At 42.4% G+C, this 144,179-nt stretch overlaps 1 protein-coding gene across 1 annotated transcript; it reads left to right on the top strand.

Annotated features, from left to right (window-relative positions):
* The first annotated feature begins 26,410 nt into the window (after positions 1-26,410).
* svep1 (sushi, von Willebrand factor type A, EGF and pentraxin domain containing 1) lies at positions 26,411-140,553 on the top strand. The gene is made up of 49 exons (XM_042345914.1): positions 26,411-26,886; positions 37,122-37,377; positions 45,892-46,068; positions 64,836-64,994; positions 66,654-66,833; positions 67,962-68,141; positions 68,791-68,985; positions 69,901-70,019; positions 70,904-71,033; positions 72,138-72,245; positions 75,227-75,358; positions 75,643-75,834; positions 76,935-77,056; positions 77,654-77,765; positions 78,084-78,308; positions 80,261-80,494; positions 81,029-81,190; positions 82,232-82,393; positions 83,184-83,300; positions 83,459-83,544; positions 85,526-85,622; positions 85,827-85,940; positions 87,218-87,331; positions 88,039-88,240; positions 89,128-89,285; positions 90,115-90,316; positions 91,108-91,283; positions 93,763-93,887; positions 94,684-94,807; positions 95,001-95,171; positions 95,570-95,743; positions 96,200-96,319; positions 96,636-96,812; positions 97,313-97,397; positions 98,997-99,188; positions 99,864-100,031; positions 101,425-102,103; positions 104,756-107,598; positions 112,299-112,527; positions 116,880-117,035; positions 117,950-118,013; positions 118,601-118,774; positions 125,248-125,421; positions 126,726-126,902; positions 129,626-129,796; positions 134,076-134,171; positions 135,995-136,090; positions 138,428-138,521; positions 140,327-140,553. The coding sequence occupies exons 1-49, from the start codon at positions 26,488-26,490 to the stop codon at positions 140,358-140,360; spliced, it is 10,833 nt and encodes a 3,610-aa protein (XP_042201848.1). The 5' UTR covers positions 26,411-26,487; the 3' UTR covers positions 140,361-140,553.
* The last annotated feature ends 3,626 nt before the right edge of the window (positions 140,554-144,179 follow it).

Raw genomic sequence — 144,179 nt, 5'->3', positions numbered from 1 at the left:
TTATTATTATTTTCTTTGAAGGAATTATTAACCCCAGAAAAGTGATCTGCCGATTGACTAACGACTGGGTTCCTGCTCACTGCTAGGTAAACAGAGGCATGTGGAGTAAGCAAACTTGCTCAACGTTTCAGCCTGCCGAGAATCGAATCCAGGTGTCTTGCTTGCGAGGTGAGTGCTCTAACCACTGAGCTACAGGACTCTAAGTCATGGGAGAGGGGAGCAGCAGGGGTGTATGTTACAAATCCAGTTATTTCAACAACAACAACTTGCATTTATATAGCACCCTTCACGTGGAGTAGCATCCCAGAGAGCTTGACACTGGGACACTGAAACATCTAAACGTTCCACATTACATAACACATTTTTTATTCCGATAACCCCACTTTTCACCTTGTGGCTGTTTGTGGGACATTGCTGTGCACCAATTAGCCATAAAACTCACAGTTGCTGCACTTTACAGTATATCCTGTGAAGCGCTTTGAGACATCCTCCTGATGTGAAAGGTGCTATATCAAATGTATTGGATTATTATTATTTTTGTTCAAAGTATACAGCAAGAACTCTAGATAAAAGTATTGTGTTTTTTCTTGGCTTAGTTCCACTTTAACTAACGTCGACACTGCATGCTTCCTCCGAGTTTAAAAAAAGGCTTTTTAAAAATAATTACAGAACTTGTATGAAGACGAACATCTGCTTAATCATTTATCCCCATGACTGCAACTAATCACAGACAGTTACGCAACTACGGGAATCTGTCTTGCCTCATTTTCTAGGCAAAGAATGCTGCTCAAGGCAATGATCAGTTGAATTCCAGATTAATCATTTCAATTCCTAAGAGTCCCTTTTTCAATTTGTGTTTTTTTTCTTGCTGAGTGCTACAGAATTGTTCTTAAGGCATTTTCTTTCTTTTTAACTTGGGCTTGTGAGCTCTTATGCCAACAATCCCCCAGATAAAATTGATTGCTCACTCTGTGGCTGTTTGTGGGACATTGGCTGTGTGCAAACTGACTGCCGACTTTAACCTACAAAATACACAGTCGCAACACTTCACAGTATATCCTGCGAAGCTCTTTGAGACTTCTCAATGACATGATAGGGCGCTATATCAAATGAAAGATTTATTATTATTATTGTTATTAATATTATTATTTGGATCCATGCTCTCTAAACTCTCTTCCAAAATACCAACACCTCACCTCTGCCCTCTCTACTCTCAATATCTATCTAAAGACTTACCTCTTTGGACTGCACTTTAAGCCAGCTCCCCAAACCTCTGCTAGCTTCCTCCCAGCTCGGGCTCCAACTTAGTCTTTGCAAAGCCTTTGAAATGTACTTCCTATAGAAACGTACAATGACAGAATTATCAGGATGTCAGAAGCATTGAGATCACAGTTTAATAAGATGACATTTCAGTACAGTGCTGTGAGTGTGCTGCATTAACAGATTTGCTGTCATTCAGATGTGATATTAAATCAAGTGATTGAGTTACATGGCAGTGACAGATGCTCCAACCAAAATTGGAGAGTGAATTGTGGCCATGCAAAGTCTAATTTCACCAGAGAATGGTGCACCCCCCTTCATGTGCCTATAATGTACCACCCACTAAATATATAGTCAATTCACTTTACAGTGTATTCTGTGAAGAGCTTTGAGATGTCTCGAAGATGTCATAAGACGCTAAATCAAATGCAAGGATTATTATTATTATGCCACATGGTGACACCAGGATCTAGGCTGCAGTTTTTACACCCAACAACCCACAGGAATGCCGTTCCACAAGTAGATTGTGTCAAAATGGATTTCCCATGTTACATATGTCCAGCTAGTTACATATTATGTAACATACATGTTACATATGTCTCAGATTCCCAATTAAAGTGTTTCCCTTTTATATAAAAAACATAAATTAGATCCCAATGGTTAATTTTTGTGGTACCGTTACATCAGCATCAAACAGGCATCTTAGCTATTGTTAAGAATTCTGATTTAAGACCGCGTTTTTTCATTTGTGCCAACAATAATAATAATTTTTGGTTTGATATAATAAGAATAATCCTTGCATTGGGGATATTGGTCCTTATCATGTCTTCTGGACGTCTCAAAGCGCTTCACAGAATATACTGTAAAGTGAATTCACTATATTTTGTGGCCGAAACCCAGCAGCCAATTGCGCACAGCAGTGACCCACAAACAATTATGGATTGAATGACTTAATTAGTATTATAAAACAAAAGACAAAATTATTATTATTACCCTGGAAAGTGAACCATCAATCGATAACAACCGGATTCCTACTTACTTCTAGGTAAACATTTTGTTAGCCTACAAAATACACCTTGTCATAGCAATGTTAGCCTACAAAATGCACCTTCGTCATTCTGTGAAGCACTTTGACACATCCTTCCAACTCGAAAGGCACTGTATCAAATGCAAGGATTACTTCAGCAACTAAGCATGTCACTCACTACTTGCTTTAACACAGCGCCATCTTCTGTTTCATTGTTATGATCTGACAGTTTGTATCCAATTATTGGCTTAATACAGACAATTTATTTCGGGTTAAATTGAAGTTACGAGTGTTTGTGTTTGGATAGTGTAGTTTTACTGAATTGTAATAATAGTTTTTGATGGCATTTAAGATAAAAAGGCATTTATACCTTCCCAGTCTTGTCGGCTTAGCCTAGTTGGTAGCACACTTGCTTACAGGTCAGAGGGTTGTGGGTTCATGCCCCATTTTGGGACTTTAAGCTCACAGTCGAGACCAACTACTCCCCCAGTGCAGTGCTGGGGGAGTGCCACATTGTCTGAGGTGATGCCTCAGACTGTCAGCCTTTTCAGGCAATGTTAAGGATCATATGACACAAATTGAAATAACTTTTTCTTCCTACCCTAGCCAACAATCCTTCAGATAAATTGAACATTCACTTCATTACTGTTTGTGAAATAGCTGCCATATTCGCCGGCAAATCAACAGTCACAATTGCTTGTGATGTGCTTTGAAATGTTTTGACTACTATGATTCCTTGCTCTCTTAAACTCCAAATCCCTCTGCTTTGCAGCCCCGCGCTCTGCTTTGAAAAACATTCTTTTGACTGCACCTTTGGTCAACTCCCTCCTTCCCACCAGACTCAGGTTCCCACTTCTTCTCTATGAAGAGCTTTGTAAAAGACATTATGTATGTGCAAGTTGTTTTAACTGCTATATGAAATTCATGGATTATTCTTATTTTCTTCCTCCAGATCACATTCCTTGGACACTGGCTTGAGAAGAAATAGATTCTGATTCATATTTCTAAAATTCTCTTGCTGGTGACTGACAAAGCTTTGTACTTGCAGAACTATACACTTGTAAGTAGCTCTGCTATTCAGTGTTAGGTTTTAATACTATAAAAGAGTCAAGAATCCAATCAGTTCCTTCCCTTGGGTGGGGTCTATTTATACTTCCCTTTTTGCTTCTATGTCCTCCCTTATTCCATAAGGCCAGGAATGTAGTTTTAAAATACATTAAATGTATTGATTAAAATATGAAGAAAATGGTGAAGGTGTGAACTAGTTGTACATGGGTAAGGAAAGTATAATGAAGGAATAGAATAAATAATAAATGATAACTAATTCTTGCATTTGATACAATTCCTAATTACTTTGTCAAAATATCTCAAACTGCCACACAGAATTAACTGGAAAGTGTCTGTCTATTTGTAGCTGAACAGAGCAAAGCAATGCCCAACAAACAGCCATGAAGTGAATGAAAATTTTTATCTGGAGGATTGTTGGCTAGGACACTGGGAGAAATCCCCTTCTCTTTTTGAATAGTACCATGGGTGCTTTAACAGCCATGTGGAAGACCAGACCTCAGTTTAATGTGTCATCTGAAGGACGGCACCTCTTGGATTCCATTGCATTGCAAGCCCAGCACTGTATTGAAGAGTTCACAAAGTACCAATGTGGGGCTTGAACCCACAGCTTTCTGATTCAGAGGCGGAGTGCTACCAACTGAGCCAGGCTGATGTACGTTTACTGATGTTTTCATCTGTTCCATGAGGGAATATACATTATACATCAAATTTAATGGTAAAATATGTTTAAAACTTTAAATGTTTTATTAATAGGAGCACGGGATATAAAAATAAAGAGGATATACATATAAAGATTGGTTAGTCTGCAGATGGAATATTTATAGTTTTAACATCCTTCCTATGTAGGGCACCCTAACATAGGAAGGATGTCAACACCATAAGGGGGTTACAGAGGGGATTCACTTGGATAATAATAATAATATAATAATATAATAATAATAATATAATAATAATCCTTGCATTTGATATAGCGCTTTCCGCGTCTTCTCGACGTCTCAAAGCACTTCACAGGTGATATCAGAGAAGAGAGGTTTTATTTATGAGGGGATATTGGTAGAATTGAAGCTGTTTCCCCCAGAACAGTGAAGCTTGGGAGGAGCTTCCAAGAGGTTTTAAAAATTGTGAGCTTTTTTTATTATAAAGTAAACTAGGAGAAATTTACAAATGGAAACTCCCATAACTGGAAAGGAATATTCACTCTCTCCCCGAAGGGATGCATTCTGCTTTCCCAATTCCAGAGAGTATTAGGTGCAGGCTGGCATGAGCTTGTGGACTCCAGAGTGTGTGTTGGGGTGGTGCTGGAATCTAGCCAACTAAAACCACAAAAAACTTGATATTGAAAGCACTGTCTGGCAAGCTTTCCCGATGCTTGTCCAGCTAGGTTAACATTATCCTACAGGGCTTTGGATTACAGGGTTAACAGGAGCTGAGTGGAAAGATTCCCGCCCCAGTGACTGGTCTACTCTTCCAAATCCTGCCGTTGAGCCCGGCTGGCTGTGCTGTCAGCAGCAGTGCCCTGGAGTATTGCGAACCCACTTGACCCAGGAACCGGATTAACGAGACCACCACAAAGCGTTGGCTCGATTCTAACATTCCATTGCCAAGCAAGTCACCTTGAGCCAGTTCAGCTCCAAGGAGACCCCACTTCCATTTCCCACCCCTCCACCCAGGATATTTATTATTTCTATTGGTCAGTTCAGTAACCAGACAACATAACTTTACAGTAATTAATAAAAACGAGAGGGTAAGAAATTTATTTTTACACAGAGGGTTGTTAAGATGTGTTGTCTAAGTAGGATGGTGGTCGAGGCAAAATTTATATGAGCCTTTAAGTGGGAGTTAGATAGATATCTGAAAAGGAATAAAACAAAAGAAAAGGGAAAAAGACAGGAGAATTGGACTAAATAAGTATCTTTTACAGAGAGCCAGCACAGGCATTATGTACTGAATGCCATCCTCCTGTACTGTAAATTTCTATGATTCGATGGCTTTAGCTCAGCTATACAGGAGGCTAAAACGGGATTCAATGGCATCGACAATAAAATATTTTATGAAACAGTGGTTTACTCTTGCTGGGACCATAAAAATGTCTTTCAGTGAGTATAATTTTAAGAGACTCTTGCAGACCATTTGTCTGAATGTCTATTCAGAGATTTCTTCCCTTTATTTACTTTGTTTTGTAAGAGTTCCCCCATGGGCTGATAAAATCACCAGACAATGCTCAGCCTGAAGATCGTATTGCAGTGCAACAGGGCTGAGAGGCAACAGTTGTGGGCAATTAAGATTGAGATGGCAGCAGTTTGAAGTTTAGACAGGCTGGTAGGGTGGGGTGGGATTTAGGGTGGTCACTCACAGATCTGTCAATAATATAGGAAGAGTTTAATTGTATATTTCAGTCATGTAATAGCTTGTGATAATTATCAAAGCGCATATCACATTCTGCAGCTCTTTATATTGTAGAAATTAATGGGTATGAGAATGGGATAACCTGGGCCAATAGAAAAGTGCGCCTGCACTTTTTCTGAGGAATCCGCTACAAACACCACCCTCCACTACAAACAGCACCCTCCGCTACAAACACCACCCTCCGCTACAAACACCACCCTCCATACAAACACCACCCTCCACTACAAACACCACCCTCCACTACAAACAGCACCCTCCGCTACAAACACCACCCTCCGCTACAAACACCACCCTCCATACAAACACCACCCTCCGCTACAAACACCACCCTCCATACAAACACCACCCTCCACTACAAACACCACCCTCCACTACAAACACCACCCTCCACTACAAACACCACCCTCCACTACAAACACCACCCTCCACTACAAACACCACCCTCCACTACAAACCCACTATAAATGTATAGCCCACGGGCCTCCCGGCTGTTTATCTGACATCAGTGTAGTTCGGGCAGCTCTGGACACACATGCGCGGTGCGGCACAAGTGCCAAATGGGCTTCAGTCGGAGACTTCGCTGTTTTGATTGTCTGTGTCTTTGTGTGTGAGAGAGTGTGTTAGTGTGTGTGATTGTCTGTGTGTATGTCTCTCTATATACATTTGTGAGTGTGTGTGTGTGTCTCTCTGTGTCCACACCTTCGCCAGCTCTCGGCTGGACTACTCAAATTCCCTCCTTGCTGGTCTCCCGTCCTGCACTATTTGCAAAATTCAACTCATCCGAAACTCCGCCGCCTGAATTCTTACACGCTCTAAACTCTGCACCCCAATTATCCCAGTCCTTGACAAATTCCATTCATTCCCTGGCACAGAGAGGATCGAATTCAAGATCCTCACTCTAGTGTTTAAATCCCTCCATTCCTTGGCTTCCCCCCTATCTCTGTAACCTCCTCTCTCCTCACAGTAGTACCCGCTGCCTCCGCTCTACTGGTTCCGGCCGACTTGGAGGGCACTAAGAAATGCAAGTTGTTGTTGTCTCTCTCTCTGGGTCTGCGTGATGCTGGGCCCTTAGCACTCCTGTAGCCTCGCTGGTATTCCCCACTCTCCCCTCCCACCCAACCCCCCCCAAAAAGGCCACCCAGTTTTTGTTGAAGAAGCAATTAAATTTTTTTGCAATAATATGTGTTATTTCCTCATGTTTAGTTTTTATCAATGAAGTGAAAAAATTTAGTTTGGCAGTAAAATGTACCTCAATGGCACCAAACAACTCCCCGCCATTTTCTGCAAAATTTGTCGAAAGTATCCCTGCAATTTTGGGCAAATATTTATAGGCCCAGGAGGGAAGGAGCTGTCCCATTTCGCCAACAAAATATATAGTCAATTCACTTTATAGTATATTCTGAGAAGAGTTTTGAAATCGTTTAACAACATGATAAGAAGCTATATTAAATGCAAGGAGTATTATTATTCCCCAGATTCCATGCATGGCATTTTGAAAGCATGGAATGCATGAGGTGGTCCTGAGATCTTTCCAAGGAGAGAAAGAGAGAGAAATTGAACGTTTACTACATGCCATAGCTTCCCTACAAAAATACAGCCACTACACTTTACAGTAAATCCAGTGAGGTCACCACCCTTTACACTAAATCCTGTGATATTCTATTTCTAGAATGACTATTCCTTCAAAAGGTAAAGATTATGATGACCTCTAGATGGAGACATATCACATCATAAATGTCTGGATAATCAAAACTTGCATTTATACAGCACCTTTCATGTAACACAAGTATTTTAACAATGCTACTAACTGAGCCAGGCTGAGACATATTTGATAATAAATGATAAACATGACGGATAAAAAGTTGTGTTCCCTCTACTGTACATTGGTACCTTCATCCTTTCCCGCCACTGGCTTCCTATCCCCCACAAATTCAACATCCTCATCCTCACTTTTGAAGCCCTCCATGGTCTTTCCCCACCCTACCACTGTGACCTTCTAAAACCCTTTGAAAAACCTAAAGACCCGCCCACTCCCTCCCCTCGGTAGGCACTGGCCTGCTTCATGGCTCCCATTCTGCCCGCCCCACCATCAGTGATCAGTCCTTCAGCTATTCTGCCCCTAATCTCTGGAACGCCATCTCTGAGTCCCTTCACCTCAACAACAACAACAAGATTTCATTTATAGAGCACCTTTCACGTCGGGAGGACGTCCCAAGGTGCTGGACAGTTGGGTCGGGACCCGAGCAGGGGGGAAATGGTCAGGGTGAGGGAAGGGAAGGGAGGGAGCGAGGAGGGGTAGAGAGTTGAGAGGGGAGCTGAAGGCACGGTCAAAGAGAAAGGTCTTGAGACCGGCCTTGAAGGAGGAAAGGGAGGAGGCGGCGAAGTCACTGGGGGATAGAGTTCCAGAGCCTCGGGGCTGAGAGGCTGAAGGCCCGGCCATCGATGGTAGGGCAGTTAGGGTGGGGATGTGGAGTAGACCAGAGCCAGAGGAACGGAGGGTACGTGCAGGTACCTCGCCCCTTCTCTCTCTTGCTTCAAGGTCCATCTCAAGACCTTCCTCATTGACCACACCTTTTGGTCACCTTTCCACCCAACCTCCTTGAACCCCATCTCTCCCACTTTCAACCCCCAGCTCGGTTGCAAACCCTCGACTGTCCAGTATATTTGTTGGTGTTGGTGATACTTTTTTGGTCAGACTGACAAATGCAGAAACCCATTAACATGCTTAAGAATATTCAAACCAAAAATAGAGGTCCAAATACATATGCCATCTACACGTGAACATTTCTCCGTGCATGGAATGGAATGCGTTCCCTGTTTCTTCAGAGGGTCAAGCCCTACCTACGTAATTTTGGAAACTATTAGGTACAGTTTGGCAAGAGCCAGGGCTTCAGGACTATAGAGTGTGTGTTGGAGTAATGCTAGAGGTTAACCAGCTAATGCCACACAGCTTGCCTTTGAGAGCACTATCTGGCAAGTTTCTCACTGAATTGACCATCATACCCATTAGGATTTTAGGTTGTAACAGAAGCTGAATAGGAAGAACTCCTGTCCCCAAGTTGGTGTGGGGCTGACTCAGGAACCTGTTATTCGACTACCCTCATTAAAAAAAACCTTGACATCCCTTGGAAGCAATGTTATATTGTAGCACAGACACTGTGCTCACCAAACTTACCCAATAACTCTGAATTATCGTGTTCTTGGAAACAGGGGTAGCGCATTTGCATCAGTAATCTGTTGGGGACATCATGAACAAAGAGACACATGAACAGGAGTGTTCCAGAGTTTCAGGGCGAAGTGGCTGAAAGTGTGGCCACCAATGGTGGAACGGGGGGCACAAGAGACATGCAGAAGGCCGGAGCCACTCAGGTGGCGGCAGAGGGTTGTGGGTTGGAGGGTAAGCAGGTTAGAGAGGTAGGGATGTGCCAGGGCATGAAGGGATTTGAAAACGTGTGTGAGGATCTTTAAATCAATCCATTCGGCGATAGGGAGCCAGTGGAGCCTGGCTAGAACTGGTGTGATGGGGAGACCCAGGAGAGATCGGAAGCTATATCAGGCAGTGAAGTCTTGAACACATAAATGGAATAGAAACTGTATGATTTGGAGTCCTGAGGTTAGTGGTTTGGAGTCCTGTAGCTCAGTGGTTAGAGCATTCGCCTCGCAAGCAAGAGGACCTGGGTTCGATTCCCAGCAGGGCAAAATGTTGGGCAAGTTTCCTTACTCCACATGTCTCTGTTTAGCGAGCAGTAAGTAGGAACCTGGTTGTTAGTCAATTGGCGGATCGCTTTTCCGGGGGTAATAATTCCTTTAAAAAAATTATGGAACCCTCTTCCTCTATACCTCCACCTTGCCCCCTCCTTCCCCATTTTCAGGTCATGCCTGAAGTCCTTCCTCTTTGACCGCTCATCTCCCTTTCCCCCAGCTCAGCATTATGTTCTGCCACTGTCAAGCACTCTGGGACGTTACCCTGCTTGAGTGGCGCTATATAAATGCAAGTTGTTGTTATGTGATGAATGGACAGGAGAGATGGGTGATAGCTCACCTCACCTCGCATCGAGGAAATAAAAGATGACAGAGATCTCGGCTGAAAGAGGGAGAGACCGCTTACTGAGAGAGTGTGCTGCCACTCAATGGGTTAACAGCAATGACCATTAGCAACAGTTAATATAAGCAATATTCAAACAATCACAAATGTTACCCCATAATTAGGTTAAGGTTGTTATAATGTGAGAAACTCTTCATTATTTCTTATATCCCAGGAGATTGAGTTCAAGTTCCTTGATCTAACCTTTAAATCTCTCCATCGTCCTTCTATGTTCTTGCCCCACACGACAAACCTGGTCGAACCCTCTGCTTAGCTGGCATTGGCCTACTTCACATCCCTGCCCTACACACCCCACCATCAGCAGTCAAGCTTTCAGCAGATATAGCCTCCACCCTCTGGAACTCCCTCCCAGAGTACCTTCCACTCACCTCTTCCTTTGACTCTTTCAATGTCTACCCCAAGATCTCCCTCTTCAACTATACTTTTCTGCTGCATTTTGCCAACAAAATACACAGTGATTCCACTTTACAGTATATCCCATGCAGCGTTTTGAGATGTCTTGATGTTATGATGAGACGCTATATCAAATGCAAGGATTATTATTAAGAACAGCCTTAGGTGCAAGTTTGACCTGCTGAATTTTACTTCACTAGATTAATCATTCCAACAGGTACCTGGCTAGTATATTACCTTCCTGACTGGATGCAAATGTGTATTGTCAGTCCTTTCCATAGCGATTGCTTCACAATTTTGGGAGAAAGTCCAGGGCATGTGTGGCACAGTCCATGACCTAGGAAGCAGGATGTGCTTCTCAAGTTGCAAGGGTGAGTAGTAGTCAATGATGTTCTTTTACAAGATTCAGACCCACCCCATGATTGATGACCTGACGACACTTCCATGCTCCCTCAGTAGTCATTATGTCATTTTTCCCTAAGAAACAATCCAAAGTGGATTATATATGGAACCAAAGAGTAAGTCTGCAAAATTAGTCTTTTAGTCTACTGCACCAGCATTCCTCTCTGACACAGAAACTGAAAAGTTCCATTAATAAATCAGTAGCTATAGGCCGTCTCTGAAAAATGCCATCTGATTTATTCGATTGCTGTTTATTCTCAATAGTGTTCACTTTGCCTCAGCCAGGATGTGGCACTTACTGTAAACACATGTTGGACTTTTGATATTTTACTTGGCATGGCTAACTTACAGCTGGAAGGTTGATTGATAATGCCTAAAGTTTGAATGGCAATGATAAGCACATGGAATGTATTTAGCAATAATTCACAAGGTATTTCTAGTTGAGAGAATGAAAATAGCTAGGTAACAAGTAGCAGAGCAAAGTGATTGAATAGCCAATGCAATACACCAAATGTGAGTGCTACCAACAGAGCCAGGCTGACAGTCTAAGACTCTTAGAGTCTGAAATATTGTTTTAAAATGATGGAATTTCAGACTCTTAGTCGATTGGCAGATCGCTTTTCCATGGTTAATAATCCCTTCAAAATAATAAAATAATAATAATAATAATTTGGTCAATCAATCCGCACTGTTTGTGGGACACTCCTGTGCTCAATTCACTGCCGGATTTCCCACAAAATACACAGTCAAAAGTTATAAATTGCATTGAAAGGCAATGGTTTAAATGGAATTAACACAACAACTTGCATTTATATAGCGCGCTTAAAAGTGGTGGGGCTGACACTGAGCCGGGGGGAGGGAGGAAGTGACCATAAGCATGGTCGTAGAGGAAGGTCTTCAGTCATGATCTAAAAGAAGGAAAGGAGGAGGAAAGCCGGACAGATTGGGGGAGAGAATTCCAAAGCTTTGAGGTGTAGTGGGGCGTAATACTAAATTATGCTAATTACAACTGATGTCTAAAATGATTCAAACCGTTTGAATGAAAATATTATTATCATTAATGGAGTTCTAATATTTTATCACTGGAATTGTAACAGAATTCAGGATTTTTTTTTATGGGACACTTGGATTCTGAATGAGGAAATATCAAAGACCTAAAACACTCAGCAACTCACTCAAACGCAATCTGACCAACGTGTATCTATCATTTGTACAACTCGCCTCACCTAATACTTTTATGTGTCTGTTGCTTTCTTCACTATTTAATATAATAAATTGTAAATGGATATTACGTTAATTTGAGCTCAACTGAGTGCCCCTCCCCACTTTTGAAACCAGCTTTAAGACTTTCACCGTGCTTTCATCCATCCAATCCCTCACCCTCTTCAGCTCTTCTCCCTCCCCCGACACCCACCACCCCCCACCATTCAGGTGCTCAACCAACCCTGTCAAGTGCTTTGAGACATCTTCCCGATGTGAAGGGCACCTTATAAATGTAGACTGAATTGTATTGCATAACAGTCACTCCAGAAATGCACACGGCTATGATACTCACTCACACCACACTCTTAATACTTAAAGGATACAGTAACCAAAGTGAACAGTTTGGAGCCTGATACATTTGGAAAAGAATGTAATGTTGCGCTGTATATACTCAATTGAAAGAATCTTAATGTTTTGATCTTCCATCTAAACATCTTTACAGCACGTGTTTTTCTGTTCCATATGGTTCCACTTTAATGCAGTACAATGCATTCTTGTTTACAACAAACCAAACCATCTTTTATGAATGAATATTTGCTTCACAGATTGGTTAGAATAGGAAACTTGAATCAAATGCATTTTTTTGAGGCATGTGTTCAGTTTGTGGAATCATAACTATTATCAGTATACATGATTTTAAAGCTACATTGCTATCAGTTCATGGAAGGTAAATGAGATGAATCCTGATCCATTTCTTCATTCAAATAGAATCTTCATCTCTGAAGACTACCGATGAAATCCTTAATCCCCCAAACCAATGATAGGATTATTGAGAATTCTTGTTCCAGTGTCCTCGGATCAGAATCAGATTTTGCCTGGAGACTGTTTCTTTAATTTCATTAAAAGGTACTTATTTATTTTTTTTGCTGAGTGATCGTAGGAGTGAATATAATCCAATGAAACTATGAAAACAATTACCTTGTGGAGTCCTGTAGAGTATTGGTTGGAGCACTCACTTCGCAAGCAAGAGTACCCAGGTTTGATTCCAAGGCAGGGCAAATCCTTAAGCAAGATTCCTTACTCAAACGCATCTGTTTACCTTGCGGTAAGTAGGAATCCAGTTGTTAGTTGATTGCCAGATAGCTTTCTGGGGTTAATAATCTTTTCAAATGAATAAATAAGTAGAAATAATAATTTAGTTACTCAATGCACAACTGTTTGTTGGACACTGCTGTGTGCATTTGGCTGCCGCGTTTTGCCCACAAAATATAAAGTCAATTCACTTTACAGTATATTCTGTAAAGCAATGTGAGACATCTCAATGATGTGATGAGGTGTTATATCAAATGCAATGATTATTATCATTATTATTATTTGATTCATTTACAAAGAAGTGCAATATATAAGGCTGAGACTGACAATTGTAATATTAAAAGTAATAATTTGCAAGTCTCGATTTGGTGTGATATTACGTAGATAGTTTGAGATAGGCTAATGGCCTTTTCTTGCTCCCTGCTTTCTTATGAATTTCTGTTCAGATGTGTGCAATAAGACATATTTATCCACATTTTAATCCATCTGTTATTCCTTAGTTCTTTATCTTTTAAAATACAGTTTTGCTTACACTCCTTACTTGACACATGAATTGATGTAGCAAATTTAACAATATTGCCAGAGAGCCCTTTTCTCTATCATCTACAGTATTGTACAAACAGAATAGGCACATTTAGAACTGAACACGTAACTCTACCTTTCACAACTCCCAGCATTTGTCTATTCGTGGAGTCCTGTAGCTCAGTGGTTAGAGCACTCGAGTGAGAAGCAACAATGACAACCCAGCAATCCCCCTAATACACACTTTGGGGTCCCCAAACCTTGGCTCTTGCTAATTTGCATCTAATTCTTTCCAGGATTAAGTGGGCAGGTAGCACCTGACTGAGGAGCGAGTGTGCACTCCATTCCACACAGAGAAATTTCCATTCATATCTGTTTAGGATACTCTTAAGTATGGAAATAGGTTTTCATATGTGTCAGACACAAAGCTGACCAAAAAATCAGTTATAGTGGCTGAGAATACTGACCAAAGCCTTACTTATTTCCTGTCACACTCAACCTTGCTAAGCCAGTCCGGAACCTTGGGGTCTTGTTTGACCCTCAACTATCCTTTCTACCCCATATCTGCGCCATGACCCGCTCTGCCTTCGCCCACCTCCGAAACGTCGCCCGGCTCTGACACTGTCTCACACCGCAGGCCACCGAAACCCTCATACACGCCTTCATCACATCGAGGCTCGACTATGCAAACTCACTGCTTGTCGGCCTCCCAAACTCCTCCCTCCACAGGCTGCAGATCATCCAGAACTCTGCAGCCCGTGTCCTCTCCCGCACGAGGCTCCGTGACCCTATCCCCCCATCCTCGCCCGACCCCACTGGCTTCCCATCACACAGAGGATACAGTTCAAGTTCCTGGTCCTCACCTTCAAAGCCGTCCACGGTCTTGCTCCTCCCTGCCTCTACAACCTCCTAACCCCCTACCATCCTATTCATTCCCTCCGCTCAGCGGGCTCCAGCCTGCTTCACATCCCCCACCTGCCCTCCCCCCTCCCCACTCCCCCATCCCAAACTCCAGCTTGGGTCCATAACTCTGTCTGTCCAGCGCCTTGGGACATCCTCCCGATTTGAAAGGTGCTATACAAATGTAATGTTGTTGTTGTTGTTGTCATTTCCTGGTCTATTTAGTTATAAAATCATAATAACTTGTTGATAGCTTGTTACTGAGACACTAGCACACTCCCGCTCCTTCTTGCACTGTCTGACAGTCTCACTCTCTCTCTCTCTCTCTGTACTCCTGTTTGGCTCCATTTCTGTAACAACTTCTCTCTTTACATAATAATCTGTATAAATTTCAGCCCCACCTGTACAGTACAAGTTATGCTCCCTTTTTTATTCAAGACAGATCAAGGTGGCAGTGCTCTGAGATGCTATCCTGTGTGAAGCCTGCTATATCAATGCAAATTGTTGTATTTTTGGGTGCTTAAGTTAAGGCACATCAGCGCTGGATAATGGAATTGTTTTTGATTTTCAACAGGCTCTCCTGATTTATTATATTTTCCTGCAATCTTAAATTAATTTTAAATTACGGAATTCCAATAGGTTTCCAAATCCTATCACCATTGTTGATGACAGCTGACGAAAACCTCTGCTGTATTTTTATATAGCGTTTGCTCTAAGATGTTACTGATCTCTTCTCAGCGGGGCCAATATACTTTGAAATTATATATATATATTTACAAGAACAGAGGGACCCAAAAGACTGACTGACTTCTGAACCGGAATGCATTGTAGAAATTGATGCAGCCCTGATGGGCTTTGGAATCATATAATAAATCCATTTCTGACCTCTTCTGAGATATCTGGCAGGGCTCTCTCTCCCTCTTGTTTTGCTTATTGAGCGAGCTGCTTTTTAAAATATTTTGCGTGCTCAGCAGCAGAGATACATCTGGAAAATGTTATGGTTGATCAATCACCTTAAGCTCTCTCAAAGTCTAGTACATCAGACCAGTCTGCACATGCAACTATTGCACCAGAAAATTAGAAGTTTGTTTTTTATCAGGCATCAGTTTCTAATGCTGTGCATTTTGCATCATCAATTGGCACAATTTTGGCAGCAAATGACTAAAAAACATCATTATTATTATTATAGAATAATAATCATAAGTGTAAGTAAAAGATAGCGTCTTATCATGTCATTGAGAAGTCTTAAAGAGATTCACAGAATATACTGTAAAGTGGAGTGACAGTGTATTTTGTGGGCGAAACGTTGCAGCCAATTGTGCACAGCAGTGTCCCACAAACAAATGTGGATTGAGTGACCAAATTATTATTATTATTTTTTATTTATAGCACCATAGCCATTTATAACACAGATGAAAGTATTTACCCTCTTTCTGACACTTTCTGGAATAACAGGACCAGTGTGATCCCCACTCACACTGTACAATAATAATTCTTGCAGTTAATGTAGTGCCTTTTACATTGAGAGATTATTTCAAGGTGATTCACAAGATTTACTACAATGGGTAGTGACTGTATCTTGTAGTGGATATGTGGTCTATGCAAATCCTATTGGGATCCCTCATCTGTGACCTGTTGAAAGTGCTCTCCTGGGCGGTTCATTAAAAACAGAAAATTCTGAATGGGCCATTTTTTAATGTTATTGAACAGTCACTTGCACAAAGATCGCACAACTAGCTTTTTAATACAGCAACTCCCCCAAAAAATGTGATTTTAGTCAAAACCAAAATCAGTTGTGTGTCTCTCTGCAGCACTGATTATTGCAAACTAGAGCGGAAAGTATAAATCAGTCTTCCTTCTCCACATCGCTGCACGACGGGAAGCTTAGCAACACAGTTTAGGATCCAAAAAAGTTTTTTTTTTGATCAGGCGGGTGTCTGACACATGCAGAAACCCATCCCCATGCTTAAGAGTATCCAAACCAAGCTGAGAATTCCATACATCCCACCTACACATGGAAATCCCAGAGATAGATTGTTGGAATGGAATGTGCACTCTCCCTGGAGGGATGCTTCCTGCTTACCTAATTCTCGTGGTCAGTTGATATTCAATTCTAGGTAGCTTTTCTTCAGAACTGGGTTTTGTCTGTGGAACTCCTTTCATTTAAGTCTCCCTTTAAATACAGCAGAAAGAAAAATATTTCACGCCATCTGTTTGTGCTGACTCGCCAATCCACCAAACCCCTTTCCCTTATTTTGTTATGGAATGTATGTGCAGTGTTAGCTGAAATTATAGCATTAGAGCTATTGAATCAACATTGTGGTTTTGCTCTTTCAGTCTAGAGACTAAGATAAGAAGTGGATCGAACTTCATAAATAGTTCTTTCTTAGAATACTTTTGGTCTTCTGTATTGTGCTCCATTATCCCTTGGGTTTGAAATTTCTCATGGTCTTAGCCTTAAAACCAAAGTGCTCCGAGACGTTGCCCCGCAATGAAAGGCACTATATAAATGCAAGTTGTTATTGTTGTTGTTGTTATTGTCTTAAAATTTAAGATTGTGCAGCATTTGGAAAATCCTTACAATTTGAAGTCTTAATATGGAAGCTGGTTTTCTGCAGTTTTTTTTTAACAAAACTCAGGGTTTTTAAGAACCACGGAAAATCAGATATCAGATTAAGGTCAAATTTAAAAAATTTCCAAAACTCGACATAGTTTTAGTTTTTAAGACCAAAAGGAATTTCATGCCTCAACAACTATGGGTGGTATCCTGTTTCCTAGATGTTGCTCATTGGGGTTGAGATTTGCAACATTTATTAAGTTGTTGTTGTTAATAATGATAATCCTTGCATGCAATACAGAGCTTCTCATGCCAGGAGGACATCTCAAAGCACTTCACAAGATTTACTGTGCAGTGACTGTTATTTATAGGTGAACACCATAGCCAATTTGTGTACAGCAATGTCCCACAAACAGCATCAAAGTGAATGATTAATCTTATTGACTGATGGTTGGCCAGGACCCCACGAGAAACTTCCTTTTTTCTAGGAATAGTTTCATGGGATTCTTGACATTCACCTGAACATACAGACGAGACCGCAGTTTAATGTTTCATTTGACAGATGGCACACAACCTCAGCACTCTCAACACTGTCAGCCCCCTAGACACTGTGAATTTAAAGTCTGCAAGTGTGGCTTGAATCCACAACCTTCTGACCCAGAGGCAAGAATGCTACCAACTAAGTCAGGCTGACACCAGATTTCACAACAGATTCTATGTGCTTCTGGTTCATGTGGATCAGTAGATTAAACAACACTTTAACAGCCTGCCTATCAATCCTGTAGTTTGGATATCTTGGAAATCCTCTTTAAGATGACTGGAATTGTCTTATAGATCAAGCATGATACCCAAAGCAGGAATTTACTGTGCAATTGACAACTTATTCTGTGCATTTGTAATGTTTGAGCATTTATTGTTTTTATTTCAGATTTATAACATTTGCAATTCTTTATTTCCTTTAACAGGGGGTGGGAGGTGTTGGATGGGGGAGAGGTAATTGGACTCTTAGGGGCTGAATTAGCTCTGCAGTGGAATATTGGAATCAAGTTGATCTTCTGTGGTGATCTCTGTCATCTGGTTCTTAAGCCTGATAGAGCCACAGTACTCCAAGGCAAGGTGGTTGACATTTCTGCACAATCAGTACAAATTTGTTTATTTTAAAACTACTGGTTGACTTTTTTCATGATTCCATCAAAAAAATAAAAATTATGGAGTACTGAATATGCTAAAACAAAGGCAAAATTGGCTAATCCTTGTATGTTGCATTCAGAACAAATCCTATTTTGTCTGAAAAGAAAGCCATGCAAGACAAGAGGCGGCAGGCAGTGAGATAGATGGAAGGCAGCAAATAAGTGGGATTTGTGGATGGTGCCGTAAACTGTGAGTGGCGTGCAAATAGGTGTCAATGTTCTTAGAGCTCCAACATCCAATTGTCCACCTAGTATCTTGACCAGACATTTTTGTTCAATGTTTTATTGATGTTGTTTGAGCATATGGTACACAGAGGACCCATGTAAAGACAATGCCTTTGGGGCAGGAGGGGATAAAGAAAGAAACAACAGTCAACAGACAGAGCTTTATAACGTGTTTTTATTTAGTTTTTAACGTGGGCATGCGATGCATTGCAGTTTTGAACACAAAGAGAAAGAAAAGCACAGGGGCATGGGAGAGCCCTGGGATTGGTATTAAAAATTCAAATGAGACTGGAACCCTATTAATGTTATTTGAATCTTGACCATCAAGCCAGAAGACTCAACCAACAAAATAAGACCCTGGATATATGCCATTAATCCAGGCATGCAGGTGGCTGAAAAGCATGTTCAGGTCCACAAAAATGAAGATGTAAGGAAGCAATAATTAGCCAATGTGTTGATTTCAAGGCGTTGCTATTTTTATATTCCATCGAGCCAGAAGACTCAATGTAGCAATGCAGCCAGGAGGGAGAGGAGAAAGGTGCTCGCATTCTTTAACTCTTTCTGGGAGGCCATCTGAGACAATTTGCAGACGTCCCTTTTGCTGTATTAGCACAACAAAAAATACATGTTTTTTGGGGGAGCTGCAGGTCATACATATATGTCATACATATCGAATAATGCACCCGATATCAAAGCAAAGGAAGCATGTGGTGACTTAAGGAAAAAGGATGCTCCATCTGCTGATAGACAGAGACACGCATGCCAGTCCTTGCCAGGCTCCACTGACTCCCAATTACCAAATGGATTGATTTCAAGATCCTCTCATTTGTTTTCATGCCCTCACAGCTCCCACCTATCCAATCTGCTTCCCCCCTACTCCACCACTCGCTATCTTCACTCACCTGGCTCCGGCCTCCTATTTGTCCCTGTGCAGCGCCTTGGGACGTCCTCCTGACGTGAAAGGCGCTCTATAAATGGAATCTTGTTGTTGTTGTTGTTGTTGTTCCCTCTGCTCCACCATCGGTGACCGTGTCTTCAGCCACTACGCCCTAAAACTTTAGAACTCTTTCCATCAATCCCTCAATCCCTCCGCCTTGCCCCCTCCCTCCGTACTTTCAAAACCAGCCTAAAGAGCTTCCCTATTGATCACCTCCACCCTCCCTCTCCTTCTGGCTCGGCATCAGATTCTGCCACAATCAAGCACTCCAGATCACTATCCCGTGTGAAGGGTGCTATAAAAAATGCAAGTTGTTGTTGTTGTCAATGAAAATGCAATGCTGTAGATTTCCCCCATGCAATCGTATAAGTCTGAAGAACAAAATGTGGAATATCTCCTTGGTATTTGTTCTTCATTATGAATCAAGTTTACTCTGCAATTATACATTGTGGGGTGGGGAGTGGTGTTGGGGGGGGCAATGGATCATATTGGAAGCCTGAATTGTCATTCAAAATGAACTCCACTGGAGCAATATTTGTTATTGTGCACTTATGCCCCCTTGGAACAGTTCTCCAGGTTAATTGATCATTCACTCCATACTGTTTGTGAGACTTTGCAAATTACTCTTTGGTTTACCTACAAAATACAGTCGCTACACTTGGTAATAATTACCTGTGAAACATTTAGAGATGTTTTGACGTGATAGATTGCTGCAACACAAATTCTTTCTTTCCTTCTCAACCTTGTTCTGGGCTGTAAATTTCTCAGGTTCTTATGGTTCTTTCTTCTCCCTAGTAGCATGATTATCTTTGGTGCCCAGAAGATGATTATGTCAGAATTTTCTCTCAGGTGAAATAGGTGAGCAGAGTACATGTTAAGGTAAACTGTACCTTTAGGACACAACCACAGCCATTTAAATAAAGGAGTTGGGGTGGGCGGCTGGGCAATAAAGCATCAGTTGTCTCATTTCAACTTAAACATAGAATAAATCGGATTCAGAGAATGAACCCGGAATTTTTTCAGAATATTGCACAAATGTAATTTGAATTGATGGGAACTAGTGTCAGTGTCTGGAAAGTGGGGTTAACACACGTAAAAATTAACAGGTAAGAATGAAGGTAATACTTTTTATAGTTTGCAGACTGTGACACCCCCGTTCAGTCTCATTCCACCTCAGACTTGCCTCCAACCCAAGCCTAAACTAATGTTTATGGTGTGAGCATGGGGTGGTGGGAGTTGTTCTTTCAGAAAATATGGGTATGTGTATAATATATGGTCAGCAGATGGTGTGTGTTTGATGGTCAAATGGGTCTTTTCTCATTCCTTGCTTTCTTAATCTCTAATTGCTGAGCCAATAGTTTATTTCCCTTTAGGAATTCCTGGCATGCAAGTAGGAATTCCTGAACAAGAATGGCCTTTGGATATTTGTCAGTTATGCAAACAAGTGATTACAGCTATTAGTCCTTGTGGACATGTGTATAGAATTACAGTATGTTGTAATGGCTGTAATTATATTGATGCAGTGTTGTATGTTTTATATTAGATTGCTTTTAGCCTGGCGTGCCTTGTATGAAGCAGAATTATATTTAGAAATAAGCAGAGACAAGCTATGCTCCAGATTTTAATGGACTGTACAATAATCAAAATGACCATGTGTGACTGCTGGAAGGATAGAAATGTGTGCTTGAATTCTGCCTGCAGCCTTCAAGTCTAACTCTCCACATGCAGATCCTTTTGTTTAAGAACCAAGAGACCAATTAAATCCAGATTTATTTTTTAAAAATGTCTCTGTTCTGGTAGTTATTTCCCTTCTTGACCTTGCCTGTCTAAAGGGCTGGATTAATAACTCGCACAGCACGCCCAGGACTGGCAGACTTCCATCTGCAATGAAATGCAGCCTGTATTATACAACGCTCCTAATCACATTGCAATTTTTAAAAGGTACTATAATATCTCTGGTATATTTAATGCAATGAATGCTTAAACTTAGGGAGGATTCTAGTTTCATTGATTTTCCTTTGGCATTTTTACTTTTACAATTTATTTTCTTTGCTTCTCTCCCGCACCAGGCTCCATGAGCTAGTAACCCTCCCCCATTCTCACTCGCCTCACTCACTGCACACCAAAGGATTGAAATCAAGCTCTTCGTCCTCATGACTAAATCCCTCCACATTCTCACCCCACCCTACCTCTGTGACCTCCTGCAATCCTACCAAACCCAGCCACTCCCTTCACTCAGCAAACACTAGCCTGCTTCAACAACAACAATTTGCACTTATATAGCACCCTCCACGCAGTGTAGCGTCTCAGAGTGCTTCGTATCCCCACCCAACATTCCCCACCAGCAGTGGGCAAAAGCATCTTGGAGCCCCCACACCTGCCCACTGCCTTTCACCTTTAAAGTCCATGTTAAGACCTATCTTTTTGATCGCACTTTAGGTCATCCTTCCCCTGCTCCACCTCACTTGGACTCCGGTTGAGCTGTATGAAGCTATTGGAAACCTTCTCCCAACGTGAATGGCACTATATAAATATTAAATGTTGTCCTTATTGTCACTTTCTTTCTTCTGTGCTCTTTCTATTTTGTCTTTCCTTCCTTTTCACCCGCAAAACAACTTTTTTTTTGAAAATATATATTTATTTAAAAATATAATATTTCGTACAACAGAAATCCAAAAGAAATACAACATCTTCTGTTACAATTTGTTCCTTTTTCTCCCGATACAAAAAACATTCCGTCGTGTACTATACATGCCTTTCCCACACACAGGTTGTGTACGTGTGTTTTGGGACCCTCCCTTTAAAACAGTCGGGAGTCGCTCCTGTGTCCACCACATCCATGTGCAGGCCTGCACACACCCAGATAAGGCGCCCTGATGTGCATCATACGCGCACATGTTGACCTTGCATACATTTTTGGGATGCCCTTTGGTTACATCTCAAGAGTCCTTCTGTACCCTTACTTCAATCAGTTTTGCGTTTGCTTGTGGGCTAACCAGAGGGTGCGCCCTGGACCCTGTGGTGTGCTCCTGGTGGGAGCATCTGCACTCCCGCAGTTTCCTTATGCACTGAAAGACGTCACTTCATGCTGTCCACAGGTCAATCTGTTTATATTCTATTGTGACTCAATCCCAACTCCTGTTGAACTTACTCTAAAAAAGGTTGGGACATTGAACAGGAGTTTGTTTTATAACCGCTCCCCTTATTGGAGGCAGGAACCACTACAGATGTTAAAGAGCAGCACAAGTCCATTGTTATGAAGGGCAATTTAAGGACAGACAGCAGAAAACATTTCTTTACACAGAGAGCAAACAACAAGGATGTTTGAGGCCAGGGCACTGTATTTATTTACGAAGCAGCTTGACGCTGTATTCTGGAAGAATGAGATCAAATGGGCTGAACAGCCTTGTCCAAGTATCTGTGATCTCTGCTTAAATGCTTTTTCTCTTTTGGAAGTCATCTGTTGTTTTCCCCTCTGTATTAATTCTGTCTCATGCCTGGTTGGTTTCTCCGAGTTCAGTGTGTGATGAGGTTGACTAGAGAGGCAAGGAAGCATAACGGTTTGCATAAACTCTGTGAGTGGACGTGCACGTCTGTTTTTGCTGATGATGTGTTGTGTGAGAGACCTTCCAAAAAGTCATGTTTTTCACGCTAAATGTTATAAAACAAAGAGCCTAAAGGAGAACCAAATGTAACTTTAAAAAGTTCAAATTTAAATGTTTCCAATTGGAAACCAGGGTAACATTTTATCCTAAGCCTTTCCAAAAATCTATGTTTGTATTTTGTTCATAATTCCTCCCATGGTTCAATAACTCAGGTTGTCACATATAAGTTTATTCCATCTGTCACTATCCAGTGGCAGCTTGTGCGAGAGAGAGAGAGACCGAGAGAGAGAGGTCAGACTGTGGCTGAATAGTGGTTGCCTTCCCAGTCTGGCCACATTGAAAATACCATCGTTCGATAGCACGAGTGATATTCTACTGCCAAAAATCTAAAGTCAGAATTCCCTCTTCTCTATCCAGGGAACTCTACGGGAGTGACATCCACGCAGGAGCAAGTTTGTTCAGTTTGCTGAGGTGCACTTTGAGTGAGACTTTCTATTACAAACACAGATTGGAGTTAATTTAACAGTCAATTCCCCATTTAGAGAGAGAGCGAGAGATCCTGCTGAACAAATGGAAGGCATTTTACAAGCTAGATAAACACATTGATTGAGTTTTGAGAGCTTTTTCAATTCATCCATCATTAGTTAACCCCCTAGAGTGAGTACGGATGTGTGTGATACACAGTTTCCCTTCTCCGATACCATTATCAGTGGACAAGCTGAACCCTGGACTTCTATTGCCAGTGAGTGCTTTAGGCTTGCTTTGTCCTGGCATTTCAGGATTCGTGTAAAGATATACTGGTTTGGAAATAAGATATAGAGGACAGGGACTGCTTTGAGTATTTAATTCTCGTTGCTGTTATGAAAGATTTTTTGAAAAAACAACGAAACATTGATTTTTCATGTCGTTGGTAACAGATGAATCCCTAACCTTTAAAAGTTATCCTCATTCTGCACCAGTTTCTGAGATCATTTCAATGCATTCCCCAAACTCATTTTAGCCTGATTCTTTTCCCGAACACATACCATCACATTGGCCGACTGGAGCAGGGGAGGGTCATTCTATTTCTCAATTATTTTTTATTTATAATCGCAAAGAATGTACAAAACAATAAATTTGTGAAGGGAGCTAATGTTAATACAGTGGAAGCCATTTTAGCCGGACACTGGTTAACCCCGGACGCCGAGTAAATTGGACAAAATGCCCAGCTCCGGTTCATTTGTATTCTCAGCTGCATTAAATATGCCTGCTAATTAGGATAAAATCAAGTTAATCCAGGACAAAACGCCACGCTGATCATCGCTACGTGAATTAATTCTGTGTCTCGAGCGACTCCAGGATGGGAGTTGGCAGGAGTCAAATTGCAATTGATTGACAGCAGACACCAGCCATTCACAGGCGGCTCTGGGCTGTCAATCAATGAGGGGGCGGAAGAACGGTAAAAGAATAAGGGAGGGAATGGGAGGAACCAAATGGCGATAGATTGACGAGTCTGGAGCCACTCTGAATGGGTGGAGCCCATCCATCACAGGTGGCTCCAGGCAGTCAATCATTCACCTCCGGAGCCGTTAGTAATTGGTCCCCTTCCCGTGCAATGGAATATGGCAGTGGGAAGGAAGAGACAGCAGCACTGCTCCTCTCCGCTCCTCTCTCGTACGGGAAGAACTTTAGTTAACCTCTGACTCTGCTTACGGTGACAAAACAGCCGGCCCCAATGTGTCCGGCTTAAGCAGCTTCCGCTGTATAATAATGCTCACATTTTGACACAGCCTTATCAAAGTGTCTCAAAGTGCTTCACATGGTTTTACTGTAAAGTGTAATGACTGTGTATTTAGTTGGCAAAAGCAGCAAACAATATTTGCACAGCAATGTCCCATAAACAGCCCTGATGCCAAGCTGTGGGGAAGTGACTGTAGGCACAGTCGAAGAGGAACGTCTTAAGGTGTGATCTGAAAATGGGGAACCAGAGGCCAAGGCGGAGGGATTGAGGGAGACAGGTCCAGAGTTTCAGGGCATAGTGGCAAAATGCACAGCCGCCAATGATGGAACAGAAAGAGGGGCATGCAGGAGGCCCGAGCCAGCAGCGGAGGTGACAGGTGATGGCTTGGGGAATAAGCAAAAAGATAGAGGTGGTGCCAGGGCATTTCCTCTTTATAACACATAGAATTTATGACAATCTCACCCTTTTTTCTGTTTGTGAGGAGGAGCCCCTGCTTGTATATTGAGTGATCAGAAATAATCTCAGAGTTTATTTATTGGTCCATGCAATAAATACTGTCAATTCTATGAGGGTTATTATGATCTTGAAGTTGTGGTCCGTGAGCAATGAATTAGAGTTAACCTGATTTCAAGCAGAAAAAGTCTATGGATTAGAAATCTCTAGGGGTTTGGCACTTGGACACTTAAGAGAGAAGGTCAGGGGGTAGAGATTTGTTGAAGTTAATCGGGTGAAAGTAGATCACATGCCTATAATGGCCAGGTACAACTCCTAGCAGCTGCCTCTGTTTGTAAGACACCCAGAAATGTTGCATTTAGTATGTACATTTGCCTGGTCAATTGCTGGTGAAAATATAATGCACTGTCTGAATTAGTTTTCCCTGTTCCCCACTAAAGCCAGTAACAGAGTCAGGAATGGGAGTTCAAGAACTGGAGTTTTTGCATTGTTGTAGGAAATGTGGTGGTTTAAACAGCTGATCCCTGTCCAATCCAGAACATTCCTGGGAATTGTCCCTCAAGGTGACAAAGCAAAGGTTACAGAAAGAACCAAAACATGTTCGAAAAGGGCTGGGATGTAATGTTAACCTTTGGAGATGCAGGATTGAACTTTGCAATGTTGGTCTAAGATTAAATCAAACAAAACACATTTTTTTATTTTCCTCCTTTGATTAGAAAAGCCTCTGGAGAGAGAGAGAGAGAGACACCATTGTGCAGGTGACTGAAGGATCAGAACTTGAAAAGTGGCCAAAAGTGCTTCCAATTAACATGGCACTCTGTGTATCTGCTTCTGCCAAACATATGGGATCAATCAGGAAGTTTGTGCTGATGTTTTCTTTGGGAATGCTGATAGCCTGACGCACATGTAGCAGTGACAAGGAATCTCAGTTGCTTCAGCAGTAACAGAGGGTGTAAAAAAACAAATCAGCCACTGCCTCTCTCTCTCTCTCTCTGTCTCATTCCACTTTTTCCAGTGTCAGTTTCAAAGACACTTGCGTTTTCATCTCATCCCTTACAACATGCTTCCTCGTTGCTAGCCTCCAGGAAAGGACAGTTACGGGGGGAGAGAGTAAAACAGACCACTGTTTGCCAGAAAGAGAGTCGAGACAGAATTAGAGAGTTGATTTTCTAAAAGGAGATTTTACAGAAGAAAGTGTTGCATTTGCAGAAAGTTGCATTTGCAGAAATTGTTGCATTTGTGTGTGTGTGTGTGTGAGAGAGAGAGAGAGTGAGTGAAGAGCATTTAGATGTGTCCTGGCTTGCAATGATGTGCAAGGCAGTCACTCTGCTGGTGGCTTTGCAGGCTGTGTGCTGCTTGCCTTCCTACCCGTTCCTCCCTTTCCAGAGGAAGAACCTGCCGGGGACAGGGAGGACCTTGGAGATGAGGGAACATCGCTATGGCAATGGTCCGGAAGCTGCCACCAACAGAGTGGTCAGTCGGGGGGTCGTCTTCAAGCGCAACGTGCGCAAACTGCGAGAGAAGAGCGACGGCTTGGAGCTGGTGTTCCTGGTGGATGAGTCCTCCAGCGTGGGTCACGCCAACTTCGTCAACGAGCTGAAGTTCGTCAAGAAGCTGCTGTCTGACTTCCCGGTGGTCCCCACGGCCACCCGGGTGGCCATCGTCACTTTCTCCTCCAAAAACAACGTGATCCCCAGAGTGAACTACATCTCCTCCCCGGAGCCCCGGCAGCACAAGTGCTCACTGCTCACCGAGGAGATCCCGGCCATCACCTACAGGGGAGGAGGCACCTTCACCAAAGGAGCCTTCCAGCAAGCAGCAGTAAGATTTTCTGACTGTTGACTATTTCCTTCCTCCTTTCCTCCTCTTAAGGCTACGAGGGATTCTCTATTTCCTCTCCATTCCTGCCCTAGAGTAGGGAGAGACCTTCCCGTACCTGTTATAATACATAGTTATGATAATAATAATGATAATAATCCTGGCATTTGATGTAGCGCCTTATCACGTCGCTGAGACGCCTCAAAGCGCTTCACAGAATGTATTGTCATGTGAACGGACTGGATTATTTTTTGGACGAAATGCGGCAGCAAATAGCGAGCAGCAGCGTCCCGTAAACAGTTGTGGATTGATGTGACCAAATTATTATTATTATTATTGTTATTTTTCAATTATTTCCCATTCGTTCCTTACCCCAGAGAAGAGAACTTTTCATAGATTAATAATAATCCTTGCATTTGATGCAGCTTTATCATATTGTTCAGACGTCTCAAAGCGCTTCACAGAATAGATTGTAAAATGCATGACTGTATTTTGTGGATGAAACGCGGCAGCGAATTGTGCACAGCAGTGTCCCACAAACAGTCGTGGATTGAATGACTTTTTAAAATTATTTCCTAATCATTCCTCATCAAGAGTAAAAGCAACATCATGATATTTCCCTTTTATTCTTTCTTTCCTAGAGTAGAAGAGATTGATATGACTATTTTTGATACTGGGTTAAGCTACAGCAAGAGATGTCTATTATTGCTCCCTCATGAGCTGAGAATTGGTACTGTGCAATCTTCTCGGGGTTAATTCTTAGAAGAAAAATAATTGAATGAATTTGTTGAAGGTAGAGTTTAACTTGTATTTGTGATGATTGTGCCAAGTTACCAGAACCACTGCTTCTGTCATTTTTAACAGGGGCTTGAGGTAACCCTGGGACATCTTTCCGATGTGAAGGGCGTTATACAAGTGAAATTTGTTGTTGTTTACAATAACTTGCAATGCTTGGATGTTGTGTGGGCAGAAACCCTGAGCCCCCTGAACCCTGCCTCTGCCCACAAGTGCAATCTCAGCCTGAGTTAAGATGGTTTGCAAGTTGTTGCAGACCTGAGTTGTTTGCATTTCACAAACACTTAGATTGGCTGGTCATGACTCATGAGAGCTAAAACATCGCTTCTAATTTTGTAGCCTGATCCAAAGCAGGGTTTGTTATACAATCGCAGCACGTTTCCTAAACCTCTGAGAGAGAGATTAGTTTTGTGTGTTGCCTGACTAGAGCCCATACAGGTTTACATTAGGTATGCTGCAAGCCATAACCACCCTAAGTGTGCTTTATCTATTCCTTAAAATGTACAAGAACTTGCTCAGTGATGATACTCCATGCTTGCATGAGATGTGTGCTTTTCAGTCCCATAGACATGATCTGTAGATGATAAATAATCCTTGCATGTGATATAGCACCTTATCACGACATTGAGACGTCTCAAAGTGATTCAAAGAATATATTACAAAGTGTGTATTTTGTGACAAAACGCGGCAGCGAATTGCACACAGCAGTGTCCCACACACAGTTGTGGATTGAGTGCCCACATTTTTTACGGGGAGGGATTATTATCCACAGAATAGCAATCTGCCAATCGACTAACAGCTGGGTTCCTACTTATTGCTGGTATAAAGAGGTGTGTGGAGTAAGGAAACTTGTCTTAGGTTTTCATTAAAAGTGGAATTACCTTGTTTTTGTTAAAAGTGTAGTTCCAATATAAATGGAATTGCTGCTAAAAGTGCAAAGAGGCTGTGTTTGCCTGCAAAACACACAGTCAATATACTTTACAATATATCCTCTGAAGTACTTTGCAATGTCAGGCTGACATGAAAGTTGCTATATGAAATGCAAGGATTTATTCTTTATTATTGTTATATAATATTAAAGGACGTTAATATGTAGCTGCAGAAGCTTTGGGTCCAACACTCAAAGTGCTGTTCTGGCTACTTCTTAACATCCTGCATCAAATCAAATTGCAAATAGGATTGAACTTTGCACATTATTTCTGCCCATGTTTGGAGAAAATATCCCTGATTTTCATTTGCTGTCAGGCCTGGTCCCTCATATCCATCTGCGGGAGGATTCTCAACAGTAGGAGCTGCTAACCTTTTGTTCTAGCTAAGATTCAGCACATCTAAATAGAAGCAAGGAGGGGGAGGCAAGGAGAAAGCACAGTATTTTGCTGAAGGGCAAGCATTGAGAGTGTGTGGTGTTTTTATTTACTCCCTGAAGATGTTGGTTGTAAAATTGCTACAGTTTTGCTATTTCCACTATTGGGGAATCAATGACTCGGGCCAGAGTTATAAAATAGTCACAAGAAGAGAAAAAGATGAGCTTAGGTGAATTGTTTTCCTTCAGAGAGTTTTGGGGATGTGAAATGCCCTGCTAAGTAAGGTGGTAGAGGCACAGTCCATTGTGGGTATTAAGAGTGAAGTTGACAGGTATATGAAAGGTAAGAGGCTTGAAGGGGTGTGGGCAGCAGGATTGAATGCCTTGCACTGAAAACTGGCGCAGATGCTGTAAATTTCTATGAATTTCTATCATTTCGTGATTCTGGGATTTAGATACAGAGCCACTGAATATAACAACTTGCAACAGAATTATATTTGTACAGCGTGTTTCATATCGGGAGGACGTCCCAAATAGCAGAGTTTGATACCAAGTAGGGGGAGAAAGCCTAGGAGACAGTTGATATGGTTGAAAGGGAAAGTCTTCAGATATGATCTGAAGACAAGGGGAAAGGCAGAGCGATTGAGGCAGAGAGTTTCAGAGTTTGGGGGCATAATGGCTGGAAGTACGGTGGTGGAGTAGATGGATCGAGGGACATGCAGTTGACGAGCCACCTGCAGAATATGAAAGTAAGGAAGGGATGATGAATCTGTACGAGACATTGTTTCACAGCTGGAATACTGTATGCAGGTTTGAGCACCACATTATGGAAAGGATATTAGAGATATGGAGTCCAGTAGCTCAGTAGTTAGAGCACTCACCTTACAAGTGAGACACCTGGGTTCAATTCCAGGCAGAGCGAAACCTTAGGCAAGTTTCCTTACTCCATACGCCTAATAATAATCCCTCCTAAACAAAACAATAACAAATTGGTCATTTTCAATCCACGACTTTTTGTGGCACACTGCTGTAGCAAATTTGAGACTGTTAGACTTTGTAAGTTTATTGAAAGTTTTTAATTGGAGCAAGGAAACAACTCTTAAATTGGGTTGCATTTTCTGGAGAGTTGCTCAGTGGGGATCTCTGCAACCAGATCATTCAACAAGTTTAGCTCAAATATGATATATATGATAAATTTGCAAATTCAATTTAGAAAACAACAACAAAATTACATTTATATAGCGCCTTTCACGTTGGGAGGACGTCCCAAGGCGTTGGACAGACAGAGTTACGGACCCAAGCTGAGGGTCAGGGTGGGGGAGGGCAGATGGGGAAGCAGGGAGATCGAAAGCATGGTCGAAGAGGAGGGTCTTGAGATGGTCTTGATGGTGGTGAGGGAAGGGGTGAGATGCAGGGACTGCCGGATGGATTTCCAGAGGGTGGGGGCAGAAAGGCCTGCCCGCCAATAGTGGGGCGAGCGAGGCAGGGGAAGTGAAGCAGGCCGGTGCCTGCTGAGCGGAGGGAGCAAATAGGATGGTAGGTGGTTAGGAGGTTGGAGAGGTAGGGGGGAGCAAGACCATGGAGGGCTTTGAAGGTGAGGACCATGATCTTGAACTGTATCCTCTGTGTGATGGGAAGCCAGTGGAGTTGGGCGAGGATGGGGGTGAAAAGGTTGCAGAGCCTGGTGCGGGAGAGGACACGGACTGCAGAGTTCTGGATGATCTGCAGCCTGTGGAGGGAGGAGTTGGGGAGGCCGACAAACCGGGAGGTTGCATAGTCAAGCCTCAATGTAATGAAGGCATGTATGAGGGTTTTGGCGGACTGAGGTGTGAGACAGTGTCGGAGCTGGGTGACGCTGCGGAGGTGGGGGAAGGCAGAGCGGGTCATGGCCCGAATGTGAGATAGAAAGGATAGTTGAGGGTCGAACAAGACCCCAGGGTTCTGGACTGGCTTAGCAAGATTGAGTGTGCAACCATGGATGGTGATACTGTCAGCACCATTATTAGTATTATATCTGAAAACAATTCATATATGATACTACTAATGGGTAAAACATTGCTATTCTGTAGGATATGATCATACACTCACAGAACCCATTTTTTTCTTGTTTCCCAAAATAATTCACTGTTTCATGGTAAGAGTAACATTATTTAAATACTTTTACTTTTACAGCAAATAAAGTTGTCAATACAAAACAGTCCATTCTGGTTTGTTTCTCTTAAATGTTCAATAACTCCTAAAAACTATTCAGCTTAAAGGCAGTAGAAGCCCATGTCAAACTCTTTTTAGTAATAGGTTTGATCTGCACACATTCAAGATCGCTATTTATAATAATCCATGCATTTGATTTAGTGTCCTTCACATCAAGAGGACATTTCAAAGTGCTTTACAAGATATACTGAAAAGTGGAGTGACTGTATTTTGTAGGGGAATGTGGCAGCCAATTTCCACGCAATATCCCACAAACAGTCACGATGAATGGCCAATTTTTTCTGGGGGATTGTTGGTGAGGACTTGTGAGTTTAAAGTTGATGCGGGGCTTCTTTGATGTGCCGCAGTGGTAGCACTGTCGCTTCTGAGTCAGAAGGCTGTGGGTTCAAGCCCCACGTCGGGACTTGGAATCACATAGTCTAAGCCACAATGGTCCAACAAGTGGCCTACAGGATCCAACATGAATCACTTTGAAATTAGAAACCTTGACCAGTTATAGTGCTTCCACTATAGTGTGAAATAGTTTGCTATTTGTGTGTTCAGTGTGAAATGGCCACTAGGTGCCATCAGCCTGTCCCAGCATGATAGCTCCTAAATGTGACAGACCTCATGCTCCAACATTGGAATTGCTTGGTTTTGCATGAGGATTTTTCAGGTAAGTTACAGTCGTCGCAGAGCCACTTGAATTCTGTTTTGCATTTATATTTGTATGACTAAGTTAACCTTATGAATCATAGTGAAAGTCGTTTTCTCTCTCTCACCACTCACCTCCAAGATGCTGCCCTTCATTATAGGCGCTATATAAATGCACGTCGTTGTTATTATAATAATGATACCTTGCATTTGATATAGTGCTTTAGCATTTCTTCAAGACGTCTCGATCTGCCAATTGATTTAACAACCAGGTTTCTACATACTACTAAGTAAACCGAGGCGTGTGGAGTAAGGAAACTTGCCCAATGTTTTGCCCTGCCGGGAATCAAAACCGGGTCCTCTCACTTGCGAGGCGAGTGCTCTAACCACTGAGCTACAGGACTCCATGAATAATTATAAAATTATTAGAATGAAATATTTGATATTTAGGGCATGCTTTCTGAAGAAAGGCCCAACAGTTAGCTGATTTGAGAAATATCAGTCTGATCAAAAGGGAAACCAACAACGACTTGCATTTATATGGTACCTTTGGTGTAGGATAACGTCTCAGAGTGTTTCTTAAGGTTGCCGAGCAAGTGAGAGGGTTGAGTTGAAGAAGGAGGTGCCCATGGGAATCATCAAACAAGTAGGAAGAATGTAAAGACAGAATCATAGAAATTTATAGCACAGAAGGCCATTCGGCCTATTGTGTCTGCGCTGGCTCCTTTAAGAGTAATCGTTTCAGTCCCTTTTACTTTGCCCTTTCCCCATACCCTTGTAGTTGACTCGATAGAAGGGGCGACAAAATGGGAGGGAGTTCCAAAGGTTAGGGTTGTAATAGCTGAAGCTCAGGGGGCCTGAGGTAGCTCAGCTGAGAGGGTGAATAGAAAAGTGAGGTAGGAGAAGCTCCCAGAGATAAGGACGATAATAAATTGCACTTATGTAGTGCCTTTCACATCGGGGGACATCCCAAGGTCCTGGACGGTCAAGAGTTTGCATCCGAGCTGCGTGCTGGAGTCAGGGTGGGTGGAGAGCAAAGGGATTAATGGTGGGAAGATGATCCGAAGGCATGGTCGAACAGAATGGTTTTGGAAATGGGCCCTGAAGGAGGCAAGTGAGGGGGCAAGACAGAGGGGTTACACAAGGAGTGGCAAAAGGGTTTATATGTGAGGCTGAGAACCTAGCAGCTCTTGAAGATAATTTAAAAAGTGTAAAGAGAGTCTTTGTATTTAAATAACGATTTGTTGTGGCCAAACTGTGTTTATACCAATGGAGTAGTTCAACAAACCTTATCAAAATTGATAAGGGCACAGTTTCACCAGGTCTCACTAACAAATATTTTCAAACCAGATTCATTGTGCCTTTGCTTTGCAATATTTGATTGCAAAAACTTGCAGCATATGAATCGTGGATCCCAGTCAGCTAAGGCTTAAGAAGTTCCTTGTTGTCTTCCAGGTCACGTGGACCTGGGCCTCCTGGAGGCTGTGGCCAGGACACTGGATTATGCAAAAATCTGTTTGATGGTGGGATGGTAGGGTGGATGTTCTGGAGGATGAGATCGGATGGCTGAGGGGCCTTCTTTATCCAAACCAATCTTGTGATCACACAACAGGTTGATGAAGAGAGACTCTGGGCTCATGAGAGCTTGTGCACCACCTCAGTGTTTCCTTCTCTCCACCATCTGACCTGACATTCTCCCGGATCAGCCAACTGTCTGACCTCCATCTCCCTGATTGGCCAACTATCTGACTTGGCCTTCTCCCTGATTGGCCGGTGATCTGGCCTGACCTTCTCTCTGATTGGCCAACTATCTGACTTGGCCTTCTCTCTGATTGGGCGGTGATCTGGCCTGACCTTCTCTCTGATTGGCCAACTATCTGACTTGGCCTTCTCTCTGATTGGGCGGTGATCTGGCCTGACCTTCTCTCTGATTGGCCAACTATCTGACTTGGCCTTCTCTCTGATTGGGCGGTGATCTGAGCTGCCAGTGCTGCCAATCACAGTGAGAGCTGCAAAGCTCAGCGCTGAGTTTCTAAATGGGTGATTGAGCACCGAGTTGGTGTTGTAAGATCGCTGTCACAGTGATTGACCGGTTGGACCCTCTGAATGTAAACAAAGCCACATTTCTTAAATACTGATGCCAGAAACAGAGACTGAAGTGTTATCGCTGCCAGAAGTGCAGCGCTTGGTATGTCAAACAGATTAATGATGGACTATAAATCTAGTGACGGCAGCCCACAACTTTAAATTACCCTAAACACATATTGGCATTGGTTTGAAGGAGTGTGAACTTTGGGCGTTTTTTATTGCTTGGAAGCCAATAAACATGATAAACAATGCTTCCCCCCCCCCACCCATGGAAGTCTGTGCTTAGGTTTAAAACTCAACTTTTTGTACTGTATTTGCCCAATGCGTAAGGAAGACATAATTTGAATTGAATCTTACAGTTTGAAACTTACTGATTCTAAAACTGAAGTGTGTAAATGATAAATATAGTCACCAATGGAGCAAACTTCTGCTTTGAAAATATTTGATTGCAAAAACTTGCAGTATATGAATCGTTGATCCCAGTCAGCAAAGTCTTAAGAAGTTCTCAGTTGTATTCCAGATCATATGGTGCTGAGCCTCTTGGTGGTTGTGACCAAGACACTGGATTATGTAAAAAACAGCTTTCATGGTTTTACCAACAATTCTACAATGACTTTCTTACTCTTTTAATTTTACAGCCCACCCAAGTTTGATTGTATAACTCTTGCAATAAGAATTTAATTTCCGCACGAGGATACCTAAATGAAATCCATCGGCATATGGTATCCTGTGGTTTTTCTGGTCTATATAAAACAGCTCATATTCAGCTGATGATATGCCGCATTGGGGAAATTCAAATCCTGGAATCAAATAGCCACCCAGATTCACTCTTTCTATTGACTCATCAACCAAGCCATTCTATATTTGTAAAACTCTAATGTTACAGGGTTATACTGTATGTCATCCTGGCTCGCTGATAGCACACTCGTCTCCATGTCCCAAGCTTGTGGGTTTCAGTCCCATGTTGAGGGTTTGATTCACAGTCTAGGCTGACATTCCAATGCAATGCTGGGGAGTTGTTACAGGTCTCGTTCTTCAGATGAGATGTTAACCCAGGGTCCTGTCTGTCTGTTGAGGTGGACATTAAAGATCCCATGGTTCTGTTTGAAAAGTGATGGGCATTTCGCTTGGTGTCCTGGACAACATTCTCCCCAGATAGATGTGGTCATTCAGTTCATGGCTGTTTGTGGGACATTGCTGTGTACAATATTGGTTACTGCATTTCCCTATAACATACAGTCACTACACTTCACAGTAAAGCCTGCAAAGTGCTTGGAGATGTCCTTATAATGTGAAAGAGGCTATATTAAAAGCAAGGATTAGTTTTTATAATCCTTATAATATAATGTATATGTCAAGAAAATTAGACACTACATTATAACAGCTCCGTAAAAAACTATCCACTAGAACTACTTTCATCAATTCCAGCATGGACTGGCTGTCTTCCAGGATATAAATGCAGGCAATTTTATTCCAGGGTCACCCTATATTAATTCAGTTACATGACCTGCAGCATCTAGAACAATCTGAAGTAAGATCATTTGTATATGTGAAGCAAGTTAATGTAACTTTGGGGGAAAAAAAATGAATGTGTTTAAAAAATCATTTGACCTATTTCACTCAATTGTCTTCTCAGGTCCTGAATGCTGAATGATATTCATTAAATTGTTGAATTGTCATAAACTCTGACCTAGCCTATTTAATCAGCAAAATATTTATCGAAGATGTGGCTTTCATTCCTTCTTGGCAAATGAAGCAGAGTAAATACTAAAAAAGAAAAAAAAAGTTTAGAGACCATAATAGGGGCTAAAATTTACACAGCAAAAAATACTTCACTTGAATTTAAAAATAGATAGGGAAAGCTGGATATGAAAAGGAAAAATCTGCTTCCCTGGAGGTGTGTGCTGCCATATCATGGGCAATAGTTAACACAAGCAATAGTTAAGAAACTTTACAAACTTTGTCCTATATAGTTAATATTATCATGGAGTTGAAGGATAAACTTCATCGTAACTAAATTTGTAACTATGTTTAGAGTTTGTTATTTGCAAAAACCTAAATAGGTCTCAATACATACCATTGTATGAAATGTGCAAAAGAATTGATTTTGTTTCCCACCACTGTGCTGGGTCAGTGGCTGTTATTCGGGACCGCAGTAACAGAAATACAAATTCCTTTATAGGGACTGAATCAATACATATTAAAAACTCAGAACTGGGTGTATTAATAACCATCATTAACTTGCAGTCAATAAGAATTGCAAATTGTAAAATTCCTTGAAATTGCAGTGGGAGGCCATTCAATCATTGCACCCAAGTTGATGGCTGTTTTGGGATATCAAGGCAGATGACAGTGGTATGTATAAACTGGCCAGTTGCATGACTCAAGAAGACTCAATGTTTAATGATAATTGGCGGCCTATAATGTTGAACTCATAATTTCTTACAGAAGTAGAACACACTTGGAATGACCTTAAACTCCAGTTGTATACAGTTTTATTATTATATCTTTTTACTGTTGAAATTAACAGTAAATGGGAATCAAACATTGGTTAAATTTATAGGATTTACCCTATTCACATAACATTTCAGAATTGTGTTTTTTGTAGTTCTTAAATTTATTTACTGAAAACCAGCTTGAAACAGAGACCGTATTTAAGAATTCACCAAATTCTGGACACTGTAAATGTTACATAATTGAGTAACTTTGGTTACAACAATAACAACAAAATTACATTTATAGAGCGTCTTATACGTCGAGGGTGGAATTTTAGTGCTCTGATCTTATCACTCTGTGGAATCCCATAGTGTAGTAGTTAATGCACTCACCTCGCAAGCAAGAGGACCTAGGTTTGATTCCCGGGCGGGGTGAAACTTTAGGCAAGTTTCCTCACTCCACACGCCTCTGTTTACGTAGCAGTAAGTAGGAACCTGGTTGTTACTCGATTGGCAGATCACTTTCCGGGGTAGTAATTCCTCCCTAAAAATAAATTGGGTCATTCAGTCCACAACTGTTCATGGGATTCGGCTGTGAACAATTGGCCTCAGCGTTTTACCATAAAATACACAGTCAATCCACTTTACAATATATTCTGTAAAGTGCTTTGAGACATCTCAAGGATGTGATAAGGCGCAATATCAAACACAAGGTATACTATATGATGCTGTCTTCAGTAATATGTAATGTGCTGCTCTTCTTGTTTGTTTAGCAAATACTGCGGCATTCACGTGTGAACTCCACCAAAGTGGTCTTCCTTATCACAGATGGCTATTCAAATGGCGGGGATCCGAGGCCCATTGCAGCTTCCCTGCGAGACCTTGGAGTGGAAATCTTTACGTTTGGCATTTGGCAGGGTAACATTCGCGAACTGCAAGACATGGCCTCACATCCTAAGGAAGAGCACTGCTACATCCTGCACAGTTTTGCTGAGTTTGAGGCCTTAGCTCGAAGAGCACTTCACGAAGGTAGGAGCCCAATTGGACGACAGCATTCACATTTGTTATTCAGTTTCTCACTGCGTAATTCCTGCTGGGATTAGAATGTCCTCCTGACATGTAAGGTGCTATACAAATGTAATTTGTTGTTGTTGGGATATGTTCCCACTGGTGCCCTTTTTCTCAAATGGTCATTGCTCATGTGAAACTGTAGAATGAGCGTTGGCAGGTTATTTATCAGCCAACGCCAACTTTTACACGGTCATTGAGAGGAACAGCAATGTGCTACTGAAAATGCATTGTTGGCTTCCGCAGTCTGTTGTAGGTTAGCACAAGTGAGTGGTGGGACATAGTAAGTGATTCAGAGTGCCAACAGTTGAACAGGCTTAAAGACAAGTGGGTTATGTGCTGCCAGTTGGTTCTTTCTCTGGTCTCCCTTCACTCCCAGATGAATCATTCCATTACCAGGATTCTTTTGTGTGGTATAGAGGTCAGGTGTTTGGTTCTGCAATCTACAGTCACTACATTTTACCGAAAAAAATCGTTCAAGCTCTTTGTGATGTTTCACTATGATAAGTCGCTATACGTAGCCATTTATTAATATAATTATTATTGTCATCTCGATTCCTGTAAACTCTGATTAGCTCCGACCCGAGCTGCTTCCCCAAAATGCCCCCACCCCTGTCATCTAACCTCCACTACTCCCACTCGGTCCTCCTCTCCCACCGCCCTCCCTGACTGCTATCCCTGCTCGACCGTCCCACAGCCTCCCTCTGCTCCAGTCTTCGAATCCTCCATCGAGCCCACCGTGGCAGACGCCACTGTCTGTCTAACAACAGCCACTCTGACTGCCCTGTCCCCTACTCTCGCTGCAAGGCTCACCAGTCCCTGACCCCAGGGGCCAACCTTTCCTCCCTGATCCACATCACCACCCTCCATGTCAGTCCTCCTCCTCACCCCCCTCGCCCCCCACATTCTGCCATCAGCTGTCCCCTCCGCATCGGGCTACAAAATGTCCGTTCCCTCTCCAACAAAACACTCACCATCCAAGACCTCATTGTCGATGAATACATTGACATTCTCACCCTCATTGAAACCTGGATCGCTCCAGGCAACCCCTTCCCCCTGACAGAGGCCACACCACCTGGCTACACCTTCCATCACATCCCTCAACCTAACCGCTGTGCTGGTGGCGTAGCTCTCACCTCCCGGTCCCCGCTCGGCTTCACTTCCTCCTATGGAACCTTCCCCTCTTTGAGCACCTTACCCTTTATCACCCCTCCAACCTTTCTCTCAAAATCCTCCTCATCTATTGCCCCCCAAAGCCCTCCCCTACCTTTATCCCCCACATCTCCACCCACCTATTCTCCCTCTCCCTCTGCTCCTATCTCCTCCTCATCCTTGGCGATTTCAACCTTCACTTCACCCCTCCTGCTCTACCTCTGCGGATGTCTCCTACCTTATCCCCTCCCTCAATCTTTCCCTCCACATCCACTCCGCCACCCACATCCATGGTCAACTCCTCGACCTGGTGATCACTCAGGGCCTTACCGTCTCAGATGTCACCATCATTGACAAAGCAATCTTGGACCATCACTTCATCTCCCTTAACTCCTCAATCCCTCTCCCCCACCGTCACCCAACCCACCTCCATCTCCTATCACCCTTGGAAAAAAATTTGCATCCCTCCCTCTCAACTGCTTTGGAGTCATCTGAACTTCTTCCCCTCTGGGCTTCCTCCCGCAATGACCTATTCCTCACGCAATGACAATCGCCGTCATCACTCCTATCCTTAACAAATCCTCCCAGGACCAATCTCTACTCCCAAATTACCGCCCCATCTACAACCACCCTTTCCTCTTCAAGGTCTTGGAAGGATTTATTGCTTTCCAGCTTTGCTCCTTCCTCTCCCGCCACCCCCTTCACGAACCCCTCCAATCGGGTTTCTGTGACACCCACAGCACAGAAACAGCCCTGGTCAAAGTGACAAATGACATTCTATCCATCTGCGACCAAGGCTCCCTCTGCCTCCTCATCCTCCTTGACCTCTCTGCTTCCTTCAACACCATCGACCACTCTATCCTCATCCACCGCATCTCCTCTCACCTCAACCTTCATGGCTCTGTCCTTGACTGGTTCATCTCAACAAACGTTTTCTCCTCTAGCCTCCACACAGTCTCGTGTGGCATTCCTCAGGGCTCTGTCCTTGGTTCCCTCCTCTTCAATATCTATATGCTCCCTCTTGGTGACATCATTCACAGACATGAGGTCAACTTCCACATTTATGGGGATGACACCCAACTCTACTTCTCTGCCTACAACCTTGACTCCAGGACCATTGCTGTGCTGACAGAATGTTTGTCAGACATCAAACCTGGATGAGAGCTAATTTTCTTCAGTTGAATGCCTTCATTACATTGAGCCTCAAACTCATTGCTTATCGGCCTCCCCAACGTCAACAAGACGGAGGCTCTCCTGATTGACTCCTGTTAGCGCATCCTCACCTCAGGCACTGACAGCATCACCATCCATGGTTGCACACCCCACCATGCTAAGCCAGTCCGGAACCTTGGGATCTTGTTTGACCCTCAACTATTCTTTCTACTCCACATCTGCGCCATGACCCCCTCTGCCTTCCCCCACCTCCGCAATGTCACCCAGCTCCACCACTGTCATACCCCAGCCCGATGAAACCCTCATACATGCTTTCATTACATTGAAGCTTGACTATGTAAACTCATTGCTTGTCAGCCTCCCCAACTCTTCCCTCCACAGGCTGCAGATCATCCAGACCTCTGCAGCCCGTGTCCTCTCCTGCATTAGGCTCCGCGACCTTGTCACACCCATCCTTGCCCGACTCCACTGGCTTCCCATCACACAGAGGATACAGTTCAAGATCCTGTTCCTCACCTTCAAAGCCCTCCACAGGCTTGCTCTCCCCTACCTCTGCAACCTCCTAACCCCCTACCACCCTGTTCGTTCCCTCCGCTCAGCGGGCTCCAGCCTGCTTCACATGCCCCGCCTTGCTCGCCCCACTATTGGGGAGCGGGCCTTCCACCACTCTGCCCCAACCCTCCGGAACTCCATCCCGTAGTCTCAACTCCTCCCTCCAGAGGCTGCAGATTATCCAAATTTCTACTGCCCACGTCCTCTCTCGCACCAGGCTCCGCAAAGCTATCACCCCCATCCTCCCCCGATTCCACTGGCTTCCCATCACACAGAGGATACAAATCAAGATACTGATCCTTACCTTCAAAGCCCTCTATGGTCTTGTCTCCTACCTCTGCGACTTCGTATACCCCTACCATCCTGCTCTCTCCCTCCGCTCAGCAGGCTCCGGCCTGCTTCATGTCCCCCGCCTCGCTCGCCCCACCAATGGCGGGCCTTCTGCCACTCTGCCCCCACTCTCTGGAACTCCATCCTGCGGTCCCTCCACCTTGCCCCCTCCTTTGCCTCCTTCAAGACCATTCTTAAGACTCTCGTTTTCGATCGTACTTTCGATCTCCTTACTTGCCCCCCACCATCCTCCACCCTCCCCGACCCCGACCCCCAGCTCACGTCCATGTTGTTGTTGTTGTCTTAGTGTTACAGTACCTCTTTTGGCTTGTAAAATAAACATCTTCAGAAAATCACCACAGCTCTAGTCCAAGTAGTAGAAAGAAGGTACCATAAATAGCTTGCATTGGGTTATACGGTAGGATATAAAGAGAAAGACTGAGCAGTGAGGATGAAATATCAAACATCATTTATTAATAGGTACACAGGGCGAAACCTTGGGCAAGTTTCCTTACTCCACACACCTAATAATAATCCCTCCAAAAAAGAAAACAATAATAAATTGGTCATTTTCAATCCACGACTGTTTGTGGGACATTGCTGTGCGCAATTGGCTGCCGCGTTCGCCCACAACTATACAGTCAATTCACTTTACATTATGTTCTGTGAAGCGCTTTGGGACGTCCTCCCAACGTGAAAAGCGCTATATCAAATGCAAGGATTATTATTATTATTATATTATTTGAAATCCAGCCCAGTACTTGGTGAGCACTATGTTGTTGAAGGTGTCGTCTACGGATAAGACATTAAAATTTAAGATTTAATAGCACTGTTTTATTTTTTAAAAATCCCTTATGTCCTAGCCAGGTAAAATAACAGATACATTGTTATTGTATTCATAAGATCTGAGAATCACTGCAAATTTAGAATCACTACACTCTCCCTCCCAATATGCCCCAGTTCTGATGAAGGGTTGTGGACCCAAAACATTGACTCACTTTCCTTTCCATAGATGCTGCCTGACCTGCTAAGTGTTCCCAGTGACATCTGTTTTTGTTTCAAATTTCCAACATCTGCAGTATTTTGCGTACTGCAAAGTCAATGTTTGTTTCAGCTTCACAATGTGTGTGAGCTGAAAGCTTAGAAAAATAGGGCAATGATTTCCTTCAATCTAAGGCTAAATAAGGTTTTTTTGTCTGTGTGACTTTGAAGCAGAGTAAATGGATAGAGTTTGCTTCTTAAATTGCAATAAGATTATTGATTAGAGACTTATTTTAATGAATACTAACTGTTTGGAAATAAAGCATTATTAGCAGCTCTGATTTATACTAGTTGTAAATATTTTCTCAGTCCAGCTGGCAATGTCTGGCATTCATTTCTGGTTGAAATTCAATGTTCCTCAGCCAGAGTGCTCAACCGTTGGAAATTACACAATTCACCTTCAATTCTATCTCTGTGAACTGACCATGGAGTGGCGTTGATCACTGTTGTTGAGCTCAAGCCCTGACATGAAGCCTGAATCCACAACCTTCTGACCCACAGCCAAGTGTACCACCCACTCAGCCAAGCTGACACAGTGGAGAAATTCCCTTCTCTGTGGGATTTTTAACATTCACCCAAGCAGGCAGATGGGATTTCAGTTTAATGTCTGATCTGAAGTATAGGCTCACCACCAGGAACACGCAAAACTAATATGAATGTCTTGGATTCACCTGGCTGTGAGAGAGGGCTTTTGGAACAAAATCTAGCTGTCGCTAATGAGCAGTAGAAACAACATTAGTTTGTTTTATTTCTCCCTCTGTACTTGAGGGCACTAAGTATGGTTCTTCCAGTCCAACTGCAGGACGGCTGAGATAATAATAATCCTTGCACTTGATATAGCGTCTCATCACATGTTTGAGGCATCACAAAGCGCTTCACAGAATAAACTGTAAACTGAATTAACAGGATATTTTATTGGCGAAACGTGGCAGCAAATTGTGCACAACAGTGTCCCATAAACAGTCGTGGATTGATTGACTACATTTTTTTTGTTTCTTTAGTTCAAGGGATCATTAGCCATGGAAAAACAATCCACCAATCAACGAACAACCAGGTTCCTACCTCCTGCTAGTTAAACAGAGGCGTGTGGAGTAAGGAAATTTGCCTAACGTTGCACCCTGACAGGAATTGAACCCAGATCCTCTTGCTTGCGAGACGAGTGCTCTAACCACTAAGCTGCAGGACTCCACAGAGATCAGTTATCCTAGTATAGACTGGGATTAAATTTGAGACGTTCTGGGCATGCTCGGCTTATTTTTCACACTAGTGGAGACAGCTTTGTTACTTGAGCCACCAGAGGAATTCATGTTTTACCAGAAATACATTTTATAACTCAGGAAATCATTTATTTGTGGAGTTGTTTTTGTTTTTTTGGTCTTTGCAACTTTTGAAGTGGTGGAAGGGTTTATGGTTTCTTATAATATGTAAAAATAAATGTTTTGAGATCTGATTAAAAGCTTTTGGTCGTCTGCTGGAATGATTGGGTTTGGAAGAGTTTGAAAGTGTTGTGTTTAAGTAAGCCACTGAGTTAAATGTCTGTATGTGGAACTCTGATCCCTGAAGGATTTTAGGATCTGGCTTAGCCCAAGCTGGGGACATGGTTGATTAAAACAATGAGGGAGGATAGAAATTCTACCTTGGTCTAGATTAACTCTAACGTAGCATTTATGGGAATCCAGACTTTGACAAATTCTTAAATTCAGCTTTAATTATGAAGTTGATTTTCTGTAAGTTTTGTTTAAGAAATGCAGAAGATGGTCTTCAAAGTTGAGATTGATTTCAACAGTTTGCCAAATTCAAAATGCCAAAAAGTAATTTTGCTCAGTGCATTTACTTGTGTGGGGTATCCACCTTTTTTATATAAATGTGGTGTTAGGTGTGCAGAGCCAGAAGATTATATAAAATAATCTTCATAGTTACATGGTTTATACAAACGACAACATTTAATTTCACTAACCAGATTACGAAGTCATAAAATCAATGGGGGGGGTGAAGCCCTTTTAGTAAAACACATTCATTATTTGTTAATTTGTGTAAAATAATAGGTGGGAAATGTTGATGTGATTATCATCACATTACCAAACTGAGTTAACAAAGTGGGAATGTAGAAAGTGTAGCAGAGCGGCCCAACAAAAATCCTCAAACATTTGAAGTCTGAAAGTGAGTGGATTTAATTCATTCACGTCATGCCATGACGGCTGTTTGTGAGAAATTGCTGTGTGTAAATTGACAGTCATGTTTGCGTACAAATACAGTTTACTATACTTAACAATAAAAACCTTGTGAAGTGTTTTGAGACATTTTGTCAACATGAAACACAAGGATTATCATTATTGTTTTCTTACATAATATTTGCTTATTATTATTGAATAATAATATTCATTTATGCTGCTTAGAGCCAGAAGACGGCATTGAATTTCGGCCTCATGACTGGACTTTGAGCCCAGTTTTGGTTGCCACTCCAGTGCAGTGTTGGGGGTGTGCTGCATTGCTGGAGTTGCTATACTTCATATGAAGAGTTAAACATCTGCCTGTTCAAGTGGACGCTAAAAATCCCATAGTACGATTTGAAAAGAGAAAGGAGTTTCTCATTGTCCTAGCCAAGGAATCTCTCAACTAAAATTGCCTATTCACTTAATGGCTGTTTATAGGACCACTATGTGCAAATTGGTTGCCACATACATTGCCAGTAAATGCTGTGAAGCATTTTGATACATCCTCCTGACGCGAAAGGTGTTATGGCAAATGTAAAGATTATTATTTTATTGTTATTTAGTGGTCAATTTTTTTTGATGTCTATATATTGTCTAATAGTGTTCTTTATTTTGTCCTTATGTTTTTTTTAAATTTTGTACTTTAACTTCTTCTTCTGAGCTGGCTAATTCCAGAAGATTTCGTCTGTTGGTTTGACAACTATAACAACAACTCGCACATTTCATATAAAGAAACATTTTTGCTGCTGTGATGGGAGGATGGGAGGGTGTGTCTTCTGCAAAGGTGAGATCAAAATGGTCGATAGGACTTCTTTATGTCCTGTCCTGTGTGATCTTGTAACCTTATTTGGGCACTTTTCATGTAGAATGAATGGCTCAAAGCACTTCAGAGATATAGGGATCACCAAGCAGGGCGAAAAGAAGTATGGATTCAAGAGTGGTGCAGAGAGGAACGGAGGTAGTAAGAAGGTGTTTCACCTTTGAGTTTTAATGTGAAACAGAAGCTTCTGAAAAACTGTTTTTGACTTTGGCTTGAATTAATTTCTGGCAGCTTTAGAGTGAATATGTAACTCTCTGCTTACATAAATGATTGATGGCTCTTCATTTGTAATCAGGTAGTTCAACATGTCCCTGAATATCTGTTTGGTCTTGTTGCCCTTCAGGTCTTGAAGTGGCGTGTTTCTGTACAGGTCAGGATGCAAAGTGGAAAATTCTCTGCTGTTCAAATGAGGTTTAAAAAAANTTACAAATGATCTAGGTCTGATCCAGAGAGCAAAAAAATCTGACTCTGACAGCCAGCAAATGGCTTCAGTTCAAGTCAGAAAGCGGAACTTTCCTGTTATGTACGTGGAGAGTGTTATTCAGAGGCACAGATTGCATTGCCAGGGCAATGTCTAGGTTTTGTAACATCTGTCTTATACCATTGTACAAAAAATAAAAACATCAATAGCAGCAAACCAGTGACTGCTTCAGATAATGCTGGCACGATCTGGACTTTTGGAATTGCATTTAGTATATTGAAGTCAAAGGCAGTTGTTATTTTAAATAAGTTATCTTTTATTGAGGTGGAGAAAAAGGAATGCACATCCATCAGTCTCCACATCACTTCCGTTTCTGCTTCCAACAACTACTGCTACTTACATTTATACAATGCCCTTCATACGGGGTAGCGTCTCAGAGTGCTTAACATTAGCGGAGCCTCACACCGAGCTGGGAGAGAGGGAGATGACTGTAGGCACGGTTGAAGAGGAAGGTCTTCACATGTGATCTGAAAAGAGGCAAGCAGAAGGCAAGGCAGAGAAATTGAGGCAGAGTTCCATAGTTTAGGGGCGTAGGGCTGAATGCACGTTTGCCAATGGTGGAGGGGATGAGAGATAAGCAGTCTGTTTTAGTGTGGAATAAGGAAACTTGCCTAAGGAATCCAACCTGGGTCCTCTCACTTGTAAGACAAGTGCTCTGACCAATACACTACAGGACACCACACAGGAACCTAACACTGTGTTGCTCTTTCCAGATCTCCCCTCCGGTAACTACATCCAAGAGGACATATTCCGCTGTGCGTTTCTCTGTGAATCAGGCCGGGACTGTTGTGATGTGATGGCTAGCTGTAAGTGCGGCACCAACAATGGCCAGTATGAGTGTATATGTGAGAAAGGCTACTACGGAAAGGGGCTGCAGCATGAGTGTATGGGTAAGTACTCTCTACAGACTCCCCGTTTCTCTTTTATTATTACTGATGTGTTGCTGACATTCCACCTCCCAATGTAATATGTTTGTTTTGGTCATAGTTCTTTATTTTTAGAAGCATAGATTGATAGGAACCAAAGATCTTTGGACTCAGAGATGCAAACCAAGAGCCAATTCTATGTCAAGGGTCAAAAGTTTCACGAGTCAAATGTCAGGACATGGTGGACACAGTTTACTTGTGCGAGCTGAAAGCCAAACTGCATCAACTCAAAAAAGAATTATAAAATTGACCAGATGAGGCTTGTAATTTGTCTCCACAGACTATGTGCTCAGAATCCCTGACCTAACTTTCCATTTTTCCAGGCTTGTTACAAACGCTATTCCAAGTCTGGACTGATATATTAGCGATGCAGAACTTGCCAACTACCAGTAATTATTCAGGCAGCCATAACATTACTACAGTATTTACAGAACAAAATCATGCACACCCATATGCATGCACACAAGGAACGTTCATGGACATTCAAGCATGTGTGCACGTACTTTCCTCCTTGTGTGTGCTTTCTATGTATACAAATGGGTGCACTAGTATTGTGTACAGCAGTAATGGATAACCTTTATGGTCGGACAACAAAATAAATTTTCTTGATTAAATATTTCTTGATTTATGCCATGATTCAAGAAAGGTGCAATCAGGAAAAAAATGAAAACACACTAATGATCAAACACCGACTTACCTAGAGTTGTGCGAATGTTTGGGAGACGCTTCTTGACAGCTTCGCAGGCCAGAAGTAGCCCATGGGCCACAAATTGGCCACCACTGGCCTGCAGCATGCATTTTTTCTTTAACATGTACCCCTCACATACATGTGACAGACCTATGCAAACTTTTGTTTGAAAATAAAATGTTATCTCTTTTATGCTAAACAGTGGAACGATCTGCAAGCTGATCTGTGTATGAAATTCAGACTGACCCTTGTGGTCTGTTGGCGTGCGCTGGAATGGCTTTGATATATCTACTTAAATGTTAAAGGAAATATAACAATGAATTAAGGTTTATTGCTAGTTCATAATAAAATGGTAACCTCATTCAGGTATTAAAAGCACAGAAACTCCTGCTTTGTAAAGTCATACATTATTTTGGAGGAAAGCAATACCATTTGAGACCGTGTGAATGCTGTCTCTGTAACTTGAAGGATGGGACAGCAGGCAGGTGTCACATCCTGCAAAGTGTTAATGTTAGTGTAGAACATATTGGACACAGAGCAAATCAGGAAATGTCACGGATGTAAATGATAGGGTTAAAAATGCAACACTTCGCAACAGATCTAATGTGTTCCAAATCGGTTAAGAAATATCAGAACATGCGTGGAGACAAATTGCACCTAGGTCTGAATTTAATCTGTTTATGGACCATTTCAGAGCCTTCAGAATTTGGTAGATGGAATTTCTCCCTATCTGTTTATTACTGAAGAATGGCTGTGGCACAATAATTGGGCTCGAAGACCGTCCGAAGATTTTTAACATTGCCATTGTTGCTGACTTAACTCAGATTGAGTCAGGAAACGATGTTTACATCACAGAGAAATGACCATTGCTATGGGTCTAAAAAAATTGAAGCTTTGCCTTTGACTTGCTTCACACAGAGAGTCTGTGCAGGCAGCAGACAAATCAATAGTTCTGCAAAACACATTAAACTTTTGCTTGAACCGTGCAAATTACAACTCACAGCCTATAGGTCAGGGCAAAAGTCTTAAAAAGAGAAAGTTAACTCTAAACAACACATGAGGTAACTTATTTTATGCCTCTCTAAGGAATGGATATTTTATTAAAAAAGAATGCCAGAGGATTATTAACAACACATTTACGTTTTAGTAACAACACTGAACTTTGTGACATATGAGACCAGCTTTATTTTCATGGAATTTATTATTAATGCGTCCAGAACGAAGACAAAAAAGTTGGATCTAAATTAGAATGCCATTGATTTTCAGGGGATACTAATCCTTTGGAGAAGGTTTGCTCATATGCCTGTAACGGGGAATATTATAGCAGAAATTGTCTATCTCTTGGCCATCTGTTTACTTTGTGCATTACGAAATATGAAAAGGTATTATTAAATGCTATGGGGAAGGAGCAGGAGAGGGTAGTCCCAAAGCTTAGCATGGAGCCCCATAGCATGGTGGTTAGCGTACTCGCCTTGCAAGCGAGAGGACCCGAGTTCAATTCCAGGGAGGGGTGAAAGCTTAGGCAAGTGTTCTTAATCCAAGTGCCTCTGTTTACCTAGCAGTAAGTAGGAATTCGGTTGTTAGTTGATTGGCAGATTGCTTTCCAGGGGAAATAAACCCTCAAAAAAAATTGGCCTCTCAATCCACGACTATTTGTGAGACACTGCTGTTTCAATTGGGCTGCTGTGTTTCTCCCACAAAATACAGTCAATCCACTTTATAATATATTCTGTAAAGCACTTTTGAGACATCTCAACGATGTGATAAGGCGCTATATCAAATGGAAGGATTTTTATTAATTATAATGATATTAAATTAAGCTCCGATAGATGAATGAGCACCAGCACAGACATGATAGTGGGAGAAGTGAAACTTGCAAAGTATAGTGTTATCAGTGAGAATGATTGCATTGTTGAAAATTGCAGTATAGGCCATTCAATGGCATTTGACTCCTGTTGAACTAAGCCTGAATCCTGGGAAACAGCACTTTCCATGGCCGGCACCTTTAATGGCATCTGCTGTCCCTTTGAATCAAACAATAGTCCGGTGGAGAGAAAGAGGAGGTGAAGGTCATACCTGTGGGCCAGTCGATGCAGGAATAACAACTGCACTTTACAGTAAATGTTGTGAAGTGGATTGAGACGACTTGCTGATGTTAAAGGTGCTCTATGAAATAAAAGATTCTTTAAAATTAAATCTTAAAACTCCCTTGGACCTGGAGTCAGCCAGTTGGGAGACGCTAACTAAGGGCTTCATTCAGCAATGGTGAGCGGTCAGCAAAGTCTGAACAATGACAGGATTTCTACTGCTGCTTCAGTAAGTACAAACAAAAAAGCAGCTTGATTCCCCCCACTCCCCATCCCAGAAAGAATATCTAGCAGCGAATCTGTCCGAAAACCAGAGAAAAAAACATCTTATCACAATCAGAGCAGACCAAGCAGTACTATGTCTAGATGCCCATCAATGCCTTTATCTGAATGTGTATGTTATCTGAAATCTATGAATGTGTCAGTAGCTTCTCACGAGCTCCTACTAAGTCTATAGAACTTGGAAGACCCCGTTTCAGCATAAAATGGGCTGAATTCCTGGAGTAAAATAAAAATTGCGGAAATCCCTCTGTTCCCATTTCTCCAGTCATGCTCCCTTGTGAAGGTATTCGCCTGCTCTGGGTCAGAAAGTTAACAAGGAACACAAGTCTGTTGTAATGTTTTTCTCACATGGGAATTAACTATTCATATTCCTCCATTTCCTAGTTCGGGATTTTATTTTACATTGAAAATGGTTAATAAATAGTTCTGGCTTCTGAGATGGGAACATTTCCCAAGTGTCTGTCACCATGTGAGTAAGCTGCAGGACATTGCACTTCATTGAATAATTCATCATAGCTTAGAGCGGCAGAACTTTCAGCTCATTGTTGAATATAGGAATTTAGTAAAGCACAAGAACAGGTAGAGACATTTCAGAGCAAGTCTGTTCCAGCAGTATATTAAATCTTGGCAGATCTTTTAATCCCTGCCCTGGCCAACAGTCCACCAAATAAAAAGGTTTTCCAAAAGTGCAAAATTACCAAAAGTTGGTTCAACTTTTCTAAAAGTGAAAAGTTAGTCAGTTGTACTGTTGTTGCATGTCGAGGAATAAAATTGTCCAGACTTCCTCTTGAGATCAATCTCCAGACCTGCATTTATCCTATCAATGAGCACTTGGGAGATAAATTCTACCAGAAAAGCAAAACCATGTGGCTGTCGTGTACAAATTTGACATGAAATCAATAGCTCATAGTCTAGGCTAAACTAGATTATATCATGCTGGAGGAGCACTACACTTTTGCAGGTACTGTTTGAATGAGATGTTCAACTGATGTTCTCCTCGTCCTACAAGTCCTCCGCTCCACCCTCGGCAACCCTGCCTTCAGCCACTACCCCCGAGGGTCTGGAATGCCCTTCCTCACTCCCTTCGCCTCGTCCCCTCTCTTCCTATTTTCAGGTCTCTGCTGAAGACCTTTCTCTTCAACCGCTGCTTTGGTCACCTTCTTCCCCCTCCCCCAGGCTCGGCGCCAGGATGCGTTACTGTAAAGCGCTCTGAGACGCCGTCCGGCGTGGAGGGCGCTATATAAATTCAAGTTGTTGTTGATGATGTCTCATCTGCCTATTCAGGCAGACATTAGAGATCCTCATACTATTTAAACAGAGAAGGGAGTTTCTCCAGGTGTTCTGGCCAACAATGCCCCAAATAAAATTGACTAAAGCTTCCTGCGTATTCCACACGCATAGAATGCAGGAAATGATATCGGCAGCAACTCGATGACCTGGAAGTCGTCTTTTTTTACTTTCTCTGTGCCAGACAATGTTTTGTCTTGCTGCCCAGCAATTTAACCAGTTATAATGCTGGTTGGGATTTTATGGATAATAATGGGACTCCACTATACTTATATTGGCAATTAAAATCATTTTTTATCAGCAAAATTAATTTCTATTCTCTGAGGTACTAGAAGAAATGTTGGTAGTACAGATTGGACCAAATGTCCATTTTGATTTTTTGTTTTTGATAAGTATGTAGCATATATTTGACTGTTAGTTTTATTTAGGATGAAATGCTCCAGAGCAGTCCATGGATAATTGATGAATTTTGCCCACAGTGAGCAGCTGAGTTAGAGTTGTTGTTGTTGTTGAGTTAGAGACTGAAGTTTGTTCATTTAATCCCATTATCTGCCTTATCTCCCCTTTAAGGTTTTATCCTTCATACACCCATCTACTTTCCTCTTGAAACACACAAAGGGCTCTCCGTCTACCACCTTACTTGCAGAGTATTCCCATCCCCAAAATTCTCTGTGTGAAAAATATTCTGTTCTTTCGCTCTTCTTGTGATTATCTTAGTTGTGTTCTCAATAACAAGATCCCATTACTCTAAGCCGTGGCAATCTTTAAACTGCAGCTCTGAACAGATTCCAAATCCCATTGAATTCCACTTTCCTGGAAATTTAAAAGTTTTGGGTAATAACATTAGTCCTTGTATCATGCCATTCACATCAGTACGACATCCCAAAACACTTTTTGCTGTGAATTTTTGCTGTGAAGTGTAGTGTGAATTTGCTGTGAAGTGTAGTGACTGTATTTGATGGTGAAATGTGGCAGCCCAATTGTGTACATCAATGTCCTACAACAAATAGTAGTGAAATGAATGACCGATTTTTATTTGGGGAATCGTTGGCCAGGACACCGGGTGAAACTCCCTTCTGATCTTGAATAGTACCATGGGATGTACATCTCAAAAGGCAGACAAGATCTCAGTTTAACCTTTCCTCTGGTTAAGATATGAAGCGGTCAACCTATCAGCCACATTTGGATAACAACAGTAGAATATTCACTTTTAAAGTTTATCATCCATTTTTGTTCTCAATCTGCTGAGACCAGAAGGATCCTATCACTCCATCACCCTTGAAAGGATAATAAAGCAAGAACTATGTTTAACTATATCTTCTTTGGGATGTGGGAGGGGTTGGAAGAGGTAAACTGCGTCTTCTTGGGTTAGAACTGATTCTGTGGAGAAGTGCCTGGTAAAGCCAGGTAGGTAGTAATCAAAGGCATGATTGATGGTTGACCAACCTGTCTGGCTGATCAATGAGACATGAAGGTGTAGACATGTCTTCAAATCTGTGAGCTAAAGCACTCACAGTCAGGGTGGTCCCAAGTGGTTAAGCAGTGTGAAACTTACCCGGAGCTTCATGCTGGTAAACTTTGCAGTTACTGATTTATACTTCTTCTTTGTTAGGAATAGGATAGTGCATTATTTCAAAGGTGTGCGTGGGCTCTAGAAAGGTTTACTCAGTGTTTAACTGGGCTATTTGTTATTTTTATATTCCCCAGCCACATCCAGAGCATGTGCTTGCACTTCGGCAAGTTTACAGAAATTGACTGGCTTCTGCCCTCGCTTGTAAAACAAATAAACTGCACTGTGATTTCCCCCAGATGTTTTCAATCTGCTCAGTCTGCAGTGCAGCGTGCTTTGTCTTAGATTCCTGGAATATTGTGAAATGAGGCAGCAAGCCCTCCCAAAAGCATGGCTATTATTTCATAACTGATTTTCAGATTGTGAATGTAGCTTGTGGACACGCTGAGGTGCACTTGTTTGATAAGAACAGGGGAAAGCATGAATGAGAGAAAGCTGCTCATACCATCACGTCTACTCCTTCCCACGGAAAATCCACCCTACCATGGAAACCACTCCACCTTTCTATCTCCCAGGGGAGGCAATGCACATGCACTCACTCCCTGAGCCCAACAGACTGTTGAAAAAAGCTCCAGAAAGTTCATCCATTCACACTTTCAAAATTGACCCTTATCGTCCTCTTTCCCTCTCTCCTCCTTCCTTCCCATTTCTCTTGTTTTCTCTCTTTCCCTCTTGCTCTCCTCCATTTCCTCCTTCCTAAAATGGGAATATAAGATACTCATTGCGTAGATTGACATCTGTGATCTTAGCCAGATGTTCTACTAATCCTTGTATTTGATATAGTGTCAAGAGGATGTCTCAAGCGCTTCACAGGATACATCGTAAAGTGTAATGACTGTGTATTTGTAGGCAAATGCAGCAGCCAATTTCCATAGCAATGCCCTACAAACAGCAATTTCTACTTGGAGGATTACTTTCTTTTGTCAAACAGTGTCACAGGATCTTTAATGTCCATTTGAGCAGACAAACAGGACCTTATTTTAACATCTCCATCCAAAGGATAGCACCTCTGACAATGAAGTGCACCCCCAGCAATGCCTTGGAGTGTCAGCCTAAACTCTATGAGTTCCAAGTACGACAACTGTTTGACTTTTGTAGGAGTACTAAGTCAGGCTGACATAAATGTTATCTGCCAAGTATGGGAAGCCCACCTGTACTTCAGTACAATTGGGTATTAATAGCCCCAAATTCTATCTGGTCTTAGCTTGTAGGACAATTTTATTTCAAGAATTTGAAATTGTGCAGAATTGTAGAAAATACTTGAAATTCTGTCTTTTACTTTCTTAAAGAAAGCCAGTTTGCAAATTAACAGTAAATTTAGGAATTTTCCACAATTCTGGATCATCTTAAATTTTAAAACAAGATGGTCTTAAGGATAAGACAAGATGGAACTGTGTGCCCTAAATTGCCACCAATTCAGGGCACACAATTTAATAATAATAATAATCCTTGCATTTGATATAGCACTTTTCACGTCTTCTCGACGTCTCAAAGCGCTTCAAAGAATATTTATTTTAAAAAGTGCCCCTGAACAGGCAGAAATTTAGACAATCCTGTTCTTTGGTATGTGTTTTTACATCGCCACCAGCAATACTGACTGGATAGTCAATAATGAGGTTTGCCTCATGAATGGAGATCCTTTTCATCTTATTTCCATTTTTAAAATAATCATTTCGGTCACAAATATATGGGGACGTTCCCCCCCGAGATACCCCTTTTTTAGTCTCCATGGCGACGTGCTAGTTACCATCTTTGGTGTAAATCGTGCAGTCCACGTTTTGCCCAGAGATTCCATCTATAACCTTTTCATTAATATTCATTTTGGCCGCTTTTTCTCCGCACAAACCCTTCAAACTGTAAACCACCGCTGCCCTCAAATTTAATGAAAAGTGCAGCTGAGCTGGTCGACTGAATCCATAATGTTCATTGTTTGGTTGTGGCTCATTTCAGACTCTTACCAGCTAAATTTCTGGGGAGGGAGGGGAAAGTGATTTAGAATGTGCCCCCTGTTGTCTTGTCACTGACTCTGACCAGAGAACCAGCTGCAGTCTGTTTCAAAATCTTTTCAATGAGTTAAAGGGTCCCAATGTTTCACTGCCTTCCTGTATGACTTGTCAGGGAAGAATGATGTTGGCATTATGTTTATAAGTTGCCTTCAAAACGACCAATGGTAAATAAACAGTTCTGACATTAAATGCTTAAAATACTTGTGCTTAGATCTGGAATTAGTGGAAGAGGGTCAGGAATGCAGAAGCATTTGCAATAAATCTTGCTGCTCAAACAAACAAAATCTCAGTGTTGTTACAGTATTGAATGAAATGCTGTACACTGTCCAGCTCCTTGGGACATCCTCCTGACGTGAAAGGCGCTATACAAATGTAATCTTGTTGTCATTGAAGGATGCTTTTATTAACTAAATTTTACTCCATCTTGATTTTTTTAAAGCACCATTTTTACAAAATGCCAGGAAAGAACTACTTAACTTCCAGGGTCGTATCGTCCCGATCTTGCCTCGATTATTCAGTGCCCTCTTCACCGGTCTCCCCAGCTTGGAATCACATAATCTAAGCTGACAATACTATGCAGTGGTTGGGGTGGGCTGCATTGTCAGAGGTGCCATCCTTCAGATGAGACGTTAAACCAAGGTCCCATCTGCCTGGTTTTCGTGCCACTATTTCAAAAGTGAAGGAAGTTTTCCCAGTGTCCTGGCAATAATCCCCCAAATAAAATTGGCTATTCACTCCATGGCTGTTTGTGGGACCCTGTTGTATGCAACTGACTGCCACATTTTGCTCACAAAGTACACAGTCAATGCAATCCTGTGAAGCTTTGAAACAGCTTGACGATGTGAAAGGTGATATATCAAAATGCAGGGATCATTATTATTCATGAAATCCAATTTATTCAAAACTAAGCCACCTGGATACTCACCTGCACCAAATTCCATATCCCCAGCATCCCAGTTCTTGCCAAGCTCCAGTGGGTCCCTATTACAAATTGTACCAATTTCAAGATCATCACACTCAGGGACAAATAATTTGAAGCCCTGACACCTTCCTACCTTTCCAACTTGCTTCCACCCAATTCCATCATCTGCCGCCTCCACTCGGCTGACACCGGCCTCTTGCCTTCCCTTGCTCCCTCCATTGGCGTTTGTGCTTTCAGCTACTATGCCCCGAAACTATGGAATTCTCTACCTCAATCCCTCTACCTTGCCTCCTCCTTACCCATCTTCAAATCACAACTGAAAGCCTTCCTCTTCAATCGGGCCTAAGGTCACCTCCCCTCTCTCCCTGGCTCAGTGTCAAGCTCCGAGATGCTACCCCGAGTGAAGGGCACTATAGAAATGCAACTTCTTGCTGTAGGTTTCTACAAGGTAAATGTGTATTAACGTTTAATGCACACTAACCTGGAGGTAATGGGTTCTATATGTTAGAGTTAAGTTTAGATAATTATATCATTTAAGGCATAAAAGACCAAAAAGTATTCTACACTTTGAGAGAGCTGGCAAAGACACCATAGGCCAAATGGCTTCCTTCCATGTTGTAATATGTTGTTGTTCTAAAGAACCACAAAGAAACCACTTTCTACTCTCTCCTTTTAAGCAAAAACATTACCTGAGATATGTGCTATCTCGTAGGATGTACCTTAATTTCTTTGAATTCCTTAGTCATCATTGGAGGTCTCTCCTCACTTGATGGCTGAAATGGATTCATTCACAACAACAACAACAAGATTTCATTTATAGAGCGCCTTTCACTTCGGGAGGACATCCCAAGGCACTGGACAGTTGGGTCGGGACCGCTACTTGTTCAGATAAAGCCAAGCAAGGGGGAAATGGTCAGGGTGAGGGGAATGGAGGGAGCGAGGAAGGGGTAGAGAGTCGAGAGGGAAGCTGAAGGCACGGTCAAAGAGAAAGGTCTTGAGACCGGCCTTGAAGGAGGAAAGGGAAGAAGCAAGGCAAAGGCACTGGGGGATGGAGTTCCAGAGCCTACGGGCTGAGAGGTTGAAGGCCCGGCCACCAATGTTAGGGCGGGGAATGTGGAGCAGACCGGAGCCAGAGGAACGGAGTTGTACGGGCAGGTAAATAAGTCAGTCAGTCAGTCAATTACAGTAACACCACATTGGGTTCTTTGGCAGGATGCAAAATTTTGTTTCAGGAAAGATTGTGGCATTGGGAAGGTGGCCTAACTCTTAGGGCCATAAATCGAAAGAATCATAGGTCTGCATCACGCGATCTTAAGAAAGATTCCAATAAAATAAGAATAATTATTGCATTTGATTTAGTACCTTTGCACATCGTTGAGATGTCTCCAAGCACTTCAAAGGAATTTTACTGTGACTGTTTTTGTAGGCAAACACGGAAGCCAATTTGTGCATTGAAAAATAAGTAATCACATACCTCACTTACCACACTTTTAGTTGCACATTTGTTCAGCTGAGGAGCAATTCATTGCTTGATCTGCTGAGGCGAGAAATAAGGTTTGTATTTATCTATAGAGAAGAACAGTTCAATGTCTGCACTGCATTGTCCAATATACATTTCAATAAGACAGCATATAGATTGCATGGATGATATTGCACATTTTTAAATATATATAGTGTGGATGTTGATATAATAGGCTCACTTGTTGGTGAGTCCATAACTAGAGGGCATAAATACAAAATAGCCAATCGGAGATTTAATAAGGAATTTAGGAGGAAGTTCTCATAGAGGGGGTGAGAATATGGAACTCACTGCCAGAAGCTGAGGTTGAAGCAAATAACATTAATGTATTTAAGTGAAAATGCAATGCATACATGAGAGAGAGAAGGGAATAGAGGAATGTAGGTGAGGGGAATAGCACAGAGTATAAACACTGGCATGGACTGGGTGGGCCAAATGGCCTGCTTCTGTGCTGTATTGCTCCATGTAACTACATTTTAGTATCCTTCGGAAGCTGTTGCTTCCTGTGGTTCTTGAAGAATTTGAGGTCTGTTCCTCAGGCTAAATGTCTAAATGATTTAATAACTCTGAATTCAAATGTGACACTGACTTCTCTGAGGACTGATGTCGTGGCAGTGAACATTCTAGTGTGCTTCATGCTGGACTATGGAGCAGAGAACTGATCAATACATGAAGCCCAGCTGTGTACTTTCATCTCTTTTAAGATTTATGACCAGCAGACAAACATCTTGCACCCTTTGCCGCTACTGCTTTTTAATGAAAAGACAAAAAACAAATGCAACCAAATTGACCTTTGGTTGTCAACATAGCCAAACTCATGCATTTGTGCTATTAACAGAATCAAACTTTCTCAAAAATGAGATAAACTGTTCCTCTTGCGTTTGGGAGGGAGGTGCGGTCTCCTTGGGGATGAACTGGCTGCAAGTTGACATGTTTAGCAACAGAATAAGGGAATCGAGTCAATCCTCTGTGGTGGTCTCAGTAGTTCAGTTTCTGAGCCAGGTGGGTATGCAGTATTCCAGGGCACTACTAATGAAAGGACAGCCAGTCTGGCTTATCGGCCGGACATAGAGGGCAGAACAGTGACTGGGGGCAGGGATCCTTACACTTGACTCCTGTTAATCCTGCAAGCCAAAGGCCTAATGGATAGGGTGGCTTTATCTGAACAAGTAGCGGGATGCTTGCCAGACATAACTGTCAATGGCAAGTTAAGTGGCTTTAGCTGGTTAAACTCCAACAGTATCCTGTCATGAATTTACAATTGGCAGGCTTAGTTATTTTGAATGACTTCAGTAGCCTCTTTCTTGATTACTACAAGTTTTAGCTGTACCAGCATTTTGCATAGAAATCAGGGAGACTTGAATGTCTCCTGTTATTGGAAAACAGTCTGACATTTTTATTCTATTTTCCACAGTTCACTTTGGGTCTTCACACAACACTGGGGGAATATTACATAGGGTTTTGGTTCATTAGAAATATTCACTTACAGAATTGAATGCAGTGTCGTACTAAATACAGGTATTTCCAATATTACTATATATAATATTAAAATATATATAATAACTTGAACCAATTCTATATAATATCTTGTACCAATTTTAAAACATTTTCTTATTTCAATCACACTTGTTGATTCTTGAATTCCAGTTATTTCCCTGAAGGAACGCTTAAGCTAAAAGCATTAAATCTTTACAAAACTTTGGAAAACAATTGTGATAGGAATCACTCACAGCTCAGTGTCCCCTGGGCTCTCTACAGGAAACTAATAGGCTTGGAATTGTTACTGGCAGTAACTCCTGTGTGTGGATCTGGTTCAGTCTGGCATGAAGCATGGATGATCTTGGCAAGGACAGCTAATGGATTTGGAGAGAAGTGGTTCACATCTCTTGATAGAGCGACTGAACTTTAATAGGAGCGTGGTTGCCTGGTAGTGATGCAGTCTGTGTCACGAGTGGCAGAGATAACCACTTGGAAAAAGGAGAGCACAGAGAGAGATCAATGCTGCGGGAACCAAGTGAGCAAATGAAAAACTTGATAAAGAGCCCAGCATTGAGCTGAGCTGTGCTTCTGGGACTTTGGGACATTAATCAGAATCCACACTTAGAGGAAGGAAGCTGTTGTTTTTAGGTTTGGAAAAGTATGTTTTCAATCTTACACTGAAGGGTATTAGGATGCTTTAATAATAATAATCCTTGCATTTTGTATATTGTCATTCACGTTGGCGAAATGACTCAAAGCATGTAACAGGATTTGCTGTGAACTGTAGTACCTGCGTATTTGCAGACAAATAGGGTCTGAAATGGGTCGATCTAAAATAGAATTATTTGATTGAGGAATCCGGAAGGTTATCAAGTTTACTCCCGGGAACTCCATCCGACTTGATCCACCTTTGGAGAGTTCTTGACACACACAAACTCTTGTGAAATTCAAGTGTGACATACTTCCAAATATCAGAAGGCATATTGGCCTGCCACTACAATCACCCCCCTCCCCACCTCGATTTTCTTAATAAATCCATTTGGATTCACTGCCTTGTAACCAACCGGAACCAACTGTCTCCACTTCACCTTGGCAAATGATTTCTCCTTCCGACCCCGCACAGTCACCTGCAGGGTACCCCAGGGCTCCATCCATGGCCCTCTTCTTTTCCTCATCTGCATGCTCTCTCTTGTCGATGGAGTAAAATTCCACATGTATGTGGATGACATACAAATCTACTTTGCCTCCTCCAGTACTAACTCCAGGTCCGCCAATGTTCTATCAGCTTGTCTGGCAGATGTCAGGGCCTTGATCAGTGCAAACTTACTGCAGCTGAATGTAGACAAGCTGGAAGCCATACTCCTTGGCTCACATCAATGGGTTCACTGCTGCGGATCTGAACTCCTCAACCTTCTTGGGCTCTCGCCCACACTCACCAAATGGTGCGCAACCCAGAAGTCCGGTTCAACCCCCAGCTGTCCTTCCTTCCCCACATCCAATCCTTGACCCAGACCGCCTTCTTTAACCTCTACCACATTGCCCACCTCTGATTGTACCTTACCTCAAATGCAGCCGAAAGCCTCATTGCTGCTTATGTCACCTCCCGCCTGGATTATTCAAACACACTCCTCGCCAGTCTTCCCAGCTCCACTATTCAAAAAATCCAGCTCATTCAGAACTCTGCCACCCACATACTTACCCGGACCAAACTCCGTACCCACATCTCATCAGTTGTGGTCAGGATCGACTTCAAGATCCTCACACTCGTGTTCAAATCCCTTCACACACTGGCAACTCCCTATCTCTCCGACCTCCTCACTCCTCAATCCACCAACCGGCAACTCCGCTTGACTGGCACTGGCCTCCAGCTTATCCCTCGCACCTCCTCCCCATTTTCGGAGGTTGAGCTTTCAGCCACTACACCCTGAATCTCTGGAACACTCACACTCAATTCCCCTGCTTTGCCACCTCTCTCCCCCTTTTCAAATCTGCCTGAAAACTTTCCTTTTCACCTCCCTCTCCCCACAGCTTGGAGTCAGGCTCCGCCACTGTTAAGCGCTCTGAGACAATACCCTGCATGGAGGGTGCTATATAAGTGCAAGTTATTGTTGTTGTTTTATATCTAGTTTCTCTGTTTGTTTCTTAGCTCTCCAGCATTCTCAGCTGGTCCCTTCAGTCTGACAAATGCCTGTTATGAAAACCTTGTTTCTGTATTCCTGCTCGCATTACTCTGAGGGATGCACATCTTAAAATGATCTGAAGGTTTCAGATTAGTTGTCTCTTGATCCGATGACTGAACATTGCACAAACAACAAGACTGAAAGCATTCCAGATATCTTGGTTGGTTTTTGTTTTCTTATGACTTAGGAATGCTGTCCATGCGGACCTTCGTGCCTTTGGAGCCATTAGTGGAATATTCCTTTCCTCTACAGGTTTGCCATGGAGCAGAGCCTGGAAACGATTGACCTGGTGTTGAAAGTCTGTTCTATATTTAGCAAACTATGTAATTGAAGGCAAATAGTGTTGCAGATAAGGCCATCGTGGAATGTCTTCAATGGCGTGAAAAATAACCCAGTAATTGCCACTGCCAGTAGGCTTGTCTAATAAGTTAGTCCATTTGTGGCCAACCTGTGGCCAGTGGGCCAGTTCTGGCCCATGGGGCCATCAAGAAGTTGCCTCCCAAAAATTGGCAAGAGTCTAGGTAAGTCCGTGTCCAATTAGTACAGTGTTTTCAGTGTTTTCTTGATTGAATATTTTTGAATTTATGGTATAAATCAAGATATATTCGATCAAGAAAATGTATTTTGTTGGCCGACCGTGACAGTTGGCCACCACTGAGTTAGCCAAATCGTCTTGTGGTGTATCAACACCTGTTTTGTTCTTACAAGCTTTTCTTTCAATGTATAAATGTTCCATGTCAGAAAAGAATACTGTTTTGAATTCTCAGATGAACATTCGGTATCCTGCACAGACAGTAGTGGAGAGGTTTGTGCGCAGGCATGCAATCAAGGCAACGCTCTGAGACTCTCTTCTGTGTGAAGGGCACTATATCAATGCAAGTTGTTGTTCTAGTGCGACATATCCTGATTCTAGAATACTAGTAAAAAACATTTTCTCCACAGGAATGAAGTGTATGGAAAGTATAACTGAAACAATAATTGTATTTAAAGTCAGACTGTTCTTCCATACACCCTCCTGCCCAACCCTCTATAGTAATGGATTCTGGCCAAGCTGATTGCATGTCCTACTGAAGCTTTTTGTGCAACACATGTAAGAAAACAAAAAGAAAGCCTAGAAAATCAGGAATTCATTCTGCATGAATAGCTGCATAAATAATCAGGAAACAATTTTAAATGTAGAACACCTGTGGATTTGACAAATTCCCTGGTTGTTAGCTCTCTGAACTGGACACTGGGGACGTGTCCTGGCTTCCAACACTTGGCTGTTACTTGCTATCGAAGTAAAAGCCAGTGTTGCTATCACTGAAATTGGGAATATGGAAGTGCCGTTAACCTAACACGGTCTTGACATAATCGCAGCAAAATATTCTGCAAAAATTGTAAGCACATTGTACAAGGAGTCTTACAGGAACGGCTTCAATGCAAGTGTTTATTAGAACCAGGTGGTCAAAATTGCCTTGAAATATGCAGTGATCAACGTTAGTGAAAGTTAAAGTGAAATCATTTAAGGAGCGTCAGCTACAATTAAAATCACAGAAGGCACTGTGGATCAATGTCCAGAATTTGCCTGAACAATTGACGTGGAAAAGTACTTTCTAATTTATATAGTCAATTTTTTGCAAATAGGATTATATTGACTTTCTCTGCATAACATTTCACACAAGCTTTGTTTTGGAACTGGATCCAAATGGGATCTTTTAAGCCTACTTGGAAGCCAATCTTCTGTCAATCCCGGTCCATCCGTTGCTAGGTGCCAAGAGCCTCCTTTGGCCTCAATCCAGCCTCACAAAATAGCTGTTGAGATCAGCATCCGATTGGAGTCCTGGTGAGTCACCTCTGGGTAGTTGGAGTGCTTGCATTCACTAATCAATTTGTGAATCTCATAAATTACACTGTTTTATTCACAAAAGAAGTTCAGATGAAAAAGGCCATTTGTCCGATTTGATCTCATCCTATCAAGTACCCATCCCCCCATCATCACATCAAGGTGCTTCTTAAATCAATCCAACATCCTGGCCTCAACTATCCAGTCTAATTACTCTCTGGAAAAATAAACACTTCCTGGTATCTTCTTGATATTGCCTTTTACAACCCTAAACCTGTGCTCTTTATTCTGTTGCCTTTGCATATCTGAAAGCATTGTTCTGGGTTTACTTTCTCAATCCCATTGTACATGTGAAGTCCTGCAGCTTAGTGGTTAAAGCACTCACCTCGGAAGAGAGAGAAACTGAGTTCAATAGCCTGGGTTTGATTTAAAAAACAGAGCCCTTAATACCTCCCTTTCTCAACTAACTGTCTGTCTCTCCTTTAAATATCTCTATTGATTCCATCATAAAGCCTCTGGGTTTATATACCACAACGCTCTATGTGAAGGCATGCTTCCTGACCTCAGTTCTAACTATTTGTCTCTGATTTTAAGACTCTGCCCTTTGTAATGGATCCCTCTACCGTAGGGAAGAGTTATCCTCTATCTAACTTGTAGATTCCTTACATTATTTTAAATTCCTCAAACAAATAACCCCTTAATCTCCTCTTCGCTAAGGAATGTATTCCCCGGGGAACCCAGTCTCTCATGATAGCTCAGATCCTTGAGCCCAGGTATTAATCTAGTCAACTGTTTTTCAGCATTCGCCCAGGCTAGAATCTTCTTCCTAAGACTGAGTGTCCAACACTGAACACAGTACTCCTACGAAGTTCTGACAAGTTAAAATGACCTGTCTTCACATAAAGACTGAATTTAAGAATTTTAAATATTCTGCGCAATCTTAATTTCAAGCTAAAGGTCTCAAGGGTAAGACTGAGAAATATTGTGCCAACAAAGAACTTATGCTAAAAATTTGTATTAAACAAAACAACTAATGGAGGAACAGGAATGTATTTGTATGGTTTAAAGAACGTACGCTACACAGTATTGCAATGCATGTTATAAAATAAGCAGTGGCAGCTAATTGTGTGACACGTAAAGTATTGTGTGTTTGTGTGTGTTTGAGAGAGGAGGTGGGAAATAAAACAACTTATATTACTGGTTTTATTATGGTTCTCAGACAATCCAAACTTACCTAGTCCCAATGTGAGTTTTAAATTCCAACACAGGTTTGTGTGAATTTTAAGGCAAACGGCCACATTCTGTCCATTCTGCCAAATGTATTTTCCCAACAAGAGAAATAAAACATTTCTGACAGAATTTTCTTCAGAAGTTTTAGTGGGGTTACCCCTGGAGAAATGGCTGGGGAGGTAACTAGAGTGAACACTTGGAGTACTTCTGCAGACACAGCTGGAAAAAATTGAGAATCTTTATCCCAAATTCAACTACCTCAATTTACGTTGGCCGGTCCTCCTATCATTGTGAGTCCAAGTGCTTTCTGTGTGGGTGGCTGTGAACCATCAATGTTGGGAAAAGTGATACCCGGCCTCCACTTAATTTCGTTTAACTTGGCACTGTGCTCCCAAACAGAGGACCTCAGGGTAATCTTATTATGTAATTAGAACAGGGCCATTTAGAAAATATTGCAATTGTGTTAAACACGGTACATTTTACAATAGCAAATGACTCTTATGCTGAGATTGACTCATTCTGTGGAGTTATTGCATACTGGTTTTGATATTATGGAGTTCTTCCTCGCACTGTATAGCACATGCTTCCTCACAACAACAACAACTTGCATTTATATATAGCGCCCTTCATTTTGGGTAACATTTTGGATGCTTTACAATGACAGGGGATGGTGGCCTTGGGCACGGGGGAAGAGTTAGCTTTCAAGGTAGAACTTAAAAACAGAGAAGTGGCGAGACTGAGAGTTTGAGGGAGGGAATCCCAGAGGCTAGGGGTGTAGAATGTTAAAACATGGTCACCGATGGCACAAAGAGGGTAGGGGATATGCAGCAATCCCAAGTTAGCAAAACGGAGGGGGTGAGCAGAGGATTGGGTAGGAAACAATCAGAGAGATGGGGAAATGCCAAGCACTTCACCTTGGAGCCAGCTCAACTCCTAGAGACCATGTTCTCCAGCCCAGGAAGCTAGTTGGAAATCATCCCAAATAATCCCAGTGAACCTGTTTTCGTTGTTTTCATTAAGAATATATTGAGAAGAATGGATAGAGGGGTTACTGGTCAGGAATCTCAGTTTTTGATACAAATTATATCTTAATTGTGGTGCTGATCATATTGCACCTACTTGTAAGTCCCTGAGCTCCAAGACAATAGAATAAGAGGACACAGGTTTAGATTTGTAAAGGGCAATTTCAGGGCAGATACAATGAAGAATGTATTTACTTAGAGAGTAATTAATGACAAAGAACAGGTTGCCAAGAAGGGTGGTTGAGGCCAACACATTAGACTTGTTTAAAAAGCAACTTGATACTGCGATGGAAACACAGTAGGGTGGATGTTACAGAGGGATGAGATCAAATGGATCAAAGGGTCTTCCTCATCCCAGCTGTAGTCTTTTTGGATGTGTTGTTGAAATCGCATCAATCACATATCTCCTAGATCTTAGCAGTGAAATCTTTATAATGTTCCAACAGGTCACTTACTAGATTTATTTGTAGGAAGCATAAAAGGTATTACTGATTCCAACTTTGCATTTTTCTTCAGTGTGGTCCTTGGGGGAATGTGATGGAAGAAAAAGATTATGGTTTCCTTGAAGAAGTGAAACATAAGGAAGGTCCAAATTATAGTTCACTAACATTCATCTAATTACTTTTTATTCTAGCTTGTCCATCTGGAACTTACAAGCCTGAAGCAACACCGGGAGGCATCAGCACATGTCTGCCTTGCCCTGGGGAAAATGAAACGTCACCACTGGGAAGCACCTCTGTTACCGACTGTGTCTGCAAGGAAGGGTACCGAGCTCTTGGTCAGCTGTGTCAAGGTACGTCATCAGAATAATAACAATAATCCTTACATTTTGTACAGGGCCTTTCACATTGGGAGAGGTCTCAAAGCGCTTCACAGGATTTACTGTAAAGTGTTGTAATTCTGTATTTTGTAGGTGAATGTGTGCACAATGTTGAACAGCAACAGTTTCCAGCACCTAGCCATGAAGTGAATGAACATATTTTATTTGGGGGAATTGTTGGCCAACAACCTCTTTTCCAATGTTTCAATGGGATCTTTAAAGTCCACCTGAACAGGCAGATGAGATCTCAGTTTGATGTCTCATCCGAATCACCGTACCTCCAACAATGCAGCGCTCCTTAGCACTGTGAGCTCAAAGTCCCAACATGGGGCTTGACCCCACAACTTTCTGACTCAGAGGTGAGAGCCACTGAGTGGGTCAGGCTAATACCAACTGAGTTGCACAGAGAGCTAAATCGCTGTGGGAAAAAAATATATAATTGACTGTAATTTATAGTATAATGTTGAATTTAAACAACATTCAAAGTTGGCAATTTAATCCTGATAAAATAAAAATTCTGTTTAGTCAGTAATAATTATGGTCAGTAATAATGACGCTGGTTAGTAATGAGTTACTGGTTAGTTAGAATTACACCAGGCAGCAATAAGGATGCCATAGCGTTGATTCTTTTACTCCTGTTAATTTTTGTGAGCAGAATACAGAGATCAGTTTAACTCTTCCTTCAGCCGAGCGATGTGTTTTTCCATTAATTTCCAAAGACGTTTGGCAATTGCCTTGAAATTCCACCCAGCACAGGGATTTAAGAGATTGATCCGAGCAAAATTTGCAGCATTACATGAGATGGCCAAGAAACTGCTTGAAACCTTTTTGACTCCCAATTTGTAAAGAGCTTAAAAAATATTGAATGCAGCTGCCATATACATTAGCGTTGGTTCAAATTGTGACCAACAGAATATCTGCATCCTGCAGTCACAGATGGAGAGTATAACCTACTATTTTAAAGATGTTGCCTGAAATATTTGGGGGTTGTTTAAGGCAATGATGTTGAAGATTTTTGAGTTTGGGGGAATGTCATTAATGTTTTCGTAAATGTTTTTTAAGTAATCTTTGCATTTAATGTAGCACCTTATCGTGTTTTGATGTCTCAAAGCACTTCACATGATTTGCTATACAGTGTAGTGACTATGTATCCGTAGGTAAATCAGCAGCCAATTTGATCACAACAAACCTGGCTCATAGCCCGGGGCATCATCATCTTGGATTCCCACTTAGATGAGCCCATTTTTGAGACTGAGAACAGTCTTTCTGAGTTTATTCAAGGAATATTAGTCAATCTTCATCTGAGTCAGTGCAACATCTTGTGAATACGGTGCAATCCAATTTACATTTCTATAGTGTGTTTCATGTTAGGAGGATGTTTCAAAGCGCTTTACATTGTCTGCTGTGTACCTGAGCTTGTCGAGGGGCGGGGGTGAAACCAAAAAGGGTGGGGAGATGAAAGATGACCGAAAGTGTAAGTAAAAAGGTATCAATTCCTGAGAGGCATTTTGCGTACTTGTAAATTGCAATGGAAATCTTGCCGAATTCTACAAACCTGAAATTTTTATTCACAAGTGCAGCAGAATGGCGGGGAATCTAATGTATTAATATGTTAATTGTGTGAACGAGCAGTGGTCCAGTGTCCTGAGCTACAGCCACCTCAGAATGGTTACTTCATCCAGAATGTCTGCAACAACCAGTACAACGCTGCATGTGGCATTCGATGCAAGGTGGGCTTCGATCTCTCAGGAAGTAGCATTCGCCTGTGCCAATCCAATGGCCAGTGGTCGGGTTCAGACCCCAGTTGCCGAGGTGAGCACTAAAAAAATAAGTCTTTCAATGTTAAATTAATTCACATTTTGAGTATTGGATCTTTAGTTTAGCCTTTCAGTCCCTTTCTTTTAAACTAATTGCAGTTTGGGGGATTTGAAATACCTGATGACTTTTGAATAATGTGAGGGTTCATTCGTAGAATAGAAGGACCTCTGGTCAGGATTAGCACCTCAGCAGCAGCTTATATGTCAATAATAATAATAATCCTTGCATTTGATATAGTGCTTTTCACGTCTTCTAGACGTCTCAAAGCATTTCACAGAATATATTGTAAAGTGAATTGACTGTATATTTGTGGGCGAAACGTGGCAGCCAATCTACATTACCTGATCTGACTGAATGTTCAGGTGAGTGTCCATATCAAAATACAACTTACAAAAGGAAATAAATAGATGCATTCTTCAGTGAAATAGTAGGGCTGGCTTTTCTCAGAAACTTTATAAACTAATAATAATAATAGTAATAATAGTGTCTTCATATCAGGAGGATTCACTGTAAAGTGTATTGTCTGTGTATTTAGGGGTGAACATGGCAGCCAATTTGTACAGGGCAATGCTCCCCCAAACAGCCATGGAGTGAGTGACCAATTTTATTTGGGAGATTTTTGGTTAGAAAACCGGGAGAAACTCACTTCTCGAATATTGGCACAGGATCTTTAACGTCCACCTAAGCAGGCAGACAGGGACTCGGTTTAATGTTTTATTCGAAGGAACACAGCTCTGACAATACAGCGCCCTCCCAGCTTTATAATGGAGTTTTAATGAATGTCATTATAACCATGAAAGGACCATTTCATTAACACCAATCTATTCTTACAATTAATATTCCTATACTCTTCCCACCACCACCACCCATGCCCCCACCACCCCCACCCCGCACCCCAGCCAAAATAAGGAGAACAAACACTGTGCAGAAGCGAATTTTTGTGCAAACAGATCCTCAGCAACAGTGCAATGTGATCTTTATCTATGGTTCATCTACTGACAGTCTGATGCAGTGATAACCAGCAGGTTAGAGATGGGACAGATCGTACTAGGGCTGTTTAAACTTATGTCTGCTCTTGTGGAGCCTCCAGTCTATTGACTGCTGTTTCTTTATAATACACAGTCCGTACGTGTCCCAGGTTGCGGAAACCTGAGCATGGCTTTGTGAACTGCTCCACAAACAGCCCCTCCTACAAGACAGTTTGCCACGTGACCTGCAATAAGGGCTATCGTTTGGAAGGAAGAGCAAAACTCACCTGTTTGATCAATGCCCAGTGGGATGGGAAGGCACCACGATGTGTTGGTAAGTCTAAGTCCTGCAGGTTACACTCGAGAATTCGTCACTAGATAAACAATTATTTTGTTCTGCAAATAACCAACCTTAACCATAGGTCGTTATGTTTGGTGGGAAACCCATCTCAGCAAATTATGTATTTACTGAAAGGATATTGTACTTAAAGAAATTCATGACATGAAGCCTAAAGCTCTTAATAATCCTTACATTTGATATTCTACATTTCACATCGAGAGGACGTCTCAAAAGTATTTCACAGCATTTACTGTAAAGTGCAGTCACTGTGTGTTTGCATAGGCAAACATGGCAGCCAATCTGCAATTACCAATTTCCCACAAACAGCCAAGAAGTGAATGATCAGTTTTATCCAGGAGATTGTTGACCAGCACACTGGGAGAAACTCCCTTCTCCTTTTTGAGTAGTGCCAAGGGATCTTTAACATTCACCTGCACATGCAGTTTAACATCTTGTCTGAAGAACAAAATTAATCTCCCTTGTGCTCAGTGGTAGATAGCAAATTAAAATTGATTGTCATTTTATTAATTTGTTTTACTCTCTAAAAGTTTGCGAACTTCTGTTTTTTTGCATCAAACTGTATTCATTTCTCCCTTTAAGTCTGTTTTCAAAACTAAAAGCTGAATCTTTCCCATTCTGGCAGAAATCCATTGCTCAGCCTTGCGAGGTCCGAAAGGTGTAATTGTGTCGCCGCACGTTTGTGGGAAAGCTGCGATAAAACCGGGCACCTTGTGTCAGCTGAGCTGTCACCCTGGTTACAGCCTGTCAGGAGTGACCAACGTACGGTGTGCAAGTAATGGCAGGTGGAGTGCGGGACTGCAGAAAGCAACCTGTAAAGGTACTAGATTGAGAGGCTTCCCAATGGCACCTTCATGGCAAGGGGAGAGTTTGAGTTCTGGAACGCTACGACAGTTATCTAATTAAAAACAGGATGTCACAGCTCTCTGACGTACTGAGCTGTTACATGATTTAAACAGAGTAGAATATATTCCCCAGGGTCAGTGAAACAGCTTTGCGCCCGTACAGTGAAAGTCCATAATGCATGAATGTGGAGCCACAGTGCAGCGCAGGACAATATATATATTCATGTGATTAAAAAAATGTGATACACAAGCATGAATCATTCGCTCCGACAAATGTTAACACTATTCCAGTATTATTAGTCCTGGTGTTAAAAGCCATCGGAAAAGATAAAATTTGAATAGGAACAGATTGTTTGGAAACTGTCACCTACATTGTTGCAATGCAGCCCAAGATAACTACAGTCAACACAAATTGTATAGCCTCTGCTTTATTATTTATCTTTCTGATGTATAATTCCTATGAAGATGATAATTCCCAGCGCTTAGTTAATCATAACCTGAAAATACTGCAGATGTTGGAAATCTGAAACAAAAACAGAAGTCGCTGGGTTGCTTTGCATTATTAACACCGTTTAACCCATCATCCCCTGTCCTCTACCCCACTTTCTCCTTTGTCTTTGTTGCCCTGCCTTCCCCCCTCTCTGTTAGCCCTTACAAGCCTTTCCCTCCCAACATGCCCCAGTTCGGCCAAATGGTCGTGAACCTGAAACATTGACTCACTTCTTTTCTCCATAGATGCTGCCTGACCTGCTGAGTGTTCCCAGCGACTTCTGTTTTTGCTCAGTTAATCCGGTTGATTGTTCTTTAGTGTAAACGAATGTCATTTGTTTTTCCATGTTGTTTGAAATGAAATGAAGATAGTGCTTTTTTTGTCATGTTTCCTTCATTAGACATTGACCCACCTCAAATCAGGTGCCCAGAGCCTATTGAAACAGAGACTTTGCAGCACCAGAAAACAGCGAATATCAGCTGGGAGATACCGGAAGCACATGATAACTCTGGCGATGAGGTAGGAGCAGTGCTTTCACCTCTGGTGTTACCCCCAGATAAACCATTCAACATCCAACTAGCTTAATGTGTATCATACTCTCATATTGATCTCATCTTTCTCTGACCAACTCTTAGTTCTTATTGTGATTTTTTTAAAAAAAGCTCCACACTCCCATTAGTGACATCTATCTTCAATTTGAATTTGCTCGTACAGTAGTTAAAAGAGGTCTAATATGCGGATTGGGCTAATAGCCCATAGACCCATGCAGGGGCCTCTCAGTATATAATTAAAGGATTTCAGTATTACATGTGGTTCGCTTCTTCACAGTTATTTCTATGATTAAAGGCACCTCACGAGATTGGTTTGGATGAGTAAATCCCTTCATCCCATTTGATCTGATTTTTTCAGAATAATTAGCCTACTGTCCTCCAATTACAACGTTAGGCTGTTTTCTTTTTTTAAAAAATGAGTCAGTGTTTGGCTTGCATGGGATTCACCATGGTTAACTGTTAGCTCAAACCATTTTAGACCCCAATAACTGTTAGTAACATGTCTCTTTTGTCTGTCAGTGATGCTATACCTTCAATATAATAAATGTGTAACACATAAATTCTTAGACGACATGTTGGAATCCTGTTTATTGGTCAAATGAACTTGTATATTTTAATTTGATGTTTTGGATTGCCTGATTTCTATGTGTTTTTAGATATGAGACTAAATACTGGAGCACTATTAATCTTTACTATACAAAGCCTATGATAGCTATTCATATATATGTATACTGCTTACTTTAGTATTCATATAAGTATCACATAATGTGAATTGCCTTTTACCCAAATAGTTAGATCGTGGTTAAAACTGCAAACCTGTCATTTAAACTATTTTTTCATTGAGCCATCCAGGTGTCTCTGCAAGTCATCCCTGCTTTTGTCCCTCCTCACCTCTTCCCAATCGGCGAAGTCACCATCACATATATAGCAGTGGACAAAGCGGGAAACAAAGCAAGCTGCTCATTTAACGTAAGAGTTATTGGTGAGTAGTCACAAGGGTTTGTTACTGGTAAGAAGTCATTATCTTTCCATGTTCCCACCAGTGATGATAATTTATCCTCCATGTAGAGCCCCTTAAATTACATCCAATGTGGAAGACTCAAGGATGTCCTCTGTGCCCCAGAGAAACCAAACACTCTGCTGGAAACACCTTAGTTTCAAAACTATGTGAAGAAATGGTGACTGACCATTCTGATGTGAAAGCTTCCCATTACAGACTGATGGCCATTGAGCATGGTTGGTGTGTGGATTGCCATCTGATCTCTTGGATGATCCTATCTTCCAGAATATACAGACTGAACCTGACAAGCTCTGTATCATTTTGAAGCTGCCCAGAAGAGCTTTCTGATCAGACAGCAGTGTGAAAGAATGATTAACCTTGGTTGGAATGGAAGCAACTTAGTGAAGGCATGCCTGAAATATCATACATGTAATATATACCTCATGTTAACTTATATGAATATAAGCATACAGGGACAGGAGAAGACCATTCAGCTTGTCAAGCCTGTTCCATCATTTCATTAGATCATAGCTGATCTGCAACTTAATTCCATTTCTCTGATTCCCACATTTCCAAAACCCTTTGTGTGCAAAAATAAATAGAAACTTGCATGCATAGCTTTGTTACATAATATTTGTCGAGCACATGTTATGCATGCACATGAGATAGCAAACTCTGAAAGCATATAGAGACAAGACTCTACTTTCACTGCTTAAAAATCATTTATTTGTCAATGAGCAGTCCATACATTAAAGTATAATCCAACTGGATCTGCCACCTTCAGATTTACTTGCTTGAAATTAAAATAAAAATACTGGAGAATCATTAACCTTAAAGGTTAGCTGTGAACAGTTTGAAAAGTGGTTGTTCTCTGTAATATACAATGTGACACTTGACAGACACATTCATTCACTTAAAGGAGCTTCCCTGCTGTGGCAATGAAATGCAAACATCTGGATGTCAGACACATGTTCACGTATTGGCTTTTGAGTGCTAAATACCTGTTTGTATAACTCCCATTTGTAATTGAATCAAGCTGATAAAGGAAAATGTTTGCTTAGGGAACAATTTGTTTACATTCTTTAGATGTCGAATCCCCTGTGATTGACAGGTGTCGCTCACCAGTGCCTATCCTGACACACGACGAGGAACATCAGGTGACGTGGGATGAACCACAGTTTTCAGACAACTCAGGTAATGCTGTGTCCAGTGGACGCACAATGCCATTGGGACAGTGCTCAGCAAGATAGCGGAGGATGGGGAACTAAAAATGTATTTCATAACAGTTTCAATAATTATATCGAACAGTACTATAGACATTCTCAGAAATATTTTTTTCGACCATTAATGTGACTTCTACATGCTTTTCTAAAACACCCTTTTTTAAAAAAAAATGCTCCTTGCATTTGATATAGCAATTTATCACATCATCGAGATATCCTCAAAGTACTTCATAGGATTTTACTGTGAGTCTGTGTATTTGTTGCCAAAGTAAAATTCAAATTTGTTTTCTGTAATAGTCAGTTTGTGAATTACCTTTTGTTATCTGAAAGGAGAGTTTAGCTGTTGTAGCAATGAAACACAGGGTTCTGCAAATTGGCAACAACAACAAAATTACATTTATAGAGTGCCTTTCACGTTGGGAGGATGTCCCAAGGTGCTGGACAGTCAGGTCAGGACACGAGCATGGGGGAGGGGTGAGGGAAGTTAGAGAGATGGGAAGGCGACCAAAGACACGATCGAAGAGAAGGGTCTTGAGACCGGCCTTGAAGGAGGCAAGGGAGGAAGTGAAGTGAAGGGCCCATGGGATGGAGTTCCAGAGTGTGGGGGCAGAGAGACTGAAAGTCCGGCCACCGATGGTAGGGCGGGTCGGACGGGAGACATGAAGCAGACCAGAGCCCGCTGAATGGAGGGAGCGGGCAGGTTGGTAGGCAGTCAGCAGGTCAGAGAGGTAGAGGTAAGTGAGGGTGAGGATATTGAATTCGATCCTAATGAGGGATGGGGAACCAGTGGAGTCGGGCGAGGGTGGGATTGATGGGGTCACGGAGCCTGGTGCGTGAGAGTACATGAGCTGCAGAGTTTTGGATGATCTGCAGCTTATGAAGGGAAAAGTTGGGAAGGCCGATGAGGAGAGAGTTTCCATAATTGAGACTTGATGTGACGAATGCATGGATGAGAGTTTCAGCAGCCTGAGGGGTGAGGCAGTGGCGGAGTCTGGCAATGTTGTGGAGGTGGTGGTAAGCAGTGCCGGTCATGGCGCAGATGTGGGGAAGAAAGGACAATTCAGGGTCAAACAAGACACCCAGGTTCCTGACTGGCATAGTGAGGTTGAGTGTGCAGCTGTGGATGCTGATGCTGCCAGCGTCTGAGGTGCGGAGGCGCTGGCGTCAGCCAATCAGGAGGCCCTCGGTCTTGCTGACGTTCAATTGGAGAAAGTTGTCCCTCATCCAGGACTTGATGTCGGACAGGCAGTCGGTCAGGATGCCAGTATTCCTGGAGTTGAGGGTGGAGGCAGAGAGATAGAGTTGGGTGTCATCCGCATAAATGTGGAAATTTACCCCATATCTGCGGATGATATCACCAATTGGGAGCATATCGAGGGTGAAGAGGAGGGGACCAAGGACATAGTCCTGAGGAACCCCGCACGAGACGGTGTAGGGGCTGGAGGAGAAGCTGTTTGCAGAGATGAAGTGGAGGCGGTGTGAAAGGTAGGACTTGAACCAGTCGAGAACAGAACCTTGAAGGTTGAGGTGGGTGGAGAGGCAGTGGAGGAGGATTGAGTGGTCAACGGTATCAAAGACAGCGGAGAGGTCGAGGAGGACGAGAAGGCAGAGGGATCCCTGGTCACACATGGTCAGGATGTCATTTGTGACCTTTACCAGGTCACACAGGTAGGCAGCACAGAAACCCGATTGGAGGGGCATGGAGGGAGTGAGAGGAGAGGAAAGAGCGAAGCTGGGAGGCAATGGCTCTCTTAGATAAAAAAGGGAGGTGGGAGATGGGCTGGTAGCTCATAGATAGCTGTGATGGGTTTCTTCAAGGTGGGGGTGATAGTGGCTGTTTTGAGTGGGATAGGAACAGGGCCAGATAATGGAGTGGTTGATGATGTCGGCGAGTCGTGGGGCAAGGCGGTGGAGCTGGGATTTAAGGAGAGGGGTGGGGATGGGAGCAGGTGGTGAGCCTCATGGAGGATATGGTGGTGATGACAGAGGAGGGGGTGACAGGTTCAAAGGTGTGGAAGGAGGGATGGGTAGTGGTTGGTGGGGGGTTTAGGGAGGGGGTGAAAGTTGGAGGGGCAGCGGCAACTGAGCGGATTCCCTCGATTTTGGCTTTGAGGAAGTCCTGCATTTCCTCGCAGTGTGAGTCGGAGGAAAGAACCTGTGAGGTGTGGCGTGGAGGGAGGAGGAGCCGGTTGGTGGTGGAGAACAGGAGCCTGGGGTTGCCCTTCGCTTCCAGGATTAACCTGGAGTAGAAGGACCATTTGGCCGAGGCGAGAGCGGAGCAGTAGGTTTGATGTGGTCCAGCCAGATGTGCCAGTGGACTGTTATTCTGGATTCGAGCTAAGTGCGTTCGGCAGCCCACACCTGGCCCTTGAGCGGAGGTGGCTGGTGAACCAGGGTGAGAGTCGGGAATAGGAGGTAGTTCGGGAGCCAGATTCAAAGATATAACCAATGCTCAGTGATTGTCTCAAGCAGCTTTAGACTGAACCAATTTCAAGAAGTGTCAAGTGTTCAATTGGATCATCTTCAGAAGAGGAATGTCCATGGTGTAATTAATAACATCAATGTTATTTAAGATAGGAATGTCGCGTTGTCACCCACTGTGTTTGTGCAATGTCCTGTCTGTAATGCATGCAGATAGTGAATGGACATCTCATCTCTTGCAAAAAAAAAATATTTCCTGTCCTTCATAAATCTGACCAGATCATTTTCTGTGGATTTTAAATGCTGAATATTGTGAAGTAGTAGTTAAGAAATCTGCATGACGTATCACTATCCACCACCTAAGAGTGAGTTTTGTCAGACACTCTAATGTAGATAACAGAAACCTTCAGTTCCAATAAGAAGAACATCAAAGAAGGAGAGGAATAGCGAGAGACATCCTTTCTCAGTCATCACATTCCCCAAAAGATTGCATGACTTCCCTTCGGAAGCATCTCACTTCTTTGTTTATAGGTGCTCCTTTGGAAATTAAAAATACTCATTCACCTGGAGATTTGTTCCGCCGAGGGGAAACAATAGTTCGTTACGTCGCAATAGATCCATCGGGCAATAACAGGACATGTGATATTCAAATCATCATCAGAGGTACGGTACAATATATTTAACTATATACTTATACTTTTACCTATGACTCTCCCTCCCTACCCGCACACAAGTCAATTTTGATCCCCTGTTCCCAGATGAATACAGTGGCTTTGTCATTAGAAGACTTTCCTCTTCGACTCTGACACCTAGCCGAGAAGAAAGGGAAAGTTACTATAGGCAAACTGCCTCTGTTAAGCGCTTTGAGGTGCTATCCCACATGACGGGAGCTATATAAATGCAAGTTGTTATTGAATAAGTAATTTCAGATTTAATTTCCTCAACAGACACGGTTTGTGAAATACCTTTCAACCCACTGAATGGAGACTTCATGTGTCATGCCGATGACATGGGGATGAACTGCACTCTGTATTGCTTTGATGGATTTGGACTGGCTGTCACACCAGTCGAAAGTTACTACTGTGCCCATGATGGTTTGTGGGTTCCATCTTCCACTGCTGACTGGCCTGACTGCTCCAGTAAGTGATGTTATTCATTGTGTAGGTCTTTGAGTTATTTCTGTTTATTAATTGTGCTTTTGAGGTTAAGGACTCAAAATAACTAGTGCAGGCTTGTAATTCCCCTTGAGATACACTGCTCAATTCAAACCTACCCTGGTGTAAATTGTGATGCTTTGATGTGTTTTTATTTGATGTGCTAATTAACACATCTGTTAAGAAACATTGCGATTTCCAGTCAATAACTAAAGGCTGCTCGTGGGCATAAACCTTACTCTGCCCTCCCCTGTCTTCAGCACAACAGTCGTGTCTGAGGTTTACCTGAAGATTTTAATGGAGCCATTCTGTGCTACTTCACGAGAATATGAGCTCTTTCACACTTTAATAATCCTTGCATGTGACTGAATTCCTATAATGTCAAAATGCCACAAAGTGCTTCACAGCTATCTGCTATCGAAGTGTAGAGACTGTATTTGTCTACAAATTTGGTAGCCAATTTGCACACAGCAATGTCCAATGAACGGAATGTCCAATTTATCTGCAGGAATACTGGGCAGGACAATGGGGGGAAAAGAAACTCCTCTTTTTGAGTAGTACCATGGGATCTTTAAAGTACACTTGAGCAGTGAAACAGGACCCTAGTTGAACATTTTATTTGAAAGGCGGCATCTCCGACAATGCTAGGCTCCCCCCTGCTGTAATGCACTGGAGTTTCAGCCTGATCTATGAGCTCAAAATCCTGCCATTTATCCAATAAGAAACATTGCGATTTTCACCCCTTTGAGTTGAAAACATTGAGATGTTCACATGTGCCACATGTATATAAAACTGTTTATTAGTCTTTGAAGCAGTTAGTAACCACAGCCACTGTCACTTTCACTGAAACACTGCATGAAGTCCAAGAATTATTTTTGAACCCTGCTATATTGATATGAAATTTTATCTTAATATTTAAGACTTTTACATTTTTATAAAATGTTTTGCCCACAAAATATACAATGAATTCACTTTACAGTTTATTCTGTGAAGCACTTTCAGTTGTGTCAACAATATGACAATACGCTACATCAAATACAAGGATTATTATTATTGCTTTATTATTATTATTATAACCACTGCAGCGAAACGCTTCGGGAACAATGGGCATAAGAAATTTGAAACGCAATACAAAGTGAACCGGTGTGATGACTTCACCCTTCTAGATAGCTTCGCAAGTGCTTTCAATAATGCACTGGCTGAAATGGTAAGCTTGCGTGCATTCTTTTCGTATCAGACTTCCAGGCTAGGCAAAATATCAGCAAATTAATATGCCTCAGAATAATATTGAGATCTAAAATGTAGGATCCCTCCCTCTACCCTTTTGTCTCTCCTCCTCTATCTGTCTTTAAGTCCTGCCTTAAAACTTATCTCTGACTGCACCTATGGTCACCATCCCCTTCCTCCCCCGTCTCAGATGCTGAAATATTACTCATTGTCTGACCCCATCTTTCTTTCGCCTCTGAGTGAGAAGGTCATGGATTTGACTGCATGTTGGCACTCTCAGTTAGTCTAGGCTGACACTCCAAATCAGTGCTGAATTGCAATGCGATGCAGTGCTAGAGGTGCCTTCCTTTGGATGAGGAGAATGGCTGTTTGTGGCACGTTGTTGTGCACAAATTGGTCGCCACATTCATCTACAAAATACACTATCACCACACTTCATAATAATCCCTGTGAAATAATTTGAGAGGTCCTCCTGATGTAAAAGGCTCTATATCAAATGTAAGGATCATCATTATAATACCGTCACTTTTATCATTGCTCCAAAACATCGCAGTGATATTGCATTTGATGTCTGTAGGTTCCATCTTTGTGTGGTGATGATAATGATATTGAATGTGAAATGGAGGATTTGCCCAAAGCACAATGCCTGGAGTACAATTATAACTATGACAACGGTTTTGCCATAATAGGTATGTGCTCTGACATTAGCTCAGTTACACTTTTGCTCTCACCTTAAGACTTACCTTTTCAAGCATGCCTATGGTCACCTCCCTTCTCCCCTGCTTGGTGCCCAACTCCGCCATTGTGCAGCGCTCTGAGACACTATCTTGCATGAAGGGCGCAATATACATGCAAGTTTGCTATGCATTGCATGTGTGTTAGATGCTTTCAGTATCAACCAGTGGCCTAACCAAGTAACACGTGAGCTGGCTGTCAGCTATATTAGAGTCACACGTAAAGTCCATGCCTCTGTCGATTAACTGCCAAGCCAATTGCTGTTTCCTCAGGGCCAGTGTTTTGGGGAGATAATTATGATGCACTGAATGAAATGGAATACCCTTATGATGAGCCAGACAAAGTGCTCACAATACAGAAGCAATCCAATGGGCATAGGAGGGGGCCAGACTCCCCGAGGATGGGCGAACTGCAGCCTAAGAAGCAACATAACCAGAAACCAAACATAAATATTCCAGAAACAGACCAGAAAATTCATCTTGTTTTCAACATCAGTGGTGAGTCCAACCGCCCCGCAAAGCTCATGTGTCAGAAAGGCCAACGCTCATCATCATGGCACTTTTATGTTTCAAATGAGGTATCATCTGACCATTCAGTTGCACGTTGAGGTTTATGACACTACTGTGAAACTGAAGGCAGTTTATTCCCATGTGTTGCCAACACAATTTTCAGATGAATTGGTCTTTCACCGCATTAGCTGTTTGCGGGACTTTGCTCTTGCAGTTAAATAGCTGCCAAGTCTATATAAAGCAGTCACTTTGCTTCACAGTAAATGCTCGTGAAGCACTTTGAGATTTTATTTTGGTCAACTACATGAGGAAACCCATCACATTAAGAGTACCAAACAAAACTGAAAGTTCCATGCATCCCACCTACACATGGAAATTCCAGAGATATTTGCTGGAATGGAATGCACACGCCCCTGGAGGGACACTTCCTGCTTATCTAATTCCATAGAGTATTAGATGCACATTGGCAAGAGCCAAGGTTTGGGAACTTCAGAGTGTGCATTGGTGTGGAACCAACTAGAACCACACAGCTTGCCATTGATTAAACTCTCAGTTGAAGCGCTCCGGGATACTACCCCACGTGAAGGTCACTATATAAATGCAAGTAGTTGTTGCTGTTGTTGATATTGCTGTCCAGCAAGCTTTCCCGCTGCTTGTCCAGCTAGAACCACCCTGCCAGTTAGGGCTTTGGCTTGCAGGGTTAACAGGAGCTGAGTAGGATGGCTCCCTGCCCCAGTGCCTGGTCTGCCATTCCAAATCCTGCCGATGAGCCAGACTGGCTGTTCTGTCATCATCAGTGCCTTGGTATACTGCAGACCACGTGGCTCACGAACTGGACTACCGAGGCAGTTACTGCGTGGCCTCCAAACAACATACTGTTGTCAAACATGTCAACTTGGAGCCAATTTACCTGCCTCCGCCATCCCCCAAGGAGGATAGTCACTAGATGGTCATTTGACAAGCATGGTTTTGAGTCCTCACTAGGTGGATGGTAGGTTACCAGGAACTCCCTGCGAGCTTCCTGGTAGGCAACACAATTCAGTATGAAATGTGTGAGAGAATTGCCACCGTCTTCCTGCCCACAGCTCGGGCAAACATTGCTTCCCATTGAATGATGGTTCCACCAGTAGGAATGTGTATCTTGAGCAGGAGCTGTTTGCCTCTCTGCAAGCCAATCAAGTTGGATGTCAAGTAATGGATTCAGGGACATGTGCTCACAAACATGGTCTCCAGGTAACACCTTGCAGCAGCTGTAGGCCCAAGCCTCAGCGTTTCCTCGTCAGCTATTCGATGGGACATTTGCCTTTAGCAAGGTGGGAGGACTGAGATGCTTTGACGTGATAAAGTGCTATGAAATCTGAGTTCTTTCTCTACCACTGGTGGTAGTATTGCTTCTAGTGTGAATCCAAATAAAATTAATGTGAGCTGTGGCATGATTACACTGTACTGTAAGACAGCCTATGAAATAAATCTGACATTGTTTTAAGACGTTTTGGAGGGGGTTTATCCTGTATGTGGCTATGGGAAAACAGAGAGTTTTACTGACTAATGGTTTCACTTTGCAAAATGAAACATTTTCTTCCAGATACAGGAAACAAACAGATTGAGTGAAAGAGACTTACCTCTCTCTCTCTCTCTCTCTCTCTCTTAATCTTCTCTCCTTCTCTGGGCTGGGAAGCTTAACAGTTAAACCATTTTAAAGGTCGGCCCACACTTCAACAAATGTCTGTGATCTTAACAGTACATCCATTGACCGTGGAAGGATTATTATTATTGTTAGAAAAAGATATTTTATTGCCCTTGTGTTTTGATGTAATGCAGCACAAGTCAATGAGCGCTTCATTTAAGGTTCTGTATTGTATTTCAAGGAAGTGCTGCATTTGTGAGGAAAGCTAGAGTTTTCTGACGAGTGTCTGAAAGTGATATCTTCCATTTTCTAGCAACTATAGCGCAGCCTGATGAACAAAACGACACGGCAGAATTGGAGAGTCAAAGGCGGCTGCTTGAAACACTGGAGCAGGTCACCAGCCGCCTGAAAAGGGCGCTGGAAAGTGAGCCTCTGTACCGCTTCCCCTTCAAATCTGAAACAGTCCTGTCAGACAGCAAGTCACTGGAGAGCAATAAAGCAGCTTTATTCTGTAGGCCTGGCTCGGTGTTAAAAGAGCGCATGTGTGGTAAGTTCTCTGCTTAGAAAGACTTCATCTAGTGGGTAGTTATCAAATGGAACAGGTTACCAGAGAAGAGGGTTAAGGAAGGACTCTGGAAACAAAAAACAGCTTGATACTATGATGGGAAGATGTTAGAGTAAGCTTATTAAAGCGCTCTGAGATGCCGTCCGGTGTGGAGGGCACTATATAAATGCAAGTTGTTTTTGTAGAGTAGCTACTCTGGAAGGATGAGATCAAATCGGCCGAAGGGTTGTCTTCATCCAAACCAATCTTGTGATATGGAAGGCTGTAGATCCAGAATCAATTGTGGGTTTTAAAAGGGGAGGATAGGTGGATGGATAGACAGATGGAACAAGTTGAGAATCTGGTTTTGTGGAGTGGAAACAAATCTTGGAGTGGGGGGGAAATAGACTACTTTAGAAAAAGTAATTTGTTGAAATTTAAAAATAAAAATAAGAATATACATTTTTGATCAGTGGGAGACACTCGCTTTGCAATAATTGTCTAACCTTTTTGTTCTGCTCTACAAAACTATTTCAGTAAACTGCCCTATAGGGACATTTTTCTCATTGGAACACATCTCTTGTGAGAGCTGCTGGATTGGATCCTATCAGGACCAGGAAGGACAATTGGAATGCAAGATATGTCCCACTGGAACATCTACTGAATATATGCATGGCAGGAGCATCCACGAATGCAAAGGTGAAATGGACTATTTTACATGTGGTGCTACACAGATATTCAGTGGTATAAAAGGTCATAGACTTTCACCTACAAAATACAGGCATACACTTTCAATATATCCTGTGGAGCTCATTGAGTCATCCTCCTGACATGAAGGGTGCTATACCAAATGCAAGGATTGTTATCATTTTAATCTTGTGAGGAATGCAGGGAACTGAATGTTCTAGACTATAACAATGAGTTCTCTCATCCAGACCGATGGAATTAAATTCCTGTTCCTTCACTGGGTATGAGTGAACTTAAAGGGGAAAGAAAGAGCCCCCTTGATGCTTTATTGGAAGGTGAAGCTGGCCTGAAGCGTAAGAAAAAAATGGTTACTCACTCTGTGATGTTTGTGGGACACTGCTGTGGGCAACTGGCAGCTGGTTTAGCCCACAAAACACACAGTCACTTCACTTTACAGTATATTCTGTAAAACAATATTAGATGTCCCAATGACGTGATAAGGCACTATATCAAATGCAAGGATTATTATTGCTTGCTTTGCTCGTGTCTCTAGTTACGTTTACTGAAAAGATTTGGTTTGCCAGTTTTAAAGTGCAGAGTCTCCTCTGAGAAGAAGATGGAGCCACAGCTCACTTGTCTTTACCAGCGGAGAACAGCTCTGTGTTGGCAGAAGCAAAGTTATTGAGGTCCTGGCAGTGGGCATTTGACATGAGACACGAGTAAGCTTCCTATAGCTTAGTTTCTAAGACAGGCTCACAAGCAAGCTTAATGCCTTAGTGGGTCCAACATAGCGGTTTCACCACCACACTGGCTTCTCCCCAGAGAGAATGTCACTCACCTTCCCTCTTGTGCCCAGGATAGCCTTCATTTGGTCTCTACTGATTTTGTTGATCCCAGACGGGGTAGCAGTAGAAGTGCCCCAATTGATCTTATGGTCCCTCAGCCAGAGTTCCCAGAACTGATCAATATCCACTTTTCTCTTCTGGAGTGTGGGTGAGTACAGGGTGAAGCTGGCCTGAAGCTAAACTGAGATTTTCTGTATTCCTCCCTCAGCTCAATGCAGTCCTGGAACCTATTCTTCAAACGGACTGGAAACCTGCGAGTCGTGCCCATTAGGAACCTTCCAGCTGACATATAGTGCAAAGTCTTGCGATCTGTGTCCAAGTGGGTTGACCACTGTCATAAGAGGAGCCATTAAAGCCACTGATTGTGGAGGTACAGCGTAAAGTTTTCCTTAACATCCGTTTTACAATAACTTGGATTCCTGCCCTCACACCCCAGCATGTCAGATCTCCACTTTAGTCATTTGCGAGTTCAGGAGGTTTTTTTTCAAAACTATTCTCAGTCTGGATGAAGATGATGGTTATTCTGGTTCATGCACCTTAATTTAAAGTTAAGAAATTAAAAGATTGAAATAAAAATTTAAGACTGAATTTAAGAATTGTACCAAATTCCCTGATCGACAATGCGTTTACCAAATTTGGTGGGCGATGGTATCCTGTTCTCATGAACAAGGTCAGCCAATTTACTGAGCAGTGCAGAATTCAAGTCAGAATTATCTGTAAGTAAAGGGGCAATACAACAGGTCCATAACAGATGAATGCAAAAATGCCCTGAGCTTTTCAGCAACGCTGGTTTTGACTCATTTCAGATACAAGCAAATTCTTCAAATAAGAACCTCTAGAGCGGGCTGTGCATTGCACTTGTATAATAGCCTTCCACCTCCAGTAGCTGGATTTGAATCCAGCTCAGTGATGCTGTGGAATATCCCTCTCTCTGCTGACTGCGATGATCATGCCAAGTGAGTCAGGATAAATCTCACCCTGCTTGTTCATAGACCGAAGGCCACGATGCTCTTCCATTCATGTTTTTTTTTAATGGGAACATTAAGATCAATGCAGACGTGAAAGAGAAGGGAAGTTTCATTGATTGTTAAACGCGATTGCAATGATTTTTGTCTGTTCCTTTGAATTTTGAAACGTAATATTTTCTCTCTCATGTGAAGTGCCGTGCGCTGCAGGACATGTTTCTCGCTCTGGTATAATGCCATGCTACCCCTGCCCCAGAGATTACTATCAGCCAGACACTGGAAAATCGTTCTGCCTCGCCTGTCCGCTTTATGGTACCACCACCAGCACAGGAGCCTTGTCTCGGAGTGACTGTTCTGGCAAGTAGCAGCCCTTTGACTTTCTGGAGCTCTGTTTGTTCTCTTGACAACAGCAATTATGTTCAAACTCTGGAAACAGAAAGCATGAAAAATGTAGTTGTTCCCTTTCGCAGGTTTCAACTCTGGATTCAAACTAGCCACTGCAAGTCTGCTGATACCTACACCACTGGAAAGCAAGCCACGTGGCAGGGCAAGTCAGGTAGGAATATCAAAGAACACACTTTGTCTGCTTTGTTTCATGCAATATTTATATGTAACAAATATTAATAATAATCCTTTTATTTGATATTTACCTTTCACGTCAGGAGGACCTCTCAAAGCTCCACACAGGATTTAGTGTAAAGTGCAATGACCATATTTTCTAGGTAAACACGGCAGCAATGACCAATTTTATTTGGTAGATTGTTGGCCAGGACTTTGGGAGAAATTTCATACTCTTTTGAATAGTTCCTTGGACCTCTGTTTTTGCCAGTACCGGCATTTACCAGTTTTTTTCAGTGCCTGCTTTTCTCAGTGCTGAAAAATGCAATTACTGGCAGTGTAATTGTTTGATTCCTACAAACAGAAGGTATCATATCCCTGGCTACTGTGAAGGCCTGCAGGATAGTGAGGCTGCTCATTGAGGCTGCATTGGTGTGTGTCAGGAGAGTTAGGAGTTGGGAACCTTCATGCCCGCAGGCCTGTGGAAAATGTTTTTGTTCATTTTTAGATTTCAAATTTTTAGGTTTTAGGTTCAGATTCTGGAGTCTTTTAAATGGCGTTTTTACTGTATTGTGTTGAAATTTTCAATCTTTGGAGAAGAGGCTTGACCGGTTATCTAACTCACTGAGGCCCTCGAGAGGTAATAACCCCAACCTGCAGCATTACAATGCCAGTCATTATCATTCAGTCCTTGCTAATTGCCTAAGGACCAGAAAGCCCAAACTGTAATTTCAATCCCTTGCTCTTTGCGACAACATCAACACTGTGGGTCTTGAAGACAACTTTGTAATGTGGATCTGGTGTATGTCAAAAAAAAATTAATGAAAAAAAAAGGAATAAATAAATACATTACTCCCGACTCAAAGATCTTTTTATTTCATATTGGAGTTTTGAAAGGAGTGTTATGTGATTTGGGTTATGGGAGTTCCAGAAACAAGGTTTAAAGTTACTGTGCTGTCTGGTTGCAGCTGTCCTCCTCATGACACAAACCTATTTGTTTTCTTGGGGTCTTTGATGATATTTTTTGTCTGCTAAAGTATTATTACTAAACTTCAGTGGAAATTTAATCATCACTGGTAAATACTGGTCTTCAAATCCATGATTAGAACAGGTCTGGAATAGAAAAATAAGTAAGTAACTATACGGAGCGTTGATCAGACCTCAGGTTGTGTACTTTGTTCAATTCTCAGCATCTGATCCTAATGAATGCACCTGGGGAGGGGAGGGGGAGGTACGACAGGTCTGCTTGGAGCTGAACTGGCTCCAAGGTGATGTGTTTGGCAATAGTATTTTGGAATTGAGTCAAGTATTTAAAAATAATGGAAGGAATTGACAGAGTAAATGGTGGGTGTCTGTTCCCTCTGGTATAGGGATCCATTACAAGGGGCGGAACCTTAAAATCAGAGTCGAGAACTGAGGTCAGGAAGTACGTTTTCACGTAGAGCATTGTGAAAATGTGGATCACTGTCCCAGAAAGCTGCACAAGTGTAATCACTAGGGATATTTAAAAGAGAGATAGACAGAGACTTGGGTAGTAGAGGTATTAATGGGTATGGCGAAAGGGTGGGCCATTAGGATTTAAAAAATTGACAATTTCTAATAAACTGTTGGGACAGGCACAATGGGCTTGTCCTACTCATGTTTTCCTATGTTCCCATGATTTAAACATGTCTACATCATGCTAACGTTCATTAATTCCATAGCAACCCTTTCCAGAAACTGCAGGTCTAATCTTGGCACTTCATGAAAGTGATTATTGGGTGTACTCTGCAACATATCGCAAAATAAATTTCAGGAACACTAGTTACTAATGTTTCTACTGCGATTTTCCTGTGTTTCTTTTTAAATACTTGTAGAAATACAATGCTATCAAGCTGTAATAATTTTGCAGTTAGTTAATCTGAAAAAGTTTATTACTGTGAGCAATATTGAAGACCTCACTTCTTGACTTGATTATATTCTTCTCCCTTGGCTTGAAGGAATTTAATGAGTGCTTCCTGCAGCCTTGCCAGCACAGTGGGACCTGTCAAAGTGCTGGCTCTGGATATATCTGCTTGTGCAATCCTGGCTTCACAGGTAAGTGAACAGCTCATTCCTTCCACATTCCATGCTTCATACAAATTAGAGCGTAGAAGGAAGCCGTTCAGTTTATCGAACCGATGCTGGTACCAGCTCGATCTCTGGAGCTAACGACCCTAATACGAATCACTCTCTGTATAATTACTCTAGGAATGCAGCAGCATTAAGAGGTTATAAATTATGTACCAAACTGTACTTTAGGTTCGAACTGTGAGATAAACATCGATGAATGTGCGTCAGATCCCTGCCAAAATGGTGCCACGTGCCAAGATGAAATTGTGAACTTCTCATGCTTGTGTCCACCTGGCTATATGGGTAGGTCTTTTATCGGGCAATTATTTCACTAATACTAACAGAATATTGCGCAACCCAGATGTAGCAGAATTGCCGGTCATACAATATCTCAGAGGCTCCATTATAAGCAAAGCACAACATAATGGTCAACTTCCAGGCTGTCAGGTCACTGTAGATGTCACTTCCTGCGATGCTGTGCATGCGCAACAAATACCACTGATGTCACTTCCGTTGAGATGTGATGTCAGCAACGTGTGCAGGAAGTAATGTTAGCGGTGTTTCTTGTGCCTAGCCCATATGCACAGGAAGTGAAAAGAGCAACACATAGCTCCCATGCAAGCAATATACGGAAATTACTGTTGAGAGACCTGACAATCAGGAAGTTGACTTTTTTTAACTATTCTGCACGAGACACGGGGAATACTGTACTTCTTGTCTACAGGAAAACAGCACTGTATTCAAAGTCACACTGAAAGAGATGAAGGCCCATCTAACCATGTTTTAAATGTGTATTTCATTTGTGTTAATTCAACTGAAAGTGTCAGTGTTCTGAGGATAGAAAGATTTAAAGCCTGAAATCTCAACGAGCCTGTAAGACCATTTTGCCTTAAAATGTAAGAACTGTATAGAAATGTGGACGTTAAATATTAAACTCATCTTAATTTGGGGAGATTTTTTTCTACATGCGCTTAAAAAGAACCAATCTTAAATTTCAGAAAAATTGTTTTACGCTCAGACTGGGTGTAATTTCAGGCCTCTGTTAATTTATTATTACCACTGGAAAAATAATAATGATCTTAATTTGACATAGTGCATTTCATATCCGGAGGACATGGCAAGGTGGTTCATAGAACATATTATAAATTGTAGTGACTGTATTTTGTTGCAAATGTGATTCTACATCCAGTTACAGAAATCACAAAGAAACATTCTTTCTGTGTGTTTAGGGGCAAAATAAGTATTTATTGGCAATGGCAAACAATGTGGTTTTAGCTGGTTAAGTTCCAGCAGTATCCCAACGCACATTCTCGGGTCCACAAGCCTAGACTTTTGCCAACCTGTGCCTAACATTCTCCAATTAGGTAACAGTCTGTGTCCCTTTGGGAAAAGTGTGTGCATTGTATTCCAAACATGAGAATTTCTGTGTGTGGGTGGGATACATGTAACTCTTTGTCTAATTTGGCTACATTTAAGCATGGTGATAAGTTTCCTCATGTGTCAGACACCTTAGCTGACCAGAAAAAAAGGGTGTTTAGAACAGAAAACATTCTTCACTGATGCCACCATGGATTTTTCAGGTTTGCTATGTGAAGAAGAGCTGAATGAATGCAACTCGCACCCATGTCTTAGTGATGGAACTTGTGTTGACGGCATTAATACATATTACTGCAGGTGTACATATGGATTTACAGGTGAGTTCTTTTCAAACCATCTTGCACATTTTGGGAATCATTTTAGCTATTACATTGGAGGACTGAGTCACATATGTTTTTTTCATAACAAATAAATAACTTACACCATGAAAAATCATGCAAAGTGCCCAAGTCTCTCAACCCAAAGAGAATGCTAAAATGTATAAAAGAATTTCTCTAACCAAGAGACACAGCTATAAGTTGATATACTGGCAAGGAAATCTAAGATGAGAAGTTAGGAAGAACTTCATGCAAAGGTTAGTGAGAATGTGGAAATTGTTGCTTGAAATGCTCAGTGAAGTATAGCATAGATGCATTGAAGAGGAAACTTATATACTTATGAGGGAGACGGGAACAGAAGGGTATGGGAGGAAGTAAGGAGTGGGTGGAGACTCATGGAATATATAAACACCGGCATGACTGGATGGGCCGAATTGTCTGTTCTAGTGCTGTCCATTCTATGTGAATTTATGAACAGAGTATAACTCCCACAACGTAGCTTTGGAAAAAATAATTATTTCTGCTCATTCTACATTCTCCCTTCCTCTTCTCCTCTCCTACCCCTCACTCTACCGTTTTCCCTATCTTTACTCGTCCTCTCCCCCTCCCTGAATGAGTGCTGATGAACGGCTCTCCTTGTGTCACATTTATTTCCTAATCAAAAGCCAACTGCTTAACTGTTACATTTATTGCTTCCTTCTTCCCAGGTGTCAACTGTGAGCTGGATATAAATGAATGCCTTTCAGCTCCATGTTTAAATGGTGGTCTGTGTCTCAACCTGTTGGGTGGATTTCAGTGTACCTGTCTGCCCGGTTTCTTTGGGGATGCATGTGAGATTAACATTGATGAGTGTGGCAGTGCACCCTGTCTAAATGGGGGATCGTGCATTGATGACGTAAATCTGTTCAGGTAAGAATCAATAATATGCACCTTTCTGCATGCAGCTCCACCTGCATGACAGTATTCTGTTATTTATTTTAGGTTATTCATAGTTCATTTCATTATAATAACAGTATAGTACCATAACTGTTTGTGGGATACTGCTGTGCGTATTTGGCTGCCGAGTTTTGCCCACAAAATATACAGTCAATCCACTTTACAGTATATTCTGTGAAGCGCTTTGAGAAGTCCCGAATATGTGATAAGGCGCTATATCAAATGTAATGGTTATTAGTAGTAGTATATAATGATTTGTGCATTTGATATAGCGCCTTTTTAGGTTGTCGAATCATTTCAAAATGCTTCACAGGATTTTACTATCAAGTGTAGTATTTGCACGCAAACACAGCAGCCAATTTACACATAGCAATGTTCCACAAACATCCATGAAGTGAATAATCAACATTAGGGCACTATTGGCCAGGACACCAGAAAAAAACCTTTTTTTATACAATGATATAGGATGTTTAACCTGAACAATCAAACAAGACCTTGTTTTAACTTCTCATCCAATAAACTGCACATCCAGCATTGCAGCAAGTTTGGCATTGAAGTACTATGTAAGTTCAAAGTCCTGATATGGGGCTTGAGCCTACAACCTTCTGATTCAGAGGCGAGAGTGCTACTGACTGAGCCAAGGAGACACCTAGCTCATGATTGACTGAAGGAAACTGTCACCTTAAAGAATAATGTTAATATTTATCCATTTATCATGTAACTTTGAAATATATTGTTTTAACCACTGTAATCCACTACAGTTAGCCTTTGCTTGCAATTATTTACATGTTGGATTAATAAGAAATAAAAAAAATTGCAATTGAACTAATATTATCTCAACTGCTGGATTTCTTACGTAGATGTCAATGTGCTGCAGGCTACACTGGCTTTGTCTGCGAAACAGAGGTGAATGAGTGCAAATCAAATCCGTGTATGAACCATGCAGTATGTGTGGATGCTCTGAACTCTTATACCTGCAAATGTCCACCAAGCTTCAATGGGACCTGGTGTGAAACAGGTAAGAACCTCACAGAAATAGTGCAGTAACATGTCATAGGTACAGAGGCAGTCTCTTGATTGTCAATGGATAGAAAGCTGTGTAGAGGAACAGGGTTATGATGTTTATCTACAGGAAGAGAACTTGAAACACAACCCCACATTGTTCTTTCAAGTTGAAAACAAGGTTCTAATTATCTCAATCTAATCTCTTGCACCAGATCGACTTCATTAAGCAAGTATTGTTAAACAACGCTTGATCTTAGCTGAAAATAATTGTATCAATTGGTGACTTGGTAGCTAAAGAGTTGAATGTTTGAGTGAAACCCAGTGTTGCCTGTCATTCTAATTCATCTACATCAATTGGGTCAATTTTTGTGTGGTTATTTAAGTCACTGAATGGAGCGAAATGCAGAAAAGAGATGTTTCATGCGTGCAAATTGTCTGTCATGTTTTATCTGGAAAATTGTTGGCCAGGACACTGGGATGTTGAGATGTCTGCAGCTCAGGTGCTTCTACACTCCCAAATGGAGAAAGTTGTTACCTACATTTGATTTATTAGAAATCCACATGATTATTCAATGGGTTCAAATAAACCTGTCAAAAACATGTTGGATAGAACAAAGCTTTTGTTGGAATGCTAAAGTGAGGGAAAATGTCATTGGAATAATGCAACTGATAATTGAAGCACTGTTTGCATTGGGATAGTATTTAATTAATTTAGTTGAATTTGATCTGATTTTTAACCTTGTAGAAATTTACCAAGTAGCAAAGTTGAGGTTTAATTCATCTCTCAGTTACATGTGGTCATGTATTGACATCTTTTACAGATTTCTTATTCTGTATTTCAGAGTTGTCCTCCAACTTCAACCTGGATTTTGAGGTTTCAGGAATCTATGGTTATGTTTTGCTGGATAATAAGTTGCCAACACTCAGTGCTCTCACATGCACTTTCTGGATGAAATCTTCCAACACTATCAACTATGGGACCCCGATTTCCTACGCCATTGACAATGGCAATGATAATGCCTTTCTGCTGACAGATTATAATGGGTACAGTGCATTCCATTCCAATGACTGGAAAGGTTGCGTAATATTCTCTCATTAGATAATTGCCGCCCTGTGTCAATTGTGATTAATGATCAAAATGTTCATGCATTCCCTCAAATTGGCGTAGTTGTGTTTAATCCAGATGTAAAGAGATTTTAATAATGCTTTAAAGAATATAATGGAAATATGCTAACTGCAGTGAAACCAAAGAGAAATGTTATGGGCATGAGGTTATAAGGGAAATACCCTGATAGTTCTTGTACAGTATGTAGGGTGCAGGCATTCTGCTAAAAACAGAGGTCAAACTTCTACAAGGTAGAAGTTCAAACCAGATCCCTTGCGTAAATGACACAAGTTGGACCAGTTTATAGATATATCAAAAGCCCGGGGCTTAGAATAGGGGTCATATTATTCCAGCATTCCTTACGTGGTTTGATATGTCATAACCACACCACGTCACAGGACATGTGGTTGGATAACACAATGAGGCAGTCAGGTATCACAGTACAGTAGAACTCTGTTAGAAGTAATTGGGGTCCATTAAATTCCTACCTAAGTTATAACCGGGTATGATGGAGAGAGGTCAGTTCATGGTGAATGTGTACAGAAAGCCACCTGGCTTCCTGTGCCAAAACATGTTGATGTAATTTGTCAAGCATTATTTCTCAAAAAGTATCTGTACAGATTTTTATCAGGAAAAAGTAATTGTTTTGCTAGTATTGTGTATCCACAGCAAAGCACAGTACATTGCTGTATCATATTTTTGGAGCTGATCATTCTCTCTCTTTCACCAGTTGGGTGTTATACGTTAATGGAAAGGAAAAGGTGACAGATTGTCCTGCAGTGAATGATGGGAAGTGGCACCATATTTCTGTCACTTGGAATAACACAGACGGAGCTTGGAGGGTCTATATAGATGGGAAGGTTTCAGATGGTGGGAAGGACCTTTCTACCGGATCAAGTATCGCAGGTAATACAATACAAATATATATTTATATAGTATTACTTTTATAGAAATTAAAAGCAATGGATGAGCATCTTGTAAAACAATCTAACGGTATATTCGGTAGCTTTCTGTTACATTCTTACATATCATCAACAACAAATTACACTTGTATAGTGCACTTCATGTCGGAAAGATATCCCAGTGTGCTGGACAGTCAGGGGTTTTTGGACCCGAGCTGGGAGAAGGCAGGGATTTGGGGGTGGGAGGGTGGCCGAAGGAGGTAAGAAAGGGTGTGAGGCGGAGGGATTGTGGGATAGAGTTCATATATATATATATATATATATACATATATATGGTATCTTCATGTAGGATAATGTCGCTGAACAGTGACAGGCTCAGATTCTGAGTAAGGGACGTGGAGGAGGAAGGTGACTATAAGCACAGTCAGAAAGACAAGTTTTCAAGTGGGATTTGAAGATCGATAAAGAGGGATTGAGGCAGGGATTTCCAGAGATTTAGGATGTAGTGACTGAAGACTCAGCCAATGATGGTGGCATGGGGAGGGGACGGGGGTCTGTGTTAACAGAGTACCTTTAGGAAAATGCCCTTTGATTAAATGACCCATTTCACATTCTCACAAGCAACTAATCCCTTATAAGAATGATATTGCTTAAGTATATCATAGGGTGAAAATAGAAAGGCCAATTAGCAAATGAAGCCCCTCCTTCATGACTCTACAGAATATTCCAACAACAACAACTCGCATTTATATAGCGCCCTCCACGCGGTGTCTCAGAGCGCTTAACATTGGCGGAGCCCGAGGCTGAGCCAGGTGGAGGGGGAAGGTAACCGTAGCGCGGTCAAAAAGGAAGGTCTTCAGGTGTGACCTGAAAATGGGGAAGGAGGGGGCAAGGCAAAGGGGTCGAGGAAGGGAGTTCCAAAGTTTTGGAAAGTAGTGATTGAAGGCACAGCTGCTGATGGTGGAGCGGAGGATTCCAGCCGAGAGGTGACAAAGGCATGGACAAGGGTTTCAGCAGCTTTTGGGGTGAATTATTGTTGAAGACGGGCAATGTGGGGGAGGTGAAAGAAAGTAGTGTTGGTCATGGACTGGATGTAGGGGAGGAAGGATAACTGGGATCAAACCTAAGTCCTAAGTTTTGCACAGGTTCGGAGAGTTTTAAGGATAGATCGGATAGGTTGAGGAGGTTGGAACAGCGGGACAGAAGACATCGGTGGGAGCCGAAGAGTATGGCTTCCATCTTGTTGACTTTTAACTGCAGGAAATTTGCACTTTTCCAGCTCTTGTTGTCCGACAAACAAGCTGAGAGAACATCAAGGGACTGGGGTCGCAGTTGGAGGTAGAAAAGTAAAGTTGAGTGTCATCCACATACATGTGGAAGTTAACTGGTATTATCTGGTAGTGTAAGAACACAGTCCAGCCAAAGAACATGAAAGGATGCATTACTGCCACCTGGTGGTGAACCCTTCACCCCCTGTATCTCTGGGAGGTGGTTGGGCTGGGAAAGTTCTTTATAAATGCTTTCTGATACTCAGAAGTAAACAGTGTAAAACTCCAAACCATGCATCATTTAACCTTGGGACTACTGTTGGCCAGATCAGAAAATTATTGTGTATCGGGGTTGGGGTATGCACATCTGGTTTGAATCTCAATCCGGTTTGAATAATTTTAAACATGGCGGAGGGTTTCTATATATGTCAGACACCCAGCTGACAAAAGCAAAAATCCTGCTTAATAGGTCCCGTTTTTTTCAAATGCTGCATATTGCCGATATTGTAGTCACCAGTTTCTATAGCTTGGCTCTGAATAAATACGACATAATATTAATACATATTACATATACCTTGCATTTAATATAGTACCTTATCTCATTGTTGAGTTGTCTCAAAGCGCTTCACAGGTTATACTGTAAATTGGTTGGACTGCGTATAGAGGGGAAGCAATAGAAGTGCTTTCTTCAGGTGCTGTCTTCAAGTGCTCCAAGACACCATCAGGCATGAAGGGCGCTCTATAAAAGCAAGCTATTGTTGTAATATCACAGTCTAGCCAAAGAACATGAAAGGATGCATTACTGCCACAGTATATGTGCAAAACAGGGAAAATATCCCACTGGTGGCTGTTGACACTAAAGACAAAACATTATTAAAATGGGATATGCTTTCCTATGCGAAGAGGAAAAAGACAAAAGAATACAGAAATTTTTCTCCAATCTGCAGTCTTAAATTTTTAACACAAAATTGGTATACAGGATAAATCCAGGTGGAATATTGATCTGTCTTTTCCTGGAGATGTCCTGGTGATAACTGCCATTGAAGAATAACCTCTAACCATTAACTTAATTACAAGAGTTTTGTTCAAAATTTGGTTGTTACGGGTATTGAACTGGTTGGCGCTGCATTGGGTCCTAAAATTGTGCAGATCCCAGAAATTCAGTACCAGTTCAGGAATATCATCTTAACTCAATGTTGATTTTTGTGTCATTAGATGGTGGAGCATTGGTCCTTGGACAAGAGCAGGATAAGAAAGGAGAGGGCTTCAATCCTGCAGAGTCTTTTGTAGGCTCATTAAGCCAGTTGAATATTTGGGATTATGTACTTACACCACAACAGGTGAGCATATGCTTCATGAATAGGATATCACTTTGGCCAGCATCAATTTTCCACACCACCTACAGCTGGTATTTAAACTGCCAAGCACTGATTTTGTTACTTGAATGAGTTGTAGAGAATATAATAATAATCATCCTTGCACTTGATATTGTGCCTGATCATGTTGTGGAAACCCTTCAAACTTTTGTCACAGGATTTTATTATTTAATGTAGAGACTGTGTATTTGTAGATGAACAGTCGTGACTGAGTGACCAATTTTTATCTAGAGGATTGTTGGCCAGGACACCAGGAAAAACTCTCTTGCAAATATGAATGCCTTTGTGAAAATTAATTGTAACTTTGAAGGAATTTTATGTTGAACATCCTGCTATTTAAAGAACCAGTAGCTTTAGCTTCCTGGTTTCATAGACTTTTGTTTTGTCATTCAATTACATTGCAATACACATTTATGTTTACACATCCTAAATTGTGTTTGTGTGAAGCAAACATTTAGGTTTCCCAATAATGTATTCTTCAATGCATCCTGCAAATGTCACTTGAAACCTATGTTCATTAGCTATTGCTTAATTTTGTAGCTTGAAAAAAATTACCTAAATTTTCCCCAAGTTTTAACCCAATGCGCCTGATAGAGCCTTTCTTAATAGTCCTTATTCCAAAGGCCACTTGCCTAGTTTTTCAGACTTGGATATTGAGCTTCTAAATTAGAAAACGCACTGCTCCACAGGTACAGTTGTACAGAAAAAGCAGTCATTCTATGTTTTAGAAACATGTGCTTAATCTTTCTGTAAATTTCAGATCAAGTTATTAGCCACAGCCTGTCCAGAAGATCTCAAAAAAGGTAACGTGTTGGCTTGGCCTGACTTTCTGTCTGGAATTGTCGGAAGAGTGAAGATAGACTCCAGGAGCATTTTCTGCGCTGGTAATTTCCGTTCTCATTAAAATAAGCCCTTAATTGGTAACGGCATAGGTGTGGTGCATAGAATTAATTGAGTTAAAATGTATCTTTTTTGTCAACTGCCTTTTTTTTCCAACAAAAGTAAATATGCAATTTCCTCCTTCTGTGAAAAATAAAAATAAACCGTTCACGTATATTTGTTTGCTTTCATATGCAGATTGTCCTGTGCTGGGTGGATCTCAGCCCAGCCTTCTGGTCGCCAGTAATGATGTAAAGCCAGGGTCAAGAGTAGAGCTTTCCTGTGAACGTGGCTACCACCTAGTTGGGGACAGTGTACAGCATTGCCAGAATCTGGGAGCATGGAGGTACCCAATTCCCCATTGTGAAAGTAAGCTGCAGATTTATATGTTGTATGTGCTTTCACAGCTCATTTCCATTAATATTACAACAAACAACATTTTCAATGCCTAGCTTTTGACTTATATAATAGAAAAGAGCTGAAGCTTGAAAATGTTCAATCTTCAGGTCAGAAAGATGATTTAGGATAGGAACCTTGCTCCTAAAGGTTGTGTTTTGAAGGAGCAGTGGAGAAAACCAAAGATAGAGGGGTCAGAGTTGTACAACTCTTACTGCTGATCATTGAACTATCTACCTAATGTAGATTGAAAAACAGAGAGACTCTTTGGTCGTTAAATAAGTAGCAATTTATATTTTTTACATTGGCTAACTAATAAACAAAGATCAATATGTTTGAATTTATTCACTCTTGGTGTTTTTGGTTTGAAGGGATTAACTGTGGCTCTCCCCCTGCCCTGAGCAATGGGAGTTTTGCTACTGAGGACAATCTCTTTGGCAGCGCTGTGTCATATCAGTGCAACAATGGCTATTACCTGCTTGGAGATTATAAGCTCTACTGCTCCGATGATGGAACCTGGGCTGGTGTCATGCCCGTCTGCCTTGGTAAGTCCAAAAAATATTGCACCATAGCTTATCTTATGCTCTGACTTGAACAAAGTTGGGAACTCTTCAAATATTAAACAAAAGTTATTATTGTTGTTGTCATTCAGTCTATTATGTCTGTGCTGGCTCTTTGAGAGACAATGTTTAGGTGTTTTATTATTGTAAATTGTATCTAGTTTCCTCTTGAAAGCTAATATGGATTCTGTCTCGACCATCACAACCCAAGCTAATTCCAACAAACAAAGCAGATTTCCTACAATCCAGTGCTTGTTACTTCTTCGGTTATTGATTACATAATTAAGGATATCTATAATTTACTCTACACATGGGTTTACATGTGAAGCACAATGCACATGTGTATTTACACAACAGACAGTCTTTTCAATAAGTGCTAATACACTTCCTCCCCCATTACCTAACACCGTGGAGGGTTGATGTTTCCTATTGTGTTTTCAGATCTCGATGAATGCGCACTGGGGTCAGACTGTGATGTGAGGTCTGAGTGCATCAACACGGTTGGCTCATACTCGTGTACATGCCGGCATCCGTATTCAGGGGATGGTAAAAACTGTTCAGGTAGTATTCGTGCTTCAGATTTTGCTTAGTTTAATATATGTTTACTGGGCTACTGGGAAAAGTAGCATTGTGAATGCACAGCAGTACTTCAGAAAGATGAATTCACAACAGCAATAATAATATTGTTGCATTTGATATAGCTTTCTAAAAATGATTCACAGTTGTTGTTTCAGTGTAGTGATAATCTTCAATTGATTTGTAAGTCAATTGAAGAACTATTTATCTAATATTTGGGCAATTTTCATAGAGTGACTCTTCTTTAATGCCATGCAGAACTAACTTGAGGTTTTCCACCCCCCCCGATGCTGCTGTTCAGAGCCAATTAGTTGTCAATATCCAGAGCTACCCGAGCATGGATTGTCTGAAGGCAGTGTCTACATCGTTGGCAGTGTAGTGACCTTTTCCTGTGAGGCTGGATATCAGCGGGAAGGTGTTCAGAACATTACATGTTTAGAGGATGGGCAATGGAACAACCCAATACCTCAGTGTCAAGGTATGGAGCTGCAGTTGTTTTATGTGCTAAACAGAGGGAAGAACATTAGTGCGCCTAGATAATAAGGAAGACTTTAAACTGCAACCAGGATTTAGGTTTATTTATTGTCATAACATAGTACAGCCTTGTTTTAATGTGGTGGTTGGGATCCATAATGCCCCAACATGCACTAAAATGAGGGCTGTGGCCAGTTTTGTTGTGGCCACATGCAACCAACCAGCTCATCACTTGCACAGCGAAAAGAAGCTGTCAATGTCGCCTCCTGTTTACTCTGTATGCGCAGCAAACAGGAAGTGACCAGTTCATTATTATAAATCAAATCACCGGATTGGTTATCAATGTAATTAACACATCATAACGCATACTCGATGTTTGCATATTTTTGGTCAAATTGTATAATGATATGGTTTCAATCAGTTCTTGCATCTGTACGTTATACCTTTCGTTTCAAAGTTTAGATTCTTCATTTGAAAGATGTCCCTTTTCTTCCTCCTGCCAAGCTCTCTCCTGTGAGGAACCCGCTGTTCCAGAGAATGGTATAACTGAAGGCAATAATCTTACCTATGGCAGTATGGTGACTTTCAGGTACAAGTATTTCTCTCGCCTTCCTAGCACTATCCCATCCACCACCCACCTCAACATGTCTCCACTGCACCCCCCACCCCCTTCTGCAGCTCTGCAGTTCCCCACCCTATTTATGGTTATCATACGTATTCAGACTTAATGTATCAGCCTAGATAGTGAGTATCAAATGAAAGTTGACCATGCGCCCCCTACTGTTTTGTATATTTCTGTCCCCATTTTCCTCCCTTCCCGTTTTACATTATATTGCACACTGTTTGCCAGGGTGCAAAACAGACATGTGACCCGTTCCTGCTGAAGTTGCATCTTGATTTGACACTTGGAGGGCTACAAGAGAGCTTTGTGTCATTATCCTCTACCTCAGCTCTCCCTTATCCCTGTGAGAAAGACGAACGTAAAATTGGTGTAACAATGGCAGCAACCTGTGTGCCCGGAAACAAACAAAGCAGAGCAGGGGGAATAATCCGCCTGGATTCCTATTCCTGATCACTATCCAGTTCTCTCGAATTGAAATTAATTGTTAGCCTGGCTCAGTTGATAGCATTCTCACTTCTGAGAAAGTTGTGAGTTTGAGCCAGCCACATTTCGGGACTTTGAACACAGTCTAGGCTGACGCTCCAATACAGAGCAATGATAGTTTTGTTCCGGAGAGCAGGCAGAGAGAACAGTTACAAACAGAGCTGAAGCTTGCCAGGAATCTAAGGCATCTATCTCCTAGCTTCTGTTATTTCCCATTGTACGTGCACTTCCTTTTACAATGTTTTACAATTTGGTCACTCAATCCACCGACTGTTTGTGGGACACCGCTGTGCGTAATTGTCCGCCGCGTTTCGTCCACAAATATAGAGTCAATTACCTTTACAATATATTCTGTGAAGCGCTTTGAGATGTCTAGAAGACGTGAAAAGCGCTATATCAAATGCAAGGATTATTATTATACATAATGTCATCCATTTATATTATGTTATCATGTGCATTGTTTGAGATGCCTCCCTTTGGATAAGACAATAAACTGAGGTTTCATCTGCCTATTGAGGTGGACATTAAAGATCATTGGGCACAACTCAAAGAGAGCTTTGTTTCACAATATCCTAGCCAAGAAACCCCCCAAAAAATTGCTCACTCATTTTATAGCTTTCTGAAATTCTGCTGTGGGTTCACAGACATTGCTGTGCACAAATTGGTTGCTGCTTTCTCCAACAAAAATAAACAGTCACTACATTTTACAGTGAATCATGTGAAGCACATTGAAACATCCTCCTTAATGTGAAAAGCACTGCATCAAATGATTGGATTATTTATTTTGTTATATGACAATATAATATTACAGCACTTTAGTTTCATTCAAGTGATACGTTTGCAATTTTTATTGTATTCATCAGCTTGTTCTTGCACGTCTAGATTTTTCCTTTTAATAATTTAGCTTTTGTATGAATCAGAATGAAAAAAAAACTCAAGAATGTAATCAAGGCAGTAGAATATTTTGCACTTTAAATTCAAATTCATAAATTTCTCTCTTGAGTTATTTGTGAAATATTTGCCAGATTTTCTCTCATATCCTTTCATACAAACAAACTAAATGTTGCTTTTTCTCCTATACAGTTGTAATAAGGGATACATGTTGTCTGGAGCAAGAGAAATCTCTTGTTTAGCAAATCGTACTTGGAGCGAAGAAATACCTACTTGTAAACCCGTGATGTGCCCTACTCCACACGAGATTAACAATGGCAGATACTATTTGAATGGGTCCGACCTCCTCTCCACCGTTACATACACCTGCAATGATGGATATCAGTAAGTCAGCACTTGGGATCTGCTGAGCCCGTCTCAGAGTCATTGCAGTCCTGAAGGAATCAAATCTATTTTCCAAAGATTTGAGGTTCTACATCTTATTTTTGAAAACAATAATAAAAATTTACATAGCATAAACAGGCAATTCAGCCCAACACGTCCATCCTGGTGTGTACACTACACATAAGTCTCCACCCACTGCTTACTCCCTCCCAAACTATTCTATTCTCTTCCGTCTCATGTGCTTATCTAACTTCCTCTTAAGGGCATCTATACTATCTGCTTCAAACACCAATTATGTTGTGTTTGCAGAACTTTTAGCTGAAAGAATATAAATTGAAAAAGTTTGACATTAAGCTGAAAAGTATGTGTACCTGACCTCCAATATCACAGACTTAAGTCTAGTGGGAATCCTGATTCTCAAACAAATATAGTTTTTAATGAATTTGTCATGTGAATGCACAAATTGTAAATTATCAGTTTTGTTCTCAGTCATTTCTGGACGGTTTCCAAATACTACATTTTCTTCCACTGTCTCCTCCCGACTGAATTATTGTACTTATGTCGCTGATTTATTCCAACAGAAAGCAAAGATACGTGAATAGAAATTAAACTTTAGCAACTTGATTTAAAAATGTGGCTGACTAGGCCTGTTCTGAACTAATTGCACCCTTGAAGATTACAGGGCTCCTCTGTATTGGTGTGCGATGTGGATGGTGAATGGAATGATACGGCACCAGCGTGTGACATTATATGGTGTGGCCCTCCTCCAATAGTTTTTGATGCTGACATTAAAGGAAGCAACTTCACTTTTGGAAATAGAATTTCTTATAGCTGCAACGAGGGGTAAGGCTATTAGATTTTACTTCAAGCATGCTATCCTGTTGACATTCCCAAACAGCGGAGCCATCGACAGTGCAGAATTCCTTGTTTTAACCTTTAAGACCATTGTATGTTAAAATGTATGATTATAGAAAATTCATCACCAGCTCACGGTCTCGGTTCTGCATTCTGTGCTCTTACCCGATCTCTTTGACGGTAGTTGGCCTCAAAGTTATCTGGCTAAGGAAAGGGAAAATCAGGCAGCATTCCTGTTCCTGATAGTCATTCAGTAACTTGTGTTGAAACTGAGTTTGTGATTTCCTTCAGTGTCAAATAGTGTGCTGACACTCATATCAGTGCGACCCCGGTTATATCACACTCCAGTACACTGTGGGGCTGTGTGTAACACTGTCATACCCTGGACATCGCGATACCCTTCCAGCTCCCAGCAGTGACGAGCAGACTTCAGCAGCTTCCCAGTAAATGCTCATGAGAGCCGTTGTCTCTGACCAGCTTTATGTTTTTGCTTAGCGTAGCTCCATAATGTAATCAACAATGTAATAATAATAATAATCCTTGCATTTGATATAGCGATTTCTCAACGTCTCAAAGCACTTCACAGAATAGACTGCAGAGTGAATTGACTGTATATTTGTGGGTGAAACATGGCAGCCAATTGCACACAGCAGTGTCCCACAAACAGTCGTGGATTGAAGTGACCAATTTATTATTGTCTTTTGTTGTCAGTGACCTGATGACTGTAAAGAGTTGAATGGTGTGCTCATCATAACCCGACCCATTATTACTCCGTGACTCGTTTTGTAAACCCAACCACTGTGTTATAACAGTATCCAACTATACCTAGAGTCTAAATTCATGCATAAAGAATGGTCACTTGGAAGATATATCTGAGGTTTCATGATATCCAAGTAACCACAATAGAGGAGGGGAGAGAAAATAGATGGTAACCTATGTATACTAATAATGACCAAGGATGCTAATCAGGAAACTATAATTACAGTTAACAAAAAATGGCACTTTATGAATGGATGTCTGTAATCTAAGTGTTTTCTTCTTGGTCAGCCACACTCCAGGAACCAATCGCTATGCTTAAGAGTATCTAAACCAGACCGAGAATTCCACATATGTATAGCACCTACACATGAAAATTTCCCCATATCTGAAATGAAATGCATAGGTTAGCAAGAGCCAGTGCTTGGGGCCGCCAGATTTGGAATTGTACTGCTGGAATTAAATCGGCTAAAGCGAAATATGAAACGATGAAACATTGAAAAAAATAACTTGTTTATTAGTATTTGATGTACATCTTGTTTTAACTGCATTTCAGCTTCAAATATGTGTTTACAATTGTGCTAACTCTTTTATGGTGCTTGACTTTTCTTCTATTAATTTTCAGCTATACCTTGATAGGTTCAGATTCAGACAGTAAAGAGTGCCTGTCCAGTGGTCAGTGGAGCCCCAGTACTCCTCAGTGTGTCCCTGTGTCATGTGGCCCAGCTCCAAATATTGACCATGCGTTACCTGAGACTGGCCATCAGTTATATAGAGATGTGGCAATCTACTTCTGCATGGATGGGTACAGCATTGCAGGGAATTCACAGCTGATCTGCAATTCAAAAGGACAATGGGCTCCTCCAGATGGTGTGGCTGCGCCTTACTGTATAGCAATTTTCTGTGACAAGCCACTCTCTGTACCTTATGCTATTTTGGAGTCGATTAATAAAGTGAAATTTGCCGCTGGTTCTCAGGTCAGTTTCAAATGCACGGAAGGCTTTGTGTTAAATACTTCTGCTGTCATTGAGTGTGTCAGAGGTGGCAATTGGACACCATCTCCCTTAAGTATTCAGTGTATTCCCATTCGTTGTGGAGAACCGCCAAACATCGAACGAGGGCACGTGAGCGGAACTAACTACAGCTTTGGAGCAGTGGTGGCGTACACCTGTAACACAGGGTTTTACGTGAAGGACAATAAGAAGAGAACCTGCAAGGCTAATGGAGATTGGAGCGGTCTTCTGCCCAGCTGCCTGCCAGTGACCTGTGGCATCCCTCCAGCGATTCGTAATGGAAATGTACAAGTAAGTGGTGAATAGACTTATACCTCTGTGTTATTTTCATTGATATATTTAATGAATTCACAGAAACCATATGAAATGATCCCTCTCTAATTTCATCCTCAAAATAAAAGTTGATTACAATTTTCAAGTTTTTCTTTATATGGGGTGAAAAATGTGGTACGTGATGTGACACTTGTTATACTGGTAATATTTATCACACTGTGAGACATTCAGTTTCTGGACATGTCCATATCGATGTTTGTGGGGGTAGGAGAGGATGTCAACCAATTAAGTTATCAATTGGCCATCTCTAGGGTTTGAGTACATTGTCACGTGTCATATCACATTTTACAAGCCAACAACATGGAAATTGAAAATATTTCAAAAGGTTGATTGCAGCTCAATAATAACTAAACTAAGCCTTATAGAATAAATATTTTTAAGCGCTCTGAGACACTACCCTGCGTGGAGGGCACTATATATATTATAATATATTTTCTGTAATATATATATATATTTGGAGTCCTGTAGCTCAGTGGTTAGAGCACTCGCTTTGCAAGCGAGAGACCTGAGTTCAATTCCAGACAGGGCGAAACCTTGGGCAAGTTTCCTTACTCCACACGCCTAATAAAAATCCCTCCAAAAAAACAAAACAATAATAAATTGGTCATTTTCAATCTACGACTGTTTGTGGGACACTGCTGTGTGCAATTGACTGCCGCGTTCACCCACAAATATACAGTCAATTCACTTTACAGTATATTCTGTGAAGCGCTTTGGGACGTCTAGAAGACGTGAAAAGCGTTATATCAAGTGCAAGGATTATTATTTATATATATATACGTGCAAGTTGTTGCTACCCTCCACCTTGACCTTCAGCTCGGGTCCATAACTCTGTCTGTCCAGCGCCTTGGGATGTCCTCCCGACGTGAAAGGCGCTATACAAATGTCATTTTGTTGTTATTGTTATTTTATGTCCAGCGGTTGATTTTAGAAGACATTTAGTCTAAACAGAGATGATTTTAAGAGGCTCATTTAAAATGCTTTTTAAAAACTTGGTAATTTTAACAAAACTGCGACAAAACATAATGAAGGTAGATTTTTTTTTGGTTAGCAGGTGACCAACAAATGCGGAAACCCATTACCATGCTTAAGAGTATCCAAAACAAATTGAGAATTTCATGCATCCCACTTTAAGTTCAAAGGTGCCCCCAGCAATGGAACTAACCACTCTGTTAAAGCCTGGGACAAATAGCATGGCCAGAAAAGAGCACCTTGTTCAGTTAAGCTCAAATTTTAAATTGGGAATTCATGATGAACAGGGGAACAAAAGTCACTTGTATTTCATGTTCCACAGCTCATTTGCTTAATAATGCAGAAACACATATAGTTTTTGTATTGGTTCACTAATCAGGGTTACAATAGACAGGTTCCGATCGACAATATTGTGCTGTTATGCTCATGTATAGCAGGTTACGAAAGTGAGAATATCAAAGTCCATAAGCAGCGCTTTCCTTGCTTCTCTTGTTTGGGAATGCTGATGAGGTGGATGTTGAATCTCTTGCAGATGAGTGGCAGCTGTGTTCTGGTATCGTCGACCTTTGTTCTTTTCTTCTTTCTCATTCTGATGTTGCTGGAATACTGGACAGTCGAGTGACTCAAGTCACAGAACCTCGAGTAGAAGTTCTGCCTTCTAGGAGGAGCATAAGATGTAGTCGCTCTCTCACTAACTCGGACTAAACATTCAAACTGAACTGACCACTGAACTGAAGGGCTCAGCTATACTTTTATATAATAGTGTGTTTTTTTTACCTTAGGCTGATAAGTGCACACCTTCACCCACCTGATGACCGCTTAATCAGGTCAGCTTTGGGCCTAGGCTGATAATACAGAACATTTAACAATTAACACAACAAACTACAGCTGCACTAACAATTTCACTTCTATCTTAGATAATTTAACTCTTCAAAGCACAACATTATCTCATAACATTTTGTTCAGAGTTATACCAGCTACCCATAACACCTGTCGCACTTAAATAGAGCTTCTATAACTCATCTTAATTTAATTAGGATTATAATTCTATAGGTGAGTCTGACACAAGCCAACAAGCATTCACATACCTAATTTAACTAAAACAATAATTTAAATAGTAATTCATTTTTGATCACAACAGTCTGGATGCAATTATTATCAGTCCATCATAGTCACCAGAAAAACAAGGTAGCTAGGAGAGATATGAATGCAACTTTTACAGTCTGGGTTTACCAGTGACAGCAGATGTTTTCCCCATCAACACTGACTAAATATTGGTTAACCTGGAAAAAAGCCTGAGAGCAAAATTGTCTGACAATCAGCCATGTTTCACTGGCTCAGCTATTGTTTGTTTTGCTGTCAAATTATCGGAGAAAAAGAAATCTGTTCCAAGGATCCGACCATCTACAAAGCTTACAATATGATTCAGATACTTAGTAAGTTCCAAGCATGTGTGGAATGAAAAGATAGGTAATCCAGAATTTTCTGGTGTAAAAGATCCTGTGACCCATGAAAGTGCTGGTGACCATGTAATATATAAGCAGTATAAGATTCATTTGAATGAATTATTCATTTCTTCTCACTTACAAATGCAAGGGTTATTATTATTATGATGATGATATTTTCTTCTGTCCACAGATCAAGAATGGCACGATCTTTGAAAGTGAAATAAGATATTATTGTAATCATAGCTTTCGACTGGTGGGTATTTCGGTCCGTGTTTGCCAGGCCAATCGGCAATGGTCCATTGAGTCACCTCCATTCTGTGTCCTCGTGAACTGCGGGGCACCTCCAGCTATAAAACATGGATATTTTGAGGGGAGCAACTTTGGCCTTGACGCACGGGTTGAAAGTCATTGTGATGAAGGTTACAAGGTCTTGGGAGATGCGGTTTTGATCTGCCAGGAAAATGGCAGATGGAGTGGAGATCAACCCCCAAAATGCATTCCATTAAAGTGTCCAGAGCCACTTCTGCAGGAAATAAATCTTGTTGTCAAAGAGCTGAGCAGCAATGGTGGAATCATTCAGCTTCAATGTATTGATGGGTATATTTTGGAGGGGCCCTCAATTTTACGGTGCATGTCCATTCAGCAATGGAATGATTCCATACCGACATGTAAAGCTGTACTTTGTGGTCAGCCTCCTGATATACCATTTGCTGATTCTTTAATTTCCACTCTTCACTTCGGTAGTGTTGTGAACTACTCTTGTGTGGATGGATTTGTACCGAAGGAAGAGTCATTCAGGACTTGCCTGGGCGATGGAGCCTGGAGTTTGCCGGAACCAGAGTGTATTCCAGTGGAATGTGCACAGCCTGAATCCATTGAGAATGGAATTGTGGATGTACAAGGTCTTACATATCTCAGCACTGCACTGTACACGTGCAAACCAGGCTCCCACTTGATAGGAAACACAACCGTATTCTGCGGTGAGGATGGCGAATGGATAGGTAGGAAGCCATTCTGCCAGCCAATTGAATGCCCTTCTCCTCCAGACATATTAAGAGGCACAATGACTTTCAGTAGATTGCATTACGGAGATTCAGTCACATACGTGTGTAACCGAGGATTCAAGTTAGAAGGGCAGAAAAGACTGGTGTGCTTAGAGACAGGTCATTGGGACGCAGAGCCTCCTGTTTGCAAAAACATCAAATGCGACCCACCGCAGACCATAGAAAATGGCTTTGTTGAAGGTGCTGATTATAGCTTTGGTGCCCTCATCATTTACAGTTGCTTTCCTGGTTTCCATTTAGTTGGAAATGCAATGCAAACTTGTGAAGAGTCCTACTGGTCCAGCTATCCACCTGTCTGCGTGCCTACAGACTGTGGCCTCCCACCGCACATAGATTTTGGAGGGTACAATAAACTCCACACCCAGGACGGACATTACGACAGTGAAGAACCCGAGAGTCTCACAAGGCCAGTCGATCCAAGGGGAGACTACGACGATGCAAACAGCCTTTTCACGTCACACCTGGGGCCTAAACAGGGAATTCCTTCTTCCATTTCTAAGAATAGGCCAACGCTGGATATTGGTGCAATGGATCTCCTGGAGACATCAGAGTTTTTGTGCGGAGCTATGATTAGTTATTATTGCTACAAAGGTTACGAAACAGTAGGACCCACTGCCCTAATGTGCCAGGAAGATGGTACATGGAACGGAAGTGCCCCAACCTGTATGTTGGTGGAATGCGAACCACCAACTAATCCAGAAAATGGATATGCCAGCTTTACCAGCAATATGCTTGGAAGTACAGTAGAATACAGATGCAATCTTGGCTATAAAATTGTTGGTTCAGCTACCAGACACTGTACTTCTAGTAGTGAATGGAATACACTGGCCCCTGTCTGTCAGCTAATGACATGCAGCACCCCAGAGCAAATAGCAAATGGCACTGTAAAGGGTGATAGCTACACTTACATGAGTGTAATATCTTATGAATGTAACCCTGGATTTGTATTAACTGGCACCGTGTCAAGAACATGTCAAAACAACAAAGAATGGGATGGGGAAGAGCCTCAATGTGCACCTATATCCTGCAGTATACCACAAATTCCTGCCAATGGTAGCATGACTGGGAAAGATTATACATTCCAGAGCCTCATAATGTACAGCTGTGATACTGGATTTATAATACAGGGTGACTTAATCCGTGTTTGCCTTGCTCATGGAAGCTGGAGTGGAGTCGTGCCCGAGTGTAGGCTGGTAACATGCCCACCACCTATTATTGTATCCAATGGGCAAGTCACAGGATCTGAGTTTACATACAGGAAAGAAGTAACATACCATTGTGAGGATGGTTATGTATTACATGGTGCAGCGAGTCTCATGTGTCAGGCAGATGGAGAGTGGAATGCAAGCCCACCAAGCTGTGAACCTCTCGACTGTGGACCCCCAGAAGACATCTCCTTTGGGTTTTTAAATGGATCCAGCTTTAAGTTTGGAGAGTCTGTGAACTACGTCTGCTTTTATGGATATAAACTCACAGGGGATCCAGTGAGGCGCTGCCTTCACAACGGCTCATGGAGTGGAAGTGTTCCAATCTGTGTACCGTGCAAATGTCAACCTCCAGTCATTCGGAATGGATTTACTATCAGCAAAGATTTCAGCTGTGGAAATCTGATATCATTCCATTGCAAAGAGGGATTCAAATTGCTGGGTCCATCGCAGGTTTCTTGTGGAGCTGGCGGGAAGTGGAGTTCGGGTTTTCCAGACTGTGGACGCATCTCCTGTGGTGCACCCCCTGTGATTCCCAATGCTTTCTTTAATGGAAGCAGCTCTTTGTATGACAACGCCATAACCTACAACTGTTTACCTGGCTATACAATGGAAGGAAAAGCAGAGGTATTCTGCACTGAGAGGGGCAAATGGAGTCAGCCGTACCCAGCATGTGTGCCATTGTCCTGCGGCCCACCTCCACCATTACCTAATGCTGTTGTCATAGGAAGCGTTTATACATTTGGAAGTAGAATCCAATACAGGTAGGAACTGAATTAACTTGGATGTACTTTTGAATGTAACTGGCTCTGCGTTTTCATAGCAATCACATTTCCTTTATTTTTTGCACATATTGTACAACCATTTTAATAATAATCTTTGCATTTTGTATAGGGCATAGTTTTAAAATCAAAACTAGTCAGTCCAGAACAGAGATGACAAAGAACTTTGTTTACACACAGAATGGTGGAATTCTCTGCCAGTCAATTGTTGAGCTTCTAGCCATGTGCATATTCAATCAAACAATGTGTAGGGCGGAAAGGAACAGCCTTGGGTCATAATGTGAAGACAGTTGAACCTCCTTATCTTGTGTCACTGTTTTTCTACTATCCTTATCTTGATTTCTGTTACACATTCCACAGATGGGAACTTAGATTGCTGCCCAGGCAACCCTTGACCCCACCTAAGATTGCCTCTTTGACTCCAGGCAAGCCCGGGGGTATGAGCCTGAAGGCCAAGGTTCATGGTAGTTTTCCACTCCTCCTTGTGAGAGAGTCTCAAACTGCTCAGCATCAGGAGCGCTGCAATGCCAATACCAACCAACAGGGCTGAGGGCTAGCTTTCTTGCTCTCAGCTGCATGTATCCTCCATGAATAAATTACATGAAGGCTCAGAAAGGTGGCAGCTACACTGATCTGAGACCTTGAAAAATTTGAGCGCACTGAATAAATTATGGGAAGAATGGAATATTATTGCCTGTTACTAAATTGGGACCTGTCTTAAATCTGTTTTTCTCTTCCCCGCTTCACTTTCTACAGTAATCCGTAATTAACCTCAACTAGGTTTAACTACGATTCCCATCCCTCTTTGGGTCATAATGTGGAGACAGTTGATCCTCCTTATCTTGTGTCACTGTTCTTCCACTGCTGTCCTTATCTTGATTTCTGTTACACATTCCACAGACGGGAACTTAGGTTGCTGCCCACGAAACCCTTGACCCCACCCAAATCTGGGTCCCTAGTCATCAAAATATGATGTGGACCCGACTTGAATCACGACCACCTGGGCAGGTCAGGCGGACGGATTGCCTCTTTGACTCCAGGCAAACGGGGGGGTGTGATTAACTACGATTCCCACCCCTCCTTATATTTTTTAAATGTTTCTGTTTGGGCTTTGGGTCTGTTTGCCCTCTTTATGCAGTTTGAACAGAAAGGATCTTGATATCTTTCTTTTTTCCACATAGAATTGACTTTGCACTCCTGTTAAAATGATCTTAAAAAAAATTGCTTTGTTTTATTTTCCAGTTCCAGGTTCCATTTCATTCTCTCTAGGATTTCTTTTTGTATCAAGTTTCCATTCTTAATACAATTTTATGTAAATCTGGATTGTTTATGGTGCTAGTATTTATTACAAATATTACAAATATCACATTTGATTGTACAGTGTGACCAAAAAGTTGTGATATCTGTTCCTTTGTCTAAAAAAAATTCTCATTGCTTTAAGACTTATTGGACATTGCAAAGCAGTGACATTGGTCACCCTGTACATTGATCACTGGAATACAAGGAGTTTCACTGTGTGTTTAATCTGGATCTGCAGTATCTACAGTAATCTACAGTATCTCCCTGAAATTGGCACATCACACAGGAAGGGAATTTCTGCACTGATTTGTATCAGTGATCTTGTACAACGTGTGCAAAGGTTCTTCTCAAGTTGTATCAGTGACTGACTCAGCAAAATGTGTTGCAGTTAATGTGGTGCTTGTGACAATCTTGTAAGACTGGGGTGTACAAAAGACAAGAAAAGACAAACGTTCTCAAGCGGGGGTGGGACAGGTTTTGTGGTGCTGTGTCCAGAACTACACCTTTTCAGAATTCAGAGTTTAAAAGTACATTGTCCTTCTGAATTTTGATTGCAAACTAGAAACACCAGAGACTAGAGTGCAAGTCAGGCAGGTACTGCATACAGCTCTGGTGCCATAACATGGAAGGGGAGGAGGCAGGTGCCCTTAAGGTAGTGGGGAGGAAAGCAACAACAACAACAACAACAAGATTCCATTTATAAAGCGCCTTTCACGTCAGGAGGACGTCCCAAGGCGCTGCACAGTTGGGTCATGACCCGAGCAGGGGGGAATGGTCAGGGTGAGGGGAGGGAAGAGAGGGAGCGAGGAGGGGAAGCGAGTCGAGAGGGGAGCTGAAGGCACGGTCAAAGAGAAAGGTTTTGAGACCGGCCTTGAAGGAGGAAAGGGAGGAGGCGGCGAAGGCACTGGGGGATAGAGTTCCAGAGCCTCGGGGCTGAGAGGCTGAAGGCCCGACCACCGATGGTAGGGCGGTTGGGGCGGGGGACGTGGAGCAGACCAGAGCCAGAGGAACGGAGGGTACGGGCAGGTAGGTAGGGGGATAGTAGGTTGGAGAGGTAGGAGGGAGCAAGGCCGTGAATGGCCTTGTAGGTGAGGATGAGGATCTTGAAATCAATCCTCTGGGGGATAGGGAGCCAGTTGAGGCGAGCGAGGGTGGGAGTGATGTTGTCCCGAAGCCTGGTGCGGGACAGTACACGAGCTGCAGAGTTCTGAATGACCTGCAGCTTGTGGAGGGAGGTGGCGGGAAGGCCGGCGAGGAGAGAGTTCCCACAGTCCAGCCTTGAGGTGACAAAGGCGTGGACCAGGGTTTCAGCAGCGTGAGGGGTGAGGTAATGCCGTAGTCTGGCGATGTTCCGGAGGTGATGGAAGGCGGTGCCAGTTGTGGTGCGGATGTGAGTGAGAAAGGACAGCTCAGGGTCGAACAAAACGCCGAGGTTCCTGACGGCTTTGAGAGGTGGAGAGTGCAGCCTTGGATGCTGATGGTGTCAGCGCCTGAGGTGCGGAGGCGCTGACGTGAGCCAATCAGGAGGGCCTCGGTTTTTCGCACGTTGAGCTGAAGAAAGTTGTCTCTCGTCCAGGACTTGATGTCGGACAGGCAGGCTGTCAGGACATCGGTGGTCGTGGAGTTGAGAGTAGAGGAGGAAAGGTAGAGTTGGGTGTCATCCGCATACATGTGGAAGTTAACTCCATGTCTGCGGATGATGTCACCGAGGGGGAGCATATAGAGGGTGAAGAGGAGGGGACCGAGGACAGAGCCCTGAGGGACACCACGTGAGACAGTACGGGGGGTGGAGGAGAAGCCATTCGTTGAGACGAAGTGAAGACGGTGGGAAAGGTAAGAGCTAAACCATTCAAGGACAGTGCCTTGAAGGTTGAGGTGGGAGGACAAGCGGTGGAGGAGGATAGCGTGGTCGACCGTATCGAATGCTGCCGATAGGTCGAGGAGGACGAGGAGACAGAGGGAGCCCTGGTCACAGATGGTCAGGATATCATTGGTGACCTTGACCAGGGCAGTTTCTGTGCTATGGGCAGCACGGAAACCTGACTGAAGGGGTTCGAAAGAGAATGGGTGGAAAGGAAAGAGCGCAGTTGGGAGGCGACAACTCTTTCCAAGACCTTGGAGAGAAAGGGGAGGTTGGAGATGGGCCGGTAGCTTGATAGCTGCGACGCATCAAGGGAGGGTTTTTTCAGGGTGGGCGTGATGATGGCAGTTTTTAATGGAATGGGGACAGAGCCAGAGGAGAGGGACAGGTTGACGATGTCACAAGGATGATGTTAGAGGAATGAGCTATGACCTGGGCCAATAGAAAAGTGCGGCCACACTTTTCCCACGGAATCTGCCACAAACGTCATCCTCTGCTACAAACCCACTATAAATATAGTTTCTGGTCCGCGGGCCTCACGGCTGTTTACCTGACGTCACTGTGGGCGAGTGGCTCCGGATGTGCGGTGCAAGCGGCAAATGGGCTTCAGTCGGAAGCTCCACTGTTGTGATTGTCTGTGTCTCTGTATATATGATTGTCTGTGTGTCTTCTGTGTGTGTGTGTGTATGATTGTCTGTGTTTCGGTGCATCATTGTGTGTGTGTGTGTGTGTGTGTATATGATTGTGTGTATTGTGTCTCTCTATATGCATTTGTGAGTATCTGTGTGTGTGTGTGTGTGTGTGTGTGTTTAAGCGTTTTGAGACGCTACCCTGTGTAGAAGGCGCAATATAAGTGCAAGTTGTGTGTGTGTCTCTCTCTCTGTTTTTGAGTGTCTGTGCGAGTATGTCTCTGTCTCCCTCTTCTCTGTGTGTTTGTGGCTGTGCCTGTGTGTCTCTCTTTATGTGTTTGTGAGTGTCTCTATGTTTTTGTGTGTCTCTCTGAGAATGTGGGTCTGTGTGTGTGTCTTTCTCTCTTGGTCTGTGTGTGGTGTTGGGCCCTGATAGCTCCAGTAGCCTCGCTGGGGTCCCCCCTTACCCACTCCCCTCCAAAAAAAAACACCCAGTTTTTGTTAAAGAATCAATTCATATTTTTTTGCAACAATCTAATACGTGTTATTTCCTCATGTTTATGTTTTATCAATAAAGTGAAAGAATGTTGGTCGGCAGGAAAATGTACCTCAATCACACAAATCGACTCCCTGCCATTTTCTGCAATAGTTGTCAAAAATTTCTACGTTTTTAGCCCATGCACGGAATGAATCCCAGGCTTCGTGGTCAGCAGTACCCCTGGCGTTGTGCAGTGTTGGGATATAGAGATTCCCCTATAGTCATTTAGAATAGAACAAGATTTTATATCCATTCTTTTATATGTTTAATTAATTGTATTAACAGGTCAAAATGGCCCCCAAATTAATTGGCATTATAAAAGTGAATTGTACAACCGTTTCTTCTTTTTTTGCAGCTGTTTGGAAGGTTACATAATGGAAACCGAGCAAGATACTTCAACATGTTCACAAGATGGCTCTTGGTCCACTCACAGTGTCTTATGCAAACAACAAACTTGTTCTGTAGCGTTTACCAATGAGACACATGTTGTTGTTTCTGGAACAGAGTTTACTGTCAATGAAAACATTAATATCTCTTGTGAAGAAGGACACAGATTGACAGGAGTGAACGAGTCTACTTGCCAGGTAAGAACTAGCATTGTCTTTGTTTAAAAGTAATTCCATGCTAAAGAAGACATCAAAGCAGCTATAGTGTACTCATGTGTCCAGGGCATATGCTTTTGAAGTCAAGTGTTTCCATTGGGTCTGTCACACAGCAATGCAACTATTTCGGATTTTGGATTTAAGAAGATTACAGTGATTTATACGGCTGAATTATCTCCAAAATGATTCCTATAATTGCTGGGATTTCATAGAATCATAGGATCGTGCAGCACAAAAAGAGGCCATTCAGCCCATCAAGTTTCTGCCGGCTCTTTGAAAAGAGCAATGTAATGTCAATCCCATTCCCCAGCACTTTCCCCATAACCCTGCAAACCCGTCCTCCTCAAATACCCGTCCACCATGTTTTTAAAAGTTGTTATCGAATCGGCCTCGACCACCCTTTCAGGCAATGCGTTCCAGATTCGAACAACTCGCTGCGTGAAAAAAATTCTTCTCACCTCCCCTCTGCTTCTTTTAGAGACTATTTTGAATCTATGACCTCGAGTCACCGACACACCCACCAGTGGAAACAGTTTTTCCCTTTCTAACCTATCAAATCCCCTCATGATTTTGAAGACCTCTATTAGGTCTCCTCATAACCTTCTCTGCTCCAGTGAGAATAATTCCCACCTCTCTAGCCTTTCCTCATAATCAAGGTCCCTCATTCCTGGTACCATCCTCGTAAATCTCCTCTGCACCCTTTCCAATGCCTTAACATCCTTCCTATAGTGTGGTGCCCAAAACTGGGCGCAGTGTTCCAACTGAGGCCTAACCAGTGTTTTATATAGGTTAATCATAACCTCCTGACTCTTGTACTCTATGCCCCTATTAATAAAGCCTAGAATCCCATATGCCCTTTTTAACACTTTATCTACCTGTCCTGCCACCTTCAAGGATTCATTTACCTGAACCCCCAGGTCTCTCTGGTCCTTCACCCTCCTTAAGATTGTATTACGTAGCCTATATTGTCTCCCCTCATTCTTTCTACCAAAATGCATTACCTCACATTTCTCCACATTGAAATTCATCTGCCATGTGTCTGCCCATTTTATCATTCTGTCTATGTCTTCCTGCAGTTGGCTGCTATCCTTCTCACTGTTTTCCACCCTATCTAACTTTGTGTCGTCTACAAAGTTGGAAATGGTGCTTGCTATACCGAAGTCCAGATCATTTATGTATATTAAGAAGAGCAGTGGTCCTAATACCAAGTCCTGAGGGACGCCACTGTACACTTCCCTCCAGTCAGAAAAGCAGCTGTTCACCATATCGCTCTGCTTTCTGTCTCCCAGCCAGTTCTGGATCCATGCTGCCACTGTTCCTTTTACACCATGGGCTTCTATCTTTCTTACAAGTCTTTCATATGGCAATTTGTCAAATGCCTTTTGAAAGTCCATATAAACAACATCAACTGCACTACCTTCATCCACCCTCTCCCTTATCTCATCGAAAAATTCTAATATATTTGTTAGACAAGATTTGCCTTTAACAAATCCATGTTGGCTGCCCCTAATTAATCCATATTCTTCTAAGTGAAGATTTATTCTGTCCCGCATTATAGTCTCCAGGGGTTTCCCCACTACTGATGTTAAACTGACTGGCCTATAGTTCCCAGGTTTGTCCTTCTGTCCCTTTTTGTACAGGGGAGTCACATTGGCCACTCTCCAGTCCTCTGGCACCACTCCTGTGTCCAACGAAGATTGGAAAATTGTAACCAAAGCCTCCGCTATTTGTACCCGTGCCTCCCATAGTAATCTTGGTTGCATCCCGTCAGGACTGGGCAACTTATCTACCTTCAGCCCAGTCAACCTTTTCAGTACTTCCTCTCTGGTTATACTTATCCTATCTATTTCCTCTACCCTCTCCTCCGATACTGCGGCATTTGGTGCATCCACTTCTTTTGTGAAAACAATTCTATGATTCTATGATTCTATGCACTCTGAATCTAATGATATTAAATTTTCCTAAATCTTATGATTTATGAAACGGTTTCAGGGTCTTAGCTGTTACTATTGCAGAGGTAATTAAATCCAGGGAAGTCTTGTTATTATGTGGTCCTCTGGGTCAAATAGCGCAGAAACCATGTTAAAAGCAAAGTGCTGAAAAGGGACGACTTGTGCGATACCCAATAAGTGGCGCTGACCCCACTTCCTTTGTAAATTGATGTCATTGGGGCTTCCCGAGTGGAGCGCTCATGAGTAGAGCACAAAAAGTGACATAAGCAACAGGTACTACGCAGAACCTGCATGCGCACAATGTGCAGGAAATGATAGCAACCGCAACGTGAGAATGTGGGCGTTGGCCATTTTTTAGTGTGGGTAGTTGGGCTGGTCAGTGTTGGAAGCAGGTTAGCAAATTTGTTACCTCGTTTGCCCACAAAACACAGTCACAGCACATTATAGTATATCCCGTGACGCGCTTTGGATCGTAATCCTGACATGACAGGTGCTATACCAAATGTAAGGATAATGATTATCATTAGGACACATCTAATGGACACGATCGCCATAAGCCAGGCAGCGTTATATAGGGGAGAGGCGGAAGGGATGTAACTGGAATCAATTCAGTAACAGAAATAACTAACATATCTGTAACTCACGATATGGGGATATAACTGGGGATAGGCTCTGTGCGCTTATTAGCCCCATTGTTGCTCAGTGCGTTGGCTCTTCATCCCCCTGTTGAATGAAATTCAAGATCCTCGTCCAAACATTCAAATCTCTCCACAGCCGCACTCCAACCTACCTCTGGAACCTCCTGCAACCCAGCTGACCAAGCCGTCCCCTCTACTCAGTGAACTGCTTGATGTTCCCTGCACGATCCGACTCACCATTAGTGGATGAGCTTTTAGCCATTCTGCCTTTGTCCAGGAGTCGCTTTATTTCAGCCACTCTCCCCTCATATTGATGACCTACCTCAACTATGCTTTTGGTCAACCCTCCTCCTCCCCTTTATTGGATAAACACCAATTTCATTTTTTTGTATCGAGGGTGTTTTATCAGGGTTTATTACTTAAAACCAAAAATCAGAAGTCCTAATTATATTACAGTACAGTGCATGCCAAATACATTTTATTGGGGAGTTGTTTGGGTCATTCAGGGGTCTGATATGTGAGGAAACGCATGACTATGCTTAAGAGTATCCAAACCAAACTCCACATATTCTGTAAAAATTCTTGTGTCTGGAAAGCAATGACAAAGTGAGGTTGGCAAGAGCAAAGACTTGGGACCCCAGAGTGTGTGTTGGGGTACTGCTGGAGGTCTAACTAGCTAAAATCACACAGCTTGCTGTTGAAAGCACTGCCTGGAAAGCTTCCAGGACTACCCTACACATTGGGGTTTTGTTTTTCAGGCCTAATGACAGTTGAGTGAGAAGAATTCCTGCCCTCAGTGACTGGTCTCTAAGTTTAAAGTGACCTAATTTATAGTAAACTCCTAATAACTCGACCTCGGCTTAACTTGTCACTGCCACTTAAGTCATCATGCTGGCAATATCTTGGACAGAATTATTTATGTATATTGATTATATATATACACCTAATTCGTCACTCCTAATAACTTGTCACAGCCCTTTTCACTTGGAGTGACAAGTTATTAGGAGTTTATTGCATAGGTGATAGTCTGCCTCCCCCCATCAATTTTCAATCATATTTTGGAACAAGTAATGTAATACGGGGGTGGGGGGGGGTGGGGGGTCATGAGGCCAAGCAGCAAACTTCAAATGCTGGAAAAACATCTGCGAAAATACACTCCTTGTGTAATTTTGGATTAATATTATAGTACGTTAACATTACCCTAATAAAAGTGATAAGATATTTTCCAGATTTTTGGAGAAACTTAGAATATTCTCCATGTGTGTCAATGCATCACATTGTGCCCATCACACTCCCTCTCTAACTTCTGAGTGTGTTTGTTTTAAAGTTATTCAATTATAACCCAACACATTCAAAAGAACCCTTGCCATGTTTATAGCATTGTCACTTCCAGCAAAAGAGCACATGGTGCTGAACGTATAAATGTAACTTTACACAGAAATGAGATAGCCACAGGAGTGCTAAACACAGCACCAATATAGCTAATATTGTTATTTTACTGAGAATTTTTAACATGAGTTGCATTCCAACACTTAGAAGTTTGCAACTTGGTCTCGCCAGCACAACCGCCCACTCCCCCAACCACACACACCATTGATCATTTCTTTGACGTTCACTTTGATCAACAACTTTAAATCCCTTCTCTTCTTGTTCGATGTACATTACTACATTCGTCCAGTGCTTTGACACATTTTTGAAGAAATGTAAATTGGTACAGTTGATTAAACCTCCTTATCTGTTTCAGCTGAACGGATTGTGGCACCCACCGATTTCAGACGCAGTATGCTTCCCTATGTCATGTGAAAAGCCAATTCCGCCAATACATGGATCAGTTAAAGGAAACAGTTATATGTACAAAGGCACTGTGGTGTATCAATGTGATCAGGGTTATGAATTACAGGTAATCATTCCAATCCCTCTCATATCTATACTGTGATCATATTCTGTGTGAAGATGTACTACAGTGTGCATAAGACTTAGATAATTCCTCTGACCCAATGGCCAAGTGGGTAAAGAAACCTTCACCAAATAACACTGACCTGCACAGATTCCATTCCCTGATCTACAGTGATAGATCTCGGCTGGAGCAACAGTTGGGGTGTTAGAACTGGCGAGGCTTGGTGATGGGGCGTGGAGTTCTTGACTGTTCCTGATCTAGGTGCTATATACTGGAAAGGTCATGTGTATTGAAATCGGAGGCTTGAAATTCATTACATTCAAAACCATTGTCTTGGAAATTTTGGAAAATTCGAAGGTACAGTCTTACGTTGGATGCTGGGGATTCAAAATCACTTTTCAAGAATTACAGAAAACACGCTTTCAAAACTTTAAAAAAAGTTAACATTAAATTTATTTATTTTCCAAAAATGTTGCAAAATATTAAATGTTAAGAGAATGGTCTTAGACTAAGATAATGAGAAACTTTAGGGCTTTGGTGAGTCTGACAACATTAGAATTGCAATCGATAATGGCCACTTGGATGGGTTTGTGAGGGTGAATGTTAAGATGTTAAGGAGTGGTGTCCAGTTGAAGAAAAATTGAGTTAAATACCAGGCGGCGGGAAGGAAATCAGACAACAATTTGCTAACTCTTTTTTTGTTACAAAACAGCAGCTACAGCGAGTCAGAAAAAGAATTAAGAGGCAAAGTGTACAATATAATTTGAATTTTGTACAAAAAATGAGGACAAAGATACTTTGGCAAATTTGTCAGTGAATCGTGTAAATTTGCTAATGTATTATAGTCACTCTAGATGCCAGACACAGATTACAGGCTGCTCTGTTCCATACAGTTTTTGGAATTGTTTTTGTTACAGGGAGGTACAGTGAGAGTCTGTGATGCAAACGGAGAGTGGAGTGGAATAGAACCATCCTGCACAAGTAAGTCATGAACATCTGTTGTTACCCAATAGGTCCAGTTACCATACTATAGGTGCAATGCTGCGATTCTTTTCCCATCATATTAATAAACCAAAATGACAACCCAGGTAATTCAGATTGCAAACATTGTCAGCTGGAGGAAAGGTAGATAGCTGCCATGGGAATGTTTAGCATGGATTAAGGCCATTCGGGCACATCAGACTTTGCAGCTTGTTGGTGCTCCTGCTCTATCAGAGTAAGCCTGAAATCCTCACAACAGTGTTTTGGATCAGCTTCAAGCTACGTGAACCATTAGGCTCAAATCATGGGGGGAAGTGGGGGCAATGAATGTTCATACCCTCCTACGAGTTAATAAATTATGTTGAATAATTTGACTGCAGTTTGATGATATGATAAAATCTCAAGTGATGATTGATACATGTACTAAAGTCATCACATCACGCACCTTCACATCACGCACTTCATTATATATTGTACAGAATGATTTTTTTTCTAAAGGAATTAAAGTTAAATTGCGAAGTGTTTGATTCCTTAATAATTTTTAGATGGTTAATCTTTCAATAGCAGTTCTTTTTCAATCATCGCAGGAATCACATGTGGAGCATTTCCCTCTGTGGAGAATGCAGTGTCTACTGGAACGGAAAACTCCTACGGGAGCAATGTCAGCTTTGTTTGCAACTATGGCTATCGTTTAAATGGGCCTCAGAAGATCGCATGCCTTGCTACTGGAAGCTGGAGCAGACCTCTTCCCAGTTGTGAAGGTAACTAAAAGACAATAATTCCCTCAATTTTTTTCTTACACACCCCTGAAGTATAATCCAAGTGAGGAATAGATGGCAGGAAACAAACAGCACTTGTTACAATGCAATATATACAATGCAATATGTACAATGCAATACATAGGTAAAATCTTGTTAGGATTTAATACTGGACTAAAACAAATTATTGACCAAAAAACATACTGGCTAGACTTTATTGGGTGAAAATTATAATGATAATTCTTGGATTTGATATAGCGCTTTGCACATCATCTAGCCACCTCAAAATGCTTCACAGAATATACTGTGAAGTGAATTGACTGTATATTTGTGGGCAAAACGTAGCAGCCAATTGCGCACAGCAGTATCCCACAAACAGTCATGCATTGAATCAGTATGTATAAACACATTCCATTCCTTAGCTATAGATACTTTATTGATGGACCAGTTAATCTAGTTCAAACATGTCCATAGAGCCTGGCTATAAAGACTCGAGAGAGAACATTCCCTCCCCCACCCAATTTACTGGAGAATAATTTTGCCAACGAGTCTTGTCGATTTTTTTTCTGTTGAGTCCTGTATGTGAGTGTAGTATTTCAATATTGCTTCACTAGATAATGGCTTCATTTATCTTATGAAGAAGCACTGAAACGCTCCGGGGTTGGCTAAAACAAGTTAGGCTTGATTAGAAGCATCAAAGGGCTGTGGCAAAGGCTTTAAACTAGTAGACGGGGGGTGGTGGGGGCGGTTGGTATCAGAAGGAAATGATTCAAGCCAGACAAAGGTAAGAAATAAGGAGAATATAAATGGTCAGGGAATTAATATAGAGCAGAAGTGTGGAAAGAATGAGGAACAATTAATACTAATGAATTAAACTGTCGGTACAGCAATGTGCACAGCAGCCGAAATAAAACAGGAGACCTGGAGGCAATAATTCGTAGTGAGGAACCAGATATAATTGGGATTACTGAAACGTGGCTATAAAAAGAACAGGATTGGCAATCACAAATTGCAGGGTGTAATGTATTTAGAAAGAATAGAGATAGGAAAAAGGGTGGTGGAGTTGTTGTATTTGTTAGTGATAATATCATGGCAGTAGAAAAAAGGGACATAGCCAACAGTAAGATAGACGCAACCTTGGCGTCAAGTTCAACCTCCAGTTATCCTTCCTCCCCCACATCCAGTCCTTCACCAGCACTGCTTTCCTCCACCTCTGACGCATCAGCCGTCTCCGCCAATATCTCACTACGAAAGCCGCTGAAACCCTGGTGCATACCTTTGTCACCTTTTGGCTGGACTATTCAAATTCCCTCCTTGCCAGTCTCCCCTCCACTACCATCCATAAAATCCAGATTATTCAAACTCTGTCGTCCGCATTCTCACCCGCACCAAACTCCGCTCCCCGATTACCCCAGTCCTTGCCAGACTGCCTTGGCTGCCTATCCCAGAGAGGATCGACTTCCAAGATCCTCATCCTTGTCTTCAAATCCCTCCATTCCTCTGCACCCCCTACCTCTCTGACCTCTCTCCTCAAAACAGTGCCTGTTGCCTTTGTTCCTCCGGGTCTGGTCTCCTCCTTGTCCCCCGAGTCCTCCGCTCCACCCTTGGCGGCTGTGCCTTCAGCCACTACGCCCCGAGGCTCTGGAACTCCCTTCCTCACTCCCTTCACTTTGAACCTCCTCTCTTCCTATTTTCAGGTCTCTGCTGAAGACCTTTCTTTTCGACCGCGCCTTTGGTCACCTTCCTCCCCCTCGGCCCCAGGATCCTTTACTGTGAAGCGCTCTGAGATCCTGTCTGGCGTGGAGGGCGCTATATAAATCCAAGTTGTTGTAGAAACATAATCTGCACTCTAAGACAGTCCAATGGCATGAAAAGGCATATTTAACCTTCTCTAGATTCTTATATTGTACGTTGTAATCACTCGGGTTAGTCACTGCAATAATACTACATGTACAATCTTTTTTATGTACTTGTGAGTCACAGATTTCTTTTTATGTCACTTTCATAGGTTGAATACCAGTTGGTCTTTACATCAGTATCAAAGTGTTTACAAATTGTCCATTTTGTTAATAATAATAATCCTTGCATTTGATATAGAGCCTTATCATGTCTTCTAGTCGTCCCAAGTAACTAGTACTCTAGGTGTGGCCTGACCAGAGCTAAATCGGATGAGTTCAGATCCCCAGATGTCATGCCTCCACTATGTAGTGCTCTGGTTTTAGCCTCTCCACTCTCACCCTTCGGAACTCCATCCCACGTTCCCCTTTGCCTCGCTTCCTCCTTTGCCTTCTTCAAGACCCTCCTCTTCAACCCTGCCTTCAGCTACCCTCCCTGCCCTCCACCCTCCCTTATCACAATCCTCTGCCCCTCTCCGCCGCTCGGGTCCAAATCCGACTATCCAGTGCCTTGGGCCATTCTCCTGACATTAAATGATTTACCAATGTATTGTATTAATAGGTTATAATATATAATAGTCTATTAAATAAAATATTGAATTGTTTTAATAAATTATTATTAAATATTTGACAGAAACTCTGCTGAGTGTGAGACAGACCATTTGGATCCACTATGTTCCTGTCTCACAGAAACCCATCCCAGCTCCTATGGCAGCCTGTAATACACAGTAACCTCATTATTGTAGATAATAATAATAATAATCCTTGAATTTGATATAGTGCTTTTCACGTCGGGAGGACGTCCCAAAGCGCTTCACAGACCACACTGTAAAGTGAATTGACTGAATTGACATCAAGGGAATCCGCTCCGCGGTCACTTCCCCTCCAACATCCAACCACCACCCACCCCTTCCCTCCCACACTCCAACTCCTACCCATCCTCCCCTACACACCTTTGTACCCGTTTCCCCATCCTCTGTCACCAAACTCATCCTCTCCCTGAAACCTACCACCTGCTCCCTTGACCCCATCCCCACTCCACTCCTTATCTCCCAGCTCCACCTCCTTGCCCCACATATCACAGACATCGTCAACCTGTCCCTCTCCTCTGGCTCTATTCCCATTCCCTTAAAAACTGCCACCATCACTCCCACCTTAAAAAAACCCTCCCTTGGTGCGTCACAGCTATCAAGCTACCGGCCCATCTCCAACCTCCCCTTCCTATCCAAGGTCCTGGAACGAGTTGTCGCCTCCCAGCTGCGCTCTTTCCTCTCCAACCATTCACTATTCGACCCCTTCAGTCGGGTTTCCGTGCTGCCCATAGCACAGAAACTGCCCTGGTCAAGGTCACCAATGACATCCTGACCATCTGTGACCAGGGCTCCCTCTGCCTCCTCGACCTATCGGCAGCATTCGATACGGTCGACCACGCTATCCTCCTCCACCGCTTGTCCTCCCACCTAAACCTTCAAGGCCCTGTCCTTGAGTGGTTTAGGTCGTACCTCTCCCACCGTCTTCACTTTGTCTCCACAAATGGTTTTTCCTCCGGCCCCCGCACTCTCTCGTGCAGTGTCCCTCAAGGCTCTGTCCTCGGTCCCCTCCTCTTCACCCTCTATATGCTCCCCCTTGGTGACATCATCCGCAGACATGGGGTTAACTTCCACATGTATGCGGATGACACCCAACTCTACCTTTCCTCCTCTACCCTCAACTCCACGACCACCGATGTCCTGACAGCTGCCTGTCCGACATCGAGTCCTGGACGAGAGATAACTTTCTCCAGCTCAACGTACGCAAAACTGAGGCCCTCCTGATTGGCTCACGTCAGCGCCTCCGCACCTCTGGCGCTGACAGCATCTGCATCCAAGGCTGCACTCTCCACCTCTCAAAGCCACTCAGGAACCTCGGCGTTTTGTTCGACCCTGAGCTGTCCTTTCTCCCTCACATCCGCACCACAACTGGCACCGCCTTCCATCACCTCCGGAACATCGCCAGACTACGGCACTACCTCACCCCTCACGCTGCTGAAACTCTGGTCCACGTCTTTTTCACCTCAAGGCTGGACTATGGGAACTCTCTCCTCGCCGGCCTTCCCGGCACCTCCCTCCACAAGCTGCAGGTCATTCAGAACTCTGCAGCTCGTGTACTGTCCCGCACCAGGCTTCGGGAACACATCACTCCCACCCTCGCTCGCCTCCACTGGCTCCCCATCCCCCAGAGGATTGATTTCAAGATCCTCATCCTCACCTACAAGGCCATTCACGGCCTTGCTCCCTCCTACCTCTCCGACCTACTATCCCCCTACCTACCTGCCCGTACCTTCCGTTCCACTGGCTCCGGTCTGCTCCGCATCCCCCACCCCAACCGCCCTCCTATCGGTGGCCGGGCCTTCAGCCTCTCAGCCCCTAGGCTCTGGAACTCTATCCCCCAGTGCCTTCGCCGCCTCCTCCCTTTCCTCCTTCAAGGCCGGTCTCAAGACCTTTCTCTTTGACCGTGCCTTCAGCTCCCCTCTCGACTCTCTACCCACTCCTCTCTCCCTCCCTTCCCTCCCCTCACCCTGACCATTTTCCCCCTCCTCGCTCCCTCCCTCCCCTCACCCTGACCATTTCCCCCCTGCTCGGGTCCTGACCCAACTGTACAGCGCCTTGGGACGTCCTCCTGACTTGAAAGGCGCTCAATAAATGGAATCTTTTTGTTGTTGTTGTATATTTGTGGGTGAACGCGGCAGCCAATTGCGCACAGCAATGTCCCACAAACAGTCGTAGATTGAAAAGGACCAATTTATTATTGTTTTGTTTTGGAGGGATTATTATTAGGCGTGTGGAGTAAGGAAACTTGCCCAAGGTTTCACCCTGCCTGGAATTGAACTCAGGTCTCTCACTTGCAAAGCGAGTGCTCTAACCACTGAGCGACAGGACTCCACTTCTCTTTGTCTGATCTGGGAGGTGATGTTGTCAGGAACCTAATCACTTCTAACTCAAGCACTTTATTGCCTGTCCTGACTTTGATTTTCAACAAGTGACACTCCTCAAAGTTAGATCACTATGTGTTAGTTGACTCATTAAGCAGCGGCAAGCAGGATACTTACCAATATTGCCAAATCAGTTAAGTTCAGATTCCCAGTTGTCACAGCTTCTGACTGCAGTGCTCTGCTCAGACTACACCTCGCATATTGTTCCAGTCACCATGACATAATAGGCTGCCTGGTGAGAGGCAATGTAAAACAGAACAATGAGGATGATTGCAAGATCACAAGATTGATTTGAATGAAGAAGGCCCTTAAGCCATCTGATCTCATCCTACCAGAAAGCCCACCCTATTGTCCCCCATCAAGCTGATTTCTAAATGAGGCCAGTAACCTTTGAGTAAAGAAAAACTTCCTGGTGTCTGTCCTGAAATTGCCCTTTACAACTTTAAACTTATGTCCTTTTGTTCTGCTGACTTAGTGCATCCTAAAGTATTGTTCCAGGTTTACTTTTCAACCCCATTTAAAATTTTAGACATCTCTACAAGATTTCCTCTGAGAGCAAAGTTTAAAAAGAAAATAGTCAGACTAAATGGATAGCTTTTTCAGATAAAAGACTCAGCTAGGATGACCCAAACAACCTCTGTCTGTACTTCAACATTGTATGATTCGCTTTTTAACAGCAAATTGAAGGTTTTAGAGGAAATTCAATTTGTTTGGCCATTTGTTGTTGGATATTAAAGCTGTATATTAAATGGTCACATTGTATTCATGTGATTGATTCTCAACATGGTGATTATATCTGACAGGCAAGCATTATAAAAGTTAATTGTGCAATCGATAATGTTTCTTTTCTTTTCTACAGCTGTTTGCTTGTTGTACTGTTCTTGTTCTACTGTCCTGTTGTACCTTATTATTATTACCTTAAGTATTGATCTGGGTTTGCTTTTTCAATCCCATTTAAAATTGTACACACCTCTATAGAGTACACTCTGAATTGTCTTTTGAACCCTAATTACAGAAATGAGCAATGGTGAGATATGTTTGCGGCTTTTCAGGCTTGAAAGGAGATGCCTCATAATTAACCTTTTAGAGGTGTATATGATTTTACATATGATTGATAATGCAAGCCTAGAACAATATTTTCAAATGCACCAAGACAGCAGAACCAAAAGACATATGTTTAAAGTTGCAAATGGCAATTTCAGGACAGATACTTGGATGTGTTTTGCAGAGGGTAATTAATGACTAACAGGAAGTGTGGTTGAGGACAAGACACTGGATACTTGTTTTTTTTAAAAAACAGCTTTGATGTTGTGGTGGGTATTCTGGATGGATTTAATCAAATAGTCTGAAAGGTCTTCTTTATCCAAATCAATTTTGTGATCCATGCAGCATGTGATGTATTTTTGAACATTGCTAATATCTTTGTTTGCCCGATTTAGTGCTTAACACGCTTAAATGTTACTGTTGATGTGTCTAGTTTTTGCAATTTTTTTCATTTTAGAAGTCATATATTTTACAATCATTTGTAATAATGATGCAGCTTATTTTGCTCCAAACATGCCTTTACAGATTTGTGGTACAATTTATTAAAGTAGGTATTGCTCTTTCAGAGATGCTGTGCAGTTCACTATCCTCACCAGAAAATGGACAAGCTATCTATGACTTCCTTAAGGTTGGAGGTGTGGTCAAATTCCATTGCAATGAAGGCTACAGCATCGAGGGCCAGCCTTTTGCCGAATGTTTGGGAAATGGAACGTGGAATCAGCGCACACCGGTCTGCAAACGTATGAATTGTCTAGTGCATGTGTGATAATGAACTTCTTAAAAACAAGTCACATTATTGATCTAGTTGATCTCAACCAGGGAGTGGTGAAATAAATCAGACAGTTTCTGTTCCCAATTACCAGTAGCTTCACTTGACCCACTCGTTGCCTGGGGATGCACATGATCACTGTCACTTGGATGAGCTACAAAAGGTTAACAACACCTGAGCTAGGGGTGGCAGCCTAGAGAGGTGGGATGGGGAAAGGATAAGATGAGCGAAAATGTAGTCGAAGAGTTAGGTCTCAATGTGTTTTGAAAGAGCAGAGGCGAAGGGACTCCAGGAATGGAACTCAAGAGAGATGAGGGCAAAATGCCGATGATGGGGTAGAGGGACAGGAAGTAAGCTGGTGTTTGCTCTGCAAAGGGAATGGCCGGGTCGGGTGGTCGCAGAGGTAGGGTGAGGAGGGGCGCAGGTGAGTGGAATGAAGGATGTAGAGAAGTTTCTCACTGGGGAAACGGGGAGCTTTCTATGAGGAAATTGCACGACATGTCACTCAGTGTCTGTCCTCAGTTACCCCCCACCACCACGGTGACCAAGGGAAGCTCCATCATCTATCCTTACTGTGAACCACAAAACACTCCCCTCACTTCTCGCTCTCTCTGCTCTCTCACTCTTTTTGTTTCTCTCCCTCTCATGCTCTCTTTTTCTCTCAATCTCTCTCTCTCTCTCTCTATCAATCACTCTCTCTACCCCTTCTTTCTCGCACACTCTCTTGCACACTCTCTCTTCCTCTCACACACTCTCACGTAATCTCTCTCACTCCCACCCTATCTCTCCTTTCACAGTCTCTCTTTTGCCTCACATTTTTTCTTCCCTCTCACACTCTCCTCCACTTGATCACTCAACCTCCTCTCTTTCTCACACACACTCTATATCCTCTCATACTTTCTTTGCTCTCTCCCTCCCTCTCTCTGTTTCTTCCTCTCCCTCACATTCTCTTTCTGTCAATCTTCCTCTCTCTCACTAGCACGCTTTCTCACACACACATACTCTTCCCCCTCTCTCACTCTCTGAATCGTTCTCTGCTCTCTCCCTCTCTCAATCACTCCCTTTCCCCTTTCTGTCAACCACTCTCTCCCACCTCTCTCTCACCGACTCTCTCACACAGTCTCTTGCTCTCTCACTCCCCCTTTCTCACCTCTCACACACACGCGCTTTTCTCTAACTCAATCACTTTCTCCTCTCTCTGTTCTGTAACAGGTAAATCACTGTTAAATCATTGCTGAATGAACATTTATGACTCTCTGTGTTCTCTTTAAACAGCAAAACATTGCCCAACTCCTCCTGGCATCCCAGAAGCTGCTGTACTTTCAGATTCAGTTTTCTATGTGGGCCAGAAGGTTACCATTCAATGCCTGGAAGGTTACCAACTGCTTGGTACAACAACCATTACTTGCAACACTGACCAGACATGGACTCCAATCATGATTCAATGTCAAAGTAAGGATAGTGAAGTAATACACAATCTTTCTTAATAGTAAAGCACATTTCACATATGTACACAAAATACGTCTCAATTTCAAGATCCCCACACTCACGTACAGATCACTTCATGTCCTGGGATCTCTTTATACCTCTGACCTGCTTACGCCAATTCCACTTTGTTCAGCTGGCTCCAGCCTTCTGCACTTCCCTCGTTCCCCCCCCGCTCAAAACTCTGGAACACTGTTCCTCAATCCTTGTGCATTGCACCCTCCATGCCTGTCTTCAGATTGCATCAGGGCTCCACTACTGTTATGTACTCCGACACATTGCCCTGCTTGAAGGGAGCAATATATAAATGCAAGTTATTGTCAGTAGAGGAGAAACTTCTAGAGACTGTAATCCGGGACAAAATAAATTTTCACTTTGAAAAATATGGGTTAATAAAGGACAGCCAACATGGATTTGTTAAAGAGTAATCATGTCTAACAAACCTGATGGAGTTTTTTGATGAAGTAATGGTGGATGAAGGTAGTGCAGTTGATGCAGTTTATATAGATTTTCAAAAGGTGTTTGATAGAGTGCCACATAAGAGACTTGTAAGCAAAATAGAAGCTCACGGTATTAAAGGGACAGTGGCAGCATGGATACAGAAGTGGCTGGGAGACAGAAAGCAGAGAGTGGTGGTGAACGGTTGTTTTTCTGACTGGAGGGATGCCTGCAGTTGTGTCCCCCTGGGGTCAGTAATGGGACCACTGCTGTTTTTAATCTCTATAAATGACCTGGACTTGAGAATAGGGAGTACAATTTCCAAGTTTGCAGACGATACTAAGCTAGGAAAAGTAATAAACAGTGAGGAGCATAGTAGCAGACTGCAAATGGACATAGACAAACTGGTAAAATGGGCCGACACGTGGAGATGAAGTTTAATGTGGAGAAATGCGAAGTGATGCATTTTGGGAGGAAGAATGAGGAGAGACAATATACGGAGATGGTACAATCTTAAAGGGGTGAAGGAACAGAGAGACCTGGGGGTCATATAAGTAAACCTTTGAACAGGTAGATAAAGCTGTTAAAAAAGCATATGGGATACTAGGCTTTATAAGGTGTCCTGTAGCTCAGTGGTTATAGCATTCGCCTCACAAGCGAGAGATCTGGGTTCAATTCCCGGCAGAGCGAAACCTTGGGCAAGTTTCCTTACTCCGCATGCCTGATAATAATCCTTTTAAAAAAAATTGGTCACTTCAATCCATAACTGTTTGTGGGACACTGCTGTGTGCAATTGGCTGCCGCGTTTCCCCCATAAATATACAGTCAATTCACTTTTCAGCATATACTATGAAGCGCTTTGAGACGTCTAGAAGATATAAAATGTGCTATATCAGATGCAAGGATTATTATTATAAATAGGGACATAGGATACAAAAGTCAGGAAGTTATGATGAACCTTTATAAAACACTGGTTAGGCCTCAGCGAGAGTACTGTGTTCAGTTCTGGGCAACACACTTTAGGAAGGATGTCAGGCATTGGAGAGGGTGCAAAGGAAATTTACCAGGATGGTACCAGGAATGAGGGACTTCAGTTTTCAGGAGAGGCTAGAGAAGCTAGGATTATTCACCTTGGAGTAGGGAAGGTTAAGAGGAGACTTAATAGGAGTTTTCAAAATATTGAGGGGATTCCATAGGGTAAACAAGGAGAAACTATTTCCACTGGTAGGTGGGTCGATAACCCGAGGAAACTGATTTAAAATAGTTGTTAAAAAAATAGAGGGGAGGAAAGAAGAAATGTTTTCACACAGCGAGTTGCTCAGATCTGGAATGCATTTCCTGAAAGGATGGTGGAAGCCAATTTGATAACAACTTTTAAAAGTGAAGTAGATAATTATTTGGGGAGGACAAGTTTGCAGGGCTATGGGGAGAGGGGGGGAATGGGATTGAATTGGATGGCTCTTTTCAAAGAGCCAGCACAGACACGATGGGCCAAATGGCCTCCTTCTGTGCTGTATAATTCTGATTCTATGATTATATGATTGTTTTTGGACCATTTGGCCCATTATATTTAACCTGGTGTTCTTTGCACTGCCTCATACTTTGAAATTTCTCACTTTGAGTAGTGAGAAAGCCAGAAGCTGTGGTTAAAGGGAACATTATTGATGAATTTAGGAGAAAATTTGATGCTTAAATAAGGGGGAAAGAAATACAACAACAACAACAACACACTGTGTTTATATAGTGCCTTTCACATTGGGAGAATGTCCAAAGGTGCTGATAGAGAGGGAAATAGGAGGGTTGGAGACTTGTGTGAACTATACATTTGATTTGGTCAGCCGGGTGACTTGATACATCCCCATGCTTAAGAGTAGCCAAACCAAGCTGAGATTTCCATGCATCCCACCTACACCTGAAAATTTCAAAGATAGATTGTTGGAATGGAATACACACTTCCTCCCTGGAGGGACACATTACGCTTTACCTCATTCTGGAAAGTATTAGGCTCAGGTTGGGAAGAGCCAAGGACCGGCACGGACTAGTTGGGCTAAATTGCATATTTTGATGCAGTATCAATCACTCAAGTAAGTTGAGAAAAGCTTCAAAACCTTCCCTGGTCATGTTTTTTATAACTCTTATGCTGAATTCAGTCTATCTGCTCTAGCTAAGCCTCTTGCTAGCTCACTAAAGTGGCTGATTTCCAACTTGTTACTTGATGGCATTTTGTAAACCAAGACTTCTCTCTTTGACAGAAATGTCCTGTGGGGTGCCTGCGTATGTAGCAAATGCTTTAGTGCGAGGAGTAAATCACCATAATGGGGACATGATAACATACTCCTGCTACAGCGGATATATGATGGAAGGATCCAGTGCAAGTGTATGTCAGGAGAATGGGACTTGGAGTCCATCACCCAAATGCAAAGGTACTGAAAGATATTGGTAGTGATGGCATTTGTATAATAAAAGCATTACCCACATCCATGACTCAAAGCATCTGATATCACTATTAGGGAGAAACTGCACCTGGGTTTTGATTTACTCTATTTTTGTAGCATTTTAGAGTGTCCAGAATTTGGCAAAGTCTTAATTGCAGACTTCATTTTTAAACCACTTTTCTGTAAGTTTATTTTTTTAGTAACTCAGAACTCAGAGACCTGGAGTAATGGTAAGGCCTTAACTAGCAAAAGTGGTGTTAATTGGGGAGTTAGGAATACATTTACAAATATTCCTCAAACTTCTTACAAATATTACTAATATTTACATTTGGTATGGTGCATTTTCATATTGGGAGGATGTCTCAAAACACTTCACAGGATAGATTGTAAAATATAGTGATTGTGTGTTGTGTGGCCAAACCTGGCAGCCAATTTGCACAAAACAAGGGAACAGTTCGGGAATACCGCAAACTTTGCCCCTACAAAGGAGATCAAAAATAAAAAAGAATTAAAAGTCTGTTTGAGGTAAACATGTGCAAGGAACTTGTACATCCAGTTTGCTGGATCATTTAATTGGACTAATAATGAACAGTTTGCCTGAAGCTGTTCTGTGATCCTTACTGTAAAGTGCAAATACTCATAGAATCATTCCTAGCTCTCAACATGTTAATCATTGCAATACACGAGAATTTTCATGTGTAGATAGGATGCGTGGAGCTCTAAACCAGTGGTAATCAATTTGCACATGTGTCATACATCGACTGACCAAAAAAAAGTATTATTCACTACTTTATGTATCAGGTACATGAAGCCCCAGGAATCCTGGTTTGTAGTAAAACTCTTAGAATCATAGAATGTTACGGCACAGAAGGAGGCCCTTCGGCCCATCGAGTCTGTGCCGGCTCTTTGACAGAGCAACTGACTTTTATTAACTCCACTCACCAGCTTTCTCCCCATAACCGTGCAAACCTGTCTTCTCCAGATACCTATCCAATTCTCTCTTAAAAGCTGTTATCGAATCGGACTTCACTGCCCTTTCGGGCAGATCATTCCAAATTCAAACAACTCGCTGAGTGAAAACATTTCTTCTAACCCCCAGAATATTAACCAGAATGATCTAATAGCTTTTATATGCCAATTGCACTTTATGGTGAACTTGCAGAACAGACATTCGTCCATCATACCTCTGTCGCACTCCGAACAAGCTATTTTGATCCACTGGCCGGCTTTCACCCCAGGAGAGCAGACCACAATAACATTTGATCCAAAACTCCACCATTCACATAATAAACTCTTTACCTCCATCATACCAGTTCCAGCCAGACTCCACTGGCTCCCTATTGCCAAACAGGACAATTTCAAAATCGTCACACTCGTTTTCAAATCTCTTGATGCCCTGGTACCTCCCTATCTCGCCGACCTGCTTACTCCCAAACTGCTGCCTCCGCTCAACTGGCTCCAGCCTCCTGCATATTCCTCGTGCCCTCTGCTCCACCATCGGTGGTTACACTGTCAGCCACTAAGCCCCAAATATCTGGAACAGTCTTCCCCTATCCCTCCACAAATACTCCTTCTTTCCACATCTTCAGATCGCGCCTGAAGACCTTCCTCTTGCCTATGGTAACCTCCCCCCAGCTCGGAGTCGTGCTCTACCACTGTCAAGCGCTCTGGGCACTATCATGCGTAAGGTGCGCTATATAAATGCAAGTTGTTGTTGTAAGTAGGAACCTGCTTGTTAGTCAATTGGCAGATTGCTTTCTGGGGCTAATAATCCCTTGAAAAATAAATAAAATAATAATAATTTGGTCCACGACTGTTGTGTGTAAATTGGCTGCAGCATTTTTTCCACAAAATATACAGTCAATTCATTTTACAGTATACTCTTATGAAGAGCTTTGAGATGTCTCAACAATGTGATAAGGCACTATATCAAATGCAAGGATTATTATTATCAGCCTCATTATATTTTACCAATTTTTTAAAAAATCAGTTACTAAAAATGATCATTAATTTACAACACAATTATATTTATATAGCAACTTTCTCGTCGGGAGGACGTCCCAAGGCGCTGGACAGACAGAGTTATGGACCCGAGCTGAGGGTCAGGGTGGGGTAAGCAGGGAGATCGAAAGCACGGTCGAAGAGGAGGGTCTTGAGGTGGATCTTGAAGGTGACGAGGGAGGGGCGAGGCGGAGGGACTGCGGGATGGAGTTCCAGAGGGTGGGGGCAGAGTGCGGGAAGGCCCGCCCACCAGTAGTGGGGTGAGCAAGGCAGGGGACGTGAAGCAGGCCAGAGACTGCTGAGCGGAAGGAACGAATAGAGTGGAAGGGGGTTAAGAGGTTGGAAAGGTTGGGGGGAACAAGACAGTGGAGGGCTTTGAAGGTGAGGACTAGGATCTTGAACTGTATCCTCTGTGTGATGGGAAGCCAGTTGAGTTTGGGCAAGGTCGGGGGTGATAGGGTCACGGAGCCTCGTGCGGGAGAGGACACGGGCTGCAGAGTTCTGGTTGATCTGCAACCTGTGGAGGGAGGAGTTGGGGAGGCTGACAAGCAGTGAGTTTCCATAGTGAGTTTCCATAATCTCTACAAACACCTCATTTATTTCTGGCTTTCTGTTGATATATTTTAATAATTAATAACCATGATCATTGCATTTGATATAGTGAATTATCACATCTTATCAGCCTTATCTGCTCCTACTCCCTCCCAGAGTCCCTACGAACAGTTGTATGAATTAGAATTCATTGTTTCCCCTGAATAATTGCTGGAGACTAAAAAACTACAAAACCCTGCTGTGATCAGTCTGAGAACAGACTAAGCACAATTACACTGTTATTGGAAATGTGTCATGCAGAGGGATGCAGTTACCTTGTATCTTTGTATTGGGCCTGTTCTGTAGTTAATATACCAAAAAGCACAACGTATAGTTGCTATCAGGAGGCAACAAATATTTGGGAATAATGAGATTATTTTTAAAAAGGCTTCATTTCTGAAAACTGAACCACGCTTGGTTCTTAGCCTTTATTCCATTGTCTTCCAATTTAAGAACAAGCAGAATATTGCAAAATTATTAAATTCAGTCTCAGTTTGGGAGCTTGGGAGCACCGTCTCATGTGGTGTTCTGCGGGGGACCTGTCCTTGGTCCTCTCCTCTTCAACCGGCACATGCTCCCACTTGGTGACATCATCCACAGACATGGGGTCAACTTGTACATGGTATGCGGATGACACCCAACTCTATCTCTGTGCCTCCAACCTTGACTCCAGGACAACTGGTTTCCTGATAGAATGTCTGTCAGACATCAAGTACTGGATGAGAGCTAACTTTCTACAGCTGAACGTCAACAAGACCAAGGCCCTTCTGATAACTCAGGCACTGGCAGCATCACCATCCATAGATGCACACTCCACCTTACTAAGCCATTCCAGAATCTTGGCATCTTGTTTGACCCTCAACTATCTTTTCTACCCTATATCCGTACCATGACTTGCACTTGGGTGCAAATCCCTCACTGTCCAGCGCTTTGGGATGTCCGCCAGATGTGAAAGGCACTATACAAATGTAATTTTGCATTGTATTTCTTTCTGCAATATTTACTGAAAATTGTATGTAAATCCTTGCAGGTACATAACCAAATCAGTTGAGTTTAGGTGCCCAAAGTGCCACATCATTTATCTTGAGAACATTCTGTGGAATCCTGTAGCTCAGTGGTTAGAGCACTTACTTCACAAGTGAGAGACCTGGGTTCAATTCCCAGCACTGGACAGTCGAGGATTTGCACCCAAGCAGAAGCCAGGTCAGGGTAAGGGAGGGTGGAGGGCAGGGTGGGTAGGATGTTGGCGAAGTCACGGTTGAAGAGGAGGGTCTTGAGACGTGCCTTGAAGGAGGTGTGGGAGGAAGTGAGGCAAGGAGCAGGGCGAAATGTTGGGCAAGTTTCCTTACTCCACATGCCTCTGTTTACCTAGCGGAAGTAGGAATCCAGTTGTTAGTCAATGGTGGTTTACTTTTTGGAGGTAATAATTCCTTCAAAAAAAATAACAATTAATTGGTCTTTCTATCCACGGCTGTTTGTGGGACAATTCTGTGTGCAATTGGCTGCCACGTTTGGACCACAAAATATACAGTCAATTCACTTTACAGTATATTCTGTGAAGCACTTTGAGATGGCTCAAAGACGTGATAAGGGCGCTATATCAAATGCAGGGATTATTATTATTATTACTTTGAGACTTACTCGTTAATCGCTTTTGCCGGGTTTCATTTTTCAGCTGTGTGCCGATTTCCCTGTCAGAATAGAGGATCTTGTGAGAGACCAAATACATGCTCTTGTCCAGAAGGATGGAAGGGACGTCTCTGTGAACTCCGTATGTATAAACTGATTTTAGAATTTATCCTTGTATAATGTCAGTATTTCAATTTGTATAATAGGATTAATTGGCCTCCAATACAGAAATGTGATTCCAGCAAAAATGAATCTCAGTTGCACACATGCACACAAAGTTCCCAGATTTAAGTATGCAGCACAACTGTGAACTGGTAACCTGAGACAAGTGTTCTTTAAGCAATGGTTTCTGTAAGGTTATGGAGAAGGAAGAAGAGTGGGGAGAACAAAAGAGAAATAAAGAGAAACAGAGAAAGAAAGAAGGAATAGATGTTTAGACCTGATGACCCAGAGATCAGACATTTATTTTAGTACAGGAATTAGCCAGCACACAGGGAGTGAACTGTTATTGGCACCAGTGTAAGGTTGACCCCACATTTGGCACCAACCACATTGTCCGAATTCACCACTGTCTCACTGCAGGCCGCTGAGACCCTCATCCATGGATTCATCATATCCAGGCTCGACTACACAAACTCCCTGCTTGTCGGCCGGTTCAACTCCTCCCTCCATAGGCTGCAGATCATCAAAAACTCTGCAGCACTAACCTCTCTCACATCAGGCTCCATGAACCCATCACCCCCACTCTCACCGGGCTCCACTGAGTCTCCATGCCTCAGAGGATACAGTTCAAGATCCTGGTCCTCACCTTCAAAGCTCTCAATGGCCTTGCTCCCCCTACCTCTGTGACCTCCTAACCATCTACCAAACTGTCCGCTCGCTCCACTCAGTGGGCTCCAGTCTGCTTCACATCCCTCACCTTGTCCGCCCGACCATTGGTGGGTGGGCCTTCAGCCTCTCTGCCCCCATCCTCTGGAATTCTATCCCACAGTCCCTCTGCCTCGCCCCCTCCTTTGTCTCCTTCAAGACCCGCCTCAAGACCCTCCTCTTCAACTCTGCCTACAGTCTCTACCCTCCCCGCGCTCCACCCCTCCTGATCCCAACCACCTGATCGAGTGCAGATTCCTGACTGTCCAGCGCCTTGGAACGTCCTCCTGATGTAAAAGGCTATACAATTGTAATTTGTTGTTGTTGTAAGATACCAGGAGCAAGATACAAACAGGGCTGCAAGTGGAGGAGGGCGGGGGGAAGAAAGGACAAGTACTAGAAACAGCTTTCAGAAGGGATTCTTTTTGCAAATCCTTGACTAATAATTGTACACACAAGAAATTATGACATTTCTAGTGTACTCTGAAGAAGGAATTTGAAAACAGAAGCTATGAGTTATAGCTTCCTCCTAGCTTCTTACAAATATAAATCTATGCTCTCATTCTGTAAAGCACCATTGCTAAAGGCAGTATTGACAGAGACCTGACAATAGGCTACAAAACCTCTCTCCCAAACAGTTGATACTGATCACGTCACTGAAACAACTCAAAAAAACTTCACAGGATTGTTTTACTATGAAGTCTCTGCGCTTGTACGCAAACATCTGAGTTCATCTCATAGCAACTGTGAGGTGATTAATTCACTGTTGAGTAACATGCACTGCACTTCTCTGTAAACACACAGGTTATTGCTACACTGGCAACAGAGATGAGGAAGGAGTCGCTGCCTTTCAGCCTCCCAGTTATGTGCTGCAATCTTGCATACAGCTTTGTTATTGCAACAGGCTGGGTCTTTACAGAACTCCACTGTGCCTCTATATACATCAGAGAGCATCAGGCCACTCATATTGTTCCCTATTGGAGCATTTGTTTGTACCTGTTCATTGTTAGAGTTCTACTTCTTCCTATTAAAGAGTTGTAACACTGTTCTCTTTGTGTGTACCCGATGTAAAATGTATCAATCTTCTCTTATCCTCAGCAATCTGCATCTTGCCTTGTTTGAACGGAGGCCACTGTGTAGCACCCTATGAGTGCGAATGTCCACAAGGATGGACTGGGTTACGCTGTCATAATGGTAAGATCAATGTCAGGGTTCAGCACATTTGAAACTTCTTCAAAGGAATTAAAAATGTATTCTAAATGCTGCAGGGTTTGTTTTACACTTTCACTGAAGCCAAATAAATTACTGAAGAGCTGGCATTCTGATTTCCCCCCCCCACCCCCCCCCCCCCCCCCCCCCCCCGACCCCATGTAGACTTTATATGTGGCAATTTTGGCCCATCAGTAAGGAACTGTTCATTATTAGAGTTGATGTAGGTGACAGGACATTTGCCTCACCGACCTAATGAGACTTTGCCGGTCAGTGGTATCCACTGACTTGCACCTTTAAACTGGATATTTGAGATTACTGCAAGAACACAACAACATTGCTTTCTGTTAACCCTGCAAGACAAAGCCCTAACAACGAAAACAGCAACTTGCATTGCATCATGCAACGTAGTCTCCCAGAGCGCTTGACAGTGGTAGAGGTGACCATAGACATGGTTGAATAGGAAGGTGTGTCTGCACCCGATGCCAAGCTAAACAAAAGCGATTGTGGGAAGAACAAAGTTCTACGCTTGATGGAATTTAAAGATTAAGTGACCTGATACCAGGAAGCTGTTTGTTTATTTATTGGAGATCTTTGTTCTCTGATTCCACACAATCAAAAACCAGAGGTTAGAGCCTAAAGCACACAAAGATCTCTTTTCAATTCTTGATCAAAGAATAAATCTTGAGAAATAAGTTGGCTTTTCATCCTTAATATATATATATATCAAGTATATCACCACAACTGAGATCTGTCTTCAGAATCAGAATCAATTTGAAATGTGGAGCTGGCAAATCTGGCCCCAAAAGGATTTGGGAAGTGAGAAGTCCAGCTGCACCTGCCTGCCGAGTGAATGAGGTCCAACTGCTTTATAACCAAATTCACACTATTGAAGCGCTTTGGGACGTCCTCCTGACCTGAAAAGCGCTATATCAAATGCAAGGATTATTATTATTATTATAATGTCGAGCATTATAAAGGGGCTGCACTGTATCTACCTAGACATTTACAGAACAGCCTGTCCTAGTTTCATTACCACTGGTGATCAAACCTTCACTCGAACATCTAAAACTCCCTCCCTGTAGCCCTCCATCTCACCCTCTCTATTTGTCTACACGTCCTGCCCTTAAAACATATCTCTTTCAGGATGTCCAAAATTAAGATGCTCCTTCTCCTTTCCGTATAATTTCCCTAGCTAGAAATGTGTTCACTCCGCATTTAGCACCACAAAGCAATGCTTGGTCAAATGTAGCAGTTTGTTTTTTCAAAATGTCCAAATCTTGAAAAATTAAGATAAGGTGGAGGATTAGAAAAATCATTCAGGTTATTCACTAAGCCCTCCCATCATGGTGTTTAACTGTATTGCAAAAAGGCACAATTTTTTTGTATCTTGGCTAGTAGATTATTCCAAAACATGTTTTCACTGTTTGGTATTTGTTCTAAATTTACTTTCACCTACAATTCGACTTTTGTCTTCCAGCATCGCCTTCCTGGCAATATTCAGCTTTCAGATTAGGCTATTTGCATAAATTCGTAAAATGGCTTTTGTAAAATCTAATCAGCAGAAAGGGTTTCTTTAAAAGACCAAATCTCCAAAAAATGCAACGATGTGTAATGCATTTGCCTGCAAAAAGACAGTCACTACACTTCATATTATATCCCGTGAAGCCCTTTGAGAAAAGGCCAAGCTATTCAAGGTAACACATGTCAAAATTCAGTCAACTTGACAGAAATCATGGTCTTGATACAGAACTGAAACATCATGTTTCTGCAAAGTAAAACATAACAGAGCATATGATGCCCTCTTAGGCAGCATTAAAATGTAAATCTTCATCCATGCCTCATGATTTGATCCATTGGTTATACTAAAACAGCATTTTAATTCATCCTTAATAATATTCCTTGCATTTGGTATAGTGCCTTTCATGTCAGGAGGACTTCTCGAAGCACTTACAGGATTTGCTGTAAAGTTTAGTGACTATGTATTTTATTGGCAAATGTGTAGTTTTGAAGTTCATAAGATGCTTCCACTTAATAATTAAAATGCCTTTCCAGAGGTAGGTTCTGGCCCACTTTATTCAGTAGTGGGACAGTTGCTTGATATTTGGCATGTGGATTTACTGAAGATATGTTCAGATAGGTTTGGATGCGTTCATCCATCTGGGTATAACTGCAGCTTAACTGGTGGTAAGCAGCAATTGCCGTTCATCATCAATCTGCTTCAGATGCTTGGAGAGTTCAGGTTGTGTAGAAATGTACAGAATAAGAAATTGCATTTGTTGGTCTCTTTGACTGATACCATGTTTGTCTGCTGTTGTTTAGCTGTGTGCCAGAATACTTGTTTAAACGGTGGCAAATGCATACGACCCAATCGATGTCACTGCATTTCTGGATGGAGCGGCAGTGACTGCTCGCGGTGAGTCTAGGCTTTCATTCATTTTTTAAAATTATAATAATTGTCTGTCAGCGAGAGTGGGAAATGTATAAGTAGTGCAGTTTGTTTTGTGTGAAATTGGTCTTTGCACAAACAAATACCAATTTCACACAAAACAATTATAATAAGTCTTGCATTTGATATCAATTCAAAATGCATCAAAGCGCCTCAGTGTTTCCTGTAAAATTACTGTATAGTAATAGGCAAATGTAACAACAACAAAAAAATATATTTGTATAGTGCCTTTCATGTCAGGAGGACATCCCAAGGCGCTGGATAGTCAAGGACCCGTACCCGAGCTGGTGGTTGGGATCAGGAGGTGTGTAGGGTGGGGAGGGTAGGGGTAGGAGTGTGACTGAAGGCACGGTCAAAGAGGAGGGTCTTCAGAAAGGTCTTGAAGGAGGCAAGGGAGGGGGCGAGGTGAAGGGACTGTGGGATGGTATTCCAGAGGGTTGGGCAGAGAGGCTGAAGGCCTGCCTGCCAATTGCGGGGCGGGCAAGACGGGGGATGTGAAGCAACAACAACAACTTGCACGAATTTAGCATCCTCCATGCACGGTAGCTTTTCAGAGCACTTAAGTGTAGTGGAGCCTGAGTCCAAGCTGGGGGACGGAAGGGCTGTAAGCATGGTCGAAGAAAGAAGGCTTTCAGGTGGCAATTGTAAAAGGGGAGAGAGGGGGTATGGTGGAGGGATTGAGGGAGAGTGTTCCAGAGTTTCAGGGCATAATGGCTGAAAGTGCAACCTCCCATGGTGGGGTGGAGCGTGTGACTGGCACTCGAATGGATGAGGGCATCAGAGGCCTGTGGTGTGAGACAGTGGCGGAGCCGAGCAATGTTGTGGAGGTGGGGAAAGGCGAAGATGGTCATGGCATGGATGTGGGGTATCAAGGACAGTTGAGGGTTGAACAGGACGTTGAGGTTCTGTATTGACTCCGTGAGATGCAGAGTGCATCCATAGAGGAAGATGCTGTCAGTGCCCAAGTTATGGAGGCGCTGACGGGAGCTCTCTTCCAATCACTCTCTGTACTGCCTCATATTTCTTGCTCCAGCTCTCAGAATGTGCCATTTAAACACCTAAAGGCCGCCATGGAGGGTAATCACACCCCATGCCCCGACCCTCTATTACCTCCGGCACTGAATGGCATCACCAACAATGAGGAACTCCCCCAAACTATGAGCTCATCGTCACAGAATAAAGCTTGAACCCACAGCCTTCTAACACAAGGCAAGAGGGCTACCATCTGAGCTAAGCTGACATCTTAACTATCTAAAAAAATTGATAGTTTAGACTAATATTATCCAATCAAATATTCAGACATAAAATTTTAATTCATAGGAACATATAATCTCAATATGGTGCTTGATCCCACGAACATCTGACCTGGATATGAGAGTGCTACCATCTGAGCACCTTTTGTTTTTGCACGTGACGGTAAAAGCGGTTAATGTCTGGGACATTAGGTCCCTTCTAATGTCACTTCTGCTTTGTGCATAGCAAAGCAGGAAGTTATGTTGGAATAGACCTAATGTCCTGGAAGTTTTAGCATGAAAACCCAGCTGGGGCGCGGGAAGTGAGGAGGGACAGCTGCTTCTCATGTGCACTGTGGACAGAGCTCAATGTGCAACTCACGTTATAAGCAAATTTGCCAAAGAGTTAATTACTTTAAAATGGGGCTGTGTTCTCTCAGTGCAATGACATTGGTTTGTGAATGATGCTATTTCAACTTCGGTGGCAGTTGCTGGACACCATCATATAATTAACCCAACCCTTATTTCCTTTTCATCCAGGAGGAGGAAATCAAATCATTATCACCTATTCTAAAACAATGTTACCGAATAAACAGCCACTAATGTATCTCCTTCATCAACCTAACTGCTGGGACAACACAACACTACAATGACATTTAACCGCAACAATACTTCATCATTGTTTCAAATGTGATATATTTTGATACATTTTTGTAAAACAAGCTGTATTTTTTCATATTCGAGAAATAAAAAAAACATATACTGTTGTAAAGTTTTACTGAGCCTTTTGATGATTCACGAAGTTCACAATTTTATATGCTTAGTACTTCAGGGTTTTATCCAGATAACAATAGGGCAGCTGGAGATATGTGTTATTGAAATCAGATTTGTTAGTGAGCAGTTTTTCTTCCATTATTCAAATCCTTAATGTTTTTTGGTCAGTCATGTGTCTGACACATGTGGAAACCTATCCCCATGCTTAAGAGTATCCAAACCAAGCTTGAGAATTCCTTGCATCCCACCTACACATGTTGGAATGGAAAGTACACTCTCTCCCTAAAGGGATGTGTTCTGGATACCTAATTCAGGTAAGTACTAGGTCCAGGATGGCAAACCCCAAGGCTTCGGGACACCAGAGTGTATGTTAGGGTAATGCTGGTCTTTAACCAGCTAAAACTGCATAGCTTACCATTGATATCGCTGTATGGCAAGCTTTCCTGCTGCTTGACAAGCTAGGACCACCCCACCCATTAGAGCTTTGGCTTGCAGGATAACAGGAGCTGAGTGAGATGACTCCCTGCCCCCAGTGACTAGTCTGCCGTTACAAGTCTTGCCGATGAGCCAGGCTGCCTGTGCTGTCATCAGCAGTGTCCTGGAATACAGCAGACAATTATTTATAATTGTGTTTTTTCACACATTTAAGTTGTAATGTATTATCTTCAATTTCAACAAATCAAATTTTCATTTTTGTGAATTCAAATTATATGCAAGTTGTGCTTGTCGATGAGCACTTTAAACAGAAACACAGCCATCCAATGCACACAACAACCCACTGCGACTGATGGGGGGGTGGCCTCCATCACAACTGAAGGACAGTCAATACAACGACACATCAACCAATCCTTTTGTTTTACCATACAATACCAATTTACATCAATGGGCCTTTCACATTAGGAGGATGTCTAAAGGTGCTTTTCTTGTGGAGCGTACTTCTTGCTTCACAACCTTGTGAATTCAGTTTCAAAGGGTCTACTGCTACTTCAGTTTTATCAGGCCGTACATTTTTTTAAGTGTGAGTGAGGTTGCTCCTCACCCCTTGGTTGGAATTACCCTAAATGCTAAAACTTAAAAATGTGAGTAGCCACCCGGTACTGAGTTGTCTCACATCCTTACATTCCCTAATCTGGGCCTCAAAACAATAATAACTACAAGATTACATTTGTATAGCGCCTTTCACGTCGGTAGAATGTCCCAGAGCACAGCATTTCAAACCCGAGCTGGGGTCAGGGTGGGAGAAGGGATGGGAGGGGAAGGGTGGTGACAGATGGCATGGTTCAAGAGGAGGGTTTTGAGGCAGGACTTGAAGGAGACTAAAGAGGGGGTGAGGAGGAGTGATTCAGGGATGGAATTCCAGAGGTTGGGAGCGCTCTGCCTGAAGGCTATCCCGCCAATGGTGGGGCGGGGGAACGTGGAGCAGGCCGGAGCTGGCTGAGCAGAGGGAACGGGCGGGTTAGTAGGAGGAACTTGAACTGGATCCTCTGAAGGTTAGGGAGCCAATGGAATCGGGCGAGAGTGGGGGAGATGGGGTCATGGTATTTGGTGCGGGAGAGGACACGAGGTGCAGAGCTCTGGATTATCTGCAGCCTGTGGAGGGAGGAGTTGGGAAGGCTGACAAGCAGGGCATTTGCATAGTCGAGCCTGAAGGTGATGAAGGCATGAACAAGAGTTTCAGTGGCCTGACTTGTGAGGTAGTAGTGGAGTCAGGCGATGTTACGGAGGTGAGGGAAGGCAGAGAGAGTCATGGCTTGGATGTGGGGAAGAAAAGACAGTTCAGGGAGTTGAGACAGTTGAGACACCGAGGTTCCTGACTGACTTGGTGAGTTGTAGTGAGCAACCATGGAGGTTGATGCTGCCAGAGCCTGAGGTGCTGAGGCGCTGAGGCGCTGGCGTGAGCCAATCAGGAGGGCATCAGTCTTGTTCACATTCAACTGGAGGAAATTTGCTCTCAACCAGGACTTGATGTCCGACAGGCAGTCTGTCAGGACAGCAGTGGTCCTGGTGTTGAAGGTGGAGGCAGAAAGTTGGGTGTCATCCGCATACATGTGAAAGTTGACCCCATGTCTGCAGATGATGTCACCAAGAGGGAGCATATAGATATTAAAGAGGAGAGGGACAAAGACAGAGCCCTGGGGGACGCCAGATGTGATAGTGCGGGGGCTGCAGGAGAAACCATTGGAGGCAACAAAATGGAGATGGTGAGAGAGATAGGAATTGAACCAGGCAAGGGCAGGTCTGCAAAGATAAGTAAAGAGAAGAGGCGGTGTATTAGGAGAGAGTGGTCGACAGTGTTGAAGGCGTCAGAGAGGTCGAGGAGGACAAGGAGGTAGAGGGAGCCCTGATCACAGATGTTCAGAATGTCATTAGTGACTTTGACCAGGGCTGTTTCTGTGCTGTGGGCAGTGCGGTAGCTGAATTGGGTGGCTCCTAGTCCCCACTTGGCCTATCCCTTTACTCCTCTGGAATTTTCCCCTCCTTTGAGCACCTTACCCTTTATCACCCCTTCAAACTTACCATCAAAGCCTCCCCATCTCCTCCCTCCACAGGCTGCAGATTGTCCAGAACTCTGCAGCCCGTGTCCTCTCACACACCAGGCTCCGTGACCCTATCACCCCATTCTTACCCAACTCCACTTGCTTCCCATCACACAGTGGATACAGTTCAAGAGCCTGTTCCTCACCTTTAAAGTCCTCCACGGTCTTGCTCCCCACTACCTCTCCGACTTCCTAAGCCCCTACCATCCTGTTTGCTCCCTCCACTCAGCAGGCTGCGGCCTGCTTCATGTACCCTGCCTCGCTCACCCCACTTTTGGTGGGCGAGCTTTCTGTCACTCTGCCTCCACCCTCTGGAACTCCATCCGCAGTCCCTCCGCCTCTCCCCTCCCTTGACACCTTCAAGACCCATCTCAAGACCTTCCTCTTTGACCATGTTTTCCATCTCCCTGCTTCTTCCCCTGCCCTCCACCCTCCCCAACCCTGACCCCAGCTCGGGTCCGTAACTCTGTCTGTCCAGCGCCTTGTGAACTGTAAAGGCGCTTTACAAATGTAATTCTGTTGTTGTTGTTGATATTAGGTAAACGTGGTGTGTCCCTCCATCAAGAGAGTGAACATACATTTGATATATTGCCAAATCGTATCATCAAAAGATCTCAAAGCACTTCAGAAGATTTTATTGTAAAGTGTAGTGGCAGTGTATTCATGGACAGATGAATTATAGCAATGGGGGTAGGGAATTCTTCCCACTTAGCTTCCATTAACTTTGCTGGGATTATTAGTAACATTTTAATGCAGCATTTTAGTGAGATGGTACATTCAAATTTACAGGAAACCGCACCGGTGTTGGGAATGAATTATAGCAAATGCTGCATGACTAAGCAGTTCAGACGCCCATTTGAAATTTAGTAATGGTGACATTGACTGTAACACTGGAACAAAAGTAGACTGAACAGAAATAGGGAGGGGTACTGCCCGCTAAAAGATTGCAATTGCAAGATAACTGGGAACACCACTGGAAATGTATTCAGACTATTTCAAGCCTTTTTCTGAGACTTTTATTGTAAACAAAACATTCCGGCTTCTCTGCAGTGTACATTTCCAACTGCATCAGCCTATCATAG

The sequence above is a fragment of the Callorhinchus milii genome, unplaced genomic scaffold, assembly GCF_018977255.1.
Source record: "Callorhinchus milii isolate IMCB2004 unplaced genomic scaffold, IMCB_Cmil_1.0 Scaffold1, whole genome shotgun sequence".
Lineage (NCBI taxonomy): Eukaryota > Metazoa > Chordata > Chondrichthyes > Chimaeriformes > Callorhinchidae > Callorhinchus > Callorhinchus milii.
Note: the sequence above shows the minus strand (reverse complement) of the source record. Positions and strands in the feature narration are given on the sequence as shown.

Excerpts from the sequence above, each read along its gene's own strand:
- svep1 (XM_042345914.1), top strand. The coding sequence starts at position 26,488 with ATGAGGGAACATCGCTATGGCAATGGTCCGGAAGCTGCCACCAACAGA. Across the intron at positions 94,808-95,000 it reads CAGGAGCATTTTCTGCGCTG|ATTGTCCTGTGCTGGGTGGA; the intron begins GTAATTTCCGTT and ends TTTCATATGCAG. Across the intron at positions 96,813-97,312 it reads CCCAATACCTCAGTGTCAAG|CTCTCTCCTGTGAGGAACCC; the intron begins GTATGGAGCTGC and ends CCTCCTGCCAAG.